This window comes from Trichoplusia ni, chromosome 3 (genome assembly GCF_003590095.1).
Source record: "Trichoplusia ni isolate ovarian cell line Hi5 chromosome 3, tn1, whole genome shotgun sequence".
Classification (NCBI taxonomy): Eukaryota; Metazoa; Arthropoda; class Insecta; order Lepidoptera; family Noctuidae; genus Trichoplusia; species Trichoplusia ni.
In genome coordinates this window covers 6531058-6675236 of record NC_039480.1, presented here as the reverse complement: position 1 = coordinate 6675236, position 144179 = coordinate 6531058, and the positions used below count along the sequence as shown (strand labels likewise).

The 144179-nt window shown below is 37.0% G+C and overlaps 9 protein-coding genes across 11 annotated transcripts; 6 read left to right on the top strand and 3 right to left on the bottom strand.

Annotated features, from left to right (window-relative positions):
- The first annotated feature begins 23258 nt into the window (after positions 1-23258).
- Positions 23259-55703, top strand: LOC113491662 (protein toll-like). 2 transcript variants are annotated; one of them, XM_026868742.1, is made up of 8 exons: positions 23259-23467; positions 45687-45877; positions 46982-47207; positions 47870-48118; positions 50578-50741; positions 51638-51966; positions 52341-52659; positions 53047-55703. In XM_026868742.1, the coding sequence occupies exons 2-8, from the start codon at positions 45710-45712 to the stop codon at positions 54520-54522; spliced, it is 2931 nt and encodes a 976-aa protein (XP_026724543.1). In that variant the 5' UTR covers positions 23259-23467; positions 45687-45709; the 3' UTR covers positions 54523-55703. The 2 variants fall into 2 exon arrangements, with proteins under 2 accessions (XP_026724543.1, XP_026724544.1); XM_026868743.1 differs by lacking the exon at positions 23259-23467 and adding an exon at positions 37831-39059.
- A 5855-nt stretch (positions 55704-61558) lies between these two features.
- Positions 61559-69494, top strand: LOC113491661. Its single transcript, XM_026868741.1, has 7 exons — positions 61559-61571; positions 63653-64031; positions 64470-64680; positions 65263-65445; positions 66090-66322; positions 67087-67274; positions 68119-69494. Exons 2-7 carry the CDS (start codon positions 63655-63657, stop codon positions 68376-68378), a joined length of 1452 nt encoding a protein of 483 aa, XP_026724542.1. The 5' UTR covers positions 61559-61571; positions 63653-63654; the 3' UTR covers positions 68379-69494.
- Positions 69495-71956: 2462 nt separating this feature from the next.
- Positions 71957-73997, top strand: LOC113491660 (RNA-binding protein 48). The gene is made up of 2 exons (XM_026868740.1): positions 71957-72176; positions 72826-73997. The coding sequence occupies exons 1-2, from the start codon at positions 72069-72071 to the stop codon at positions 73621-73623; spliced, it is 906 nt and encodes a 301-aa protein (XP_026724541.1). The 5' UTR covers positions 71957-72068; the 3' UTR covers positions 73624-73997.
- Positions 73998-74055: 58 nt separating this feature from the next.
- On the top strand, positions 74056-86495 carry LOC113491659 (zinc finger and SCAN domain-containing protein 31-like). The gene is made up of 13 exons (XM_026868739.1): positions 74056-74378; positions 75360-75494; positions 76111-76233; positions 77002-77132; positions 77755-77889; positions 78510-78624; positions 78972-79076; positions 80150-80301; positions 80758-80817; positions 81925-82038; positions 82480-82611; positions 83283-83354; positions 86392-86495. The coding sequence occupies exons 1-13, from the start codon at positions 74226-74228 to the stop codon at positions 86405-86407; spliced, it is 1443 nt and encodes a 480-aa protein (XP_026724540.1). The 5' UTR covers positions 74056-74225; the 3' UTR covers positions 86408-86495.
- A 6753-nt stretch (positions 86496-93248) lies between these two features.
- On the bottom strand, positions 93249-99219 carry LOC113491658 (zinc finger protein 888-like). Its single transcript, XM_026868738.1, has 2 exons — positions 98909-99219; positions 93249-96114 (listed from the first exon to the last, which is right to left on the bottom strand). The coding sequence occupies exon 2, from the start codon at positions 96105-96107 to the stop codon at positions 94893-94895; it is 1215 nt and encodes a 404-aa protein (XP_026724539.1). The 5' UTR covers positions 96108-96114; positions 98909-99219; the 3' UTR covers positions 93249-94892.
- Positions 99220-99640: 421 nt separating this feature from the next.
- LOC113491657 (tubulin beta chain-like) lies at positions 99641-115362 on the top strand. The gene is made up of 11 exons (XM_026868736.1): positions 99641-99886; positions 103689-103800; positions 104620-104745; positions 105126-105227; positions 105638-105765; positions 108342-108509; positions 108942-109056; positions 110055-110265; positions 110910-111069; positions 111835-111936; positions 115177-115362. The coding sequence occupies exons 1-11, from the start codon at positions 99830-99832 to the stop codon at positions 115246-115248; spliced, it is 1353 nt and encodes a 450-aa protein (XP_026724537.1). The 5' UTR covers positions 99641-99829; the 3' UTR covers positions 115249-115362.
- A 1847-nt stretch (positions 115363-117209) lies between these two features.
- Positions 117210-125479, bottom strand: LOC113491656. The gene is made up of 10 exons (XM_026868735.1): positions 125212-125479; positions 123220-123288; positions 121879-121953; positions 121346-121444; positions 120146-120244; positions 119430-119574; positions 119130-119221; positions 118408-118904; positions 117942-117997; positions 117210-117571 (listed from the first exon to the last, which is right to left on the bottom strand). The coding sequence occupies exons 2-10, from the start codon at positions 123286-123288 to the stop codon at positions 117501-117503; spliced, it is 1203 nt and encodes a 400-aa protein (XP_026724536.1). The 5' UTR covers positions 125212-125479; the 3' UTR covers positions 117210-117500.
- Positions 125480-127628: 2149 nt separating this feature from the next.
- Positions 127629-135369, bottom strand: LOC113491652 (zinc finger protein 2-like). 2 transcript variants are annotated; one of them, XM_026868732.1, is made up of 11 exons: positions 134908-135058; positions 134669-134803; positions 134009-134257; positions 133297-133449; positions 132317-132655; positions 131421-131539; positions 131049-131139; positions 130442-130585; positions 129685-129786; positions 128993-129088; positions 127629-128147 (listed from the first exon to the last, which is right to left on the bottom strand). In XM_026868732.1, exons 1-11 carry the CDS (start codon positions 134974-134976, stop codon positions 128007-128009), a joined length of 1638 nt encoding a protein of 545 aa, XP_026724533.1. In that variant the 5' UTR covers positions 134977-135058; the 3' UTR covers positions 127629-128006. The 2 variants fall into 2 exon arrangements, with proteins under 2 accessions (XP_026724533.1, XP_026724532.1); XM_026868731.1 differs by lacking the exon at positions 134908-135058 and adding an exon at positions 135115-135369 and having other exon boundaries at positions 127630-128147.
- An 888-nt stretch (positions 135370-136257) lies between these two features.
- Positions 136258-141145, top strand: LOC113491655 (zinc finger protein 25-like). The gene is made up of 7 exons (XM_026868734.1): positions 136258-136501; positions 137277-137444; positions 138083-138241; positions 138639-138740; positions 139346-139441; positions 139958-140162; positions 140720-141145. Exons 1-7 carry the CDS (start codon positions 136349-136351, stop codon positions 140875-140877), a joined length of 1041 nt encoding a protein of 346 aa, XP_026724535.1. The 5' UTR covers positions 136258-136348; the 3' UTR covers positions 140878-141145.
- The last annotated feature ends 3034 nt before the right edge of the window (positions 141146-144179 follow it).

Sequence of the window (144179 nt, the reverse complement as noted above, 5' to 3'; positions counted from 1 at the left end):
AAGTTGCTAGAGCACTTGTGTTATGGAATTCAGATACAACGAAGGTACCACAAACACCCAGACCCGAGACAATGTATAAATATGAATTTTTACATTGACCCGACCGGGGATCGAACCCGGGACCTCAGAGCTAGCGACACCTTGAAACCGCTGCGTACGCCACTCGACCACGGAGGTCGTCGAAATATTTAAGCATTATTTATAAACTTTTATGATTTCTTTATCATATTGTTCGATAAAGATCTTGGTTAGTTTTTTCTGCTTTCTTTCCATTTTACCTTAAGGTTGATGTGGTGTCAGAGTGTACCCCGCCCGTAGTCCTCTGACGTGCCGCAACACACACTTGAAACATTCTCACGTGTGTCGCGTCTCGCCATGTTTTCTGCGTACTATAGATAATACTCCGTGGTCGAGTGGCATACGCACCGGTTTCAAGGTGTCGCTAGCTCTGAGGTCCCGGGTTCGATCCCCGGTCGGGTCAATGTAAAAATTCACATTTCTACATTGTCTCGGGTCTGGGTGTTTGTGGTACCTTCGTTGTATCTGAATTCCATAACACAAGTGCTTCAGCAACTTACTTTGGGTTCAGAACAATGTATGTGATGTTGTCCGCATTTATTATTATAATAGAATGACGAATAGATCTAGTTTTAAGAATATCGTTATAAAAATAACCATTACAAGGCCGAATGCCTGTCTATATATATGCCACCAAGTCGTCTCTCACCAAGTCTTAAAATGACAGTTGAAATTTGTACAGTTGAGGTAATTGTGTAACAGCTGTCGATATCTTGATAGAATATTCTTTACTAAACACCACTTAAATACAATGAAGTTTGTAGTAATGAATAGTAAAATAAATAATCATGATGAAGCATCATTTTTAACATAACTATCGTGAGACTGATTCATTATTAAATGATGTAACGATTTACTCACGCGTTTGTATCGGGAGTGCCCGACTAGTTTCGGACCCAACCGGAGTCCTTAATCATGAGCTGACGCGGCGGGCGAGCGAGTCGAACTGGCGCGCGACGACATAATTTGATGAATGACGATTTTCTTTGTTAAAGTTAGTTTGAATTTGGTCTATTTTTTATCTCTTTTCCACAGATATCATCTTCCTAGCCTTTTCTTGACTATGTTGGTTGCGTGTTTTACAAGAAGCGACTGCCTATCTGACCTCCTCAACCCAGTTACCTGGGCAACACGATACCCCTTGGTTAGACTGGTTGTTAGACTTTCTAGCTTCTGACTACCTGTAACGACTGTCAAACATGCATGAATAACAGCCGGGATAATGGTACGGAACTCTTCACCCCCGTGTACGCCTCACCCTTGACCTTTTTAGGTCGCTAAACAACATTGTTTCTAAATCCACGCTCAATGTATTATCAACACGAGATTCCGAGTCTCCCCAATTTTCTCCCTTTTATAAAATGTTGTTAAAATTAAGTCATCGCTCCGGGCGTAGGGTGATATTGTTGACACATCAGATATGTTATTACAATAAATTGAAATATTTGACGTGATTTCTAATCAGGTTAGATTTTTTGAAAGATTTCATTCACCTTTTTTATATTATACACTTAATTTCTTGTTTGTTTGGCGTTCCAGTTCGATTTTTGACGGCACTTCCCGATAAGATAGCAGGCTGAAATTTTTAGGATACCTTGAAACCTGATGACAATGCTAAAATTTTAATAAGCATTTTAAATGGGGTTTTAGATTATTTAAATCAATTAATTCTTTTCACATTAATTTCGTTGCGGGTTCCAAGGCAATTGTTTCGCCTGCGACACTTCGAACTTAAGTGTCTCGGTGGTTTATAATGGTTTCATTCTAGATCCTAGCTAACAGACGTTGTAATGATGGGCATGTGTGTGTGGTTAGTCCAATTGTTGAAGATTTTATTTACTTCCTTCTGTCTCTCCGTCTGTAGTTAAATCTAAGACCACAAAGGCAACAAGACATTAAGTTCGAGGTTTTACCAACCATTATATTTTCTTTTATTTTTGTACGAAGCCTTCCATGTTGACCATCCCACTCGCACTTGACTGGCTTTTTTCATTCGGCTACAGCTTAGAGCTACACACACCAACGCAGCTCGCTTTCGGTCGGAGTGGGGATAGAGGGCGTGGCCTACACCGGAAGCGCCCCTACGTGTGTTTCAATTCAAACAGGAATATTGATGCGTTTGCTTTTAGTTCGGTAGGTTTATAAATAGTGAAATGGTATAATATGTTGTTGTTTAATATTAAAGTTGGCTATGGTACGAAAATCTAATTTTATTTATGCCCCATGTTGGGCGCCGAATTCATTTGAGTCCCTGTTTGGGCGCCAATATTTGTAGAATAAACTTTAATTTTAGAAAACCTGTAAATGGATTTGTAATAACTTTATTAATTTTTCTGTATTTTAACCCGTTCCTTTTATGTCCAAACTAATGGTCTAGTCTATTCATCGGCAAAGATCTTAAGGAATATAGAAACAAAACTTTGACTTATTTTTCCGGGTGACGGCAACATTCGTCGTAGTTAGCCGTATCCAAAGCCAAGCACAGATATTGGCTCTTAACCTTTATCATAAGACAAATCTTGTGTACCAAGTAAAAGTTACCCGACCGTTTACCAAGTAAAATCACATAGCCGTTTTCCAAATGATTTTAAAACGTAACAATAATGACTATAGGTACACGGTTTAAAAAAGGCATTCCTATGGAGAAAATCTGACAAGAAACTCCAATATATAGTGGTTTCTTAGGTTTACGCGAATGTTAGATATTGAAATGAAACTACTTTTACGGATTTTATCGCGTTTTAATTTTAGTTTCCGCCGTTTCGACACCTTTGCAGGTATCATGGTCACGGACAGACTGACAGATTTACTCAATAATCCCTGGGTTGAATACGTTACTGAAAGCAATTTGAACATTCAACTGGACTCATTCTTATAAAAACTCCTTTGAATTCAAGCTAATCCCATATGATGACGAGACATGTTAATACAAAACAAATAACCTCAATATTTGTAATGCAATCGATTTTCATTACTTAATACATTGACGTTGTCTGCTCATTATAGTCATGATGACAGGCAAAACTGTTTGATACTTGTTTGTTGTGACTTTTTGTAACCGACTTCAAAGAGAAGGTGGTTTTTAAATGGTGTGTATTTTTTATATTTGTTTTAGTCAGAACTTTGAAGTGTGTGTATCGATTTTGTTGATCCTTTTTTTTATTTAACGCGAGAAAGCTGTCTTTTGTTGCTTTCTTTTATCAAGTTTTAAATAAATAAATAAATGCGGACAACATCACATACATTGTTCTGAACCCAAAGTAAGTTGCTAAAGCACTTGTGTTATGGAATTCAGATACAACGAAGGTACCACAAACACCCAGACCCGAAACAATGTAGAAAATGTGAATTTTTACATTGACCTGACCGGGGATCGAACCCGGGACCTCAAAGCGTACGCCACTCGACCATGGAGGTCAAAAGTTTGGCTTTCTAGTTTTTTTATTTGAAATTGTTTGTATGTGGGTGATGTTTTAACAAAAACATAGTTAGTTCTTAGGGTACCGAAAAGAAAGGCTAAGAATGGATCCCTATTGGTACGTTTTTGCCCGCCTGTCACCTGTCAGACTGTATCTCATAATCCAGGACAGCTAGGCAGTCTAGAACTCTAATTAAAAACTAGCTGTTGCCCGCGACTTCGTCCCCGTGGGTAGAAGATATAAGTTATGATTTATACCTACCCTGTGTTTTTCACATTTTCAATTGTATTTTGGCTCCTATAAGTTGCAGCGTGATGGTTTATAGCCTAAAGCCTACCTCGATGTATGGTCTATTCAACACAAAAAATATTTTTCAATTTGGACTTGTAGTTCCTGAGATTAGCGCGTTCAAACAAACAAACTCTTCAGCTTTATATATTAGTATAGAATAGATATAGATTAGTATAGATAATATTATGAACGTAAATTTTAGTTCGGATTGATATAATATGTTTGTTACTTTTTCACGCAAAAACAACTGAACGATTTAAGACGAAATTAGGTACACAGATAGTTTATAACCTAAATTAATACATAGGATAATTTTATCCCGATTCCTGTACAATCATTTTTGATTTATAACGGGCGGAGCCGCTAACAGCAGCTAGTACTAAATAACCTATGTTTTTGTGTATCGGCCTCTCTCTCGCACATCTGTTGTCTCTCTCATAGCTGGTACAATAGCCTGGGGTGCTGTAATGCGTTTTAATTATTTAGGCGCGTAATCTGTTGCCCTCCCGGGGGTATTGCCGAGATATCTGCCGGTGTTGTCTGTTTACATAAATGGTTATAGTTAAAATGTAATATAATACCAGATTTTATACGTCCCACTACTGGGCATAGGTCTCTTTCTGTAAAGGAATGGTTTGAACATTGATCACCACGCTAGCTCACTGCGTCCGATATCATATTTCAATATTTGAAACGTTTCCTCACGATGTTTTATCACCGTTTGTCAGCAGTGTCTTAGAATAATTAAGTATAATTAGTGGTTTCTTAGGTTTACGCGAATGTTAGACATTGAAATGAAACTACTTTTACGGATTTTATCGCGGTTTAATAACAGTCTGCCCGTTACCATGATACCTGCAAAGATGTCGAAACGTCGCGAACTAAAATTCAAAAATTAAACCGCGATAAAATCCGTAAAAGTAGTTTCATTTCAATAAGTATAACTATATGATTATGAAGAAATCTGATATATACTAGACTCGGAAAGCCACCACGGCCAAAAGTAAAATGCAGGCTCAAGGAAGCAGGTTCAAAGCAAAAAAATAACTTCCTAGGGTTTAGCAACCAAACGGTAATTAGGAAACCCTAATATTGAGGCACCGTTGTCTATCCGCCCGTCGGTCAGGAGGCTATATCTTATGACCCGTGATAACTAGACAGTTAAAATTTACTTATTTTTGTTACCGCTATAATAACAAATAATTAATAAAAATCGATGTTTAATGAAGCAAAGATTATAACGGTCACAAAATTGAATCTGTGCCTATAAAAACCTTTGAAAAAGAGTAACCATGGAGTTTCTTGCTCGTTCTTCTCCATGAGAATCTACCTTCCGAACGAGCGGTAGCTTCAATAGGAAGCTGACCGACAGACTGACACTAGATTTTAATATTGTTTATATAAAATGTTTGACGTTCAAAAGTGCCATATACTGGTCTAATTGAAATAAAGAATTTGACTTTGAGTTTGATGTTTATTTACAGAATTTGTTTTATAGCAACTCCGATTACAATTTCACCAACGTTTTTTACAGTCGTCAAAGCCTTTTAAAAAAGAACAAACACCTCATATGAACACTACACAGATTAACTTTTTCGAAAGACTCCCCTGACACTGTTGTCTATGGTCAAAAGTTTGACAATACTCGCTCCCCTCCCTATTAGCTAATTGTGTTGGAGTCACAATAGATGTGGAGAATGTTTGTGGACACCTGCGGTTATCAGCCTGTTTATATTTGTAACACAAATATATCTATTGGTTCGTAAACGGAATGACAGCGTGCCGGGGAGTTTGTTGCTCTGTTCAAGACAATTTCATATCGTTATGTAATAAATGCGGATAACATCACATACATTGTTCTGAACCCAAAGTTAGTTGCTAAAGCACTTGTGTTATGGAATTCAGATACAACGAAGGTACCAAAAACTCCCAGACCCGAGACGATGTAGAAATGTGAATTTTTACATTGACCCGACCGGGGGTCGAACCCAGAGTCAGAGTCAGAGTTAGCGACACCTTGAAATCGGTGCGTACCCCACTCGACCACGGAGGTCGTCTGTTTCTTCTCTCACAGCAAGAGCACTTAGGAAGCGGTGATGGGTGGGCGAAACTGGGTGCTGTTATCTGTCAATGTCATCTGACCTTCAAAAAGTGCTACTTAGTAGCCCAATTTGAATAAATGATTTTTGATTTTGAGCTACTTGACAAAACTAACGCACAAGTTGCTCGATCACCGGTTAAACTACACTTGATACCGTCAATGAATGGGGGGTCATTTTTGTCATAACGAGTTCCTCCGTGTTTCGGAAGGCATCTTAAATTGTGGGTCCCGGCTGTTATTCATACATCTTTGACGGTCGTTACAGAAGCTAGAAAGTCTGGCAACCAGTCTAAGTATCGTGTTGCCTAGGTAACTGGGTTGAGGAGGTCAAATAAGCACTCGCTCCTTGTAAAACACTGGTACTTAACAGCATCCTTTAAGACTGGAAGCCGACCCCAGCATAGTTATAAATAGGCTATAAAAACAAAACATAGTTTCTCGAGAAAAACATACTAGAAAATGATTATATTCCATTAGCCCTAAAACAAGCGCTTGAGAAACGTCACATTACATAACTTGTTCGTTTTGTTGTCTGTCCGTCTGTTCAAAACGTTTAAAAGAGCGGTGATTATATAGGCAATTGAAGTTTTCACAAATGGCACATTGCAGAAGTTGCTAAAACAACAAATCGTAATTAAAAACCAGGTCAAGCAAACTTGGCAAGGTCATAAATTTATTTGTGACCAATCTGCTTCGCAAAATTTTCATTAATTAATCTTTCTATTATTATATTTATGATTTATTATATATATTATATTTTTGATAATTATTAGCAACGTTTCGCAATTAAACCGAACTATATACAAACAATGATTCACAAATAATAAAAACAAAAATTAACCCTACTTAACTTCAAATCTGAAACAATAACCAACCCTCCACCGTCGGGCGGTCGTTCTGACCCTGCCTATAAAAGCTTGAGTAAATAATTCACACCGTAATAACTCGGTACATTACACCCCTCGGTTACAAAAGGGTTAGTTTAGTTAATCTTATGATGTTCATTGGACATTAAAATTGTTTTTCGACTTAAAATTTTAAAGTTGAATTTTAATTGTGCCTTTTTTTAGATTTTATTTAAACTGTAATGTTGTTAATTTAATCTATACTAATACATAAAGCTGGAGAGTTTGTTTGTTTGTTTGAACGCGCTAATCTTCGGATCTACTGGTTCAAATTGTAGTTTGTAATCTTTTTGTGTTGAATAGACCATTCATCGAGGAAAGTTTTAGGCTATATATATACCATCATGCTGCGACTAATAGGAGCTAAGATACAATGGAAAAAGTGGAAAAAAACAGGGCAGGTATAAAACATAACTTATATCTTCTAACCACGCGGACGAAGTCGCGGGCAACAGCTAGCTATATTACACAGATAGGTAAGCGGTTAATGTATGACGTTAAACCTGAGAACCACCCTACCATAATTATATCAATCGGATTGAAAACAAATAAACACCAAACCGTATAACCATTTGATGCCTTAAAAAACCCCAAATAACGTCAAAATGAAGCAATCATACAATTTAAAAAAGAAAGTACAAAAATACCAGCACTGTCAAACAATTGAAATTGACTGGAATCAAACAAACAAACACTGAAACTCATAATATAATAGCTCCCGGCCATCACGCTTGCCGCCCTTCAGTACAGTCGACAGCAGAAGGTTTACATCGCACAAGTTGATCGATCACAGGTTAAGCTGCACTTGATACGGTTGGTCACCATTTATGTCATAACGAGTTCCTCCGTGTTTCGGAAGGCACGTTAAATTGTTCCCGGCTGTTATTCATACATCTTTGACAGTCGTTACAGGTGGTCAGAAGCTAGAAAGTCTGAGAACTAGTCTAACTAAGGGGTATCGTGTTGTCAGTAACCGGGTTGAGGAGGTCAGATAGGCAGGCGCTCCTTGTAAAACACTGGTACTTAGTTGCATCCGATTAGACTGGAAGCCGACCACAACATAGTTTGTATTATCAAATGATGTAACGGTTTACTCACGCGTATTTATTAGGGTAGCCCGACTAGTTTCGGACCCAACCGGAGTCCTTAACCATGAGCAGACGTGGCAGGAACGCGAGTCGAACTCGTGTTAGGTGAAAGTTGGGATTTTGATTTTAATGTAAGAAATATTTTAAACTCGATCGACAATTAACAACGCTGATAGTGTTGTACCCGGTTGTACCCGATGGTACCCGGATATGATCCCGTCGGCACACACAGGGTTAACTAGCTTGCTCTTTGCATTCGTGTGGGGCCATTAGATTAGCGAGTTGCATTTGTTGTTTTTTTTCTTTCGGATACATTTTTTTTTACATAATTATTAAGATTAGTTTTTTTATTTATTCAATTATTACAGGTGCACGTTATACTTATGAGATAGTACATTGTCTCACAAAACACAGTTTACAGTACACACTGTAAACTTATCGGAGACTCGATATCTTCACGGTCACTCATTGTGGGCATCAGCAGGGATCCGGGCGAGAAATGATGTACTTGTAGGTTCTTTTTTGTGTTTATTGCGTATGTAGATAAATAACAATACAGCTCACATTCAATACACTTCAAATCACTTATTACCAACTCATAATTACACAGTACAGTTCCTAGGCTAGTATTACTCGGTAAGATAATTCGAAGTGAACTCAAAAACCGAGTGCACGCATTTTTATTAACATTCACCCTCTCCAGTCTAGGGTCTGTACACGTCACTGTGACGTTTGTGTATCGTTGATGTTCCGTACTCATGACCCGTATGCGACAAACTTATAAATAAAATAAAATAATACATATTATTATAGAAATAGAAGAATAGAAGAATGTTAGAAATAAAAGATTAAATAGAACTTTTAGACACAGAGTAAAGATAATTCTGCTTTTGTAGGTGCTACTGAAAGAGTTAGTTGATCCTTAGCTCGGCTATTTGGTTTTAGGCCTCATTATATCAAAGCCCCAATATTACTTTTACCTGTCAACAAAATGCTTGTTTTAAGTCGACTCACTTTATTTTCGGCCTAAGTATACTTAATTACTCGCATTAATTAATTATTGAACCAATTTGATACGCAAAAAAGAAATGAAATGGAATTCTGATAGGACACAATCACGTTACATAAAAAATGAATAAAAAAACCGTTTATGCAGTCCTTAGAAAGCCTTTTTAACGAATACCTCAACATCGCTTCTCTAACCCTACGATTTGTTTATTTAAAACAATTTCACTAAATCCATTGTTAACTGTGATTCCAGCAACAGCGCTCTCTTTACCCCTCATTACATGCCCTCGGGGACCATCCTTAGTCCTCAGGGGTCCGCCGTCACTTTGCAGACAGCAGATACCTAGCTAATAATTCAACAGCATACGATGTTATACGGGTATGGCTATGAAAATAGCGGGGATACGGGGCTACATCTATGTTAATACTAGCTGTTGCCCGCGAATCCGTAAGCGTGGACTTTAGTTCACAGAGAGACAGACTGATAGAGTTATGTCTTCATTAACTTAAATCCTACTACTATTATAAAGGCGAAAGTTTGTAAGTATGGATGTATGGATGTTTGTTACTCTTTCACGTAAAAACTACTGAATGGATTTGAATGAAACTTTACCACAATATAGCTTATACATCAGAATAAAACATAGGCAAAAATTTTTGAGGGATTCTAATATGAGGTCGTAAAAACACATTTTTTGCGCTTACATTGCAAACTCTGACTTAATCCTACAAGATAGATAGAAGGCAGGTTAAAATTATAACTTATATCTTCTAACCACGCGGACGAAGTCGCGGGCAACAGCTAGTAAACAATATTATACAATATTTAAGCAAAATTTCAGAGGTTCATTCCAAAAAAAAGGTTTCATGCAAACTTTGACCGTCCATTACCCGTGCTTTAAGATATTTTTTCCAATTATTAAGTAGCTTATATCCTTGCTCAGGCTCTAGACAATCTATGTATCAAATTTAATTGAAATTGGTTCAGTAGTTTTGGCGTGAATGCGAGGTAGATAGACAGACAGATATACTTTCGCATTTATATAATACTAGCTGACCCAGCAAACGTTGTTTTGCCGATTTTTTTTTCTTGTTGTATTTATTTTTAATGACACATTATAAAAAAAAATAAAAACAAACAATGTCGTCCAAAAAATAAAATATATTTTTTTAGTGTGAGCAACCCTTATCACTTAGGGGTATGAAAAATAGATGTTGTTCTATTCTCAGACCTACCCAATACGTATACAAAATTTCAATAAAATTGGTCGAACCGTTTCGGAGGAGTACGGTAACTAACATCGTGACACGGGAATTTTATATATTAGATTAGGTGAAAGAAGTATGGATTATAAGGAGGTTAAGTTTGTGACATAGTAAGGGGTAATCTTAAGCTCTACTGAAACGATATTTTTATTCCACAACTTTCACACAACGCCATCTAGTGTCAAACTAAGCAAAGCTTGTATTATGAGTACTAGACAACTGATAAACATACTTATATATTTCTAAATACATACATATTATAAAAAAATACACCCAGACACAGAAGAATGATTGTGCTCATCGCACGAACACGTGTCCTGGGTGGGTATCGAACCCACAACCTCCGTTATAGCAGTCAGGGACACTAAACACTAGACCAACAGGCAAATCAATATTTAATCTGCGATCTATGAATAATCCTGTTTTATATTTGAACCTGTACCTCTGTCATACTTTGGTCATCAATCCACAGTCAAAATGACCCTTTAAATTATATCAACACCTAATAAAAGGGTTGTCACTAAATACCACTATTGGTACCTACTCATTACACTAAGTGAGTGTGTATCACGGTAGAGGGTTAAAACTCAAATGAACTACTTAAGTAGTGTTTTTAATTGAATTGTTTTAATTAAATTAGTGTGGGAAACGAAATGGTACTGGTAGAAAGAGATAGTGCTACGTGTGAGTGAAAGGGGTGACAGAACAAAATGGTGCCGTTTGGTAAGACGTTACGTAGTTACGACTTCTTTACGGGTAGTTAGATAGAAGCTAGAAAGTCTGACAATCAGTCTTACTAAGGGGTAAAATGTTGCCTTGGTAATTGGGTTGAGGAGACCAGATAAAGTCGCTCCTTGTAAAAAGTTAAAGAACACATAGCTGACGTCAAACACCGACGCTCAACGAAGTCTGCAGTCGCCGAACATGCTGAAGGTTCCAGCCATTTTATTAGATTTGACCAACCACAGATCCTCGCTAAAGAATCCAAATTCCTACCGTTATGTAGTATGTACCGTATGTTTCGCGAGGCTATTGTGATTAAAAAAACACCCTAATTTCAATAGAGAAGATGGCTGGAAGATATCACCTACTTCGGATCCAATAATAAATAAACTCAAGGCCAAACCCAAGAGCAGCGCTGCAAGACATCAAGACACAGTGAGCCCATACTGCGTAGGTGGGACCACAAATAATTAATTAAAATATGAAGGTAGAACGAGCAACATCTTCTGTCAAGACGAACGCCATTTCAGTCTGCCCGTGACCATGATACCTGCAAAGGTTACGAAACGTCGCGAACTAAAATCTAAAATTAAACCGTGAAAAAATCCGTAAAAGTAGTTTCATTTCAATTTCAGTTTGCACATACATGCCAATTTAATTCAGCTTTCCATAGCATGTGAAGGAAACGATTCCGTTTACTAGTATTATACCGATAGCCCTTATAAGTTGTCTCCACAATTTTCAATAGTTTTCTATCTACTTTGACTTTAAATTAAACTTCTCAAGAAAGCCTCTGCATGTTGAACCCGTGTCCCCGTGGACGCTTTTAAAAGGGACCGGGCTCTTCTCTAAGTTATGCCACAACTGCCACACGTCGCCATCTAGTCTCAAACTAAGCAGAGCTTGCACTATGAGGACTAGACAACCGATAAACATACTTATATATTTCTTACACATACAAAATATAGATAAATTATACCCAGACACAGAACAAATGACCGTGCCATCACACAAACATTTGTCCTGGGTGGGAATCGAACCAACCACCAGGCACCTCCAGTATAGCAGTCAGAGCCACTAACCACTAGAGCAACAGGCCAATCACTACCTATCTAAATTTTCCGTTTGTGAAATAACTTTGGTATTCTCCAACAACTTGCCAAATAGCCCTTAAGGGTCACTAAATTGAGTTTGTCACATACACCCAAGGGTTTCCTTCAACCCTTGCGTCCCTTTCAACTCGTTATGACCACCTGTGGACTGTGGAGTGTTAACCCTTAACCCAATACCACTTGAATGACACTTATTGTAATGATATTAAATTGTCACATGATGGTTACCGGCGCGGATCTTGAGCGCTCGGCGGAAGAGTGGGGATCGCTTTGCGCATCGTAAAATAAAACGCCAATCAATTGTGCGTACTCGTCGTCTTGAGGTGCATGCAACTGCAGCAAAGAACGAATTTCAACTCATCCCTCATGTCGGCTATGACGCGATGCGCTGCGGAGGGCAGTCACTGCACTGTAGTCCGCCCCGCGCCTCACTTCATACCGCAAAAATCACTTCTGCGCAGGTGAAGGTCAGCGCTCAACATCCGTGCCGGTAACTATACGAACAAGTTTACTCATTCCTCTCAAAGAAAGTTCTTTAAATTTTGGGATAAAATTGTAACAAAAAGTATAAGTGGAATAATATTGCTAAGGCTAAACTGTCTGACTGTCTGTCACCAGGTTCTTGTGTTTTTTCTGTACTTCAGAGTTTAATCCAAGTGTCTTGGGTTTCACAAACATTCAAGTCACATGCACATAGACACCCAGACTCAGGACAAGCATTCGTGGATCACACAATCGATCGAACTAGCACGGGATCCCCGCGTACCGTGAATTTACTATGCTATAAGAGCATTCAAATTAGAAAAAGGTTTTACCCGAGGTTTAAAATTATAGCTACATTAAAACATAGCATTACCTATGATCTAGCCCACTTACCTCCTCAACCCAGTTACCTGGGCAACACGATACCTCTTGGTTAGACTGGTTGTCAGACTTTCAAGCTTCTGACTACTTGTAACGACTGTCAAAGATGTTTAAATAACAGCCGGGACCCACAAAATAACGTGCCTCCCGAAATACGAAGAAATTCATTATGACACAAATGGTCACCCATCCAAAGACCGACCGTAACAAGTGTAGCTTTACCTTTTGCAGTGTTAGCTCCTCTTTTCACGACTTTTGCGTTTCATCCTTGCAAAAAATGTTTATATTCTAATATTATTTAAGATTTATTTCTGAACGAGACAGTAGATAGGCGAAAAACGTCTTTAAGACACAAAATGTTCGTTTTACTTTGCTTGTTATATAGTTATCAATAATATTGGTTCGTAATTGTCGCGGTGGGGGGTCGGGGGGAAGTGACGTCACGCGGTGATGGGTGATCAAACGTGAAGCGAATGTCAGCAACAGAGTGTAGGGTGGCCATGTGGAGGGATAGGTGAGGGATAGTCCTGTTGTGAGGACAAAGAATAAGAATTTATTTTCCAAAGAGAATTACAAATTATTTTAACATTAAACTAGGCAAGGCCTGTATCTTGGGCGCTAATTTAGAGAGTTTTAATTTTAATACATGATATGGAGGACTATCAGTAAAACGGGAACGGTTATTAGTTTTATGATTTTTTATTATTATGAAAAGGCTACAAAACTATTGAACCGGTTTTATAAAATTCCAATCCTTATTGCACGGATAACCGAGTAGTTGAGGTCATCACGCCAAACCCACATTGCGCGACGTATCGCAGGTTCGATCCCCGCGTAGGACAAGCATTTGTGTGATCCACGAAAGCTTGTCCTGAGTCTGGGTGTCTTTGTGCATGTGAAACACTCCGCGACACAAAGATTAAATTTCTTAGTGCGGGAGTCGTTTAAAACCTTTCGCCAATGTGAATCTCTTTAAGAAAGACATATACTATACATGTAATATACTATCACGCTACCATAATTAGGAGCAGAGCAGCAATGTCAATGAGCAACATTAGAGGCTGAACCGGCAACCGTTGGAATGAAACTACTTTGACGGATTTTATCGCGGTTTAATTTTAGATTTTAGTTTCATTTCAATGTCAAACATTCGCGTAAACCTAAGAAGCCACTACGATAACTGTTGGGTTAAACGAGGTCTCGAGTGGAGACCGCGTCTCGGCAAACGTAGTGTAGGACGTCCTCAGGCACGGTGAAGTGATCTGCGCAAGATGGCAGGAGCTGGATGAGTGTAGCGGAGGCCTATGTCCAGTAGTGGACGAATATGGGCTGATGTTGATCTTGAGGCAGGCTCACTATTTCTCTAGTTAGTTTTAAATTATCTTGTAATTAAATTCAATGAGAAATTTAAACCTCAGGCTGGACTTGAACCTACGACTCCTGAATTTGATTTCTGTATTTTTTTTTAAATTGTCTTTTTGAGAGGAATGAGGCAAGGTGGAACATTGCTAGATCTGCAATTTTAGTTACTGGTTGACATAATAAGTTACATCCAAAAGTATTTCTTTAATGATAGAAGGTACATGACTTTCCTTTAATGTGCCTGGCCAGAATTATTTTGAAGTCAAATTAAGAAAATGAAGTCAACCACACTTACACGAATTAAAAACTACTTTGAAAATCTTATTATTAATCGGCTGGATTCGAACTTACGACCTCGAGAATACAAAGCTAGTCAATAAACCAAAAGGCCTACACAGGTATTGACAAAAAAAGGTCTCAAAATTTCCCAAAAAATGGTCCCCCTACAAAAGGTGACACCCCGCAGCGCGCACGAAAAATAAAGTTACTTCTAAATATTAAAACCAATTTATATACAAACCAACGAACCACTTGCCACGCTAAATTAAACCTTATATCAATAACAACAACGCTCATTACCTTCCTTTAAACATTTAATCAACCGCAAATAATACACCAAACTTTGCAATGCAGTTGGGAGAATTATTCTACATTCGAAATTGAACCTTATACCTTGTAGACAAGGTCTTTAAAAGTTTTAAAGATTGTATTTGAATGGTAAATTAATTTTGTATGTTAGATAAGGCTGTCAATAATTTTTGACTTGATTATAAGATGAAAGGCATCAATTTTGGTAGTCTCTGTGGTTTATACTGTAGGGGTGGGTTGTAACATGCAGATGTATTACGTGTGGCAGTATTGCAGATAGCCGTATTAGTTAACTTGCGAGAGTAATGCGATAGCGAGCATTTGCGAAATTTCGGAACATAGTTTTTTTTAATTTGTAGATTTCTGACATAACCTAGTACTGTTTCTGAGAATCCTTTTCAACCGACGAAAATGAGGAGATTCTCAAATCTTCGTATTTTTATATTAGAACTTCGGATTAGATTAGCTGATTTACTATTTTAATTAAAATTGAAATAACTGTTACTGGTTTCCATAAAAATATATATCAAGCTTAGCTAATTACCTTTTATTTGAAGTTTTTGTGGATAAAATAAATTATTCATAGTTTCACTAGTGGTTATGTTGTGTCCTTAGAAATGGTTGAGCCTTGAGATCCATGAGCTGTTCGATACGTGAGTGCCACTTGCTGGTACAGGCTTGCTCAGATCGATCTGGTACTTTCCTCGAAAGGCCAGTCCAAAGAAGTACTCAGCATTAGTTTATACTTAAATCGCACAATCTACTGCTCGCGGTCCCGCTAAAAACGAAAATGATCCCACGGGTACATAAAATCGTGATAAAAAAACTATCCTATACGATATTCTTGGTTATAAACTATCTGTGTACCAAGTTTCGTCTAAATCCATTCAGTATTGTTTACGTGAAAGAGGAACAAACATCCATACATACAAACTTCCACGTTTATAACATTAGTAAGCCAGTAGGGTTTAAAATGGCCTGGACTTTAAAAGATACTGCGACACCTGAGTTTGTTTCAACGTTTCTTCTCAGGGTAGTCAGATAGGAAATGACTGTAGCGTTTTCTTATGTCACTAGTCAATAGTCACTAGACACTAAATGCTAGACTGTAGTGGTTAATGGCCCTGACTGCTATACCGGAGGATCTAGGTCCGATTCCCACGTAGGACAAACGTTTGTGTGACGACCACGACAATAGGAATGATGACAATTTTTTTTGCAGTGTCCGTCTTGTAGTTTTTTGTATAATAATGGATGGACGTATTTTTTAGTTTGTCCCGCAAACATAAATTGACCAAATCACAGTGAATGAAACTTACGCGTGACGTCACGATTGAGTATAAATTTTACCATATCGTTACGTCACAAGCCCCCTCTCCTAAACTTTAAAGCAGTTAATCTTTGTCAATTCTTGTTTTCCTGTAAAAGAAAAAATACGTGTCTCATACTTTTCAATTATCTATCTGAGGGACTAATGAGATTTTTTCTTTTTATACCCAGTCATCATCCCTATTTGTTCTATATCTTATTGCAGGAATCGGTAAATATAGTATAGGACGTCATAAAGTCCGACGGATCAATGACAAAGTGGCTGACTCGAGTGGGCTGTGCCGTGACTCTGGCTAAAGCAGTAGAAGGGGCCCGGGGTGGTGTTAGTCGGTGGAAGTCCGACATATCCCCACGCCGTGGCCTTGACTGGGTTGAAGTCATGAGCGTCAGGCTTTCGACTCTGATCGTTCAATTTGGCTAAATTAACTAACTTTATGATCATATCAGGCATTGCTTAACGCTATTTTTTATTTTCAGTTTAATCGCAAAAAGCGGGATGTTACTTGACGTGTCTCTCTGTCTGTCTGTCTATTCGCCTGGAGTGGTGTTAGTTTAGCTTGTAATATCGGTCGGGTCAATGTAAAAATTCACATTTCTACATTGCCTCGGGTCTAGGTGTTTGTGGTACCATCGTTGTATCTGAATTCCATAACACATGTGCTTTAGCAACTTACTTTGGGTTCAGAACAATGTATGTGATGTTGTCCGCATTTATTATTTATTTAGGGATCTACAAATTGACTTAGATAAAATTAACTTCGATGTTTTTTTATATACTTAAGTTTTAAGATATTTTTATTCATTTCTTTAATTTGGAAGGTTCTTTGTTTTTGCGAAACTAAAATGGATGAATAATTTAAAAACGGTGAAGGAAAACATTGTGAGGAAACCTAGATTACAAATATTGGAATCTGAAATCGGCCGCAGTGAGCTAGCGTGGTGAGCAATGCTTAAACCTTACCTATACGGGAAGAGGCCTGTGCCTAGCAGTGGGACGAGACAGGTTGGTATCATTATAAAACGATTGCTTATGGTACCTATATTAATTAAACAAAGGGTTTCGTCGATTATTGATTTAAAAATGTCATTTATTTGAAAAAAAAATGTTTTTTTTTACTAATTCCTTCAAACAACTATAAAAATCTGGTGTTCAGTTACGTAATAGATATGAAGGTACATAAAAAAAAATTACCAACCTGGGAATCGAATTCCGAACCTTCACAAAAAAGCGAACACAAAAACTACACTCCACTTATCAAAACCACAACAATATTTCAGAAACTATATCCACACACACACTCACGACACTGCGACTAAAAATCGCAGTCCCATCGATTTGATACTTTCAATAAGACAGTAAGTTATCGACTGACGCAGAACTTTGTACTTTAAGGCGTGGTCTTATTTAGCTCCGCCTACAATAGGGGTGTGTTTAGGCCACGCCCACGGCCCTTGGTTAAATATTTAACTAAGGGGTTCAACCCTTTACTTTGTAATGTTTAATAACTAAACCCCGTTTTTCGAGTTTTTTTTAAATTCTATTTTTGGTATAAAGGTTTGGTGTTTCGTGACGTTTTCATATTGTAAGCTGGGTTTATTAAAGTTAAGCTACTTTGAACGAGGTTTGGAACTAGATGGGACTCAAATATTATAAACAAAAATTTTGTATGTATGGTTCTTTTTATACCGATTTCATGTTCCCGTAGGATTATTTGTGGTGGGCGAGCTCGCGGGCTGCAGCTAGTCAATTTATAATTTAATTTCGATTTCGCATTAAATTTTATAGATTACCATCATGATCCTAGCCTTTTCCCAACTATGTTGGGGTCGGCTTCCAGTCTAACCGGTTTCAGCTAAGAACCAGTGTTTTACAAGGAGCGACTGCCTATCTGACCTCCTCAACTCAGTTACCTGGGCAACACGATACCCCTTAGTTAGACTAGTTGTCAGACTTTGGTTCACACTAAGGTTGATCGTTTACGCCTAATAATGGGGTTGTTTATTAAATTAGTTGTAAATTACTTTCTTTTATTTTTCTATGCTTTTTGGTAAAAACAAGGATGGTCTTCGGTATCATGGACTATCCATCATGATGCTATGAAACCGTAAGTAAAACCGTAAGGCACACATAGTGGCCGAATACGTAATTTCCATTGCGTCTAAAATTAAAAAACCAAACTGTCAATTGATGACGTTAAAATTGGCGGGATTTTCCGCGTCATTATACTCAATTTAAAGGTGTAAAATATTAACATTTTTAAAAGAAATAATATATATAGTTTTAAACACCTGTCGTTTAGACTCTGCCCTGATTAATTAACGAGGATAAAATCGCGGTAACCAGCCCGCGGTTTTACTTGGAGATAAAATGTTGCTAATTAGCCAAGTTATACCGAATTTTCGTAGAAAACATCCAGCTGTTTAAGTAGGAAAGTTTCTTCTCCGTATCGTATAGAAGATGTACTCAGGTGTGTCTTCCACACAATGTTTTCCTATGTCGTTCTAAGCAGGTAATAATTTACTTTATTGTAATCTATACTAATATATATGTAAAGTAAGACCTTTTTGCTCTTCCTTTAAATACGCGCGCGTTCATCTTTGACGTTTTGTCAAAGGATAGTTTTTAATGGTGACAGCACGGCTCTTAATATGGTTTCTCTCTAGCTTGTGCAACTAAAGGTGCAGCATTGTAAAATAAAATATTAATTGAAGCAATAGCATTTAACGTTGTTTCTTTTATTACAGAGCAACAACTTGGTTTTTTGTTTCAATGATTAAGTAACTATCGTATTACATATATATAATACTAATATATAAAGCTGAAGAGTTTGTCTGTTTGTTTGAACGCGCTAATCTCAGGTTCTACTACTGGTTCAAAGTAAAAAAATATTTTTGTGTTGTGGAAAAAACAAGGCAGGTATAAATCATCTTCTAATATATAAAATTCTCGTGTCACGATGTTAGTTACCGTACTCCTCCGAAACCGTTCGAGCGATTTTTATAAAATTTTATATACATATTGGGTAGGTCTGAGAATAGAACAACATCTATTTTTCATAAACCTAAGTGATAAAGGGTTTTTTTTTCAAGCCAGCGTTTCCCACTGCAGGGCAAAGGCCTTCCTTAGATTCTTCCGCTCTGTCCGGTCTATTGCTTTTTCCATCCACTGTTTGTGGTACGCATCTAATGGTTGCTCACACAAAAAAGAATATTTTATTTTTTGGATAAAATTTTCTGTTTATTTTTTTAATGTGGCATTAAAAATACATACAACGAGAAATATTTTATTAGGGAAAAACAACGTTTGCTGGGTCAGCTAGTAACTTATATCTTCTAACCACGCGGACGGAGTCGCGAGCAACAGCTAGTATTAAAATAAGTTTGATTTGTCACAATGTCTATAAATTGTTTTGCCAATTAAATGTTTTGGGTTCCGTTCACACAGGGCAATACCGAAACTCTATTGCTATGGGTCCACCGAAATTTCGTCCATCTGTCACCACATTCTATCTCATGAATCGTCATAACTAAACAGTTAAAATTCACACAGATGATGTATTACAACAAACGTATAACAACAAATCAAGGTTAAGCAACTGTTGGTACGGTTACAAATTTGTTGGGTGACCAGTTAGTTTTTCCTTTAGTCTATTTAAAGATACGGAACGCTCAGAGCTGAAAAACCGGCACTTGGCCGGTATTATCCTAATTATTTAAATATTTTAAGAATTGTAGATATGTTTTCGTATTTTTTTATATAAACCACAGTTTAATATAATGTTATATTTTTCCTTGAATTATATCAAATGTTTAAAACCACAGAGTTACTTCGATTTGGTTTTTCTATATTTTATTGCTTTGCTGTGGTTTATTTGTGATAAAAATATCAGATTTGAAATTGTATTTTCCCCGAACCACTGACCTTAAACTACGCTAATAAGATAAGTTTTTTTTTAAGAATTAATTCTTGTATCTTGGGTTTTCATAAATATTCAAGTCACATGCACAAAGACACCCAGGCTCAGGACAAGCATTCGTGGATCACACAAATGCTTGTCCAACGCGGGGATCGAACCCGCGACACAGCGCTCTCAGTGGGCTTGGCATGGCTTGGCTTGACCTCAAATTAACTAAAACATTTGAATATATAAGTATTTTTCAAACTTCCACACAACGCCATCTAGTCTCAAAATAAGCAAAGTTTGTATTATGAGTACTAGACAACTGATAAACATACTTATATATTTCTAAATACATACATAATATAGATAAATTATACCAAGACACAAAACAAACGATCGTGCTATTCACACAAACATTTGTCTTGGGTGGGAATCGAACCCACGACGTCTGGTATAGCAGTCAGGGCCACTAACCACTAGACCAAAAGGCCAGTGAAACATTCATTTTACAAATACAGCAATGAGAAAAAAATCCAATCTTTATACCCATCTCGCTTGCTCTCACACGAAACATATCTTACATCTCTTTCTAACGCAGAACAATTTTATAGTACTGATTATAAATTTGTATTCAACTCATGCGCAGCCAACCGTTGCTAATATTACAGTTAAAGTTAACTAGTAATATTTAACTGTTGGTTTATGTAAACCTTGTGAAATAACCGATTGCGAGAGTTTAAGTAACGTGGTTAGAAAAAAATGTTGAAAGTTAAGCTTCGTTTACCGAGGTTTGTGTTTGGATGGCTGACCTTTTGTATACATGACTGTGTATTAATGTTTTAGGGGTTCCGTACCCAAAGATAGATGGTAGATTTTATCCTCCGCTTTTACTCTGTCTGTCACCAGGCTGTATCTCAGGAACGGTGCCAGACAGTTCTTCGTCCTATTCGTAGATATGAATACTAGTCAAAACACAACAATCTTTCTACAGTATTTATTGGCATTATGTCTTGTTACCAAATCAAAAATAATCCCACGGAAACACAAAATCTAGATAAAAACAGCCATATCTATACTAATATACGAGTTTCTATACTAATATATAAAGCTGAAGAGTTTGTTTGAACGCGCTAATCTCAGGAACTCAAAATCAAAATCAAAATCAAAAAGTTTTTATTTCAAATAGGCCGTATCTCAGGCACTTTTAAAACGTTATATTACTGACTCTAGTTGCACAACTACTGGTTCAAATTGAAAAAATATTTTTGTGTTGAATAGACCATTTATCAAAGAAGGCTATAGGCTATATACCATCACGCTGCGACTAATAGGAGCGAAGATACAATGGAAAATGTGGAAAAAGCAGGGAAAATTATTCATCTTCGACAGCTTCCGTTCAAAAATTGGTAACTTATACCTTCTAACCACGCGGACGAAGTCGCGGGCAACAGCTAGTTATGTTATAAACTATCTGTGTACCAAATTTCATCAAAATTCGTTCAGTAGTTTTTGCGTGAAAGAGTAACAAACATTTTTTTAAACAAACTTTCACGTTAAATAATATTACTAGTATTGAAATCAAACAACAGTATTTCTAAATCAAATTCAAATACTAAACGATACACTGAACTGTTTCTACCAAAACTTAAACTAAATTATATTAATGTATTGTGGAAGTGTGACAGCAATACATTTTGTATAGCGCCATCTCTCTTTCTCATTCAACAACCTCACTTTAAATCTTAGTGTTCAGATCACGCATGCGCTTTAGATCACGACAAATACTCTTTCACGCATAAATATATGTAGAAAGGCGAATTCTTTTATATATTTAATAGGAAATTGAACCTTATTGCTATATAAATACAGACTACGCTGATCGCAAAGTGAAAATAGGTATTTTGCTGTTAGAATATGAGAAATTGAACCTTATTGCTATGAAAATACGGATTGTTATAACAGCAAAGTGTTGTTAGTGGTGTTTTCGTGTTTGTGAAGACAGAATTTATTGTTAGAAGCTAGACTTTAACAAGATAACTGTTTATTTAGTTTTCTGTGTAGTATTTTTCTAGACATTAGCTAGTTTTCAGAATTTTACAGAGCGACTGTCTATCTGTCAACACAACACAATATTATATTACTGGGTAACATAGTACCTAAGGCTGTTTTTGTGACTATATCAAAATAATTTGTCGCTAAAAATAGATAGAAACAAGCAATAGTAGGTAATTTTGTAACGGTTCTTAATGTGCGAATCAACAAATATTTTAATTACGAACTCATAACAATTAACAACAATAATAATAGTGTAAAATTACAGAAAAAACGCATCGTCATAACATGTTAGAAAAAACCTTAATAAAAAATAAGCCAAGCTATCAATGATCGGTATTTACGTTATTAATATTCAAAATGGCCGAACCGTATCTTTTAATTTGTAGTTTTGCAAACCTGAGTCGTAAGACCTCAATCCTTTACCAAGAAACAAGTCTTAGATATTACAAACTTAATATATACACATGTTTCAAACGAATTTTAACTTTGTATCATTGTTTTAAGATTTAAAACAAATACCTTTACAAATTGGTAGCATCGTAATTCTTGACCATGTTATTTTATTAATTAAACAAAGAAAATTGGACTTTATGCGGTTGAGTTAAGAGTTGTTATGTCTGTAAATAAGGCTTGTGATTACTTGTGCTACATCCGTATGACGTATTTCACGAGAACGACACTTGATGCAAGTGTTGCCATGTAAATAAGAACTGCACCATAATAGGAAAAGCAAATTTATTTTTAGACTTTTTTCAAATTGAACATCCATTTTGATATTGATAATTTTGAGTATATTGCAATATAAACGATTCAGTACTGATTAATCAGACATTAAATTAAAAAAATCTAAGCAGTCCTTAGGACGCAAATTTTTTTTTTAACTGTTTTTATTTAAAACTGTTTTTGTAAGCCTTTGTGATTGTCTTTTCAAAACTCATAACTCATTAATCAACTAAACCATTCAGATTAAATATAGACCGTATTGCGTGCAAAACTTACGAATTTTAGAGAGTATAGATTTCTTTTTAAACGGTTTTATTTTTTCTTTTCTCGAACATAAGTTTCCTCAGGAATTCCTGCGGAACCTGGTAAAAAACCCAAATCTTTTGGCAGGGGAAATTCAACTCTCAATATAGCAACACTACAAAAACAAAATTATTTAGTCTGTGATAGAATTGTGCTGAGTGCAGTTGTTTTGTAATCGTTTTCTCCGAAAATACACACGTTTATTTACTTTTTGGCATCTACGAACTAAAAATATGTGATTTAAGGAGTGTTATTGTGATGAACAAGTGTTAAAAACAAAGTTTAATTGTGTGGAAAAGTGATTTTTAGTTTATTTTGTGACACGGATGCGTAGGTCTCAAGGCTAAGAGGTACGGAGTGGTATTTATTTTATTATTTTCTCTTAATTGCACAGGCCATTATCATAATAATCTGTTATCTAAGTGACTTTAAAGTCAAGTTATGTAAATAAGAATAAAATAACTGTGGTTGGAACTCTTTAGAGTCTTTTGTAACTGTTTATTAACAACAGGTTGAACCATCCAAACAAAAAAAGAATGGTGATTATGGTTACGTATTTGTTATCGTACTTATTTAAGGTTCTAACTATACCCAAAGATTAAACCGAGGACTAACTAAGACACCTTTTTCCGTCTGTCTGTCACCAAGCTGTATCTTTTAACCGCGAAAGTTGAATTTTATAGTCGGATCATGTTTTTCTGTTGTTGCTATAGCACAATTTATATGGCTATAAATAGAATAATTAATATTCAAAAAACATGCTATTTTAGGATCGAACTTAAATGACCCTTTGAATGTCTTATTCCGAATTAATTAAGGAAATAATATATCCCATCAAACGAGTATTTAACACGCTCATATTCAATTAAAGTTTTAATCACGTTAATTTGTCACTGTATTGCTAAGTTTAACTTGTTTCGTTTGAAAAGGCCTTCAAATTGCTTTTAAACACGTAAAATTTGATTTAAATTTATTTGATCATGTCTAGCTCTTTTTATCTACGTATTTCGTCAGTTCATCATCATCGGCCTAGCCTTTTCCCAACTATGTTAGGGTCGGCTGCCAGTCCCACCGGTTTCAGCTGAGTACCAGTGTTTTACAAGGAGCGACTGCCTATCTGACCTCCTCAACCCAGTTACCTGGGAAACACGACATCCCTTGGTTAGACTGGCTGTCAGACTTTCAAGCTTCTGACTACCTGTAACGACTGTCAAAGATTTAGGAATAACAGCCGAGACCCACAATTTAACGTGCCTTCCGAAACACGGAGGAACTCGCTATGACAAAGATGGTCACCCATCTACGGACCAACCGCGTCAAGCCTAACTTAACCTGTGATCGAATCACTTATGCGGTTATAGCACAGCCGCTCCACGAGCTCCTCAGTATTTCGTAAGTTAATCCTACTAATATTATAAACGCGAAAGTTTGTTTATCTTTCACGCAAAAACCACTGAATGGATTTAGACGGAACTTGGTACATAGATGATTTTTTTTCTCGATCTTATGTTCCAGTGGGATTATTTTCGATTTTAAGCGGGCGGGCCCGCGGGCAACAGCTAGTACCACTGTAAAACTCTCTCTAGTACTTAGATGCACTTTTTATTACTCTTTTGCCAAGATAAGGTTACTTTTTGAAGTATTTAATAATTTCATTAAACAAAACAACGCTTTCCGACACTGCTACAATGCTCCAAAATAATAATATTCCGCAACTCCCACACAACGCCATCTAGTGTCAAACTAAGCAAAGCTTGTATTATAAGTACTAGACAACTGATAAACATAGTTTTACGTTTCTAAATACATACATAATTAAGATAATTACACCCAGACAGAACAAACGATCGCGCTCATCACACAAATATATGTCTTGGGTGGCAAACGAACCTACGACCTCTGCACTACACCAACAGGCCAGTCAGTTTTCAATTATATTCTCATCTACCACCTAAATGTGTGGGGTATGCAATAACCGTATTAAGGATTGTACATTATTAATGTTAATTAGTTTTTGTGTTAATTTATTAAACAAACACGCAATTTGTTGATGTTATAGCATTGGCTTTTTAACTACTCAGGAATTTAGATCGATTCAAACGAGACCTCAAATAAACCGCCATATTGCCGCAGCAGCATAAACCGCCATGTGCAGACAATTTAATAACATTGTGACCCTGAAACTAATATTAAAATTAGCAGTTTTTGTGAACGAATAAGCATTTTGGTACTTCTCTAGACTCTGGATTCTAATAACATCTTCTATGTACTTACATTTCTATGGGTTTTACATAATCTATATCTATATCTATACTCTATACTTAATATATAAAGCTGAAGAGTTTGTTTGATTGTTTGTTTGTTTGTTTGAACGCGCTAATTTCAGGAACTACTGGTTGTATTGAATAGACCATTCATCGAGGAATGCTTCAGGCTATAAACCATCACGCTGCGACTAATAGAGCGAAGATACAATGGGAAATGTGAAAAAGCAGGGCAGGTATAAATCATATCATATCTTCTACCCACGGGGACGAAGTCGCGGGCAGCAGCTAGTTATGGTTAATTCTCTTTTCGGTTATCGATAAAAGAGGAGCTATTTTGTAATAGGAGAGGGCGCCACTTTACCCGATCCTTGGCCACTTCTCGCCAGTCATCGGCGTGAAACATCCGAAGGTATCATCTGTATCACTCCAGCGATACCTGGGTCGGACGACAGGGTGTCTACCTGTTGTTCGTCCCAAATACGCTCTGTGTTAAAGACATTTTGTCATTAAAACAATATTGCGTTAGGAATAATCTGTCAGTCCAGCCAGCATAATAACATAATCGTAGATTCGTAGCATACTTATTATGAAAAAATTAACAGATTTAAAAAATCTTGCAATGTCAAATTTTATCAGATTTTGACCATTTCAGCCTGCTAGCTTATCGGGAAGTGTCTCAAAATTGAGTTGCAAAAATCCAGCCGGAACGACAAACAAACAAGAAAGTGAATTTATAAAAAGGTGGGAAAAACTAATATCGCCCTGAGGAATTTAATACTTACTTATGTCGCGGGGGTTTCACAAACATTCAAGTCACATGCACAAGACACCCAGACTCAGGGCAAGCATTCGTGGATCACACAAATGCTTGTCCTACGCGGGATTGAGACGACACGTCGCGCTCAGTGGGTTTGGCGTGGTGACCTCGGCCATTCGGCTACCGGTGCGGTCAAAACATTTTAATTATTAAAATATTTTATGGGGGTCATTGCACTATAAAAAACTTATTTATTTGATAACGGTTAATCAGACATCGGGATTTCCCGACTAGTTTCTGACCCAACCGGAGTCCTTAATCATGAGCTGACGCGGTTAACTTATAATCAATTCTCTATAACTATACACAAAACAACATCTTTTCTTAGCTATTTTTATAAACATGGTGTTTATTCTTTTCTTTCTTATGAATTGTTCAATTTTAAGCTGCCCTCTATAATCTTAGGAGATAACACTATTTTAACATAAAACCACAACAAAATAATTATTGTTTTTGTGCGGTAGCGAATCTGGATGGTGCCTTTGTAAGTTTGTAATATGTATGTATACTGTTTTTTTTCTCTTAAAAAAACGACTCCCGCAGTTAGGAATTTAATCCTTGTGTTGCTTTTACAAACATACAATTCACATGCACAAAGAAACCCAATATGTTTATGCAATTTCTCTTTTACGATTAGGTACCCTAAAACTATAAAACCGATTTTTTTTTAATCTTGCCTCATGCAAATCTAAGTACGCGGACGATGTCACGCGCAACGGCTAGGTGCATTATATTAAAACATATTATTTATTCATGCTTTATTGCAAATAAATACACACACTTGGGCAATATGTTCTTAGAAAATTCATTTACAAAGGGGAGCTTAACCCAAAGTTGGGGCCTCTATTATCATTCCATAGTAAAAAGTTGATACCTAAAAATCTAGAAATAAAACTCAATAAAATTCCAAAATAATATTTTTATAGTCTGTCTATAAAGAACACATTCGTTTCATCTCCTGTTTGTTTATTTGGCCGCCATCTTGTGTTATCGTATGACTATTTTCAGTACTCGAGTGTTTCAATTCCAAGAAGTTTTCGTTCTAAGCGTCAATGAATTTAGTATGTTAAATATTTTTCATATAGATAAGACAAAGTAGTTTTGGAGATTTTGAATCGAATTCAAAATGGTGGAAGTTCTCAATTCGGCTGGTATATTTTGTTTACATGACTATTATTGTGGATACTAGCTGTTGCCCGCGACTCCGTCCGCGTGGGTAGAAGATATGTTATGATTTATACCTGCCCTGTTTTTTTCACATTTTCCATTGTATCTTCGCTCCTATTAGTCGCAGCGTGATGGTTTATAGCCTGAAGCATTCCTCGATGAATGGTATATGCAATACAAAAATATTTTTTAATTTGAACCAGTAGTTCCTGAAATTAGTGCGTTCAAACAAACAAACTCTTCAGCTTTATATATTAGTATAGATTTTAAATAAACAATATTTAAGGCAAATTTCAAAGCCGTAGTCCATTCTAAAAAAGTTTTATCTATACTTTAACCCTCTTAACGGCTAACACCCCTTTTATCTAGATATAAAGTAGCCTATTTTTTTCTCAGGGTCTAGACTATCTAGTGTACCAAATTTCATTAAAATCGGTTTAGTGGTTTTGGCGTGAAAGCGAGACGGACAGATATACTATATCTGTATCTATACTAATATATAAAGCTGAAGAGTTTGTTTGTTTGAACGCGCTAATCTCAGGAACTACTGATCTAAATTGAATTGAAATTATTTTTGTGTTGAATAGACCATTCGCCGAGGAAGGCTTTAGGCTATAAACCATCACGCTGTGACTAATAGGAACGAAGATACAATGGAAAATGTAAAAAAAAAACAGGGCAGATATAAATCATAACCTATATCTTCTAACCACGGGGACGAAGTCGCGGGCAACAGCTAGTTTATAATAGAATGGATGATATGAAACATCTTATTGCGATGCGTTACGTAATAGCTGCCATCTGGTCTCATAAAAAATGTTTTGAGTTTAGTCCAGTACGTATCAAGCTATTATTAAATGTGTATTATTCTTATTTCGACCATACAACTGTTGAATTTACTCTAAAATATACCGTCATATCATAATTGTATCTTTTGTTAAAAAAGTTAACCCAAAAGTGCTATAGACCAAGTCTTCTTATCGTACAGTTGATGTGCCCCCTGGTGTCAGAGTGTCTCCCGCCCGTAGTCCTCTGACGTGACGCAACACACACTTGAAACATTCTCACGTGTGTCACGCCTCACCATGTTTGCTGACACCGTTTTTAACAAGTGATAATTGCTTTGTAATACACTTATGTATGAATTTGTAGACATTCTTGCATGACGGGATTTAAACCTACGACTTTTGACTCAGTAGTCCAACTGCCAAACCACTAAGCTATCATAAACAGAAGCATTACACTCCGTTTTTAAATAACTTCAAGAAAAAGACACTCTTTATTGGTCGAGGTAACCATGCCGAACCCACTATCCCCGCGTAGGACAAGCGTTTGTGTGATCCACGAATGCTTGTCCTGAGTCTGGGTGTCTTGTGCATGTGACTTGAATGTTTGTGAAACACAAGACACAAGGATTAAATTCCATAGCGCGAGAGTCGTTAAAAAAGTCATGGTATTTATTCTTTACAATGACAGACAGGCAGATACACATTTTTATTTAAATCAGTCTATTGTAAGCCGTATTTGTATGACAATGGCATATCAAAACCTACGCGAAATGTTAAATAGGTTTTTATTATATGTTAATCCACTTTCTTAGTTATTCTAGTATTTTGCTGACTGTACTGCCTGCCGCGACTTGTTAAAAATATTGCTAGATTAACTTTACAGTAATACTAGCTGTTGCCCGCGACTTCGTCCACGTGGTTAGAATTTTTCCCGTTTTTTCCACATTTTCCATTGTATCTTCGCTCCTTTTAGTCGCAGCGTGATGCTATAGCCTTTAGCGTTCCTTGATAAATGGTCTATTCAACACAAAAATATTTTTTCAAATCGAACCAATAGTTCCTGAGATTAGCGCGTTCAAACAAACAAACAAACTCTCAGCTTTAACGATTAGTATAGAGTATAGATAATACAAATATTAATTATATTAACTATAAACGCGAAAATTTGTGTGTCTGATGTTTGTTACTCTTTTATGCAAAAACCACTGAACAAATTCAGACGAAATTCGGTAAACGATAGTTTAGTAGTTGGATTACCAAACTAGCTTTTCGCCCGCGGCTTCGCCCTCGTCGAGGTCGGTTACATCGCGTTTCCAAGAGAACTCTTTAAAAGTCCGGGATAAAAACTACCCTGTTCTTTCTCAAGGTCAACTCTCTGTACCAAATATCATTAAAATCAGCTCAGTGGTTTAGACGTGAATGCGTAACAGACAGACAGAGTTACTTTCACATTTATAACATTATAGTAAGGATGGAGTATAGATTTATGCCACGCTAATATAAGCTTCTCAAAATACTAATTTCCAAGCTTCCTGGGTCTGTCCGTCTGTCTGTCACCAAGCTTTATCTCCTGAACCGAGATAGCTAGGCAGTAAAAAATTTCAGTTATGGTACCTAGTTCGTGTTGCTCTTATACTTGTTGATATGGTCATTAATTAAAAGGTCAACCATGTTTCTGTCTTTTCTTCGTACGGACCCCTTACCCCCGTAAATCCGACTCGCACTTAGCCAGTGTCGTGAAACTATGATATAATTAAGACCACAACCACAAGTAATTGACATAAGAAAATATATGCTTCCGTGTCTTAAGTAATTGGAAATTAATAAACTTACTTAACGAGTAAAACCCGGGGTAAAAAATACGGAACTCAATAGATGTAGAAATGGGAAAATCCAAGATGTTATATCACACAGCAAGCTCTGTGGAGCCCATTAGGGCTGATGTCTGCTGGGACAGAACTGTTAGAAACCGGCCAGAGTCGCGCTGAGCATGCGTGAGCGATCCCGTGGCTCTGGCTCAGGCAGTCGGGGGACCGGGGTGTTTTTAGTCTGTGGGAGTCCGACATATCCCCTCGCCGTGGGTTGAAGTCATTAGAGATTCACCACGGGCAAAGAAAAAAAAAAGGACTGTTAGAAAGAGTTACCTCGTCCCCGGTACGGATCTTGAGCGCTTGGCGGAAGAGTGGGTATCGCTTTGCGCATCGTACACTCATGACCGAATAAAACGCCAATCTTGAGACGTCTTGAGGTGCATGCAACTGCGGCAAAGAACTCATCCCTCATGTCGGCTATGAAGCGATGCGCTGCCTGACAATCACTGCACTTAGTCCGCCCCGCGCCTCACTTCATACCACAAAAGTGAAAAGGGACACAAATAATCACTTCTGCACAAGTCAAGGTCAGCGCTCAAGATCCGTGCCGGTAACTATACACGAAGTAAAAAGATTGCACGGATAGCCGAGTGGTTGAGGTCACTACGCCAAACCCACCGTGCACGATGTGACGCGTTTTCGATCCCCGCGTAGTACAATCATTTGTGTGATCCACGAATGCTTGTCCTGAGTCTGGGTGTCTTTGTGCATGTGACTTGTATGTTTGTGAAACAACCGCGACACAAGGATTTCTTAATGCGGGAGTCGATTAAAAAAAGAAAAATGAAAGGAACATAGGTGCGATTTAGTCAGTAAAAGTCTGACACTCCCTTCCGCTCAACCCAAAACCGTCATTTTTCGATTTCTCATCCCAAAAAAAGCAAGTGCCATTTGTCTTACAAAATAGACATTAATTGTAACACTTGCAAATATTAACTAAAGTGATGAGTAAAAATCTATTTGACTTCAATAATATAAGCACCGAAGGTACTGTGATGAACTAGTCAAATACGATGGGCGCAGGTGGACAAAATAAAAGAAAGATCGGTCTGGAAGAGAAAGGCCTTTGCCCAGCAGTGGGACCTAAAACAAGTCACATATTTAAAAAAAACACAAGCAGAAAGTCAACTTAAACTGTCACTAAAGAAATGTCGATACAATTAAATGACAATTAGGATATTAAAGCGCAATCATTTATTATTAACAAATACGTAATTTGATAAAAGGTCCTTAAGATTGATTTTAATTGGTTTTTCCTTGTGTTGTTAAACGTCATACTAATATCGTCATAAGTGGATTTTTAAGGGTTTCTTCAACATTATAAAGTACCTAAAAACCGGTCGTATGTTTGAAAGGTTCGCGGGTTTGATGCTCGTGTAGGACGTGCGTTTGTATGATCCACGAATGCTTGTCCTGAGTCTGGGTGTCTTTGTGCATGTGACTAGAATGTTTGTGAAACTAACGCGATATAAGTATTAAATTCTTTAGTGCGTCCTGGGTGAGAATCGAACTCACGGCCTCCAGTATAGCAGTCAGGGGCAACAACATGAAAATTTGTGTTTTTTTGTCTAAAAAATCAGCTTGTAAATAAAAGGCTATAAAGATTACCAAATCATGTATCTGTCGTTTATAATATGTTTTTTTATAAGAAGTCACACCAAGATTTAGATTCTCTATTATTAGATTGATTTCCTTTTTCTAAGTGCCTATACAAATTGTATACAAAACAGAATTTCATTTCAACCGTGTTTCGGAAGGCACGTTAAATTGTGGGTCCCGGCTGTTATTCATACATCTTTGACAGTCGTTATAGGTAGTCAGAAGCTGAAAGTCTGACAACGAGTCTAACTAAGGGGTATCTTGTTGCCCAGGTAACTTTTTTTTTTTGTTTAGGCGGGGTATCCTCATGGACACCCACTCCCTCGGGGGAGGAAACGGGTAGTGTCAGACTCTTACTGACTAAACCTGAACCGCTGTGCTACGTCATCCGCGTTTTTGTGTCGGTGTATGGCAATGCGTTGCAATCCTTCATACACCGACCGCGGGCTTCCACCGGCCAGTAATGTGGGCCGGTAGGTCACTTTCTTGTGTTGTGTAGAGGCCGACGTGTAAAGAGCGTCGGCCTCCTCGCCTCATATTGGGACCGTATCCATAGCACCGAATGTGGCCAACCGCCGTGGGTAATATACTCGGACGACAGACACCCCCGTCCCGTCGCCCAGAACCCTAGTTAGGGCGGGAGAGCGCGCTCATGCGCGGCTCTGCGTGTTGCCCAGGTAACTGGGTTGAGGAGGTCAGATAGACAGTCGCTCCTTGTGAAACACTGGTACTTAGCTGTATCCGGTTAGACTGGAAGCCGACCCCAACATAGTTGGGAAAAGGCTAGGATGATGATGATGTAATTAATAGCCGAGTGATAGAAATGGTTTTTCCAATTTAGAAATTGACGATATAATATAATTTCTTACAAAATATCACTTTACACAAGGAATATAGTTAATTACCTACGTAATGGCTAAACCAGTAATTAATATTAAGACGTATATAATTAAATTTTATCTGTCATAAAGTTTTCATTGTAATTTAACTAATCAATAAATTATTTACGCTTCGTTGCTATCGATCCATATGTTATAATAGAACTAGTTGACTTATGATCGATGAGAAAAATCTTTTGCACTAATATTATAAATGCGAAAGTAACTCTGTCTCTCTGTCCGTCCGTCTGTTACTCTTTCACGTCTAAACCACTGAACTGATTTTAATGAAATTTGGTACAGAGATAGAGTTGACGTTGAGAAAGAACATAGGATAGTTTTTATCCCGGACTTTTGAAGAGTTCTCTTGGAAACCGACCTCAACGCGGGCGAAGCCGCGGGCGAAAAGGTAGTTTTAATATATTTGGTCTGACTCGAAACCACTTGCAGACAGCGCCCTCAACATCATCATCCTAGCCTTTTCCTAACTATGTTGTGGTCGGCTTCCAGTCTAACCGGATTCAGCTAAGTACCAGTGTTTCACAAGGAGCGACTGTCTATCTGACCTCCTCAACCCAGTTACCTGGGCAACACGATACCCCTTAGTTAGACTGGCTGTCAGACTTTCAAGCTTCGGACTATCTGCAACGACTGTCAAAGATGTAGGAATAACAGCCGGGACCCACAATTTAACGTGCCTTCCGAAACACGGAGGAACTCGTTATGACAAAGATGGTCACCCATCTACGGACCATCGTCAAGCTTAGCTTAACCTGTGATCGCTTCATTTATGCAGTTATAGCTTAGCCACGTGCTCCAATTTTACATCAACAATTGCCAAGAAATAGGTTAACAGTGTGATATAGTTCAAAGATCAGAATAATTGTCATTATAAGTTATCTGACATGCGATATAAAATGGATTTTCCATTTTGTTTGAAGTAAATAACTAGAATATTATTTTTATCAAGTTTATCGGCAATTATTAGAACAAGTCTGTAATACAGAATAAAATTGATTATTTACACTCCATTCGTTTACCCCTTTATAACTTTTAAGGCTTTATAAATAACAAAAAAAAAATGGAAAGTATGTCTTTTTTAATTTATCAAAACAAGAGCGACTGTTTCTTTTTATATTTACATTGAAAAAATAAATACAAAAGCATCTTATAGCCCACGTTTTTAAATTCAAATTTTATCAAGATCGGCCATTTTTATAGTTGTAAATTGTATTGTCATCGGGTTTGAAGCCACCCTGAAAGTTTCAGCCTGCTAGCTTATCGGGAAGTGCCTCAAAATTGAGTTGCAAAATCCAACCGGAACGACAAACAAACATGAAAACTGAATGTATAAAAACGTGATAAAAACTAGACATTATTATAAAGGGGTATATTTCAAAAACAAACATTAATTAAAAAAAACAAAAATTTACTTTATGGTTGTACTAGCTTTTCGCCCGCGGCTTCGCCCGCGTTGAGGTCGGTTATATCGCGTTTACAAGAGAACTGTTCAAATGCCCGGGATAAAAACTATGCTATGTTCTTTCTCAAGGTCAACTCTATCTCTGTACCAAATTTCATTAAAATCAGTTCAGTGGTTTAGACGTGAAAGCGTAACAGACAGACGGACAGAGTTACTTTCGCATTTATAATATTAGTTAGGATGCATGCTTGTTACCTCACCTCTCGCAACCGGTTGGCCCGATTTCGATGGAATAAGCGACTTTTATCAAAATTCGTTAAAAATGTTTTAACAGCTTTAACTGATATCCAGGCAAAGACGTCAGAAACAGCTAAAAGATAAATAAAATTCAAACGAAACAAACACCTATACCAATCACACAAATTTCCTGGACGGGTATCGAACCTCCGGTTTAGCATTCACGCTCTCAAACCACCATGCCAACATAAACATAGTTATCAACCAAAACTAAATAGATGTATCATTTCTTTAGAATTCCGTATCATTGCTATTTGGGTTTTTAACAAGATTTTCTTAGAAATATTAGTTTTTACACGTACTGATAAATGTTACCCAATGTATGTATGTATGTACATATGTGTGTATGTGTAAACCACAGGGTCAAGTCATGTCCTTTGACACTTAAGGCTGATTCAGACGGTGCGAAAAATCGTGTGAGTTGCGATATGAAATCAATTATTCGGAAATTAGGATATATGATCAGTTTTAAATGCCTTTATTTGCGAACTCTAGAGTCGTCATTTTCTAAATGATTATAATAAAAAAATATCGAAAGATAGTCAGAGTCGCGGGTCTATATTAATGTTCTTAAAAAAACAGCCAATATGAGAAATTGTGGGTCCCGGCTGTTATAGGCAGGGACCGGCCGGATACTCATTGAAAGGGTTTTTGAAGGGGTTTTTTTAAGCGCTTCAAGAAAAAACCCTATGACATATGTTACACCTTCGAACGGGTTACTGGAACCCTGTTCTGAACAGGTTACCCTTTACTACCCTGTAACACTGTAACAGGGTAACCCACTCCAACCTAAGACAATGCAATATGCACTCTTTATCATAGACATTAGTTTGAAAATAGTATAACCACGAGCGCACGTGACATCTTACCGCCCAGCGGCGCCATTGTTGCATTTACCGAGCGACTTGTAAACATGGAATAAAAATCATTGTAGATATGATCTTACAGTTTAATTTTGCTTGTCGCACTTTTCAAACGTTGTGATATATATTTTTCGTGTCTATACTTGTAGACCAGGGTCGATAATTTTTAAAACCAAATTAAAAAATAGTAGGATGAAACCCATTAGAAAAGGAGGGGAATATTATAAAAATGAAAGGAAAAATAATTTACGGGTGATCTGAGGTCGGGAAGGGGGTGGGAGTGACGTTTGAAGAGTAAAAAACGGTTTTTATCAATTTCCGGCAAAACTAAAATTCGTATCGAAAAAAGTCAAATGGCAAAGTTCTAAAAGAAAAAGATCTAAAACTTTTGTGTTTACATTTTTTTCACATACTTAACGTCAAAATTTATGTGAAAAATCTAAAAAACCAAGATTGTGGTTTTTTATTTTTATCTTTTACCAAAATTTATTTTTGTAACGAAATTTGGTGAAAACTTACTTTTTTGTGTCCCAAATACGCTGTAATTTATTTGATTAAAAATATTTATTTTTTCACCTTATTTTGAGTTAATATAAAAAAACACTCTAATTTTCAATCGAAAATTCACCCGTCAAATCTTCTCAGAAAATGCAAAAAATGAAAAAAAAACTTGTATTCGATTTTTTTTTTAATTATTATAAATAATTTCATCTAAAAAATTTGATCTCATTTTGTGTTCAATAGACCAATAATCGAGGAAGGTTTTAGGCTAGGTATATAAAATTACGCTGCAACTAATAGGAGCGAAGACTTAATGGAAAATGTGGCAAATACGGGGAAAAATATTAATCTTCGAGGGCTTTCGTTCAAAAATTCCTAACTTATATCTTCTAACCACGCGGACGAAATCGCGGGCAACAGCTAGTTACCTATATGACGTTTCGCGCGTAGGTAGTTTGTCCGAGAGGCGCGACGCGTCGGCGATAGAAGAAAATCAGCCGTAGTCTTAGTAAAGCAATGAGGGGCCGCTAGGGTGCAAGTATGCAGCTCAAGTTTAGTGGGTAATTCAGGGTAACACGAATAAAAGCCTTTCGTGAAGGTAACCACTTCAAAGGGTTAAGTTATTGAAGGGGTTAACCCCTTCACGTGGTTACCATAATGAAGGTGTTAACCATTTCGCTGGGTTTCGAGGATGTAACTCGAACAAAAGGTAACACTGCGATATGAGTTACCCCGTGTACGGGTTACCCTGTCAAACGGCTTAACTCTAAAGTGGGGTTGTCCGGTCCCTGGTTATAGGGCGTTACAGGTAGTCAGAAGCTAGAAAGTCTGACAACCAGTCTAACTAAGGGGTATCGTGTTGCCCAGGTAACTGAGTTGAGGTGATTAGCGGTGAAGGGTGGGTGAAACTGGGTGCTGTCCGAATCTGAATCTTCAAAAAGTGCTTCTTAGTAGCCTAACTTGAATAAATGATTTTCTCATGACAGCATTCCTATTTTTTTATAACTATATTTAATTTATTATCATTGAGATAGGCACTCGCTCCTTGTAAAACACTGGTACTTAGCTGCATCCGGTTAGACTGGAAGCCGACCCCAACATAGTTGGGACCAGGCTATAATGATGATATACGATATTTCTCGCCGCGTCTAAACAAGCCTTTACAGTAAAAAACGTAATCGATTTATAGATCGGTTTTCCCCATCCAGTCTTGAGTAAGTGTAAGTTTTATTGATATTAAAGGTTAAGCAGCGCTCGCCAAGGTTAGGAAATCGACGGGTTTTCGTTTGTGAAAAATATTGTAAGTAGGTTCTGGTAATGGTTACTAATATTGGGATACTGGTTTCAAAAAATTGAGAATTTGTGTTTCTTTTCTTATGTTCGATTTTTCTGAATTTCGGACTGGATTACCGATTTTTCATATAACGTGAATAAGTTGTCATTTGAATAATATTATGATTATAACAATACATATATTATGTACAATCAAAGAATATCTTAAGCAAATGTATTGAACTGACAAGTCAGAGTCACGTCACTTGTCGAAAAGGAATGTCATTCACATACATTTGAAGTTTTTTTCTTGTGCCTCAGCCATCTATACAATAAATTTAATTTCTAGGCATTTAAATATGTTTGGTATATTTCGTTTTAAAAAACCCAACTAAACTATGTCGCGACCGGATTTCCAACGATAACACAGCTAAAACAGTTTCCTATTTAAGAGTCAGAGCCGGCGGAGCTCGTGGCTAAGCTATAACTTCATATAAGTGAATCGATCACAGGTTAAGCTATGCTTGACGCGGTTGGTCTGTAGATGGGTGACCATCTTTGTCAGGCAAGTTAAATTGTGGATCCCGGCAGTTGTTTATACATATTTGACAGTCGTTACAGGTAGTCAGAAGCTTAAAACCAGCCTAACTAAGGGGTATTGTGTTGCCTGTAACTGGGTTGAGGAGGTCAGATAGGCAGTCGCTCCTTGTAAAACTCTGGTACTTAGCTGAATCCGGTTAGACTGCAAGCCGACCTCAACATAGTTGGGAAAAGGCTAGGCCGATGAGGCGAAGAGAGCATTTTCGTAAAAAAGAAATGTTTACTTTGCTTAAGTGTGATAAGTGAAGTTCTTTAGGCTTTGCAAGCTTGTACAGCCTTCAGGCCAATTCAGAGTCAGATCAGACGGCACGGATAGCCTAGTAGTTAAGTTCCGTGTTTGTTACCTCTTTACGCCGAAACGTCTGGACCGATTTCGATGAAATTTTGTGTGGAGGTAGCTGACCCCGTGGATTAATGAACCTACTTTAATCTTCTTTAAAATACGGTTATGTTTCTTACAGCTATATCTGACATTTACGCGGGCGTATCTGCTAGTAATTTATCTAAAACTATCGAAGAATTACGTTCTTTGAATAACAACGTAGGTTCAATATTGTTCTAGTACGAAAATAGACTTAATGTCTATAGCAAAATAATATTTTTGTTTTAAAAGCTCTAGGCTCAATTTTTAACTAAAACCATGGAACAGAAATACCGACGGAAGTGCCTGCTACCTACGCATGTGTCACTTTTGTGAGCTGACGATCTTCTTTGTCTTGGAAATTTAATCGATTTAGAATCGCAATTTGTTTCATGTCAAATCTAACTAAGCATATCATCATCATCATCATCCACAGCCTTTGTCCTCCCACTGATGGGCATAGGTTTCCCCTTTCACGAGCCGATTTCTACGGTCCTTAATATCAACAAATATTTAAAAAAGGTAAAGAATTCTTAACTAATAAAGTTATCTTGCGATTGAAAAATCGGCCCTTAAGAGATAATAACTGCCAATTATTAACCAGATTCCCGAATCCTGGCTGTATAGCACTTCCCTCTGTTACAATCTTCTATGTCTGTTCCAGATAATTTTTCGGGAAGGGAAAACCCAGTCTACATCATATATTGAATAAACAAACATTGCTTTCGAACCAAACTGAATATAAATCAGCATTTTCGACCGTAAAGCCTTGGCATAAAGCTTATATTACGACTTACTTTCCATCTGATACATTTTATTCGCGATAAAATTTATCTCTTAACCAACTGCGTCGGTGCTGTAGCTTTAAAACAGTTGTTATTCAAACGCGGTACGCGATAGACGTCTATTAAAAGGTTAAAAACTTTAATTAAACAATAACTTAACTATAAATATTTAAATATTAAAAAAATGAAGTTCGCGAGTTTGTGAAATTGTAACCGTTATATCCGAGACTACTGAACCGCTTTTGATAAGTCGCTTACGAATTGTGAATGTGTTACGGTATATATGAAGCTAAAAAACTATAACTCGTTGTGTGTTTTTTTATAGTTACAGAATTATAATATTCATTTGTAAGCCATATGTGTAATTTATTTTATAAATAGTTCAATTTGTAGTTTGTGGCCAATTTTTATAGAAGAGTTTAGAGAAAAAAACCATTAAATTTTGAAGTATCCGTAAGTATCTCTCTTAACAATTCATTTTATTATTTAGTGTATTTGTATGTGTGAACAAAAATAATAGTATACAGTTTATTTTTAACCCAAAAGGCGTTATGATGAGAGTTATAACACACTGTAGTGTCTAAAATAAGATTAAAATTATAAAGTTGTAAACATACAGGTCGACCTAATAAAAGCGTGGGAATTCCTTATCGTGGGAGTCATTTTTTTTTTCAAGAAAAAAAGTAAAATTTTTACTTAAAAAAATCATCATCCGCCTAGCCTTTTCCCAACTATGTTGGGGTCGGCTACCAGATAACCAGAACAACCGGTTTCAGCAAAAAAAAATGTTACAATTAGAACTTAAGAGTAAATATTCGCATATAAAAGTCACTTTAAGACTTCGTATTGAAATCAAACCTGCACCTCATTTAAAAAACCATACATAAACGCAAGACAGCCACTTTTATAGAATACAGTACTCAAAGCCAAAAACAACAAACTTTGGGGAAAACATACCAGCGTAACTGAACAATTATTTTCGTCTGCATTTCGTATCCTCATCCCAGCCTTTTCCCAACTTTGTTGAGATCGGTTTCCAGTCTAACCGGGCCCAGCTAAGTACCAGTGTTTTACAACGAGCGACTGCCTATAATATTATATTTCACGACTTTCACACAACGCCATCTAGTCTCAAACTAAGCAAAACTTGTATTATGAGTACTAGACAACTGATATACATACTTATATATTTCTAAATACATACATAATATAGATAAATTACACCCAGACACAGAACAAATGATTGTGCTCATCACACAAACATTTGTCCTGGGTTGGAATTGAACCCACGACCTCCGGTATAGCAGTCAGGGACACTAACCACTAGACCAGCAGGCCAGTCATCTGTCTATCTGACTTAATTTTGTACGATTATATATAAAACTAGCTGTTGCCCGCGACTTCGTCCGCGTGGTTAGAAGATATATAAGTTAAGAATTATTGAACGGAAGCCCTCGAAGATAAATATTTTTTCCTGTTTTTGCAACATTTTCCATTGTGTCTTCGCTCCTATCAATCGCAGCGTGATGGTATAGGTATAGCCTAAAACCTTCCTCGATGAATGGTCTATTCAACACAAAAATATTTTTTCTATTTAAGTAAACCAGTAGTTCCTGAGATTAGCGCGTTCAAACAAACAAACTCTTCAGCTTTGTAGATTAGTATAGATTTATAAAACTCATCCAATAAAATTGCAAGAAGTGTTGTTGTTTTGATATCGAAACCGGTTTGTAACTATAAATAAAGTTGTTATTTGTGTTCGAGTGTATCATCAGATTCTGCTAATATTATAAACGCGTTTGTGTGTATTACTCTTTCAAGTGAAAATTACTGAACGGATTTTGACGAAATTTGGCGCACCAAATTCCGTCAAACTCCTCTTTATATTTACTCTGTACTAATATTTAAAGCTGAAGAGTTTGTTTGTTTGAACGCGCTAATCTCAAGAACTACTGGTCCAAATTGAAAATATATTTTTGTGTTGAATATACCATTTGTCGAGGAAGGCTTTAGGCTATAAACCATCACGTTGCGACGAATAGGGGAGAAGATACAATGGAAAGTGTGGCAAAAACGAGGAAAATATTGAATTCGAGGGCTTCCGTTCAAAGATTCCTAACTTATATCTTCTAACCACGCGGGCGAAGTCGCGGGCAACAGCTATATATCAATAAACCTAGATTGATACATAGAATAGTTTTTATCACGATTTTATTTTTAAGTAACCGGTCAAGTGCTTGTGAAACTTACTTTTAAATTGTGGTTCAAGTTTTTTTTACATTATTGCTAAAAATCAAGGTATCTATACCATCAGACCACAGCATAATAAGTGTGAATACAGAAAAAATAAATAAATTTTATCATCCAAGTTGTATGAACTATTGAATTTTACTTTTAATAAATTTGTATCAAATTTCGTCAAAATTGTGTAAATAGTTTTGCTTGAAAACATCCATAGTTCCATACCAACTTTTGCGTTTATAATATTAGTATCATAACAAACGTGTCTGGCCATATTATCAGTGAACACTATATTATAAACGATAAAACTTGTACTGTTGGACGCGTGTGAGCAAGACAGCTTACTACAACGCGTAAATCGACATCTTTCTCCCACAATTGCATTCGTTTTATAATAAATATTGTACTCTGTTTGTAGATATCATTATTGGTCTGTGACAAATGTGTTTAATAAAATATGTGATAACGCAGGGAATTGTGTTGAGGTTTGTGCGTAATAAGTTAGGTTAAAATGTCAGGCTAACTGGCGTGACTGGTCGCTGCTTCGATCCCAAGCAAGCATTTGTCAAGTGTGAGATACGAATGCTTGTCCTGAGTCTGGGTGTCTTTGCATGTGACTTGAATGTTTGGAAAAATCACGAGAACTAAGGAATAAATAACTTAAAAAACCAGGAGTTTCTGTGTTTTGCAAGACACGTTAAGTTACCGCATAACTGAATCGATCACAGGTTAAACTACGCTTGACGCGGTCGGTCTTTAGATGGGTGACCATCTTTGTCATAACGAGTTCCTCCGTGTTTCGGAAGGCACGTCAAATTGTGGGTCCCGGCTGTTAATGACACATCTTTGACAGTCGTTACGGGTAGTCAGAAGCTAGAAACTGACGACCAGTCTTACTAAGGGGTATCGTGTTGCCCAGGTAACACGGTTGAGATCAGATAGACAGTCGCTCCTTGTAAAACACTGGTACTTAGCTGAAACCGGTTAGACTGGTAGCCGACCCCAACATAGTTGGGAAAAGGCTCGGACGATCAAAATGACGGCTATAATAACAGAAAAAATGAAACTTGGTCAGGACTCGACCCAAACGTTCTTATCTAACGTTTTCACTGACATATTGTGTCCTATGACCTGCAAAACCACTGACAATTAATTGAAATTGGATTAAATTGACAGTATTTACACATTACATCATTTAATAACTAATCTATTCGTTTTGTTCTAAGTATTTTTCAAATACAATAATTGCAAATTTTGACGACCTCCGTGATCGAGTGGCGTAAGCACCGGTTTCAAGTTGTCGCTAGCTCTGCGGTCCCGGGTTCGATCAGCGGTCGGATCAATGTAAAAATTCACATTTCTACATTGTCTCGGGTCTGGGTGTTTGTGGTACCTTCGTTGTATCTGAATTCCATAACACAAGTGCTTTAGCAACTTACTTTGGGTTCAGAACGATGTACCTGTGTGATGTTGTCCGCATTTTATTTATTTTTAAATTCAAAGTCATTGCGTTGGTAAAATGCTCAAAAGAATAGGAATAGTTTCAAAATTAATCCAATTGCCAATCATTCATCGGCCATTGTGAATAGCAGAATCGGAAACCAGCTTTGTAGGAGAGAGACAACAACTACCCTATTGATAACAGTCTCTCTCTCTCTATAAACACGGATTGCTAAAGAGCTTAGTAAGTTCACAGAATTTTATCTGCTATTTGCAAACGACGGAAGCGAGTCAGGTTTGCCAAATCACTTCAAAGCACCAGCTTAATTCATACATATTTTATACTAGTTTTTCGCCCGCGGCTTCGCCCGCGTCGAGGTCGGTTATATCGCGTTTCCAAGAGAACTCTTCAAAAGTCCGGGATAAAAACTATCCTATGTTCTTTCTCAAGGTCAACTCTATCTCTGTACCAAATTTCATTAAAATCAGTTCAGTGGTTTAGACGTGAAAGCATAACAGACAGACAGAGTTACTTTCGCATTTATAGTATTAGTAGGGATGACGTTACATATGTGCACATTTCTTTTAACGTCTTAAGGAATCGATTTTTTGACAAATGGTGATCTGTTTTGACCGTCAGACAGATGTCGAAAAAATAATGGATTTTTTTTTGTCTTTTCTCTCGTAAACAAAAATTAAGGTGTTACAGTGATTTAAAATCTCGTGTGACGTCACTTACCAGTATGCTTTTAATAGCAAGTGATTTTTTTAAGACCCTATGTATTCCTTAATTTTAAATGATGTGATAAAAAGAAATATAGGTATTAGGTACGTGTTACAATATTTTTTGTAGATGTATTTTTTGTTCAATGAAGCTCACCCATCTTTTGGCCGACCATGTCAAATGTAGCTTAACCGGTGGATCAATTTGTGCAGCTACAGCTTAATAAATATCCCTGGCCTCACTCTGTCACAATATCATACCAAACCTAACTGATGTTGACAGACGAAAGTGTTAAGATGTATAAATTACAAATAGTTTGATTATAATGCAAATATTGATGAATGACAAAAAACTGCATTTTATTCAAAAAACGTGAATTACAAAACCGCTCGGCAGATGGCGTTAATAACACTTCTAATACGTTAATCAGGTGTGACTTTAGTTCTTTGGGCACGTCACTAGATGGCGCTGTACGCATCCTGAATCGCGCTATGGTTTCGTTACACGCGACTCAATATATCGCAGTGCGATTTTAGATGTAGTGTTGATCAGACCGTAATCTTTCTGGATAAGTTCTCAATATTTCTGGAAAATCTTGTAGTGTTCTTGCTACAAGATAAGAATTAAATACACTAGTTTAGTACCGCGGATGCACCCGTAGTCAGTAATGTTATTGCAGCGGTTATAATGGTTGGTGGCGCAAGAAGTTTTCGCTACAAACGAACATTCTTCAATATATAAAGCTGAAGAGTTTGTTTGTTTGAACGCGCTAATCTCAGGAACTACTGGTTCAAATTGAAAAAATATTTTTTGTTGAATAGACCATTTATCGAGGAAGGTTTTAGGCTATATATACCATCACAATGTGACTAATAGGAGCGAAGATACAATGGAAAATGTGGAATAAACAGGGCAGGTATAAATCATAACTTATATCTTCGACGACGAAGTCGCGGGCAACAGCTAGTATTACGATAAAAGCTATTCGATGTGTCAATCATCATCGGCCCATTTAACCTTTTCCCAACTATGTTGTGGTCGGCTTCCAGTCTAACCGGCTTCAGCTAAGTACCAGTGTTTTACAAGGAGCGACTGCATTTCTGACCTCCAGAACCCAGTTACCTTTTACAAAACTTCTAAGACTTTTCAAGCTTCTGACTACCTGTAACGACGGTCAAAGAAAGATGTAGGAATAACAGCCGGGACACACAATTTAACGTGCCTTACGAAACACGGAGGAACTCGTTATGACAAAGATGGTCATCCATCTACGGACCAACCGCGTCAAGCATAGCTTAACCTGTGCTCAATCTACTTATTCGGTTATAGCTTAACCACGAGCTCGTCGAAAACGGCCTATTTGTAATAAAATCATTTGATTTCGACTCACGCGTATTTGTCGGGATCGCCCGACTAGTTTCGGACTCAACCGGAGTCCTTAATCACGAGCTCATGAATCATTCAATAATTAATCAGTCTCACGACAGTTACTTTTAAAATAAAGTCTTCCATTTAACAATTTTTTTTTGTTAAGGCCGGGGAATCCTCATGGACAACCACTCCTTCGGGGGGAGGAAATGGTTAGTGTCAGACTTTTACTGACTAAACCTGAACCGCGTGCTACGTCATCCGCGTTTTTGTGTCGGTGTATGGCAATGCATTGCAATGCTTTATAGACTTCCATTTTACCCAAACCCCAAAAAATCCCCTAGAAGAAAAATACGGGCAAAACCAACATGTCAAAGCGAACTAAAACCAAGTATTTGAAATAGATTGTTACCATAAATAATCTAATTCGTTCTGGTCTTGGTGTACTGAGAGGCGACCCAATGGGTAATTAACTATTGTTTTATGAAGATTACGTCCGAACAACAAGAGGCATCCATTTACTCCGGTTTGTGGTAAAATGATCATGGTTATACAAAGAGTATTTTGGGTAAAAATGTTTGGCTATAACTTGAGAAATATCTACCCAAGATGCTTTGAAACATTTGGAGTCGACGATTTGAATTTACTTGAAGATTAAATAAACTGCTAAAGTGACAATTGTAATCGCGACACTTAAAAATAGGGGAAAAAGTCAAAGAAAAGAACTACCTTCAAATTTCTGACCTTATTAATCGGTTCTAAACGATCGATTTTATCGTCTGTTAACATTTCAACAACCTTAAGAATAAGATTCCGCTTTTATAAAACATTATGTGTTATGATAATGACGACCTCCGTGGTCGAGTGGCGTACTCACCGGTTTCAAGGTGTCGCTAGCTCTGAGGTCCCGGGTTCGATCCCCGGTCGGGTCAATGTAAAAATTCACATTTCTACATTGTCTCGGGTCTAGGTGTTTGTGGTAACTTCGTTGTATCTGATATCCATAACACAAGTGCTTTAGCAACATACTTTGGGTTCAGAACAATGTATGTGATGTTGTCCGCATTTATGTATTAAAGTACCCTAGGTTATATATATTGTGTTCAAGCGAAAATCCTCTTTCACGCAAACACTTCTATATACCCGGTTTAGACGAAACTTGGTAAGCAGAACTTTTATAACCAGGTTTAACATATACGATTTAGCTTTTATCCTCATCATTTGAAGAATCATTTTCGATTTGTTGCAGACGGGCATCAGCTACCGTGAACTTCTCCTACCATTAAATTTCGTTTCCCCTTTTCTAGAGATGCAGTAACCAGCCCCCACCATGCGTATCCTCCTCCTCGCTGTACTCCTGGGACTGTGCCAGGCGCTGCCCTGTCCTCGCGGCTGCAGCTGCGGCGCTGGCGATGAGCTGGAGTACTACTGCCCCGCCGGCAGGGCCAACGTCTCCATCGCCACCAGGACCAATGACTATGTCAATGTTAGATGTATTGTGAGTATCGGCTTTAAAATATCCTGGTTTAAGTCTCACTGCTGGGCAAAAGTCTTTCTCTTTCTCTTCTATTATTCTTTTTGTATGATAATAATTTTTAACAGCATAAATATGAGAATGGGCTTGAAATAATAAGTATTGAGACAAACTTGATGAATTTTATGGGATTAAATGACTCAAGAGATAGGTTACCACGCCAAAAAAACTCGTGTCGCGGGTTCGATAACCGCGTAGGACAAGCATTTGTGTGATCCACGAATGCTTGTCCTGAGTCTTTGTGCCACTGTGCATGTGACATGTATGTTTGTGAAACCCTCACAACACAAGGATTAAATACATATTTGCGGGGAAGTTTAAAAAAAATCATGTTAAATTACAAGTTAACAAAAACCGTTCATCTAGTCCGAAGTTCTGAGGTAGGAAATATAAAAATCAGACATATTAAGAACCTCCTACTTTTTGAAGCCGGTCATAATGTCTGTTGCGTCACGTCAGAGGACTACAGCGGATCTAAACTCTGACACCAGGTTGTACATCAACCATACAATAAGAAGAATCTTGTTTTTCTTTTCAATCAATCAATAACTTCATTGCATTCCATAATGTGTACAAAGCTGGTAGGTAAAATTAAGAGAAACAAATATTAGCAAATAGGCACAGCAAAATTAGTTTTTTGGAGATGAGGACGAAGATTGCTTTTTAACATATCATCGGCGTAGCCTTTTCCCAACTATGTTGGGGTCGGCTTCCAGTCTAACTGGATGCAGCTAAGTACCAGTGTTTTACAAGGAGCGACTGCCTATCTGACCTCCTCAACCCAGATACTTGGAAAACACGATACCCCTTAAAAGACTGGTTGTCAGACTTTTTAAGCTTCTGAATACCTGTTACTACTGTCAAAGATGTACGAATAACGATCGTAACCCACAATTAAACGAGCCTTCCGAAATACTGAGGAACTCTTTATGACAAAGATGGTCACCCATCTACGGACCAACCGCGTCAAGCGGACCTTAACCTGTGATCGATTCACTTACGCGGTAATAACTTAGCCACGAGCTCCTCTCTTTTTAACATAATACATGTTCTTTTCTTCTATTCCAGGGCACAAACTTTACCTGCTCCGATCTGCCCATCATAAACCTAGCTAATAACCTCACGTTACCATCGCTGGGCGTCACGAACTGCTCGCCAAGTTTCCTGCGCTGCATCAGACAGGCTCTGCAAGCCTCGTCTGTGGTCTCCATGGTGATGACAGGAGCTACTGAAGGAATGCAGGTCCAGGATCTGGAGAATATGACTGGGTTGCAGTCTGTCATGATTAAAATGAGTAAGTTGTTTACATTCATCATCATCATCCTAGCTTTTTAAGATTATACTGTAATATTTTATTGTTGAGATAGTACTTATGGAGTTTTTGACGGATCCTCTTCATAAAAGTGACACTTTGGAACCGTGCAACTAGACTCATTATTGTAACGTTTTAAATGTGCCTGGAAAACGGCCTATTTGTAATACTACCAAAAGGTTTTGATTATATGCCCAAGTGCCCACCTGTTTGGCTTCCAGTCTAACCTGATACGGCTAAGTGGGTACCAGTGTTTTACAAGGAGCGACTGCCTATCTGACCTCCTCAACCCAGTTACCTGGGCAACACAATACCCCATAGTAAGATTGGTTGTCAGACTATCTAGCTTCTATCTAAAGATTTACGGTACAAGTTCCTTGAAGTCCCTTACGGCTGATGCCTGCATGGGATTTTCCAAAATCAGAAAGTTTTTGTTCCAAATAGACCCTTTTCTAGTAACACGGTTCAAAAATGTAATTCCCATGGAGAAGAACTGGCAAACTTCATAAATAAAGGGAAAAAAATATTAAAGGGTTATGCCCTTAATAGAACAAAATGATGTACTACGGGCTTGCTTACGCGGACGAAGTCGCGGGCAACTGCAAGACTTATAGAAAAACCTTTGATATTTTTTTCTTCCACAGGTCCAGAGAAAACTATTCCCGTTGCAGCAATTAGCACATTGAAGAATCTAAACCAATTGCGAATTACATATTCCAATATAAAACTAGAAAGCAATGCATTTATAAACACACCACCGATCAAATTCCTCGAATTGTCTTCAGACAAAATAACTGAAATACCAGAGAATGCATTTCAAGGACTAAAATCATTAACAACTTTAAATATTTGGGGAAACAACTTCAGCCATGTTGGAGAAAATTCGTTTAAAGGTAAGATTATTTTACTTCTTCTTATCGTACAGTTGACGTACCCCCTGGTGTCAGAGTGTCTCCCGCCCGTAGTCCTCTGACGTGACACTTGAAACATTCTCAGCTGTCTGCCTCGTGATATTCTCTGACACCGTTTTTAACAAGTGATAATTGCTTTGTAATACGCACACGGCTTTAAAATCTATTGCTGTTGGCTTTTGTACCACCAAGCTTTGTCTTTGCAATAGGTATGATGACAATTTTTTTTTGCAGTGTCCATCTTGTAGTTTTTTGTATAATTATGGATACGTATTTTTTAATTTGTCCCGCAAACATAAATTGACCAAATTACTGTGAGTGAAACTTACGCGTGACGTCACGATTGAGTATAAATTTTACTCTATCGTTACGTCACAAGCCCCCTCTCCTAAACTTTAAGCAGTTAATCTTTGTCAATTCTGAAAAAGGAAAAAACTACGTGTCTCATACTTTTCAATTATCTAACTGAGGGACTAATGAGATTTTTTCTTTTTATACCCAGTCATCATCCCTTTTAGGCGAGAATTATTTTTCACAACATCGTGCATCAAATATTGTAATCTGAAATCGTCCGCAGTGAGCTAGCGTGGTGATCAATGCTCGAACCTTCCCTATACGGGAAGAGGTCTGTGCCCAGCAGAGGGACAGTCACAGTATACATACGTTTCAAAATATTTTTGAAACAAGTTGTTTCGCAATATCTGCTGTTAGAATTTCAGTTTCTGAAGGTAATAACCGCTGCGAAAATACCACGGGCGTATCCGCGGTATCTAACAATGTATTGAATTCTTATCTTGTAGCTAGAACACTACAAGATATACAAAAATATATGTAAGATTGTTTGTAAATTTATAAATTTTATCCTATGTTACTGTATCTAAAACCGCACTGCGATATATTGAGTCGCGTGTAACGAAACCATAGCGCGATTCAGGATGCATACAGCGCCATCTAGCGACGTGCCCAAAGAACTAAAGTCACACATGATTAACGTACTAAAAGTGTTATCGACGCCATCTGTTGAGCGGTTTTGTAACTAAATTCACGTTTTGGAAGTTTTTTTAGAGGCCGATGGTTCCGTATGCAGTCGTTTTTCATTCATCAATTTATATTATCAACATTTTAATAACATTTATGTCTGTCAATATCGGTTAGCTTTGGTTTAAAATTGTGATTCGTAAGGCCAGGGAAATTTGTTACTCGATTTGCGACCTTATGTGTAATAATTTTCTATCTTTACATGGTTACAGACAATAACTTGTTGAAATTTAACTTTTAAACGTGACTGCAGTAAGCACTAAATGTATTTTCTTAGCAAAGTTTATAAAACCATCATTACTCACTTTCTATCATTGTAAAGCAGCTTTAGCAGTCAAATAATTACAAAAATATTCTATTATTTCTTGCTAAAAACTATGCTTTAATAAATAATTCGAGTAGTTGTTCCCCACGAGCTCGCCCGCTACAAAACGAAATTGATACCACGGGAACATAAAATCAAGATAAGATGCTGGTTATAATCTATCCGTGTACCAAGTTTTGTCTAAATCCGTTCAGTGGTTTTTGCGTGAAAGAGGAACAGACATCCACACCTACAAACTTTCGCTTTTATAATAATAGTAGAATGATATTTCAACTGCATTTTAAAAATTACTTCCCACCATTTGTACGCGGGATCGAACACGAGTTATTCTTATCTTACAGTTGTCACACTGTAAGATATTTCAAAAATTTCGACTAAATCATGTAGTTGAATTATGTCGTAAAAGGCAATTTGAAGAAATTTTTTGAATCGTCATATAGATTGTCGCGTAACGAAACCATAGCGCGATTTAGGATTTTACAACGCCATCTATGTACGCAGCAAAGAATTAAAATTTTCTATACAAAGTACTAAAGTCGTAACAGCGCCATCTATGGAGTGTTCTTGTAACTAAAATTTTGTTCGTATTTTATTTGAAAATTGTTAAATTTTTCTCGTAGTTTTGAAATTACACCGTCGTTGTTAAGTTATTTTTCTATACTAATATATATAGCTCAAGAGTTTGTTTGTTTGAACGCGGTAATCTCAGGAACTACGGGTCCAAATCGAAAAAAATATTTTGTGTTGAGTAGACCATCCATCGAGGAAGGCTTTAGGCTATATACTATCACGCTGCGACTTATATGAGCGAAGATACAACGGAAAATGTGAAAAAAACAGGGCAGGTATAAATCATAACTTATATCTTCTACCCACGGGGACGAAGTCGCGGGCAACAGCTAGTTTTTTTATAAGTTTCCTGCAACTGTCCCACTGCAGGCCTCTCATACAGAGAACGAGCATTGATCACCACGCTTGTGAGTTGCCCCACGGTGGGGCGCCATTACCGAAACTGTTAATAACACCAGCCTGTAACTTTACTCATACAAAAATAACTCCATAATCCATTTAATTTCAGGTCTAGACTCGTTAGAAGATATAGCATTAAATACGAATCACATTAAATCTATTGATGAGAGAGTCTTTCAACCCACACCGAGATTAAAGACAGTTTTATTAATGGCCAATGTCATAGAAGAAATACCATCCGGACTGTTTAACAATCTAGAGGCATTGGAAAACGTAAGTAGATAATAATAAACATCTTATACACGATGATTTTTTAGTCGTCTCACAAAAACAGCCCAGTTCATGTATCCGACGTAAAATACCCCTAGGTGCGATTTTTTTTTATCATCAACTAAAATAATAAGTACGAAGAAAAATTAAACAAGAGAAATCTGAAAATACTCTTAAAAGTGATAAAAACGCCGCCGCAAAAATTGCATTTTAAATTTATTCAAATCTCATAAATACCTATTTTTTTTATCATGTACGTGTTCTAGTCATTGGATACATGAACTGGGCTGCTTTTGTAAGACGACTAAAAAATCACGGTGTATATTTATTAATTGATTATTCTTACAATATAACACCAGCTGTGGCCCGCATCGTAAAATTATTACACGGAAACATAAAATTGGGATAAAATGTATTAATCCTGATTAAAAACTATCTGTACACCAATTTCCGTCTAAATCTGTTTAGTGGTTATTGCGGAACAAACATCTTTACATACATACTCCCGCGTTTATAATATTAGTAGGATTATTATGCTTTTTTAATATATTAACACTTTGTATTGAGTAATTTTTAAAGTTCCTCAGTCAAAGGACAAAACGGAGCAATATTATAAGAATTCCGCTATGTCTGTCCGTCACCGGCCCGTATTTTTAGGCTGTGTTTCCCGATATAACAATAAATAATGAAACTACACATTGAGGTTAAGCAACGCTTGGTCCGGACATCAATTTGATGGGTGACCACTTTTGGTACTCATTTTTTAAAAATATATCTACGAAACCCTAATCATTGCAATTTACTTCATGTTAAAAACAGACACACTTGACTAGTTTTCTTATTTCTAAAATAAAATATATGTATTCGTAAAATATTTGTCATAACAATTTCTTTTTCAGATTACAATAAGATTAAACTTCGTACAATTAAAATTACAACCTCAATGTTTATCAAATTTGACATCTTTAAAGAACATAGTGTTCCAACAATCTTATGTACAACAAATACCAGAAGACTTCTTAAAAGGTTCAACCGACGTCAGAAGTTTAGTTTTAAACCGTAACCAGTTAACAAGTCTTCCAGAAGATGTGTTCCGAGACCAGAAGTATATGGAGATATTAGATTTGAGTTATAATAAGATAGCCGAGTTGAAGGCAACGGTTTTTACTCCGTTAAAACAATTGAGGACTTTGAATTTGAATAGAAATTATTTGGAAGTATTGCCAGAGTGAGTATTTTTGTTTTGATATATGTTTTTTAAATTGGTTTCGTAATTGATTTTCACAATTTGTCGGGTTTTATGTTGATTTTGTTATTTCTTTTTTTTTCATTTTTGTGTAATGGCTGCTATAAGCTAAATGGCCCTGATTGCTTGCCGGTGTAGACCGGAGGTCGTGGGTTCGATTCCCACCTAGAACAAATGTTTGTTAAATGAGCACAAACATTTGTTCTGGTGTCTGGGTGTAATTTATCCGTAATATGTATGTATTTAGAAATATATAAGTATGTTTATCAGTTGTCCAGTACTTACATATAAGTTACACTTAGTTTGACACTAGATGGCGTTGTATTGCAATAATTAATTATTAATTTTCATCACAGGTCTCTCTTCGCCGGCCTCCGTCATCTAACAACAGTATCCATAGACAACAACTTCCTAACAACTATCTACCCGACAGCCTTCCTCGGCGCGACAGGTCTCACGACCTTGACCTTGACCTCCAACAACCTGACCTTGAGGTCAAAAGACTTCGGCGTATATAGCAACTTTATAATGCATTCGCCTTTCGGTTCCTTGAATAGTTTGAAATATTTGGGTTTACGAGATAATAAAATAGACAGTATTTTTGATGATTGGAGGAATGCGCTACTGAATCTGGAAATTTTGGATCTGTCGAAGAATAAGTTTTCTATTTTGGATGTGAGTATATTTATTTTGTATTTCCCACGTTTTTTATTCACTCACTTTTCTTGTTTGTTTGTCGTTCCGGTTGGATTTTTGCAACTCAATTTTGAGGCATTTCCTGATAAGCTAGCAGGATTTAACTTTCAGGGTAGCTTCAAACCCGATGCCAACTATAACCACATGACCGATTTCGATAAAATTTTAATGGCGTGACATTTAAAAACTTGGGATTTTAGATTTCTTAAATCTATTAATTTATAAGATCCACTGATGAAAAATGATTTTCCTCAAGTTTAGCCATTTTTTTCTTAAATCTGTCTGACGGAGACAACAGATTTTGTCAAATACCCTATTTCTGATTTTTCAATTAGAGTTGTATTAAACTAAGACCTTATTTTCCAGATGTATGACATCCAATTCCTGGGCAAAAACATCACCGTAGACCTGCGCAACAACGAAATCACCACTTTAGAACTATCCTACGTATCACCACCTGACTCAACACCATCCGTCTCAAAATCATCAGGCTTCTCAATACTCCTGGACGGAAACCCGTTTAACTGCGATTGTGGACTTTATCCACTTGCATTAAGACTCTTGGGTGGTAAACCACTGACTGTGGAACCTAAATTTGTTGTAGGTAATGCAAGATGTGCATCACCACCCCACTTACAAGGTAAACTGTTTAGCCAGTTATCACCAAGTCACTTAAATTGTGATTTGCCAGAAGAAAATTGCCCAGAACAGTGTTCAAAGTGTATAAAACGACCGGCTTTCGATGATATTGATCTAGAATGTCTGTCTATACCAAATTTATTTCCCAATTCTGAAGATTTTGGTGCAAAATATTTTTCATTGAAAGTTCAAAAAATTACACAATTTTATGGCAATTTGAGTCTGAATTTGTTAAATATATCTAATATAGGTCTCGATGAAATACCTTTCGAACCGAGTAGCACAATAAAAGTTCTAGATTTCAGTAAAAATAATCTGAAAAAGATACCAATTGACTTTCTTGAATCTGATTCTAAACTATATCTGTCTGGTAATCCTTTTGAATGCGACTGTTGGTCTTCAAACGACATCGCATTGTTACAAAAAAGTGATTTAGTTCTAGACTTAGATCAAATAACTTGTAGGAACGGTGACAGGTTGCTACAAGTCGACATCGTAGCACTCTGTAGCACTTGGAGGGCGGCCGCCGTAGCATCCGGCGTGTTTATAACGATGCTAGCATTATTCTTCTTCGTAGCCTTAACTATGTATATATATTCACATGAAATACTCATTTACATCATAGACCACGGTCTCTTCCCGTGTTGCTTTAAAGACGATTTGACGGACATAGATAAAGAATTCGATGTTTTCATCTCTTTCGCGCATAAAGATAGGAATTATCTCAGAGAGTTATTGCCCAAGATTGAAAATGATTTCGGACAGAAAACCTGTCTGCACTACCGTGATTGGTACGCTGGTGATTTAATACCGACACAAATAAAACGCTCAGTCGAAAATTCTAGAAAAACTCTGATTTTGCTATCTAGGAATTTCCTTGAATCTCATTATGCTAATATGGAATTCCAGGCCGCGCATAATTTAGCCTTAAATCAAGGTAAAACGAGAGTTATTTTAATTTTACTTGAAGATGTGTCTAAAAGTGAGAAATTATCTGATGAGTTAAAAGCTTATATGTCGACCAATACCTATCTTACATGGGATGATCCGCGATTTTACGAGCGCCTTCAAAAAGCCCTGCCTAGACGTATGAAGAAGAAATTCGTATTCCCAGAGGTATTTAAAAATGAAATTAAAAGCGGCCTAGATGTACACTTGAATAGTGATGGCAAGTTAGTCAATATTGCGGTCAAAGATACGTAAATCACCGCTTGACTAATCACCATTTCGTTAATCACCACTTCACTTATACGTGAGGATTAGTACTGAGAGCCTTAATCTACTTCTTAAAGAAGAGACTATTGAATGTTTGATTTATTAGTTTTTTGTAAAATTGTTTGAGGCACGCTCGTCATTGAGAATAATAATGTTTTAGGCAAAAATATGAATCTTCTTACTTTTAACCGACTGCGAAAATGCAAGTTATGCTTTAAAGGTTTACCACCAGTTAAGCTGTAGTTTTAAGACTAGTTTTAGTATATTTCTAGCTATTATAGGCGGCTAATTTTGAATCCCTATTTTGTTAATTATATACATAATGAAAAACGGTACTTTTCAATCGACTTTAAAACGAGGAAGCCTCGACAAACTGATTGAATAGATTATTATTTAATTTAACGTAAAAGTGTGATTTGGTCCAAAAAAAAAATTCATGAAGTTCTTAAAAAAATATCGTGTTAAAAAACAATCTATAATTTGTAATTAATTAAATGAAAGATCTTGAAAAGAGTCATTATACACATAATTATGAACAACTATGATAATAATACAGTTATCGCGAAAAAACTAACTCATTATTCTTCACACAGAATTTATTTTTAATTGATTTTTTTTTCGCTTTCTAGAGCCCACATTCCGCTCAGTGCCCCAATTCCGCTATTTACAAAGGCCAATGAATGAATGGAAATGGGGAAAAAAGTCACTTTTCGTATGCCTTAAAGCATTTTTCTAACATAATAATTGGAAATTCAGTACACTCACGGTCAAAGTCAATGTCAAATATTTCAATTAAACCAGTATATGTCACTTTTGAACGTCAAACAATTAAGTAACACAATATTCAAATCTAAAGTGAGTCTGTCGGTCAGTCTCCTATGGAAGCTCCCGCGTCAATACAATGAATTTCCAATTATTATGTTGGCAAAGTGCTTGCGAGAATACGATTGTGTCAGATTTAATCCAATTGCCATTCATTTATCGGCCATCGTAAATAGCAGAACCGGGGCCTAGTATTTTTGTTCATAATTATAAGTACAATGACCACTTTCAATAAAATTTTGACCCCTAAAGACTGATTGTTTGAGTCAAACAAAAAGACATCTATACTCTATACTAATATATAAAGCTGAAGAGTTTGTTTGTTTGTTTGAACGTGCTAATCTCAGGAACTACTGGTCCAAATTGAAAAATTATTTTGTGTTGAATAGACCATTCATCGAGGAAGGCTTTAGGCTATAAACCGTCACGCTTCGACTAATAGGAGCTAAGATACAATGGAAAATGTGAAAATAACAGGGTAGATATAAATCATAACTTATATCTTCTACCCACGGGGACGAAGTCGCGGGTAACAGCTAGTATTCAAAATTTTTTTAGACTAACTTATACCATCTTTAATTTGGATAAAACAATCTAAATGTCTTTGGGGGATGATTTTATTATTAATTTCAGATTTTTTTTATATATTTTTTTATAATTCTAGTACTGTTATGTAGTTATTCTAGATCAATGGTCGCTAATATTATTAATATAAACGATTTCCTAAAACGAATAATCTTTGAGCCATTTATTTTTAAGTTTTATGTTTTAATATTATTTTTCATATACTGTAACTCGAAATATTAAATATACGATATTTTTTACGTAAAGAAAGCAATAATTATTATAATAAGTAGATATTTAAATGGATATTTCACAACAGTAAAATTTCTAATGATCAATTTTCGATTCGTCGAGTGGCGTTCGCAGCGGTTTCAAGGTGTCGCTAGCTCTGAGGTCCCGGGTCCGATCCCCGGTCTGGTCAATGTAAAAATCCACATTTCTACATTGTCTCGGGTCTGGGTGTTTGTGGTACCTTCGTTGTATCTGAATTCCATAACACAAGTGCTTCAGCAACTTACTTTGGGTTCAGAACAATGTGTGTGATGTTGTCCGCATTTATTTATTTTATTTCACAATATTATAAATTGTGCAATATTTATTAAAAGCGGATGGTATTGACTATGTTTCAATGGTGCCTTTTAAATATTGGTGCCATAAGCGTAAAAGAAAAGATTCTTAAATATATGATATTTCTGTGACTTGTGATTTTAACTGTCATATTATTGTTACTTTTTTACCATTTTAATGACTGTCATATTTTAATTATTTTGTCTTTGCTTCGATATTAATGACTTTCTTCAAGACATCGTCAGACATCGTCATCGTCAAATTCATAACTTTAATAATGCATTTAGCTTCGTAATGTATCTATACTGTTATGCAAATATAAGGGCAAACAGAAATACAACATATATCGAAATTTTCGAATATATACCTATCTGTTCATGAGATACAGTCTGGTAACAGACGGACGGACAGCAAAGAGTTGTTTATTTCCAGGCATTAAAGGGTTTTTTAAATATGGCCACATATTTCCCTGTTTGTTAGACATAAGGACATTAAAAAAGCAATAATTAATTATTATTATATACAATTATTAATGAATAACATACTGATCTGATATATATTTTTATAAAAGGTTTATTAATTTTAAGATTGTATACATTTTTACCTTGTAATGGTGCAGTTATTAATATTAAGAGCTAATAATTAAACATTTTCTTTCATGAAACTGAAGAAAATTATGATTATATTCTTATGGCAGTCTAATTCCCTTAAAAAAATATCATGAATAACTATATTCTATATCATTCACAATTTCTTATTAATTTAAGTAACTTAATCCAAGGTTTTGAATAAAAACAGCCTATATACATCCCACTGCTGGGCACAGGTCTCTTCCCGTATAGGTTAGGTTCGAGCATTGCTCACCACGCTAGCTCACTGCGGGTTTCAGATTCCAATATTTGTAATCCAGGTTTCCTCACGATGTTTTCCTTCACCGTTTGTCAGTGGTGTCTTGGAACTAAGAAAGTATAAGAAGCCACATTGACACGTTCTTCTTATCGTACAGTTGATGTACCCCCTGGTGTCAGAGTGTCTCCCGCCCGTAGTCCTCTGACGTGACGCGACACACACTTGAAACATTCTCACGTGTGTCGCGCCTCATCATGTTTTCTGACACCGTTTTTAACAAGTGTCACACTTAAATACACATAATAATTAAAAAAACATTGGTGCGTGGATTCAAACCTACAACCTTTGTCTTGGCAGTCCAAAGGTTATATGCCACTTATCCAATACTGATGTATTTAAATTGAAATTGAATTGAAACTTGTACCTCTGGCATCTAAATCTATACATTTAACCACAAAACCACTATCGCTATCAATTTTAGTGTGAAATATATAGAATATAATTATTATACAATGTTATATTAAAATAATGATACCTGCATTTTTCTAGTCAGCTATTATCCTCTTTACAATGTATTTTAAATGTCTACATTTTTAATCCACGTATAATTATCTATATTTCCGTATCCTAGCATGTCTTCCTGGGTAGTTTATTAATTAGTTAATAAATAAATAAATAATGTACATACTTTACATATCAATAAAAAATATAAATAAAATTATGTTTTTTTCTTACCCTGTGTGTTTATTGACACTGAGTCCAGGGTTCGATCCCCATGCTGGACAAACATTTGTTTGATCGACATATGGGTGTTTTTGTACATGTGACTTGAATATTTTAACATCACACCATGATTCGTTCAAAAACGTTACCAGTGCTAGAGAAAATAGGGTTCCGAACAAAAAGCAAACAAATTAAAAATAAAACTACCTACCATATTTTTGACCGCGCTAATAGTTGTTTAACCTTGATGTTCATGTTATTCTAAATCAACTGTCTAGTTATGACGGTTCATGAGATACAGCCTCGTAACAGACAGCGCGGCAGCGGTTCCTCATAATAGGTGATTGTTATCACGAATAATGTAATAATAATTTAAAAGTATCCGTATCTCAAAACAGACAGAGCGCTCTCCTTCAGGGTCCCGATTATGATGTTTACAATGCCCGATGAATGAATGGCAATTGGATTAAATTCTCACTACTCATATTCTTGAAATGAAACTACTTTTACTGTCGGTCAGTCTGCCCGTGACCATGATACCTGCAAAGGTGTCGAAACGTCGGGAACTAAAATCAAAAATTATACCGCGATAAAATCCGTAAAAGTAGTTTCATTTCAATGTCTAACATTCGCGTAAACCTAAGAAACGACTATATTCAAATTCTCCTAAACATTTTGCCAACACAATAATTGGAAATTCATTGTACTGGCCGTTGTTCCGCCCCGAACTGAAATTCCAATTATTGTTTTGTAAAAATACTCAGAATAATACGAAAACTTTCAATATAATCCAATTTACATTCACTATCTCACATTTCAAACAGCAGATTATCCTTCCGTATATTCTATCTACCAAAGTTTTACAAATAATAAATGATTTTTAATTTAACCTTTTTCTACGGAACTCCAAAAAGAAAAAACAATAATTATTTTCCAGTCATGGCATAACATTCCTCAGTCACTGAACTAATAATAAATATTTATGGAGTAAATGTGTATATCATTATCAAGAATCATTTATGCACCGTGATTATTTAGTCGTCTTACAAAAGCAGCCCAGTTCATGTATCCAATGACTAGAACACGTTCATGTGAAAAAAAATAGGTATTTATGAGATTAAAAAAAAATGCAGCTTTTATTCTATATTATGATGCAATTCGTAGCTTTTTAGAAACAGAGCTCTGTTGCCAGCGCGGTCCGAGCCTTGTAACAATGGTGAGGGGCGCTGGCGGCGGCGTTTTTATCATTTTCTCTTGCTTAATTTTCTTCGTACTTATTATCTTAATTGATGATAAAAAAATAATAATCGCGCCTATGGGTATTTTACGTCGGATACAAGAACTGGGCTGCTTTTGTAAGACGACTAAAAAATCACGGTGTATATTATCTTTGTAGGGTCAGACGTAAAACATCTTAGAGATTTTTTTTATCTATACGAATATAAAATTGGAGTGCCTGTCTGTAATATTGAAATAGCGCCAAAAGGGATTTTGATATAACACATATTTTAACGTGCATTCCGAAATACAGAAGTTTTAGACCTCAATTCTTCTATTAACAATGGCCGATGAATTAAACACAATTGGATTACAATGTCAATATTCGTACTCTCTTGAGCATTTTGCCAACACAATAATTGGAAATTCAGTACGGGGCGGTACACTCACGGTCAATACAGTGAATTTCCCATTATTGTGCTGGCAAAATGCTTAAGAGAATATGTAGGAATAGTTTCTATTGTAATTCAGTTGCACTTTATTAATCGATCATTTTAAATATCAAAATCGTGGCCCTGGTGACAAACTGAATTCCTACGTTATAATACACTCATTTTTCTTGTTAATTTTTTTGTCGTTCTGGTTGGATTATAATAACACAATTTTAGGGCACTTTCCGATAAGGTAGCAGGCTGAAATTTTCAGGGTAGCTTCAAACCTGATGATGCAAATTTCCAACTATAAAACGGCTTGAACGATTTTGATAAATTTCGAATTGAGTGGCATAAAAACGTGGGTATTTTAGATTTTTTAAATCTTTATTTTATAAATGTGAAAGTATGTGAGTGTGTCTATGTCTGTTATCTCTTCACGCCTTAACGGGTGGATCGAATGGAATGCTGGAATTAATGAAATTTGTTATGGAGGTAACTAACACATAGTCTATTATCCAACAAAGTTAAAGAAGAGTTACTATTATAGACATCCAGGCGGAAGAAGCCGGGAGCAACAGCTTGTTTATTTCTGAAAAAATAAGATATTCAAAAAATCTCGAAACCCACGTTTTAAACGCCACTCTATTGAAATTTTATCAAAATCTGTCCAGTCTTTTTTAAAGTTGTAAATTGCATTGTCTTCAGGTTTGAAGATACTCTGAAAATTTCAGCCTGCTTATTGAGAAGTGCCTCAAATTACTGAAAAGTCTTTGTGTGCTTTGGCATCGAACTTGTAGCATTTGGTTTGGCAATCCTGTAGTTTTACCACTAAGCTATAAGGATATGACTAACATGATAGATTCTCTCGACTGTCGATGGCTCTTCACCATGATGATAACCTCCTTTTTACAGTTAGTCAAACTGATAATAAACTAGTCAAGTGCTAGTCGGAGTCGCAACTCTGGTGGTTCTGTATAAATAAGCTAAATAATAATTATTTTACGCAAAATTGGTCACCAATGATATTTGTAACTGTATTAATCGTTTCTTAACTGCGATTTTTATTTAATTAATATTTGGCCTAGCGATAGAAAAACATCATTTATGTAAATTTTAACTGCATAGATTTTAAAATTCATAAGATACAACCTGGTGACATACGGACTGATAGATTACTGTGGGTTAGTAATAGAGATGCATGTATGATCCTAGATAACGAAACCTAAAAAATGAAGGTTAAGCAGCGTCTGATACGGTCATAAAACTGATGGTAGGCTTTTTATATAACTTTCATAATAAAATCAAATAAAATATAATTGAAATGAAACTACTTTTACGGATTTTATCGCGGTTTAGTTGTTCATTTTAGTTCCCGACGTTTCGACACCTTTGCAGGTATCATGGTCACGGGCAGACTGAGATGGTGTTCGTCTTGACAGAAGATGTTGCTCGTTCTACCTTCATATTTTTAATTAATTATTTCAATGTCTAACATTCGCGTAAACCTTAGAAACCACTATAAAATATAATTCTCAAACCATCTGTACGGAACTTTGTATCGCTAAACTGAATTAAACTTAACGGGTTTATACCCTTATTTTGCAGGACCCTAAAAAACTGTCATTGTAATATCGAGTACTTTATCTTATCAACAATGATAATAGGATACACAATATATTGAAGCAATACGATATTATTTAGTGATACTCAAATACATATGCATGTCAGATTTGCCGTAAAAGAAAATGAGATTAAGAACCGTATTTTCGAATAACTAGATATATTTTAATCGATTAGAGAGAGAAAGAAGTTGTTATTGATTTTGTTAATTTTTATCTGTGGTTTTGTTTATTTTTGCCGGTAAGTTTAATAATTTTACTTTTTGTTATATTATTTCACACTATTTATAAGTTATATTGATAATAGACAAATAATTGTACAGATACAGTCGTTACAGATAGTCAGAAGCTGAAAAAGTCTGACAACCAGTCTTACCAAGGGGTATCGTGTTGCCCAGGTAACTGGGTTGAGGAGGTCAGATAGGCAGTCGCTCCTTTTAAAACACTGGTACTCAGCTGAAACCGGTTGGACTGGTGGCCGACCCCAACTTAGTTGGGAAAAGGCTAGGCCGATGATGAGACAAATAATTGTAGGCCTAAAATATAATTCAGAAATAAGACAAGTTTTAACGGATTTGAGAGAAAGGAAGGTCATTCTTATTTTTGTGAAGTTTTATCTGTGATTTTTTGTACCGGTAAGTTTAATAATAATACATTATTTCACAATATTTCTAGGTATATTACTATATATTATATTATATATAATATACTATATTATATAAACTATATAAACTAACTATTATTATTATAATATATATTATATAGTAATATACTATATTATATATAATATAGTATATTACTATATAATATATATTATAATAATAATAGTTAGTTTATTATGGGCCTAAACTAAATTACTGAGGCATTGCTTTCTGTCTGTCTGTCTGTTATCACATTATATCTCAGAATGCAAGAATCACAACTGTGTATCTATCCACCAGACAGTTTAAGCAGGTCACCAATCCCACTATTTACAATTACCGATGAAGGAATAGAAATTGGATTAAATGACACTATTAGTATTCTCCTAAGCACAATAATTGGAAATTCAGTACGGGGCTGACACTGACTGTCAGTACAGTGAATTTCCAATTATTATGTTGGCAAAATGCTTTGAGAAACTCTGATGTATTTCTGTTGCCGTTATTACAACTTGAGGTTATGCAACGAATAGTAAGGGCATAAATTGACTCGCCTGTTGGTCTAGTGGTTAGTGACCCTGACTGCTATACCGGAGGTCGTGGGTTCGATTCCCGCCCAGGACAAATGTTGTGTGATGAGCATGATCATTTGTTCTGGTGTCTAGGTGTAATTTATCTATAATATGTATGTATTTAGAAATATATAAGTAAGTTTATCAGTTGTCTGGTTACCATAGCACAAGCTCTGCTTAGCTTGGGATCAGATAACCGTGTGTGAGTTGTCCCACGATATTAAAAAAAAAAAAGTGATGTTTTCTAGCCAAATTCGATGATGACCGGTTTTAAACCGACTTGCAAAAGATATTCGCAATTATTCTGTATTTTATTTTGTACCTCAGAAATTCGGACCGGATAAACCGTTTTTGTTGATGTGTTAAACGTGAAATAGCTGTCATTAGCTCTCATAACAATTTCATCTAGTTTTAGCTAAGCAGTTACTGAATAATAACTTCAAATCTGTTTAAAACTTGGTTCACATCATAGTCGTTTAGTCTTCATACTCAGGGTAAGCGTTGATTACCAATTCGATTAAATTATGACTCAAACCTTTTGTCATATACTTATTACGTTGTTTTAAAGTACTTTAAAGCGAACAATCAATATTAAAAGGTCAAGTGAGAGTTAAGAATATGACAGTCAGGGTTCTGTACACAGAGGCTAATAAAAAAAACAGAAGAAAATGATCACCAATCAAATTTTTAACGGCTCAAAATGTTGCTTTTTGATCTTGTTTTTAACCCAAGACGCAAAAAGCTCTCTGTCTCATTATAGCTCCCGAATGGATTAAGTGATTTCAATTTAAAGTTTGCATTAAACGTGAATTATGTGCGAGTGTTCTTAGACTTGTTTGATAACAAAGGCAAAAGTTAAACTGTCAGAGGGTGTTCAAATTTCAATTTTATCTTGTAATTATTTTAAGTTATATCTGCAACAATTATAGGTACACGTATTACATTCTATACAGCCTGGTGATAGACTGATGGACCAAACAGACAGCGAAGACCTTAATACTCTTTCTATCTCTCTAGTTTCTCTCTTCTCTCACTCTTTGTCTATAGTAACACTACTCTAAAACTCCGTTCCACAAACTGCTAAAACTAATTCCAGCTTACAATTCCAGCTATGAGATCGACCCTCACTCTTCGCCTGATCTTTCTCGCCAGTTGCACATCCTTCATCATTCTCTGGCTGTCTCTACCACCAGCACCTCGAAAGTACCTTCAGAGCCACGGTCTCCGCCAACCAGAGTCCCGTTTGCTACCTTACAAATATTGGTACCATCGAAACTTGTATCCTGAGAATTATCGCGACGATACCTGCGTAGAGTTTCCCGATTTTGAAGATATTCTTTACGCGTCTGCGTCATGGCAGTTGCTGCAAGTTGAGAATGGGAACGTCTATGTATATGGTGCTTACTGGGATGATCGGTTTGAACCGCTCGTCAGGGTGTTGGTGTATAGTGATGTGCATCCTCTACCGAAGCTGTATTGTCAATTATGGTAAGTATGACTCGTATGACTAGCTTCGTTTTTACCTACTATCTTGAAACGGTCGGTCCTTGGATGGGTGCCATTCTATGTGTCGGAAGTCGTGTTTTGGAAGGCACATCAAATTGTGGACCCCGGCTATGATTTTGAATCTTTGACAGTCGTTACCGGTAGGCAGAAGGTAGAAAGTCTGACAACCAGTCTAACTAAGGTAACTGGGTTGAGGAGGTCAGATTGGCAGTCGCTCCTTGTAGAACACTGGTACTTAGCTATAGTTGGGAAAAGCCTAAAATGATGACGATACATTTTGGTAATGGCGCCCCACCGTGGGGCAGCTCACAAACGTGGTGATCAATGATCGTTCTCTGTATGAGAGGCCTGCAGTGGGACAGTGACAGACCTATGACTTCAAACTAGTGTTGTACCTTCAAACATAGTGTATCTCCCCAGGTACCCGAACGACAACGAACCACAACTGGAAGTCGCTATCCCACTTTATGCTTGGCGGACGCAGTGGGGCGGGCCTCTACCTGGAGTCAACGAGCCCTACATATTGTCCTGCAGCGGTCGGAGACACTCGCCCGAGCCTCAGGTGGCACCCGTCGCCGCTGCTGTGGTGACCACACCCTGTGGAGCCGTCACCAATGTTGTTAGAGTACAGGTAACTATAGCAACAATACAAGAGTGTAATGAATCGGGAGATTTGTATGTAGGATACTTTGAATCTCTTGGGACCAAAACTGCACGGTTTGGTCCCAAGCGAGGCAAAGTGCTAATGTGACTTTTTGAGAATTGTAAGATACCACTGATCGACGGTAAAGGAAAACGTTGTTAGGAAACCTGGATTACAAATATTGTAATTTGAAATTACCAGCAGTGATTGGTGATGATTGTGATGTTTGGTGATTAATGTTTAAATCTTACCTATATGGGAAGAGGCCTGTGCGTAGCAGTGGGATGTATATAGGCTGGTATTTTATGTTCAAAATCAAAAGTTTTTATTTCAAATAAGCAGTTTTCTGTGCATGACGTGTCGTGGGTTCCATCCCCGTAAGACAAGCATTTCTCTGATCCACGAATGCTTGTCCTGAGTCTGGGAGTCTTTGAACATGTGACTTGAAAGTTCGTGAAATGCCACGTGACACAAGGATTCAATTCCTTAGTAGTTTTTTAGGAGACAGAGCAAAAGACAACTTATTATAATACATATTTATAATGTTTTGTTAACAATAATTTTCCTCAGAACGCACCTTCGGAGAGTCTCCTCGGTTCCGTACAACCGGAAGCTGGATCACGTCGTAACAACTCAGTAGCTGTGTGTGTGAAGTGGATCCACTTCCGCGAAGACATCTCCTCGAAACTGATCGAATGGCTGCAACTGCTGAAGCAGATGGATGCTGAGAAGGTCTTCTTGTATACCATTAAGGTAAACTTCTTTATTAAGTGCCTATGATATAACATACATAGGCAGTTTTTTTTTAATAATTTACCTGCCTCGCTACCGATTGACAACAATAGGGATGATGACTGGGTATAAAAAGAAAAAATCTCATTAGTCCCTCAGATAGATAATTGAAAAGTGTGAGACACGTTAATTTTTCCTTCATCAGAAAAACTAGAATTGACAAAGATTAACTGCTTTAAAGTTTAGGAGAGGGGGCTTGTAACGTAGCGATAGAGTAAAATTTATACTCAATCGTGACGCCACGCGTAAGTTTCATTCACTGTAATTTGGTCAATTTATGTTTGCGGGACAAATAAAAAAATACGTATCCATTATTATACAAAAAACTGAAAGACGGACACTGCAAAAAAAATTGTCATCATGCCTATTATCACACGCTCAATTTTTACGTTATTTTAACCGTCGCCGTAGCACACGCACAAGAGTGGAAATTTCTTACCGTTTTTGTAACAGCTGGTCCGGCATGGAATATATATTCCATAGCTGAAACTGAAAGAATTTTACAAATGGGACCAGCTGTTTCTGAGATTATCGCGTGCAAACGAAAAACAAACTAACTCTACAGCTTTATTTAATACTGCCATAATTTCCGTTGAATATTCTAGCTTCACCCCAAAACAGTGAAAGTGTTGGATCACTACGAGGCTTCAGGGTTCGTGGTGGCGACAGACCTGTCTCACGCCCCTCAGATGTCAGGCCGCCAGCTGAGCCCCACGCTAATGGAGTTCCTAGACATGCGCAGAGAGCTGGTCACCTTGAACGACTGTCTGTACCGGAACTTGGGGAAGTACGAGTGGATAGCCATCATAGATGTCGATGAAATGATTGTCCCTTATACGTAAGTTTTAATGATGATTTTTTGATATTTATGCTAGCTGTTGCCCGTGGGCACGCCTCGGTAAAGTCGGGGTGAAGACTATCCTGTTTGTTAATCTATACTTCTATACTCTATACTAATATATAAAGCTGAAGAGTTTGTTTGATTGTTTGTTTGTTTGTTTGAACGCGCTAATCTCAGGAACTACTGGTCCAAATTGAAAAATTCTTTTTGTGTTGAATAGACCATTCATCGAGGAAGGCTTTAGGCTATAAACCATCACGCTGCGACTAATAGGAGCGAAGATACAATGGAAAATGTGTAAAAAACAGGGCAGGTATAAATCATAACTTATATCTTCTACCCACGGGGACGAAGTCGCGGGCAACAGCTAGTATTGGATATATTAGTACCAAGTTTCGTTTAAATCCGAAAGGTTTTTTTTGCGTGAAAGATGAAGAAAAGTTTATACATTTAAACTATTGCGTTTATAATGTTGGTAGGAGGATAGTAGGACAAACACCCTGTGCGTGACGTGTTGGTTCGATCCCCCTGAAAATTTCCTACATTTGTGTCCTTCTCAAATTCCATTCCAAGTCTGGGTGTCTTGAGCATGTGACTTGAATGTTTTAGAAATCCCACAAGGAATAAATTCTCTAAGCAAGAATGGTTAAATAATAGACTATTAAAAAAACCTACCTAACTTTTCATTAATATACTTTATTCCACACAAAAATACATAATTAAAATTACTAATTTTAAATCAAAATTACTTATTCCTCCAGAACAAACTCGTGGCCAGACCTGATTCAATCAGAGTTAGCTTCAGCCGCCTCTGAGGGGGCTCTGCCGCTAGATGCCCTAGTCTTCGCCAACTTCTACATCACAGCTGATAGCCAGAGAGATCTGGTGGGACCGGCGCGACTGCCCATGATGGCGTTTACTTGGAGGAATAAGGAACACAGTCCTTGGGGTGGGTTTAGACTTCTGAACTATGCTATTTTCCCACGTTTTTATAGACTCACTTTCTTGTTTGTTTGTCGTTCCGGTTGGATTTTTGCAACTCAATTTTGAGGCACTTCTCGATAAGCTAGCAGGCTGAAATTTTCAGGATAACTTCAAACTCGATGACAATGCAATTTACAAATATAAAAACGGCTGGACCGATTTTGATAAAGTTTGAATGGCATTTAAAAACGTGGGTATTGAGATGTTTTAGGTCCACATGCAAAAAAGAAGTGTTAAGTATCAATTTTGACGTACTTTTCCATCTATCAGTCTGTGACATCATAGCTTCTGAAGGAATTGAGCGATTTCAATTTAGTTTATTTTATATTAAAGGTGAATTATGTGTGAGTATTCTTAGAGTATTATTATTCTTAAACAAAATCGGTCGAAGCTTTTGGGGGTGAAAGTGGCAAAGAATGTTCGATTGTCTGCAAATACATTCTAGTGGGGATTCCAATGTAAGCGTACTGAAATAGAAAATTGATGACTTAATTAAGAGAGTTCTTAGGTTTTATGATAAAAAGTTGTGTTGGGAAAATGGGATATGAAAATCCGATTGTCAAGTGAGAGTATCAATTACTACATCTCAATCTTAGCAATTCTACTAAAGATGTGTCATGTGGGTGTCATTTTCACGCATTGTTTATTTATTTATCTTGAGTCCATGCCTGCATAGAATGCTGACACAAACCACATCATAATAATATAATCATTTACTATACGTAATTTTATACGACTTCAGCCATTTTGAATCCTTACATCCATTGATGACTAACACTTATTTTCACTTTACTTTATGATTCCAACAGGTTGGCGAGTCAAATCCTTCATGAACACCTCCTCAATGATAGCCGCACACAACCACATCCCAATATCTTGTGACAGAGACTGCGTCATGAGAAACGTCAAGACGGAAGTCGGGAAACTCCTGCACTTTCGACGAACGTGCTCCGAAGAAGGCGCAGAGTGTGAGAAAGAGAGAGAAATCATAAGAGACGATACTTTCGGGAGGTGGAGAGAGAGAATGGTTAAAGAAATTGAGGAAATTGAGAGAATTGTTGGCGTTTAGAGATAAAGGGTGGAATTGTGTGGTTATTTGGCTGTGAGGTCCTTGTAAGGCCTTTGTGGTTCTTTTAAGGCCAGAGCGGTTATTATGGCCTGATAGGTTCTTTCAAGAAGGGACGTGGAAAATTTAATAAGGGGTGGAGGATGTCGATGGCGTACAATTGGGGAGGCCTACATCCAACAGTGGACGAATATGGGCTGATAATGATGAGGATCAGGGAGTGCAGGTTGGATTCTGAAAGGGAATCTAGAACTTCCTAAATATCTCGACTCTTTACGGTGCTAGCGATGACAATATTTAAAAAAAAAACACAACTCGCGATTTTTTTGTATTTAGATTTTTTATGGGTGAGGAGAACCGAACCGAAAGTTAAGAATGATTTTAATTACCTAATCTAATATTTTAATCACTTAACAGGCCCTAAATTATTTTAATATTTGACCGAAAAGACATTTCTACAACGGTTAACGTCAGTAAAAACGCGCGAATTTTAGGAGATGACAGATCAAAGTCACTTGACGTATCGACGACATTTCCATCTAGTTGAGAATTCCGTATTAACGTCAGCGATTGCAGAAATTACACTTCGCTACAAGGCAGGAGTGACGTTCATCTTCATCAAGTGACATGACTTTGCCTTGTAATTTTATCGCATAAAGAAATAGAAGTTATGAGCAGCTCCGAAGCGTATCATAATAGCGGTTTCCGCGTACTATAATAAAGGTCGTAGTCAACAACCTTTCACGCATGCGCATTGGATCTTGGTCTACAGCGCATCTGTCATAAAATTGATCTAGTATCAAAATTGGTATCCAAACACCAAAATAGTTCAATGATGTTTAAAAACACAGTTTAAAAAAATAACATTAAAAATGATAGACTGTCAAGTGGCCTAGTGTTTTACGAACAAACATTGTGGAGTTTTAAATAAAAAACTGTTTTTAGTGTCATTAAAGGAGCTTAAAAAGATCTCTTAAAATTTTCATAATTACGAAAGGAAGAACTAAATTTTAATGTAAATTATGCAGATATTTATGTGAAGTTAAGTGATTCTCCGAATATTATCAAGAAGAATAATTTTAATAGGACTACATCAACAATACAAAAAAGAACTTTGGCGTCAATAATTAATAATAAAACATTAAAAACAAAAAAAAACATTCCGGTGAAACAGTCAGTTCTTCACAACATAAATCTGTAAAATAAAACAAGCCATATTGTCATGTTTTGAAGACAATTAAAATAAAAAATCTGGATTGAAGAAATGATTTTGCATTGAAGCTTTTGTTATGGCGAATGTAGCTTACGTCGACGAAGAAGAATTATTATATCTTATGGAGGACATACCGAATGCAACGCGGATTCGCGCGTTTTACGTTTACCTAACGCCATTTTTAATCTCTGGATATTTTATGCGAGAACAGCTGTGCAGTCAGCTGAAATTCATTGTTTTAGATGGCGTTTTTTCGTTGTTTATGTTAATATGTGTTAAAAAATGTTACGAAATGACTAAAAGACTGTATCAGAGACGAGACTATTATTATTATTATAGGCGGTAGATTTAAGATGGTAAAATGTATACTTTTTTTAATGCTGGATTGGATAATCTTTATACAATTAACGACCTTTTGTAACGATGTAAGCGCTCCCGTAGGCGTCCAGTGACGTCATTTCACAAAAATGACTTCTGTTTTCTTTAACTCAGTGCCAAAGCTCATTAATGATCTTCGACTCATCCGATGTGATTTTTTTGACAATTTAATTAATTTGATATCAATTAATTGTCAATTCAGCGTATTTTAATACAGGTCAATAGCGCAAGTACAATAATACAACAAATCATTTCAGTATTTATTTATTCATCAAGTCATCAACTTAAAATAAAAGTAATGATAATAATGTTCAAGAAACCCATTTTAGAAATTGTCTTTCGTTCTGTAGATCTTTAAATTATATAGAGAAAAAATATTACTGTCTTAAATAACTTCAACATTTTAGAGCAACGTCTTATTTCAGACAAAACTTTCGTGTGTATATCTATACTTGAAGTTTTCATGATTTATGAAAAAAGAAGATTGATACCGAAGAGTTTTGTCTCAAATGAGTCCCTACTGAATCAAATTGTAATAATTAATGCAAACTTTTGTATACAACTACCAGATTTTGTTACTAGCACTAAATAGTGGTTTCTTAGGTTTACGCGAATGTTAGACATTGAAATGAAACTACTTTTACGGATTTTATCGCGGTTTAATTTTAGATTTTAGTTCCCGACGTTTCGAAACCTTTGCAGTCGGACCACAAATAATTAATTAAAATATGAAGGTAGAACGAGCAACATCTTCTGTCAAGACGAACGCCATCTCAGTCTGCCCGTGACCATGATACCTGCAAAGGTTTCGAAACGTCGGGAACTAAAATCTAAAACTAAACCGCGATAAAATCCGTAAAAGTAGTTTCATTTCAATGACTAGCACTAAAGTTTTCTAGTCAATAGTAAGTAGATCACCACCATTTGTAATTTATCATTCCTTCATTAGTAATAAGCAATGTATTTATCTCAAAATACGTATACCTATGTATTTTTTTAATATATTTCCGAATTGTATAGTCGACAACATACTTTAGTGACTTGCCTTTTAGCATGGTGTGTTTGACGGATATTTTTTCAAACAACTATATGTTGATGTGTACTTGTACGTATGAAATATTGCTATTGGCGGGAACTTTGTCACATTTTGGAAAAATGGCGTGTCCCTGAAGTAACATCAAAAGAGTTTTCTTAATGTACGATGACAAAAATGGTCGATGGGTATGTAAGCAATTTATGTGGCTTTTCCATTATTTTTTTCTGTATGCTATGGGATATAGGAAATCAGGTCTTTATAATGTTTTGTGTACAAGGAAATGCACTGTGTGACATGCACAAGGTCACAATAATGATTGATATTGGGTATATACTAACTAATATACTAAAAGTATATAAAAATTAAGCTAATCAACTTTCCTGCTATTTGTAGCTAAAATGTTTGTCGACTGTATAATAATTATTCTTTGATATTTATTAAACGTATTCAATGATAAAACTGTGTTTCAATAATTCCCTGAAATTCCCTTTCAGGCACGGCAAAGTAGATTACCTACAAGTACCTTAAGTATGGCAGATTTCTTATTTGATCAAATATGGCTATTGCAGACTTGTAGAGGATTAGGAAATCCCCGCTGTCACGTGACCTCAAAGTTTTTTTATTTCAGTACCTATGCTTATGCTTGCAGAATGCAGTATCCTTTTTCATGCAATTTAAATTAATTTAAACAGTGAGAAGATTAAGACCATAATTTATGATACACAGAAATTAGATTCAAAACGATTTTAGGTTTCTGTATTATTTCAATTTAGTAGCAAATTAATGGCGATAGGTTTATTCTACATACACAGTGGTCTTAAATCTGTTTACTCATAAAATAAGCAACTCAAAATCAAGTGGTCTTTACAGAAGAGTAGTATTGTATTCATCATTTTTTTAATTTGAACATTATTCTGATCCTTAAACATAGTAGCATAGACAACCATCTTGTTTTGTGTCATCTTCACTTTTTTTGACAGCCTTCAGTCAGTGACTTGGGATTTGTTTGTAAATATGAACGGATGTTCGGACCTTTTTTGTAAATAATTCTTATATATTTAAAGCAATGACTGAAAATACATCAGAACCTGAGCTATTGCCGCATCATGAGCAACTTGATTTATGTACGTCACGTCTACCGTACCGACAGGGACGAAAATTAACAGCCGTGAAAGTTAGTTTCTATTTAATTCATTTATATCATTATAATGATCTTTTAACAATATTAACTACTAATTCTATAAACAGAAAGACAAATATTCTACACTTGAAATGTTAACTAAGTGACAAAAATGTTTGTAACCTAATATTACGGTTAATTTTTTTCTTTATTTTGTCTCACAGCAAAGGCACAGAAAATAGACTTAATTTCATTTAACAACTTAGATTTAACTCAAAATACATTCTTACATAATACATACTTTATATTCACCAAACAATTACATAAAAAAGTTGGTGATAATTTGCTTTTAAAAGATATATAATAAAACTAACTTTTTTTTTTTTTTTCTCTAGCCCACTTTGTCCCACTGCTGGGCAAACGCCTCCCCCAAATCCTTCAAAACTTATAAAAGGATTATTAAATGATGTAACGGTTTACTCACGCGTATTTATCGGGGTAGCCCGACTAGTTTCGGACCCAGCCGGAGTCCTTAATCATGAGCAGACGCGGCGGGATCGCGAGTCGAATGTTCGACTCGCGTGAGTAAACCGTTACATCATTTAATAATGAATCAGTCTCACGATAGTTATTATAAAAATTATAAAAGGATATTGTTGTGTTTATCATTAGCAAAAGAACTAATCATTATTATTTTGTTCAGGTATACTCCATAAATGACGAATCAAAGCACTTATTGGTCTTCGGTGTGCCTTCACTCAACCTTCGTCAAGAAACGAAAGCCTTATTCTCAAGGTTCGGCAAACTAAAACAATTTAACTTAACAAAATATCCATCAGAACAGTTTACAGAAACATATCATGCTTTATTTGAAGACATTCAGTCTGCACGCATAGCTAAAAAAATGTTAGATACAAAGAATTATTATGGCGGGAACTTACATATTTGTTATGCACCTGAGTTGGAAACTGTAGATGAAACAAAAGCGAAATTACTACAAAGACAAACAAATGTTATCAACCGGTTAAAAAATCTGCAACGCGAACCAAAAATTAAGAAACCTGTTGAAATTATAGCTCAAAATGATGATGATGAAAAAACCGCCGAAAAAAGTAGCAGTAAATTATGTGATTTGCAAAATGGCGGTGAAATTAAAAAAGCAGAAGGCACTGGTAATAAACTATACATGGGCACTGAAAACACGATACAATTAACAAAACGTAAAATTAAAGAACCTAAACCAAAGAAAATGAAAAAGATTAAGCATAATAATGATTCTAAAAATAATACTAGTGAGGTAAAAACTATAGAATCTGCTTCTACAACTGAAACTGCAAATAATATAGAAATAATAGATTTTACATCAACGGAAAAGGAGGTTTTAACTAATGTTAATGAAAGTCTTAATTATAATAATTTTGGTAAAGAGATTATTAAACCGATTCCCTATAAGCCTGTAAATAAAATTAAGTTTAATTTAAATAAAAACTCTTTATTGTAATTTGTTTCTTTTTCAGCCTTGTAGAAATATCCTTGACAAGCTTGATTGGTCACCCATCAGATAGACAACCTTACCCACCGTTCTTAATTCTATACTAACAACAGTAACAGTAGTGACATGGTATCTCGGTTCATGAGATCATTTCTTGTAATGAATGGATAAACAGCTGTCTTCACAATAAAGTTATGTTTATCCCTTAGGTAGAAACACTTAAAATGTTTTTTTTTCTTTGAATCGATTCCTGGTCTGGTCTTGGGACCAGTTTTAGATAATTCTCGACCGCTTCAGAAGTAAATAACTTTCAGACCACCACAAAAAATTATGCATTCTTATGATTTGAGAAAACAACCTTCTTTTGAGTGGAGAATATAAATAACATTATTGTGAATTAGTAGTTTTTTTTTAAACTTAATTGTACTGGGATTTTGTGCTAAAGTTTTATTTAAATCACCAAAATGAAGTTTTTTCTCGGCAATAACTAAACGTAACCTCAGCTGCCAGAATCGCCATATTGTTTACAAATTGTGTTACCCAAGTACGAAGTGGTGATTTCTATTTATCGGCGTCTTAATATATTTTCTGAGCTTTTTATAAAATAGAAAATGGAGACAATGAGTTTAGGTAACGACGACGAGGACTTTAAACGTGATATGGAAGAAGTAAAATCAATATGTCGGTGTTGTTTATCCACGGGAAAGTTTATGCATAACGCCTGTAATTTTGAAGAGCTTTTCAAGGATTTAACTGGGTTATCTGTGAGTATTATCGTTGTTTCTTACTAGTATAATCATTAAACTAAATAATTCTGTCCTTGGAATGTTTGACGGTACCCGAAAAAGTACATGTTTATAATGTTCCTATGAGCGTCGATTATGAGGCTTAGTGGTTACAAATGTATTCAATTCAAGTCTCTTTGCATAATTCAGCGTGTTCTCTAAGAGGTTTTCTCGTATTACTGTGGCCGTTGCAGAAGTTGCTGAAGTCCTAGCAACAATAGTCCTGCTTTAAGCTCTTAGATCATGGTTGTAAACCGAATAATGGCAAACAAAACCTAATTAACATTGTATGTTACGTTTAGTAAGAAGGTTATAAACTATGTAAGTCACAACTGAGCCTAGATAACTTCATAGAATTTTGTTTTAAGACCAACTATGAGGAGTAGACATAGTGAGTGCATCAGAAATGTTCTATCAAGCGTAGGATAGTGATGGGTTCCAGTAGTTGATAGCTAAGCTAGTCAATTAGTCATATTATTTAAAAAGTAGGAAACCTAAATCTCTAGAAACAATGGCACCTGAGTTTGTTTCAACATTTCTTCTCAGTGTAACCAATTAGGAAATGTCTACACCAGCTTCCCGCCCCCCAGTATTTTTTATTTTATTTTATTTCCTGAGACCATCTAAAATAATGTGTCTGAACTGATTTCTGCCACATTGGCTAGAGTCATTAGACATCAAACAACTGTGCAGCACATATAGACCAATGGGATGACAATCCTACATGACTGCAGAGAGAGAGCTTAGCAATTATACTAATATTGTATGTAAAAGTATATATCAGTGTGTTTGTTTCTGCTTTACTCTCAAACAGCCAGACCAATTTCAATGAAATTTAGTTTTGAGATAGCTGACAACTTAAATTAACACATGCATAGGAAATTTTTACAGACATTAATTCAGGCAAAGCCATGAGCAACAGCTAGTATATAGTTATAATGTTCTATTGTTTGGTTTCAGGTGCTACAATCCGATGGTTTACCGCAGTGGGTGTGTTATGAGTGTGCCTCATTACTGCGGAAGGCGGTCAGGTTCAAACACAAGGTGCTGAAAGCGCACTCTGTACTCTATGAGTACCTCACACGCTGTGCACCGGTAAGTTACTGCACGGATAGCCGAGTGTTAGAGGTCACCACGCCAAACTCACTGTGAGTCCCGTGTCGCGGTTTCGATCCCCGCGTAGGACAAGCATTTGTGTGATATACGAATGCTTGTCCTGAATCTGGGTGTCTTTGTGCATGTGACTTGAATGTTTGTGAAGACACAAGGATAATATTCCTAATTGCAGGGGTTTTAAAATAAAAGAGTTTGAATATGACTATATATTATTAAATGATGCGAGGTTTACTAACGCGTATTGATCGTGATTGCCAGTTTTATTCGCGATCTCGTCACCGCGTCAGCTCATGATTGAGGACTCTGGTTGGGTTCGAAACTAGTCACAATCCCTATAAATGCGCGTGAGAAAACTGTTTCTATAATTTTATGTAAGACAACTTCAAGGACTGTAACTGTTCAAATAAAATCCCGAAATTAATAAAAGATATAATAATATTATTTTTTTAAGAACAAAAACATTAATGACAGCATTTCTCGTTAAATGAAAAAATAATCAACAAACTTAAAAAAAAATTGAGGACCACCTTTTTGAAATCCGTTCAAAAAAGGACATTCAACAACTCAATAGCTAAACCATTCTCGTACCTTCCAGTTTCCTATAGACGCTCAAGATGTGGAGTTATCCAAGTACTCCAGCCCTCACCTGGTCGCCACGGAGACCCTGCACCTGGACATCAGTGGGAAGGGACGGAGTGGGGTCTACAAAGTTCTACAGGTACTTAGAAACTATAGTGAGGCCTAATAGACGAGATAAAAAACGTAAACAAGTGGACCATTACTGAGTTACATTGCGATAGCGAGGGATTATTATCCCTGTCCTTATCACTCGTACGCGCAGTTATGGCGTGAGTTGGTCGATGACAGCTGTCGTTATGTGTTTCGTGGTACAAGAAAGAAGTCAGTATGGTAGTTGTCAACATTTTGTGAACAAGTTACTTAATTCCTTCATTTTTATCAAAATGAAGGAACCCCTGAATGTTTGTTTTCATTCTTTATCTCGTCTCGTTGGCCTTACTAAAGCTGACCCAGCGAATGTTGTTCTGCAGTATAAATAGGGATGATGACTGGGTATAAGAGAAAAAATCCAATGTTCCTCAGTTAGACATCATCATCCTAGCCTTTTCCCGACTATGTTGCGGTCGGCTTCCAGTCTAACTAGATTCAGATAAGTACCAGTGTTTTACAAGGAGCGACTGCCTATCTGGCCTCCTCAACCCAGTTACCTGGACAACACGATACCCCTTGGTTAGACTGGTTGTCAGACTTTCTAGCTTCTAACTACCTGAGAAAATATCAACTGGGACCCACATTTTGACGTGCCTTCTGAAACATGGAGGAACTCGTGATGACATAGATGGTCACCCATCCAAATACCGCTCGTATCAAGTATAGCTTAATCTGTGATCGATTCACTGATGCAGGTATACCTCCTCTATTAAATCTACAAAATAGTGTTTTCCTATATGTATATCTCTGTTTTCAGCATGTGAAAAAAGTTCAACCGTCAGAATTGGACAGCGTAGCTTTACCACTTCTCGGTGAAGAACAAAATAATATAAAAGAGGAAATGGGATTTTCTGATTATGAAGATAATATTACTTTAGAAGAATTCAGGTAAATATAATTTAGGGCAGGTTTGAGCATTGATCACCACGCTAGCTCACTGCGGGCAGTGCCGTATTATCCATAAGGCACTTAAGGCCAGTGCCTAGGGGCCCACTACCAAAGTAGGTATCTAAAAAAAAGCTTGATAAATTTTTCACTGAATGAAAAAACTTGAAGCAAGGGGGCCCCCACTCCCTTGTTGCTTCAGGGCGCCTGGGCCCCTAGATCCGGCCCTGACTGCGGGTGATTTCAGATTACAATATTTTGAATCCAAGTTTCGTCACGATGTTTTCCTTCACCGTTTGTCTGTTGTTAATTAATAAAGTACATATAACTAGACTGCACGGGTAGCCGAGTGGTTGTGGTCACCACACCAAACCCACTGTGCGTGACGTGTTGCGAATTCGATCCTCGCATAGGACAAGCGTTTATATGATCCACGAATGCTTGTCCTGAGTCTGGGTGTCGTGTGTATGTGACTTGAATGTTTGTGAACCCTCTTCCATAAAAAAAGCACCCAAATTGCATTACAATCGTTTCAGTAGTTTTGGTGCGCAAGCGAGATCGACTTTTGCATATAAAATATTTGTATTTAAGGTCTCAACCGGTTGAAAAAAATACTTTTTTTCAGATTAGAAGCAAACAAAATAACAGAAGATGATTTAGCATCAATACTACAAGAAACAAATCAAGTGGAAGTCAAGAAGGAGAAAGAAGTTAAAAAGAAGAAGAAGACTAAAAGAAAACAGGAAAAGAAGATGGAATCGTATGTATATTTATCCCACGTTTCTATACACTCACTATTCTTGTTTGTTTGTCGTTCCGTTTGGATTTTTGCAACTCAATTTTGAGGCACTTCCCGATAAGCTAGCAGGCTGAAATTTTCAGGGTAGTTTCAAACCCGATGACAATGTAATTTACAACTATAAAAAAGGTTGGACCAATTTTGATATAATTTAAAATCATGGGTTTTTAGCTTTTTGAATCTATAATTTTTTCTACTTTACATATAAAACTTAGTTTTGGCCTTTCGAAATAAGGAGGCACTTATTATGAATAGATGTCACCCATCCATGGACCGACCATGTCAAGCGCAGCTTAACCTGTGATCGATCAACCTGTTGCTATAGTTAGAGATTACTGCAAAAGTTGGTTGGTCATAAATTACAATTTTAATTAAGCTCTTTGAGCCTTAGATGTCTTTTTTGCCAGTGGCAACTGTGTAAAATATCACGAGTTGAATCCCTGCCTAGGACTATTGTATGATTCACGAATGCTTGTCCTGAGTCTGGGTGTCATTGTGCATGCGACTTGAATATTTTTTCAAAACTGACCCAAATTTAACACTCCATATTGCGAAAAAGTTTCATAAAAATATATTTTTAGCGGTGATGAGAACGAGGGTAAACCTCGATCTTCGATTCGAAAGACTGTTGAGTTGGACCCGAATAAGATCAGGATTGTGACTCTCAACCCTGAGGAGCAGATTAAACAGAGGGAGGTAAGCAAAAACACTGTGTTGCTGGACGTATCTAGACGTTGGGTTCAATTCCCGCTCGGGACAAATGTTTGTGTGATGAGCACGATCATTTGTTCTGTGTCTGGGTGTAATTTATCTATATAATGTATGTATTTAGAAGTATATAAGTATGTTTATCAGTTGTCTAGTACTCATAATACAAGCTCTGCTTAGTTTGACACTAGATGGCGCTGTATAACAAAAAATGTGTTAAGTAATGATTTTAAAGTCCATTAAATGTCTTCTGGTATAGCAGGCCATTCATACTAACAGTACCTACTTATGTGTGAGTGAGTGTGACAGATATATAATAATATTTTCTCTTTCAGGAGGAAAGCAAGGCGGGCCTGCGTTTCCCCCATCAATGTCATTTGTGTCATAAAGGCTTTAATTTTGAGTCGAAATTGCAAAATCATATGGCTAAACACAGTCCGGTGAGTAGACAGTTATTTAATGTTTTGGTGTTGTTTATTATTAAACTAGCAGTTGCCCGCGGTTTCACCCGCGTAGTAACCGATTTCGCGTTTATTTTATTGTTTTTGTCTACTTTTTGCTGCAATTTTTCCCTATTATCTCACCGTTTAAACCTTCCCTGGACTGCTACGAATATTTCAAGACTTAAATTAGCCAAATCGGTTCAGCCGTTCTCGAGTTTTAGCGAGACTAACGAACAGCAATTTATTTTCATATATAAGATGTACAACGGTTTAATCACGCGTATTTATCGGGATTGCCCGACTAGTCATAGCTATACATAATTAATTTAATAATGAGACTCTCTCAAGATATTTTTATTGTGATGTAATAATGTAATGTAACAATAATCTATAGTAATATAACATACTAGCTAAAAATATTTTTTCAATTTCAACCAGTAGTTCCTGAGATTAGCGCATTCAAACAAACAAACAAACTCTTCGGCTTTAAATATTAGTATACACGGTGATTTTTTAGTCGTCTTACAAAAGGAGCCCAGTTCATGTATCCGACGTAAAATACCCCTAGGCGCGATTATTTTTTTTTTATCATCAACTAAGATAATAAGTACGAAGAAAAATTAAACAAGAGAAATCTGAAAATACTCTTAAAAATGATAAAAACGCCGCCGCCCGCGCCCCTCACCATTGTTACAAGGCTCGGACCGCGCTCGCAACAGAGCTGTGTTTCTAAAACACTACGAATTGCATCATAATATTGAATAAAAATTGCATTTTAAATTTATTCAAACCTCATAAATACCTATTTTTTTATCATGAACGTGTTCCAGTCAATGGATACATGAACTGGGCTGCTTTTTAAAAACAACTAAAAAATCACGGTGTATAGATAAATAAATAAATTAAATAAAAATAAATAAATCTGTAAGAAACAATTCCAACGCGCGCTACGCGTATTCATGTATTTTCAAAATCGCGTTCAAAATGTATTTTTTAAATAAAAAAAGAAATAGTTACAATGAAAATTTAATCTTTTTATTAATGTATCAATTGTTATTCTTCTCCAACAGTCCCGTGGCCCCTACGAATGCAAGTTATGCTTCATGTACCTGCCGACTAACTACAGTTTCAGTGTTCACTCCTTCATACACACCAGGAGATACGAATGCGTCGAGTGCAAGAGAAGGATGATAGACCGGTCCTCAATCATAGACCATTATAAGTAAGTATATTTTATAGTTTACTAGCTGACCCAGCAAACGTTGTTTTTTAATGCCACATTATAAAAAAATAAAAAATATTTCGTCCAAAAACTAAATATTTTTAGGGTGAGCAACCCTTAACACTTGGGGTATGAAAAATGGATGTTAGTCGATTCTCAGACCTACTGAACACGCATATAAAATTTGGTAAAAATCAGTTAAGCCGTTTCGGAGGAGTACGGTAACTAACATCGTGACACGGGAATTTTATATATTAAGGGTTGCTCACCCTAAAAAAAATATTTTATTTTTTGGATGAAATATTTTTTTTATAATGTGTCATTAAAAATACATACAACTGGAAAAAAATATATTCGGCAAAACAACGTTTGCTGGGTCAGCTAGTATATTATATTTATGAACATCAAATGTTATATATTTTTTCCATGTGATACCCATATTGTTTTTATTTTCAGGTCACAACATGAAGGATTATTAACTGTGTATACTTGTCAGATATGTGGAAAAGTTTCTAAGTAAGTATAGAATACAATAATACCAGTCTTAATTCATCCCACTGCTGGACACAGGCCTCTTCCCGTATAGGAAAGGGTTGAGCATTGCTCACCATGCTAGCTCACTGCGGGTTTCAGATTCCAATATTTGTAATCCAAGTTGCCTCACGTTTTTCACCGTTTGTCAGTGGTGTCTTATTGAAATATGTAATATAAATTCTGTAATGCCTTCTTTTGTTGTGCCCTAACAGGGTCCACAATATTGTACCTAGCTTTAAACCTCTTTAACATATATTGTAGTTGAGATCATTACGCCAAACCGATAGTGGGTGACGTATCGCGGGATCAACCCCGTTTCGGACAAGCGTTTGTGTGATCCACGAATGTTTGTCCTGAGTCTGGGTGTCTTGTGCATGTGACTTGAATATTTGTAAAACCCAGGATAAAAATCGATCGACACAGAAAGAATAATAATTAAGAAAGTTTATTTAAATTTGAAAAAGCACACTTAGCCTGCGTTGAAATAGTCACATTAGTACTTGGCGTCGAACCTGCACCTCATGCATACATGTAATCTTAAGTATTCGTAAACAACGACATCTTAATACGACTAACATAGTTCTTATTATAGATGAAACGGATAGCAATTTGGCCGGATACCGGATACCGGATATTCGGCCGACCAAGTGGCCGGATAGCCGAATATCCGGCGAAACTTAGCTGTTTGCGTAGGCGTCGCGCTTACGATCGAGTGTACTCGGTTCGATTCGGGTCTTTTCGGTGATGACTGAAGTTAACAATTGTATCATTCATTTTATTATTGACACGTCAGACACGTCTGTGTTCGTTTTTAGGTTAAAATTTTATTTGTGCTCTTATTGTTTGAAGTACACAAGTCTAAAAGATTTAGCAATTAGCAAAATATGTTTCTTTTATCCAGATTTTTTTTTTAATCGGCCGGATGTCTATCCTGCCGAATAGTAGCTATCCAGTATTCGGCCGGATAGTATTACAGCGGCCGGATACCGGATAGTTACCGGATATCCGTTTCATCTCTAGTTCTTATTCATATTTTAAATGTTCATTTTATTTTTAGCAACAATAAATAATTGTTTATTATGTTTTTAGTAATAATAAAACACATAGAGGTCACATGCGGAACCATCACAGCGGGGTCCGGCCGAAGTGCGAACAGTGTGGCAAGACCTTTATTAATAACGACTCGTTGAAGGATCATCAACAGTAAGTACTGAAATTATTATTAACTAGCTGTTGCCCGCGACTTCGTCCACGTGGTTAGAAGATATAAGTTAGGATTTATATCTGCCCTATTTTTTTCCACATTTTCCATTGTATCTTCGCTCCTATTAGTCGCAGCGTGATGGTTTATAGCTTAAACCTTCCTCGATGAATGGTCTATTCACTACACAAAGATTTTGTAGTTCCTGAGATCAGCGTATTCAAACAAACAAACAAACTAACTCTTCAGCTTTTTAATATTTGTATAGATTTAATGCAAATAAAACGACGAATAATTAGCCTCAGAGGGAACTTGTACCCAGTTAGAGACCAGTCACTTTACCCACTAAGTTTACTCCGTTCAATCCATGGATTCCTCGGAAAATTGATACTAATACTCATAACGACCATTTTTTTATCACTAATCACCGATTTCTCTTACAGAATCCATCTAGGCATAAAGAATTACGAATGTGACACCTGCGGCAAGAAGTTTCGTACGAGAACACAGATAAAACATCACCAACTGAAGCATAGTGATGTGCAAGAATTCTACTGCGTCGAGTGTGATGTCAGGTGAGTTTGAGGTTAAGCAACTGTAGGTCAAGGTTTGGAAATGGATGGGTGACCGTTGAATGGAGGTGGCATAGCTAGGCGAGGGTAGTTGTCTGGCGTGTGATATCAGGTGAGTTGTGTATGATGTTAAGTAACCGTAGGTCAAGGTATGGATATGGATGGGTGATCGTTGAGAAAGTAAGATACCTAAGTGATGTTTGTGGTGTTTATGATTATTTATGTGAGGAGTGTAAGTGTATTTTAGGAAGTTAAGCAACTCTTTGACAAGTTCAATAGATGGGTGACCGTTGATGGCAGCATCATCATTCATTATCCTAGCTTCTTCCCAACTATGTTGAGGTCGGCTTAACTGGTTTCAGCTGAGTACCAGTGTTTTACAAGGAGCGACTGCCTCTGCTCAACCCAGTTACCTGAGCAACACGATACCCCTTGGTTAGACTGGTTGTCAGACTTTCAAGCTTCTGACTACCTGTAACGATAGTCAAAGATGTGTAAATAACAGCCGGGACCCACAATTCAACGTGCCTTCCAAAACACGGACGAACTCGTTATGACAGAGATGGTCACCCATCTACAAAGCCGCCTCAAGCGTAGCTTAAGCAGTGATCGATTCACTTATGCGGTTATAGCTTAGCCACGAGCTTCTAGCATTAATATTATTGTTATTACAGGTTCAAATCCTCGCACAGTCTTCGTCAGCACCTCACGAAGAGTCTCAAACATAGAGACAAGTCGACATTAATGTGAGTTTTAATTAATTATTTAAATATTAATAACGAAAAGAGTGTGTGTGTATTTATGTACCAGTTTTATTCTTTATCTTCTTTGGCCTGTGAAGAAAAATTACTAAAATGCAATAGAGTTTAACTATAAATATTATTAACTAGCTTTTCGCCCGCGGCTTTTCCCGCGTCGAGGTCGGTTATATGGCGTTTCCAAGAGAACTCTTCAAAAGTCCGGGATAAAACCTATCCTATGTTCTTTCTCAAGGTCAACTCTATCTCTGTACCAAGTTTCATTAAAATCAGTTCAGTGGTTTAGACGTGAAAGCGTAACATACAGACAGACAGAGTTAATTTCGCATTTATAATATTAGTAAGTAAAATTTTCATGTCACCTAGAACTATCTTCACGATGTAGAATTTCAAGTGTCGGTGTGCTCTCCAAACTCATTTCCATAATTTTTCTCTATCGCGTCAAAAGAAATATAACTTCAATAAATACTTGCTTATACACACACGCACACATAGTCACTCTTATTCAAATTTAGCTTTTCGTGGTCCATTGCTGGACTAAAGTCTACAAGTTGGGCAACAACACTCTGTCCTCTGCCTTAGCGTTCAGTCCGAGTACATAGTCACACACACACAGACACAGACACACACACAGACACAGACACACACACACACACACACACACACACACACACACACACACACACACACACACACACACACAGACACAGAGACACATAAAATGGCATGCCCCACACTCACTCACCAAGTCACATCATCATTCCCCTGCCCTTATCCCCCCTTGTCTTCTTCTTCCATACCTTTCTATCTGACGTCATCTCACTTTAAACACTCTTTGCCGCATGACTCTAATTTTCCGCCCAACTCACATATTTTTTATGTATTTGTTTGTAGAATATGCTAGAATGTAGAATAGGAAAAATATTCAGACACGTAATGACGCATCAGTTGCTGTACCAACAGAGCAACCGAGGTCGCTGACCGACGGTTCAAATATCTCCATTGTACTTTTTGTTCGCCTTCAAATCAAATATAGTTTAAGAAAGAAACCATACAACATTTGATTAAACTATTGCAACTATTCAAATATTAATTTGTTAATATTGTGTAGTTTTAATGTTGATGGCCAAGCAAGATATCTTATTTTTTTTTATTAAGCTGTTAATTACCTCCTTTTGAATGACAAATTACATTGGACAGTACTCAAATTCGCCCAAGCTCTACTGCTTTTGCTGTAAGATAAGTAACGCAACAAAATCTAGAAAGGTTTTATTACCTGCAGGCTCACGATGGGTTCTTATCGACGGATATATAGATCGTAATTATAATTTAAATCTCACTTGAAAAGCGAGACCAAAAGCGATCTCTCGGGAACATAAAATCGGGCTCAAGAGTCGTCCACATTCGTTCAGTAGTTTCGACGTGAAGAGGAACAAACTTCCGAACATACCAATTTAGGAGAACACTAAAGGCGGTGGCGTAGCTAGGGTCACCGTCTCCCGGGGCGGATTCACGCCTTGACGAGCAAAGTTGGTGTCTAAAAAAAAAGCTCGTTCAATTTGTCACGAAGTAAACTTTATGTTTCTCGTTTACGCGCGGAACATCGGAATTTTACATGATAATTTGCCGCCTTTTTTCAATTTTGCCGACTTACTGATCATTAACGAGGCTATATCGTGTAGTTCCTCTGCCCGCGTTGCCCGGCTCGCTTCGCTACGAGCGCGGCCTTGTATCATTTTTTTTTGTTAAGGCGGGGGAATCCTCATGGACACCCACTCTCCCGGGGGAGGAAATGGATAGTGTCAGACTCTTACTGACTAAACCTGAACCGCCGTCCTACGTCATCCGCGTTTTTGTGTCGGTTTATGTTGCGTGGAGCGTCGGCCTCCTCGCCTCATATTGGGACCACATCGGGTTATTATCATGTCATACCGTGCAGTTTCCCATGCGGGCGCTGCCCGGCCCGCTTCGCGGCGCGCGGCGCGCTGTCGCGGCACTCACGCGTGCAGCACGAGGGCGAGCGCGCGCACCGCTGCGGCGCGTGCGGCGCGGCGCTGGCCTCGCGCGCGTCGCTCGCCAAGCACGCCGCCGCGCTGCACGCCGCCCGCCGCCCGCCGCACAAGCACGTCTGCGACACCTGCGGGAAGGCCTTCAGGGTGCGTACTCGAGTGCAGTCCTCCCCCTCCCCCTCTCCCCCGCTCGCTCCGCCCCGCCCGGCGCGGCGCTGGCCTCGCGCGCGTCGCTCGCCAAGCACGCCGCCGCGCTGCACGCCGCCCGCCGCCCGCCGCACAAGCACGTCTGCGACACCTGCGGGAAGGCCTTCAGGGTGCGTACTCGAGTGCAGTCCTCCCCCTCCCCCTCTCCCCCGCTCGCTCCGCCCCGCCCGGCGCGGCGCTGGCCTCGCGCGCGTCGCTCGCCAAGCACGCCGCCGCGCTGCACGCCGCCCGCCGCCCGCCGCACAAGCACGTCTGCGACACCTGCGGGAAGGCCTTCAGGGTGCGTACTCGAGTGCAGTCCTCCCCCTCCCCCTCTCCCCCGCTCGCTCCGCCCCGCCCGGCGCGGCGCTGGCCTCGCGCGCGTCGCTCGCCAAGCACGCCGCCGCGCTGCACGCCGCCCGCCGCCCGCCGCACAAGCACGTCTGCGACACCTGCGGGAAGGCCTTCAGGGTGCGTACTCGAGTGCAGTCCTCCCCCTCCCCCTCTCCCCCGCTCGCTCCGCCCCGCCCGGCGCGGCGCTGGCCTCGCGCGCGTCGCTCGCCAAGCACGCCGCCGCGCTGCACGCCGCCCGCCGCCCGCCGCACAAGCACGTCTGCGACACCTGCGGGAAGGCCTTCAGGGTGCGTACTCGAGTGCAGTCCTCCCCCTCCCCCTCTCCCCCGCTCGCTCCGCCCTGCCCTCTCTAGGGCTCTTTTTAGACACTTCTAGATGGCTTACCGGCACGTCTTAAAATAACATAACACAACAAGAAAAAGATAGTATTCTTTAACTGAAATAAAGAAATATACGGTATATAATATATGCTACAGGCTAAGAGCGTCCTGACCAACCACGTCCGCACCCACACCGGTGAGAAACCTTTCGAGTGCGCCGAGTGCGGGCGCAAGTTCTCCCAGCGCACCGCCATGAGGACGCACGTCAAACTTGTGCATCTGAAGATCAAGAAGAACGCCAAGGTCAGTGCTGTAGCGTGGGACAGAACCTACACCTGGGGAGGATAGTACCTTGATAATAGGGATTGAAAAAAATCTAACCTACGTTTTTAAATGGGAAATTTTGTAAAATTATAGTTGAAAATTGCATTGTCATCCGATTTGAGTTTACCCTGAAAATTTCAGCCCGCTAGCTTATCGGGAAGTCTTTCAATTTGAAATTTAGTAACTCAATTTTGAGGCACTTCCGGATAAGCTAGCGGGCTGAAATTTCCATTAAATGCAATTGTAACTACAAAAACGGCTGGACCGAATTTGATAAAATTTAAATTGATATTTAAAAACATTGGTTTTTAGATTTTTTGTAATCTATTAATTTCATACCCCCATTCTACACATAGATCTCATTTATAACAAAACAGCCAGTTTAATCTAATTTCTTTCTTGTTTCAGATTAAACCAGAAGTACCATTAGCGGAGTCCCCCAAAGAGATGTTTAAACCGGATCTCAATATATTAGAAGCGTGGCACACTCGTCCCCCACAATGTGACGTCTACTTCCAAGTGACGGCAGGACCCTGATAAAATACAACTTTAATTACCATTCATCATCATGATCTTAGCCTTTTCCCAACTATGTTGGGGTCGGCTTCCAGTCTAACCGGATTCTAAGTACCAGTGTTTTACAAGAAGCGACTGCCTATCTGAACTCCTCAACCCAGTTATAAGCAACACGATACGACTGAGACTGGTTGGTTCTGACTACCTGTAACGACTGTCAAAGATGTATTAATAACAGCCGGTATCGACAAGTTAACGTGCCTTCCGAAACACGGAGGAACTCGTTATGGAGAAAGATGATTAAAGACCCATCAACGGACCAACCGCGACAAGTGTAGCTTAACCTGTGATCGATCCACTTGTGCAGTTATAGCTTAGTCCTAATATTGAGAGGTAAAGTTTGTCAGCTTGTCACATTGTGATTTAAGTATGTACTGAAACGATTTTCGTGAACCTTTTTCGAATAGATAACTATATTTGTGAGTGGAAAATTTAATAAAAAATATATTAGTTAATTGATAAGATTTTTTTTAATCTGACAAAATTTTAATTTGATTTGAAAACTAATGAGTTGATATTGTTTGTGGTTAGAAGAATATTAATTTTGAGAATGTGAAGTGTTCATAATAATGTGTGGCACATTTAAGTTAAATAAAGGATCTCAAATGAAACGTCGTTTTATTATATTTTTGCTATTTATCTTCTCTATGCAAGAAGTTATTGTATAACTAGCTGTTTCCGGCGGTTTCACCCGCGTAGTAATTTTTTTGTTTTTTTCGTTCCCTCATTTTTTCCATATTTTCTCACCGTTTAAACCTTCCCTGGACTGATACGAATATTTAAAGACTAAAATTAACCAAATCGGTTCAGCAATTCTCGAGTTTCGACACAAAATACAGTTCCAATCACTTACAAAGGTTTATTACCTTTTCCACAATTAAACTTAACCATTATTATAAATTGTTGTGACTGAAATAAATACGAATAAAAATAAAACATCAAACACTCTCCTAAAATAATATTAGACTCGCACAAACCCTAATGTTAACGTTAATCGTTAATCGAAATAATAATCCATAAAAACCAATTTCTTAATATTAATAAAATTACGAAATTCAAATCCCGCGTAAACGAACAGGCAAAATGGCCGACATGTACGCCAGCACCGCCTAGTCATTGACTGATTGTTTTTTTTTTCATTTCTTTTTTAAATACATAAATAAATGTACACTTTGATCTCGCTCCAGTGCCGGCGTTAGGGGGGGCGTGATGGGGCGATGGCCCAGGGCGACGAATTCTGGGGGGCGCGAAGGTCTGAAGTTGGAGTCTCTTGCCTCTCCTGGCGCAAACCCTCAGAACTGTTCTCTACCTACGCTAGAGGTGGAATACTTCCACCGCCAAACGTAACGGTAAAGGAAAGATGAAATTCTTATAATTTTACTTGCGCTCAGCAAAAAACTAACACTTGATATTGCTTTCCTTTTCGTCCGGGGTGACAGTGGCCCTTACGCCGGCACTGTCTCGCTCTAACAGACTCTCTATACCTTCTCACCACAAAGATACATTATTGTAGCAATTCTGACGCGCGATTTCAAATGCTGTCACAAGGTCGCTTATAGATAAGAAATAAAACAAAACTAGTCAAATAACCATTTATTTGTCACACAAATGATTCAAAAGATATTTACAATAGAAAACATCGAGTTAAATTGATTACTTAAAGTAATTATTTAAGTTAATAACTAAATCTTCGTATCAACAAATTATTATTACCAAGATGAACAATGAAAACTGTTGCTTAACAGACGAAATATAAAATTTATTTCTAGGTTATAATAATTACAATAAAACTTGTTTTTTAAACTGAGTTGTGTTTTATTTATATTGCATTAGTAGATATTTAAAAAATGTAAGTAAATAATATTTGATGTCTTTTTCTACAAACACATGTTAAATAAACAAACAGTGTATTATATTTGATTTGGTAATCTTTATTGTTGTTTTACATTTGTTTTTAGTCGCTTTTTCGTGTCGCGGGTAATTCAAAATGGGGTCGCATATTTGTCGCTGGAAACGAGCGACGAGCAACTCCATGAGGCTACACCTTAACTGAATTTCCAATTATTGTATTGGCAAAATGCTGACAATACGAAGTGTCATTTTAATCAAATTCCCAACTGTAAATAACGGAATTGGGGCCCAACATGTTTTTATAGTATCGTATATTGCCGCCAGGGTATGAAACAGACTTAGGTAAATACAGCAGTTAAGGAAAAACTAAGAATAAATTCATCCATATTTAACTATAATAATTAAGCTAAAGTTATATAACTCGTATGTATTTCAAATCAACGTTTAACGTGAAAGATATTAATCTAAAAACTGTCATTAAATGACATACATTTTAACTAGAAATATACAAAGTTTTATTCATAACCTACAAATAGAATTATGATAAAAAGTGCGTGCGATTTTTAAACTAAAATATGTAATTATCTATGTATTTACATAGCAACGATATTAATAAAATGTATGATTATTTTAAACGCTTTTAATTCCCTGAGTAACCTATATTAAAACGGAATATTTTATATACATAACTACGAAGCAGTTAAAATCTGCGCATAGGCTAAAAACTGCAAAAATGGCGCCATTTTTGAAATGTTTTTTAGTAAGTAATAGTGAAACAGGTTCATAAATTATAGCGAATCGATCTTCCTAAAATGCGTGAGTTGTATGTTATATAATAATCATTATAATTTTCAAATGGATATACCTGCATAGATTGATAGATGCACATTTAGTTCAAATTCTTGACTGAGAACACGGCGAAGAAAATAATTGATTCCAAATAGGTAGGTACTAGGAATCTTTTCGCGCCATTTTTAATTTTAACTTCTTGTAATTTTCGTATTTTTTTTGTGCCAATGTTGGTACTTAGGTACTTCAAGTAGTTTTAAAATCATTGTTATATCTAATAATTCCTCAAATAGAAAAAAGTACTTTCGTTTTTAATCTTTGTGCAATAATTTTCTAACAACTACAATTTATCTAAGCAGAATTACCTATCTAAAATCTAGATTTAAATATTTACAAAAAATAAGTAAATATACCTACTTACGTTAAGTACTTTTAAGTTCCAAAAGCAAAAATGACGGCGTTCTTTGATAAAGAATCTGAGTATATACAATTTATTAAGGTTAATTATTTTTTTGGGGAGATATTGAATAGCCATTACCGACTTAATGTTAATTTGTAGGTATATTTCTTGTTTTAACTTATACAAATAAAACTGCAATCATTGCGCATTTTTCTTTGTTATGCTAAATACTATCTTCTTAAAATATTAAAAAAAAAGCAAACTCGGAACGGGCAACACTTCTAATACCTATAAAGAAAGAAAAGAAAAAGTAAAATAAAAAAAAAATCCAAATCAAAAATATTGTATTTACAAAACATAATTAGTAAATAGTAGTTTAATTAAAATAAAAAATAAATGTAACTCTTAATTTACCCTCTTATTCAAGTATTAGAAAAGAGACAATTCTCAGCTAAAAAAATGTACTAAAAAAACATTTTTTCTGATAATTTTACACACTCAACGATTTTATATACCAGTATGCATTTCAAGAACTAGTTTTTTATATTTTAAAGATTATATAAATGTCGATGGCTTCTATAAAAAAAAATGATATAAAATTTATTTTAGACTTCTTGTGGGAAACCTGGCGCGAGTCTGACTAGCTTATGACTGATTTTGTCAATAGAATTGTGAAAAGATAGTCAGCTGGACTATATTGTTATACGCGAATTGTAGTAATTTATAATAGACGGTCAAATAACTAAATATTTGTTAAATATTTCACTAATAATATCAATATATAAAAAATCTTTTTCAGCTGAAAACAGTCAAGAATCTAATATAACTTAACAATATTTTTATTTACAATATTTATAACAATAAATGTACTCTTTAAGTGAATGTTTAAATTTTCATTTTTTAACCAAAATAGTTAAGCATTGGGATACAGCTACAACATACCATTAACCTCTATTACAATAACAATTGGAACTTTTCGATTAATTTTTTAGTTCGTTCATAATTTCTTCTAGCCAGCATACTATAATACAGGTCAATTATAAATATAGCAATATCTTTAAAAAAACTATCATAGTTTTAACACCACAATACAATTTAAAACTGGTTTGAATTACAATACTCAAGACATGTATAAAAATAAAGAATAACAATCTTAATTATAGAGGGTGGAAGGGACGTCATACCTATCCCGTGGTCCAGGGGTTCTGGTACTTTTAATGAATCGGTTAATTTTTTACATTGCCTTTTTTCGTGAAAAGGTTTAAATAATGATTTTCGTTATGAAAATATTATTAAAATACGAAGGAAAAAGTATTTTATGACATTAAAAATAAAAAAAACGCGAAAAAGAATGCAATTTTCATGAAAAGACCGATGAAAAATTCCAACGCAGGGGGATCTGGAATCATGTCCAGAACTTCCACCCTCTATACATTAAGAGTTAATGTAAGAAAAAAATATGTTTTTAAAGTGTGTAGTGCAATAATAGTTATAATCGTAAGGAAAGGATTTTACTGAAAACTTTCGAACTATCTTTTCTTATAGAATTATTATACTTGTGGAATCAAGATGCGGAGCTCATGGCTAAATAACTGCATAAGTGGATCGATCACTGTTTAGGCCACGCTTGACGCGGCTGGTCTTTAGATGGGTGACCATCTCCGTCATAACGACTTCCTCCGTGTTTCGGAAGGCACTTTGAATTGTGGGTTCCGTCTGTAATTCATACATTTTAGGGATTTTAGGGAGCCTGATATCAGACCCGTTTTGCATTTAGATTGTCCTACCGACGACTACGGCAATAATTATGGCTATAGTTATCGGCAGTCGTTACAGGTAGTCAGAAGCTTGGAAGTCTGACAACCAGTCTAACTAAGGAGTATGGTGTTGAGGAGGTCAGATAGGTAGCTGCTCCTTGTAAAACACTGGTACTTAGTTGAATCCGGTTAGACTGGAAGCCGACCCCAACAGAGTTGGGAAAAGGCTAGGATCATGATAATCTGGAAAAGAGATGGCGCTCTCTAACACGTATTGCTCGGTCCCGGTTCCACAATACAATAATATTAAAAAAACCGAAAGGCAAGTTATTGGCTAGATGACATAATGAAGAATACTTTACGACTTTTAACAATATTATACTAATATTACTGACCCCGAATAGATAACATTTTATATATGGCAACACTGGATTCTTTCTTGCAACACTTTCCAATTTAACTCTAGTTTACAAGCGATAACATATGTCAGTTACAGGCTGGTGTTATTAACAGCTTCGGTAATGGCGCCCACCGTGGGGCAGCACACAAGCGTGGTGATCAACGCTCGTTCTCTGTATGAAAGACCTGTAGTAGGACAAACTACAAAGCGCAACCACCCTCAAATAAAATCAGTCTTTTCTAAAAACCAGTGTTGCCATACTCAATACAATTATACTAAAAAGAAACAGTAGAAAAAAACTATTTAAAATTTAAATAAGTAAATATTATTTTATTTATCTGTAGCACGAGACATAATAGACTATTAATAGTAGGTTTAATTAGTGTACCGCGATTGACAAGTATATTTACAAGAAACTATCGTAAAGATGATTCATACTTACATGATGCAACGGTTTACTCACGCGTATTTATCGGGGTCGCCCGACTAGTTTCGGACCCAACCGGAGTCCTTAATCATGAGCTAACGCGGACTTGAAATTCGCAAGTCGAATAGCTATCGAAATTAATGATTAAGGACTCCAGTTGGGTCCGAAACTAGTCGGGCGATCCCGATACATAGGCGTGAGTAAACCGTTGCTTTTTTCAATATAATTATATTTACAAGAGAAAAATGCAGGAAGACTGATAGATTTATAAGCCTTCGAGACGATCAAATATGTTTGATTCAAACTAAACTTATTAGTTTGACGCGAACATCATCTTTTAATCAGTTGGTTTGGTAGTTTTATCACACCGCAGGGCCGGATTTAGGGGAAGGCAACCGTGCGATAGGGACTTCAGAAAAAAAATCAAATTTGAACTAGTAAACCTAGTAAACATCTTTTCCTTTGATATTTTATTTTCGCTTTTACCTCTACCTACAGCCATTTTTTACCTACAAAATAGTTCATTTTATTTGGAAAATAATTTGGGGCAAGGGAGCCTCCACCTTTTTAATGCCCCCAGGCCTCTGGACCCCTAAATCCGGCCCTGTCAAACCGTGAAATAAAATTATTTTTGGGCGTATTATAAAATAATTATCACTTGTTGTAAGAGGTGAGGGATAACATCGTGTAGCGCGACACAGTTGAGAATGTTTCAAGTGTGTGTTGCGTCACGTCAGAGGACTACGGGCGGGAGACACTCTGACACCAGGGGTACATCGACTGTACGATAAGAGGAAATTTGTGGAAACTTTTTATAGTTTTATCAAACAAGTTTGATGGTATCGTAGGCCTTAAGAAACATGTCGTAACTTGTGTTACAACGACAAAAAAAATATGAAATAATATGAGAAAAAATAAACATTGCACGTATTATAGATTAAACAATATGGCTGACCATACATACATACAAGTTTTGTCATTTGTAGCAAATATAAGAAAGTTAATCAACAACTTTCACACAACGCCATCTAGTGTCAAACTATGCGACACTTGTACTATGAATAGTTGACAACTGATAAACGCACATTATAATAAAGACCAATTACACCCAGACACAGAAAAAGGTCATGCAAACAATTGTTCCGGCTAGGAATCGAACCGACGACCCTTCGTAGAGCAGTCAGGGTCTCTTATCACTACACCAACAGGCCAGTTATGTGGAAAGCAATTGTATGTATGTACGTGCGGCAATAGATATCTTGAATAAACAGCAAAACATTCTCACCAATAGAATATCTAAAACTCTTAACTTAACAAATAAGAGAATTTTTCAAAAGTTTAACTTTTTACAGTTTATACACCAAAACTTAACTGCGAGACGATTTCACATTCAACAACCAGACCCAGACTGATCAACACGCAACCCTGTCCGTTTTAAGAATAACTCTTTGACAGATCATAAAATTGCCCGAAAAGCGACGAGGGTTTTGGATGCATTCTGATGTTTCAAAACATTCTTAAAGAGGACATGGTTTCATTTGATTTCATTTTCAAAACCTCATTATCAGATGCTGTATGAAGATCTAACAACTCAGTAATGATCAGCTGTTTTGACAACAGATTTCTTCAAACCGCGACTCTTGACAAGACCCTTGCAATTTTGGTAGTGGACTACACGGCTTAGATCGGCGTGTCTCCCACATGTTAAAAGTTGTTCCTTGACCAACTATCCCAAAGAAACTGACAGCTTTCCAATACAACTATAATATAGTCAAACTCATGTGACGCAGGCAAGTACCGATGTGACTTCTTGAAAGTCATATGTACTTTCTGAATTATTCTAAGACACCACTGACAAACGGTGAAGGAAAACATCGTGAGGAACTTGCAAATATTGGAATACGAAATCGCCCGCAGTGAGCTAGCGTGGTGATCAATGCTCAAATCTTCACTATATGGCAAGAGGCGTGTGCCCAGCAGTGGGATGTAAATAGGCTGGTTTAATATTACATTTATCATGACACACACGCACGATGAGTTGAACTATCCGTATATTTTAGTAGCTTGACTTTCAATCATTCTAAAGCTTTCTTGACCCAAAAAATCGCAGATCAACCGCGAATATATAACTATTCACTCAGAATCACTCTCGGTCTCCCCTGACTCAGAATCGGAACTGGAAACAGGTTCACACTTGATAAACTCGATCTCAGCGCGGGCTTTCCTTGGCCTGCCTCTACCCTTCTTAATAGGGGCCTCTTTTTCATCCCCCATAACAGTTTTCACCATTTGGGAAATCCGCTTCAGATGCTGTTGTTCATGTCTCTGCAAATGATTATTCAAATATTTCTTTAGCTTGAACTTTTTTCCGCATTGATCGCAAGCATGCGGGTAGTTCGTTTCATCAATTTCCAAATGCACGGCGTTGTTGTGCCGTCTTAAGTAATGTGCGTGCGCGAATTCCTTATCACACTTCTCGCAACGAAGTTTCGGTTTCGACGGGTGGACAATCTTCTTGTGCTTTTTCAAACGGATTGCTGAATGGAAGAATTTGTCGCAAATATCGCATTTCACCTTCGAATCGAGCGACGAGTGGACTTGCATGTGTTCTTTAAGATACTGGTCGTTTTTGAACTCTTTGAGACATTCTGGACACGTCACTTTTGATTCTAAAGGAGGATGTATATTTAAGACGTGTCTTTTCATATGATGACGTGACTTGAACGTCATGTTACAAAAGACACAGGGATGCCTCTCGACGGGGGTGTGTTGGAAATGCAAATGGCGATTCAAATTCAAACTATTCTTGTACAATTTATGGCAGATATGACACTTGTATTTCTCTTTATTATCCCTATGGCACGCCTCAACGTGGTACTTTAGCTTGTAGGGCACGGAGAATTCTTTGCCGCACTCGTTGCATTTGATTTCGGGGAGAGTGTTCGGGTGGATCCTCTTGACATGCATATGCAAGGCCCTGCGCGTGCGAAACTCTTGTAGGCAGAATTGACAGTAGCATTTCTCGAGTTCAGAGTAATGCTTATTCATTCTATGCATGTACAGATAATGTTTATTCTTGAATGTTTTGTCACAAATGTCGCATATTACGGCTGATTCGACTGAAGAGTGTACTCTAGTCGTGTGCAGGTAGAGGTTTTGATAGTTTTTGAATTCTTTACTGCACTTTGGGCAGATGTATCGTTTGATGCGTTTGGGGAACATTACCGGTTTCCACGTGGACAGTACTGACTCGTACATTTCGCGCTGTTCCTCGGTCAGTACTTCGCTGTTGACGCTGATGAACTTCATGACTGGCTGCTGCGGGTCTTCGTGTTTTAGTTCCTCCATTTTGAGTCTGGAATGGATAAAATTATGGGTTAAAATTGAATAAAAGAAAAAAAAAGCTCGTTGCAAACTTCTATATACTAATATATAAAGCTGAAGAGTTTGTTTGTTTGTTTGTTTGAACGCGCTAATCTCAGGAACTACTGGTTCAATTGAAAAAATATTTTAGTGCTGAATAGACCATTTATCAAGGAAGGCTCTATAACATCACGCTGTGACAAATAGGAGCGAAGGGACAATGGAAAATGTGGAAAAAAGGGGAAAATTATTCATCTTTGAGGGCTTCCGTTGCGTGAGTGCGGTTCAAGATGTTCTAACCACGTGGAGGAAGTCGAGGGCAACAGCTAGTACGACATATTTCTAAAGGCAATTTTATTCATAATCTCTATGTAAGATTAACTGTAAAACTTTGAATGCACTATTATAGTATCTTTGCTATGAGGTCGGAAACGCCTATGACGTTTATAGGATAACATAACCTATTTAAGAGGAATCGAATTTTGTGCTTCTGAGATTTTATGTCTTGAAGATTGAAAAAACATATTCCAACATATGTACGAAGACAGCCAGACTTAGAACAATTGACATAGACCTGTTGATCACACAAATGCTTGACCTGCGCGAGGATAAAACCCGCGACACGCCATGCCCTTTCGGTTTGGCGTGGAAATCTCAACCACTCGGCTATCCGTTTAAGAGTAGGTATATAACTAAATCAGGAGTCGTTTACACTAATATTAATAGGCATAGGATAATGTCTTTGTGACCTATAACTAAATACCTAATGTAGTTTGAATTGATGTGGGTATAATACGGGTCTAATGCTATCAAGTTTAAAACGATATTTTAGAAACTAAAGCTAGCCCATAAGAGTATTTTTAATGTGCGTTTAATAATCAATTGTTTTTTTGTATCTAGCCCAATATGTCCCACTGCTGGGCAAAGGCCTCCGCGAATCCTCCCACGATTCTCTGTCCTGGGCCACATGGAACCTACCGGCGCGGTAAGCGTTAAGATCGCATTGCCGCCGCTTCCTAGGCCGCCCATAGCGATGTCGTCCATGAACGGACACATGGACGGACACTATTAGTGTGGTGACTTTCCCCAGCGGTCACTGTCCATGCGGCTGACGTGACCCGTATTTTTGTTTACGTATTCTAATTCTATAAAAGACATATTTCATGTCAAAGACGTATTTCATGATATATTTCAGTGGTTTATTTGATTTGGTAATCTTTACTGTTGGTTAACATTTATTTTTTATTGCGTTTTAAACAAATTCAGTATATTTTGATGTAATACGTCGCGTCACAATATTTGATATAAAATGCATACATGTTCGTGAGTTGAAGACGCCACAACACTAGTACACTTGTTATGAAGTATTTGTATTTAAATATAAAAAGACTAGCTTTTTATATTTAAATAAGTTTTACATTTATATAAATAATCGCAATTACATTTTTTATCATGAATATGAAAACAAACTGAACTGTTTTACACCATAATATATATTGCGAAAATTGCTTCAGCCAAATCTATAATCAATACTTGCTAATGCGGATCCACAAATGCTTGTCCCGAGTCTGGGTGTCTTTGTGCATGTGATTTGAATGTTTATGAAACCCCAAGACACAAGTATTAAATTCCATTGCGTGGTAGGTGGTTACCGAAAGAAAAAACAAATGTATTATATATTATTTATTAGTAATAAAACTTTTCAAAGTATTTAAATCATTTAAGAAATACCCACAGTTGATAAACTTTCTTTTTTTATTTTATTGAGTCTACTGCTTGGGAATGAAATTCTTCTAATGGTAGGTACTTATTATTATAGAAATAAAATAGTAGGTAGTCCTAATTGATCAGAAAAAAACCCTACATAGAGTTATGAAGGTAACATTGACTGTGCATGAAAAGCATAAAAACTATTTTATTTGTCATTCAGATAACAAAAATAGATTACTGTAGATTACTGAATCCTTATATTTATTATGTAATTAATGTTGACAAGATAATGAAAAACTAACACTTAAGTGAATTGAATTAAAGTTTAGGTGTATTGCACCTAGATTTCACTAGCTCAAGGATTCTGGTTCAACAAATGTTTTAATGATTTAATCCCGCATTTATTGACTACAAAATATGAAGTAAGGTTAATATCCCTATGATAAGCTAAAGAAAAATAGAAGTTTTATCTTTATACACATAATTATGTGTTTATAAGACCGAATGTGTGGTTAATAGGTTGTGTTAAAAGTTAATCAGATACTTAATTAAAATAAAGGACCTACTCCTTTATTTTTATTTAGTATAACCACAATCAAAATTCGAAGTACCTAAACTTATGGATTTTTTTTTCATAATAAACACAAAGCGTTATATTAATAAAAACTAGTAGGAATCCAATTGTTTCCTCATTGTTTTGAAAATGTTGCATTTTGTGTAGGACCTGATAATATTTGTCCTAAAACTAAGAGAATAACAAATAATTATGCTTAAATGAAAGGAAATGATTGGAAAATCGCGTTCATTTCCCGCCATAAATGTGTATTGATTCACAATCTGTGTATTTTAATTATGTGAAGCAAAGCAAAGGGAAAACATCAACAGCCAAACTTCAAGAAATAATAATTTAGCTTGAAATATATCCTATTCATTATTCATGATTAAAATACTAATAAATATCACTAAAGCAATAAAACTAGATAATTTCCAGTTTTCAATGACAAACAGAAGACTGAATAAAAATGATCGTAAAATTCTACCAAAATAAAAAAAAATTGCAACCATGTTTTACTTACTTTTTAATTACAAACGGCAATGGTAATCCGTGTAATGCACTAACACGTCATAACTTATCAATGCCTTGGGTCAGCACAAAGAATAAAATGCTAGAATTATAAAATGGCTTTTTCCTTTAGACCACATATTTAGTTTTAACACGTATTAACACATTTCCACTATTCACACACTTGAATATTGCACAAATAAACACTTAAATTGTTATTGTTAGACTATTTAGTAATTGTTAACGTAAAGATTATTAATTTTACACGGTTTCGCCGATAATTATTTGTTCAGATTTGACATTTGCTGTGTCAAGAAGTCAAGTTGAGAAACGTCATTTTATCTAGCAATGCGGGTCTGATTAAAATACGTTTTGTTTTCATGAAAGTAATATTTTATTGTTAAAAACTATATTTTGTAACTGGTTAAACAACATTGAATTTTCAGGTTATCTTTGAATGAGATGAAATAGCAAGTAAAGGGTAGATACATCTGAGGAGTAAAAAACAATAATTAGCGATTAAATTCAGTTTTCATTACATTTATTTCAATGTTTTACTCATGACTAAAACATGTAAATCATTATTAAATTATTTTAATAAAGAAATCTGATATAATTTCAGCAAATACAATATTGTTTATAAAAAGTACTAGTTTCAAAAAATCTCTAACAGATGGCGCTGTCACAAGTTTCTCAACACTTTCCCACTAGCGGTTCGCATGATTTTCTTTCACAGGTTTCCAACAATATGTAGAGAAAAACAACATATCGTATACTTTGTATTCGTCTTCAACAATTCAAAAATATATTTATTACTACGCTAGACACACAAATCATCACCACGTGTCTCTTACGTTAACAGTCGTGTGAGCCAAAAATAGTCCAATACAGTGCTACGTTTGAGCAAAATTTGTTGTTAAAAAAGTGCAAAAAAATGCGTGAAATAGTGCATTTACAGGCTGGGCAGTGTGGCAATCAGATTGGCTCAAAGGTGGAGTATAAACAATAATATTTTGATGCGAAAAGTACTTTGTCAAATCGGAAAAATCTATTTTTAATTCATGATGCGGTCTTGGTTGGTGTACCATAACTGTTTCGATCTTTCCTATCGAGTGATTTTAAAGTTCAAGAGATCGTATTAATTAGTTGACGGGATATTGATTACGGCTTGTAATCAATGTTACAACTAGCATTTGATTAATATATTTACATATAAAAGTGAGTAATAATGAGATAGTAATCTGTAGTTATAGTGTAATAATCTTAAGTGTATATTTGTGTAAATTATGGAAAGATTGTTTAGAGTAAAATGTATTTTTTTTCTCTTGAATTTATTAGATGTAGGTTTTGCCTTTTTTTGAAAAAAAATGTTTATTGAATAAAAAATAATACGTAATGAATAAAACTAGCATTATCTAGGTCATAATTATTATCTTTTTAGTAATTATTTAAAAAAGTAAACATTATAGTTACGAATCTGAATTTTCGAACTAAAAAAAATGATAAAACTTTAGTGAATTGATAAGATTGATTCTCATAATAAAGTCACACTTGGAACAATGAAGGTTCCTTACAAATACGCTATAAAAAACAAGATTATTACAAAAACTAGCTATTGCCCGCGGGCCCGCTCGTTTCAAATGAAATATGTTCCCACGGGAACATTAAATCAGGTTGAAAGCTATCCTATGTGTTAATCCTTGTTATAAACTATCTGCGTACCAAGTAAATCTGAGCAGTGGTTTTGACGTGAAAGAGGAACAAACATCAATACATATCTAAAATTTTTTGCGTTTATAAAATAAGTAGGAAGCAGGATTTGGTCACCCTTCAAAATGGCCGTTTTTAGTCTCAACCTTATTTAAATTTTTGTTGCAATAGCCGACGACAGAAATACAATATCCGGTTGTTAAAGTATACCAGCCAGGGCCAAAATGCTGCTATTTACAATGGCCGATGTTTTAATCGAAATTAAAATATGGGATGTGAGTATAAAATGAAACACCCACGATTAATAAAATGAATTTTTAAGTATTGGTTAGGAGAATTCGAATGGTATAAAATGTTATCCAGTTTGAATTCATTCATCGGACATTGTAAATGGCAGCATTTTGGCCCTGGCTGGTATACTTTAACAACCGGATATTGTATTTCTGTCGTCGGCTATTGCAACAAAATTGTTGCAATAGCCGACGCAACAATATTGCAACGAATTGGGACACTGGTGGTATATATTCAAACAGCAGAGGCTTAATAATTGGGTACCGTTTTTGCCTTTGGGTAAATTACCCCTAAAAATGACAACCACGATTCATGTGCGACAGTTACAGATATTGGAATCTTAGCACAGATAGTCTATTTCAACTCATCTGTGCTCGCGGCTCTATGTGTGCGTGCGATTGACGGCGACTCTTTATTATGTAAGCTTTAATTGTGTGACAGTGACACACAAATGACAGCTGTGTTAGTACACAACGTCACTGTGTGTCAACAAGAGACACACACATCATCACACATGACGCCGCGCGCAAATATGAGTTGAATTGACTATAATAGACTTTCGTATTTAATCTTTGGATATCGAACCCTAAATACCCGTCAATATTATGCTACTAGCTGTTGCCCGGGACTTCGTTCCCGTGGGTAGAAGATATAAGTTATGATTTATACCTGCCCCGTTTTTTTCACATTTTCCATTGTAACTTCGCTCCTATTAATCGCAGCGTGATGGTTTATAGCCTAAAGTCTACCTCGATGAATGGTCTATTCAACACAAAAAGATTTTTTCAATTTGGACCAGAAGTTCTTGAGATTAGCGCGTTCAAACAAACAAACTCTTCAGCTTTATATATTAGTATAAGTATAAAGATAGACTCATTTAGACAGCGAGTATAACGTATAAGTTTACTAACCATTGCTGGTTATAATACATCACTTTTGACACCAAAGCGGTCTTGGCCCGCAATGTATTACGCTCGCAAGATATTTCTCGCTTCGTCTAGCCAATTGTTACGCTTTTCACATCATTAATTAGTTTTAATTCATGTTTTGTATGGTAATAGACTTATTAACCTACATAAACAGATGAGTGCGAGAGAAAACTTTATTAGGGGTCCGTAGAAAAATTGTAATAAGTAATTAATAGATTTAAATAACCTAAAAACTCACGTTTAAAATCATTCTATTAAAATTTTATCGAAATCGGTCCAGCCGTTTTTTTAGTTGTAAATTGAATTGACATCGGGTTTGAAGCTACCCTGAAAATTTCAGCTTGCTAGCTTATCGGGAAGTGCCTCAAAATTGAGTTACAATCCAACCGGAACGACAAACAAACAAGAAAAGTGAGTGTATTAAAACGTGGGAAAAACTTCAAGGCTTGTCGGCGTTTTGTCAAAAGGTCCCGAATTCTGCTATTTACAATGGCCGATGAATGAATGGCAATTGGATTTTGACAGATTTGAATGAATTTTTTCATGCTTCTATGGTGCTAAAGTTTGTTTGTATGTATGGATGTTTGTTCCTCTTTCACGGGAAAACCACTGAACGGATTTAGACGAAACTTGGTACACAGATAGTTTATAACCAGGATTAACACATAGGATAGGTTTTATCCCGATTTTATCCCCATGTGGGATTATTTTTGAAAGCTAGTATTTTATGAAATCACGTTTCTTTTTTCAAATAAATCTATTTCATTGAATGTGGCCTCAATTTTAACTGGTACTTATTTACACAACTGCTTAGCGTAGCTGGTAAGTGAATATACAAACAATGTGAAACGGATACGTCAATATGATTACGTATGTACTAGCTGTTGCTCGCGACTCCGTCTGCGTGGACTTCAGTTTGCAGCGTTCGGTGGTCCCCGTTTCCATGGAAATACATCTCCTCAGTGATCTTATAGCTTTTACACACATTTTCAACTTTTCCTCGGGGACTATTTCAAAAATCGGGATAAAAGGTAGCCTATGTTCTTTTTCATGTCAATGTCTATATGTCAAAGTCAAAGTCAAATTCTTTATTTCAATAAGACCTGTATATGGCACTTTTGAACGTCAAAACAATTTATATATGAACAATATTAAAAACTAGTGTCAGTCTGTCGGTCAGTCTCCTATTGAAGCTACCGATGCATGCCAAGTTTCATTCAAATCTGTTCAGCCGTTTTTGCGTGATTGAGTAACAAACATCCAAACATCCACACTTTCACATTTATAATATTAGTAAGGACTAGCAGTTGCCCGTGGGCCCTCTTGCGACTCTTGCCCCCTTCAAATATTCCGCGCTTCTATTTTACAAACTGCCAGTATTGGCAGCAATAGCAACTTAAAGTTTCATGAATGAGGTTGCGGACTATTTATGACAAATGAGGTTTTAATTAAATTTATGACAAAGATGGCCATTCATCTACGGACTAACAGCGCCAAGCGTAGCTAAATCTGTGATCGATTCACTTATACAGTTATAGCTTGGCCACGAGCTCCTGAAATTTGTATACTAACCTATATAAAACACTAGCTGTTGCCCGCGACTTCGTCCGCGTGGTTAGAAGATATACCTAAGTTATGATTTATACCTGCCCTGTTTTTTCCACATTTTCCATTGTATCTTCGCTCCTGTTAGTCGCAGCGTGATGGTTTATAGCTTAAAACCTTCCTCGAAGAATGGTCTATTCAATTTGAACCAGTAGTTCCTGAGATTAGCGCGTTCAAACAAACAAACTCTTCAGCTTTATATATTAGTATAGAAGTATAGATATATGTAGATTCTAAATAATATGTTATTGTTTCTAGTTCTGGGAGATCATCTCAGATGAGCATGGAATTGACCAGACCGGTTACTACCGAGGAGACAGCGACCTTCAGCTTGAGAGGATCCAAGTTTATTACAACGAGGCGGCCGATGGTAAGTACTGTTCTATATCCCCCAAAGCAAACAGCAATAGGTGGCTGGAAATAGCAGGATGTCAGGAACAGAAGTTAGATCTCGATAGCGTGTAGTTGTTGAGGCCTATGTCCAGCAGTGCATCAATATCCTACTAATATTTAAACGTTTGTATGTACGTATTGATGTTTGTTACTCTTTCACGCAAAAAACACTGAACGGATTTGGAAGAAATTTGGTACTCAGATGATAGATGATAGACAGATGTTTCAATAGAGAAGAAGCCTGGAAGATATCACCTACTTGGGACCCAATAATTCATAAACTCAAGGCCAAACCCAAGAGCAGCGCTGCAAGACAGTAAGACACAGTGAGCTCATACTGCGTAGGTCGGACCACAAATAATTAATTAAAATATGAAGGTAGAACGAGCAACATCTTCTGTCAATATTAAATGATGTAACGGTTTACTCACGCGTATTTATCGGGGTAGCCCGACTAGTTTCGACTCGCGATCCCGCCGCGTCTGCTCATGATTAAGGACTCCGGTTGGGTCCGAAACTAGTCGGGCTACCCCGATAAATACGCGTGAGTAAACCGTTACATCATATAATAATGAATCATTCTCACGATAGTTACTATCTTCTGTCAAGACGAACGCTATCTCACTCTGCCCGTGACCATGATACCTCTAAAGGTGTCGAAACGTCGCCAACTACAATGAAACCGCGATAAAATCCGTAAAAGTAGTTTCATTTCAAGACAGATGTCTGTTGAAGAATCTACAAATACAATCTCTTCTTGGATTATACTTCTTAATATATTTGTGTCATCTTCCAGGCAAGAGGTATGTACCCCGTGCGGTCCTGGTGGACTTGGAGCCAGGGACCATGGATGCCATCAGGTCCTCGACGTACGGACAACTGTTCAGACCTGACAACTATGTTTTTGGACAGAGCGGGGCTGGTGAGACAAACAGAAATATTTTAATGAACTGAATCCCGCACTAAAGAATTTAATCCTTATGTCGCGGGGGGGGTATCACAAACATACCACGCAAATGCACAAAGAAGGATCACACAAATGCTTGTTCTACGCGAGGATCGAAACAACACGTCGCGTTCAGTAGGTTTGGTGTGGTGACCTCATCCACAAGACAAGCCTTTGTGTGATCCACGAATGCTTGTCCTGAATCTGGGTGTCTTTGTGCATGTGATTTGTATGTAAAACCCTTGCGACACAAGGATTAAATTCCTTACTGCGGGAGTCGGTTTAAGAAAGAAAAGTAAAGCAATGGGTGGTCGCTGCTATAATGGTGATGTTAATTATCTTCTTTCTATTTATAGGTAATAACTGGGCCAAAGGTCATTATACCGAGGGTGCGGAGTTAGTCGATTCTGTAATGGATGTGGTAAGAAAAGAAGCGGAACCATGTGATTGTCTGCAAGGTAAATACTACATCATCAAATAAATAACCATCATGCTGTGTGTCGTCCTAGCCTTTTCCCAACTTTGTTGAGGTCGGCTTCCAGTCTAACCGGATTCAGATAAGTACCAGTGTTGTACAAGGAGCGACTGCCTATCTGACCTCCTCAACCCAGTTATAGACAACACGATACCGCTTAGTTAGACTGGTTGTCAGACTTTCTAGCTTCTGACTACTCGTGACTGTCAAAGATGTAGTCCGGAATAGCAGCCGGGACCCACAATTTAATGTGCCTTCCCAAACACGGAGGAACTCGTATTGCATTCCTACATGGACTACTTATAACTTTTCGCGTCAATGAAGACAAATACTTCCGCAAATTCTTGTTCTAAGTCTGGTCTCTTCGTATACTAATGTTTTCTTCCTTTCCAGGTTTCCAACTCACCCACTCCTTGGGCGGAGGAACTGGATCAGGTCTTGGAACACTACTCCTCAGCAAACTCCGCGAGGAGTACCCAGATAGGATTGTTAACACTTTTAGTGTCATGCCTTCACCAAAGGTGAGTTAAATAAAACAAACCCACTGCTCAAGGTTCTGCGGCTTCGATCCCCGCGTAGGACAATCGTTTGTGTGATCCACGAATGCTTGTTCCGAGTCTGGGTGTCTTGTGCATGTGACTTGAATGTTTGTGAAATCCAAGACACAAGGATTAAAATTCTTTAATGTGTGAGGTTCTGCTTTCTAGAGCCCTTCCCACCGGCAGCTTGGAGCATGTCCCCGTTGCCTGTTGGATTTTCTTTATCGTTTTTATATACAGGGTGTAAGGAACACCGTACCACCAAAGTCGCATAATGACTTTAAAATAACGTGTTAATTAATATTAAAGAAGTCGCTACCGTCGGAGATTAATATTTATAGATTTAGTCATTTTTGAGCACGCAATGAATTGGTTACCGCGCGATCCTTACGCTCAGCGTACGTACTTACACGAACTGTAATGTGGTAGGAGGGCGACACTCGGCGACACGATCGAAACATTCGAAACGCGCGCGCATTTTATAAAAATGTTGTGATGTAACGAAAAACAATCACAAAAAAAATACCAATCAATTTACACTATTCTGACTTCAATCTGTGTCTTGTGTATTATTAAATCAAACCTACTCTTACCTTAATCTCGCTCACTTCTAACCAGATAAGGTTCGAAATGTCCGCCATCTACGTGCACACAAATTTTGGCGCGGCGAAAAATCTGCTGCTGAACCCGGGTCAAAAAGTACCGCGTCCAGTAAATGATCATCGCGAGACTTGCATTGCCACGTGCTTCGCCATAACACATTAGCATGTTGCCATTCTCCCGGGCGGTAAAATAACCTATCGAGCTACTAGGATCGTCATTTAAATAATACACACACAACACACGCACTTATATCACTTAACACAATAAAATTGTCTGCCTACACGATAATTAGTCCGCGAATTACCCGATTGCACATGCACATTCGATTAGCGTAAGGAACAAACTGAGTAAAAATAGGTACTATTTTGAAAAAAGCCGAACTTTCGGTTTTACCTTTGAGTAGTGTTGGACCTAGGTACCTATGATTCTTTATCGATAAATTACATGAGGTCGAAGTGAATATCGTAAAATTATTCTTGACAATAAAGTACTTAACTTAAACCTTTAAAATTGATTAATCACAAAATGTACTTTTGTGTAAGAACATAATTGTTTTATGTGACTGGAATAATTATTCAGCAGTTCGTAGGAAAAAAAATGATAAAAATTTTTAGGCAGGAATTTCATTAGTAGATGATGGATATTAGTAACAAAACAGAGTTTAATTTTAGAAAAAATAAATTATTGTTTATAACAACATGTTTTAGAACTACAGAATTCTAAACAATAACAAACTGTTAATAATAAAAGGTTTTAATAAATTTCGTAGTACGATAAGTTGATAAACGCTGAGAAAGTGATTTTTTATTTTATAACATGGAACCCGTGTAACAAAAATCGATGTACTATTTTATCCAGTGTCACAGGTACGTCACTCGCCGATACCGCTGTAGGTGTGTGTCTACAAAGGCGGCTAGCGGTGCCTACAAAGCGCGCGGCTTTTTTTAAAGGAATAGTAGGCAGGATTACGAATAATGAGTGCGAGTGCGCGCGCAATAGTTGCGCTATCTCTTACGGTTGACGCTCATGTATTGGTTCGGTTTTGACGTCACTTTCGGTTAGATTTGCGAGAGAGCGATGACCGACGAGTACCTTTACGAATCAGCTGATCGGGAGCAGTTTTTAGTGTTTCATTTACATTGCCTTTTTTCGTGAAAACGGCTTAATAATTACTTTCGTTATGAAAATATTATTGAAATACGTAGGAAAAATGATTTTATGACACATAAAATTAAAAAAACGCGAAAAAAAACTGCAATTTTCATGAAAAGACCGATGAAAAATTCCAACGCAGTGGGGTCTGGAATCATGTCTAGAACTCAGGTCCCACGGAAAAGTCACGGTGTTCCTTACACCCTGTATACAACTTAAAGATGAATATTTTATTAGACCAAAATGGTCGGGCGTGAACCCAAAACGGGTTCACGCCCACTATTTTGAGCCACCCAATATTTTGAGTTTTTTTTGTTTTTGTAATCGATAGATCATGGAAAAGACGATAACGTCTAACCAGATTCTGCCGATAGTCATTAATCCACACGGATTTGATCCCGGGCAAAAGCTAGTCTATACTAAAATCAGCCTTGGTATCTTCTGAACGCACTCAACCCTCAGGGTCTCGTAGTATGTACATTGCATACCTTAAGTTCGCTGCTTACATGAGCCTGTACCTCATCACTATTTAGACGACCTCCGTGGTCGAGTGGCGTACGCACCGGTTTAAGGTGTCGCTAGCTCTGATATCCCGGGTTCGATCCAAGGTCGGGTCAATGTAAAAATTCACATCTCTACATTGTCTCGGGTCTGGGTGTTTGTGGTACCTTCGTTGTATCTGAATTCCATAACACAAGTGCTTTAGCAACTTACTTTGTGTTCAGAACAATGTATGTGATGTTGTCCGCATTTATTTTATATTAAATTAAAATACAAGTTATTCAAATACTATTCGTTCCCAGGTTTCTGACACTGTGGTGGAGCCCTACAACGCAACACTATCAGTTCACCAGCTGGTTGAAAACACTGACGAGACCTTCTGCATAGATAACGAAGCTCTCTACGACATCTGCTTCAGGACTCTGAGGCTGGGCTCGCCGACGTACGGAGATCTAAATCATCTGGTATCGGTAAGTTCGTAACCATTTTTTTATCTATTATAACCCAAGACCAGGACCGTAGCAATTGGCACGAGAAACGGAATGCCTATGCCTTGCAGTGGGAGGATTAAAACTGTGGATGATAATTACCCAAGATGCAAAAAGAGAGGCGTGTCAAAGTTTCACGGTATGGCATCACAGCTACCGAATTTTACTATTTCTAACAATTTTACTATAAATACACGGTCTAGATAATGTAATTATGAATATAAACTTCAAATTTCGTTTCGTATTTTTGTCATAAAAGACGCGGGTTCGATTCCCGCGTAGTACAGGACAGAACATTACGCTTTTGTATGTTTCGTGAATGCTTGTCCTGAGTCTGGGTCTCTTATCACTTGAATTTTGTGAAACCTTCCACGATACCAGGATTAAATTGCTTAATACTTCCAATATTTCCAGTTGACCATGTCTGGTGTGACCACCTGTCTCCGTTTCCCCGGACAACTGAACGCGGACCTCCGGAAGCTGGCCGTCAACATGGTGCCCTTCCCACGGCTGCACTTCTTCATGCCAGGTCTGCAAACATTTGACATCGGTTTTGTAGATATTTAAAGTCGATAAACATACAAACGTATTTTAATCATCTGATATAGATATTAGAGGCTACTGATAATGATTATAACTAATATTAACGAAATTTACCATGTCCTAAAACTGTCAATATGAAGTATATGTACACCGTGATTTTTTAGTCGTCTTACAAAAGCAGCCCAGTTCATGTATCCAATGTATAGAACACGTTCATGATAAAAAAAATAGGTATTTATGAGATTTGAATAAATTTAAAATGCAATTTTTATTCAATATTATGATGCAATTCGTAGTTTTTTAGAAACACAGCTCTGTTGCGAGCGCGGTCCGAGCCTTGTAACAATGGTGAGGGGCGCGGGCGGCGGCGTTTTTATCATTTTTAAGAGTATTTTCAGATTTCTCTTGTTTAATTTTTCTTCGTACTTATTGGGATTACTTACTGAACTGGGCTGCTTTTTTAAGACGACAAAAAATCACCGTGTATATAAAAACAAGTAGATACAGAAACACGCAAAACTTAAAAAAAAAGAAGGATTTTCTTTTTGGTTTCCAGATTATCTAATTACTCCTTCCAGTTTGGGTTGAGTGGAAGGGAGTGTCAGACTACTACTGACTAAAACATAATAATGTTAATTCCTTTGCGCTTTTGTATATCGGGGCCACTTCAACCCTTTCGGACAGTCCAGCTGCCCCGGGAGGCATCCGCCCTGTGGGCCCCACAGAGCTAGCTAGACCTCTTTGAGATGGGTTGAAAATGAGCGCGTCGTCCAGCACGTGCGAGATCCTGATCGGGTGGTTAGCTACCTATCAGCCACTCGCACTCCCTCGTCAACTGATGCTTCTGGAGGTGACGGACCTAGCTCCCGGTGCTGGAAGCTTCTCCCACGGCGGCTAATTGTACACGACCAACCCACTTTATATTCATGCCTTTTCAAATATTCACCTTTAATCCTGAATTTAATCTTGAATCCTTTCTCCCAGGATTCGCCCCCCTCACAGCTCGCAACAGCCAGGGTTACCGCGCGCTCACTGTCCCCGAGCTGACGCAACAGATGTTCAGTCCTGTCAACATGATGGCTGCCTGCGACCCTCGCCACGGACGATACCTCACAGTGGCCGCCATCTTCCGGGGAAGAATGTCCATGAAGGAAGTCGACGAGCAGATGCTGACTGTTCAGGATAAGAACTCAAGGTATTTGTGGAAAGGGACAATGAGAAAGTCTTTGCACATTAATTTTCCAAGAACAATTCGTCCAAGTGTGTGTATTTAAGTATGTGCAATAAAGTATAAATAAATAAATAAAGCTTAGGGTTTTTGACTAGAAATTATCAGAAAACTCACGTTTTTAAATGTCACTCCATTCAATATTAAAATCGATAAATACGTTTTTATAATTATAAATTGCATTGTTATCGGATTTGAAGCTACTTAAAAAATTTCACATTGCTAGCTTATCCGGAAGTGCCTCAAAATTGTTGCAAAAATCCAAGCGGAACGACAGATAAACGCTTGACGAAGTTGGTCCGTAGATGGGTGATCATGTTTGTCATAACAAGTTCCTCCGAGTTTCGGGAGGCACGTTATATTGTGGGCCCCGGCTGTTATTCATACATCTATGTCTTATAGGTAGTCAAAAGCTAAAAACTCCGACAACAAGTCTATCCAAAGGTTATTGTGTTGCCCAGGTAACTGGGTTGAGGAGGTCAGATAGGCAGTCGCAAAGTCGCCTTGTAAAAAACTGGTACTTGGCTGAATCCAGTTAGACTGGAATCCAACCCCAACAAAAGGCTAGGATGATAATGATGAAGGTCCTTCATGTATACTCCATCTTCCAGCTACTTTGTGGAGTGGATCCCGAACAACGTGAAGGTGGCTGTGTGTGACGTGCCGCCGCGCGGACTCAAGATGGCCGCCACCTTCGTGGGAAACACCACCGCCATACAGGAGATCTTCAAGAGGATCTCAGAACAGTTCACCGTCATGTTCAGGAGAAAGGTAAGGGAATTATAGTATGTGTAAGAATAGAAGTGTAAGTATAGAAGAATAGTGTGTGTAATAAGTAAAAAGGACTCCCGCAGTAAGTAATTTAATCCTTGTGTCTTGGGTTTCACAAACATTCAAGTCACATGCACAAAGACACATACTTAGGACAAGCATTCGTGGATCACACAAATGCTTGTTCTACGCGGGGATGGAACTCTCGAGCGCACATTGGGTTTGGCGTGGTGACCTAAATCACTTGGTTATCCGTGCAGATAAATTTACCCGTAGATAACCTGTATCCGTTTAGCATGATAATTTTTAGAACCCCCAATATTGTAGTCTTAACTAGACTCTATTTTTCTAGGTTTAGAAAATGTTAACAATCTTGATGAGTATTTTGCCTAACAACTCAGGTTGAAACGCGGCTAGGGTACATGTGAAAAAAAAACATCTTTTGTACCACCATATTAAAAACAAATTTTAATAAATGATTTATTTATTTTAATAACAAAACAAATTGAAACGATTTCTATAATTCAAATAACAGGTATTTCACGGTTTCGAAATTGGTTGAAAGTTACACATTTCAATATCAGTTACATAGTTCAACCTTTTTAATTAAAATCCTAAAGTGTTTAGTAATTTAGATTCCGAAATATTACTGCTCTAAACCAAGACCATGGCGTGGGTTGAAGTCATTCCAACAATGGAAACTAAGAAAAAAATGGAGACCAACAAATTGAACTGTCTTCTCATACAAACTGTTTGGGATTCCAGGCCTTCCTCCACTGGTATACTGGCGAGGGTATGGATGAACTGGAGTTCACTGAAGCTGAGAGCAACATGAACGACCTGGTCTCCGAATACCAACAGTATGAGGTAAGGAATGAGGGTAAGACGTTCTCAGGCATGGTGGAGTGATCTGTGCAAGATGGCAGGAGCTGGATGCGAGGAGACGGAGATAGATCTCGATGCAGAGACGTGGCTTGGGTCACCGTCGCCCGGGGCGGATTCACACCTTGGTGCCCAAATTAGGTATCCAAAAAAAAAGGTCGCTTAATTTTTTGTCGCTGTAAAAGTTTATAGTTCGTTCGCGCGCAGAACATCGGAATTTTACATGATAATTTGCCGCCTTTTCTCAATTTTGCCGCCCTCCTGATAGTGTCGCCCGGGGCGAGCCACCCCTCCGCCCCCCTAGGTACGTCACTGTCTCGATGGCGTATAGTTAGGAAGGCCTATGTCCAACACCCGCCAGAGAGAGCATGCGCGAGCAATCCCGTGACTCTGGCTAAAGGCAATAGAAGAGGCCCGGGGTGGTGTTAGTCGGTGGTAGTCCGACATATACCCACGCCGTGTCCTCGACGTGGGTTGGAGTCATTAGCGTTTCACCCCGGAAAAAATGCCTATGTCCAGCAGTAGACGAATATTGGCTGATGATGATGATGATGAAGTAAGAAGCATAATAGAGAAGTGTTGGTCGAGTGGGTAGAAGAATAGACTGCTGTTCCAAAGGTCGTGGGTTCGATACACACAAAGGCAAAAGTTTGTGAGGTGAGCACGACCATTTTTTGTGTGTTTGGGTGTAATCTAATATATAAAATTCCCGTGTCACGATGTTAGTTACCGTACTCCTCCGAAACGGCTTAACCGATTTTTACCAAATTTTATATGCGTATTCTGTAGGTCTGAGAATAGAACAACATCTATTTTTCATACCCCTAAGTGATAAGGGTTGCCCTCACTAAAAAAAAATATTTTATTTTTTGGACGAAATCGATTGTTTTTATTTTTTTTATGATGTGGCATTAAAAATACATACAGTTCAAAATTTTTACTTTTTTATAACCAACACATATTTTTTTATAGCCATTTTAGTAATTTTTCATCTCGATCGATAATTGATTAATTACAGTGTTTTTAACTGTACTTCGTATCTGTTTTTAGGAAAATGAACATTTATTTTCATTATTAAAGTTTATTCCTGATATTTGCTTAGTGTTACCAATCTTAAGATTCTTAAAATTTGCCACGCCTTAACTGATGAGTTAAATGCCACACTATACCAAAGACTGAAGCCGGTCTCCCGTTTCACTCACACTATAAGACTCCTCTCACTCAGAACACAGTTTTCGGCCATCATTATTTTTGTGTATTTTTCACGATTAGTTCAGATCCATCAGATCAAGATTTAGTTAAAAAAAGCGATTTATATTACCTTAAAAAGTACTTTTTTTATTAGTTTTATGAAAAATCCACACGGTCATAAAAATCATTACAAAAATTCTGGCAAACTGCATAAGTCAACAACAGATTTTGTCTGTTTTTGTGTGTTCGAAAAAAAATGCAAAGGCGCTGATTTGAGCCATACTACAAGTAGATCCAGAAGTATGACAGATAAAAAATCCCAAAGAACCGAAGAACAAGTCCAGCAACAAAATACTGAAGAGCGTGTGAGCAGCAATTGCGTCAAGAACAATCAGAAGATACACGAGCTGAGCCCAATGAAGTTATACGTTTAGAACAACGACAATCACATCGGTTCATGCGTCCAGCATTCCAGTATGAGCCCGATATTGAATATTATGCTCATTCAAAAGTGGTAATTGGTGCTTTGGATGAGGAATGTCCACATTGTCATGCTCTGAATTTAAAAATTGCGCCACCTGGGATGTGTTGCGCGTCAGGAAAAGTGCGCCTACTTGAAATTGAAACATCACCTGAACCATCGAATGGTTTACTTATCGGCACGGGTCCAGATTGTAACGTAAATTCCTGAAGTCAATTCGAACATTCAATTAATACTTTCAAATGACATCGTTTGGAGCAACAGAAATAGTTCGAAATACTAATGCTAATGGTCAACAATATAATTCTGCATTCAAAATCAGAGTCCAAGTTTATCATAAAATGGGCTCATTGCTACCCATGCCAAACGAACCACATATTTTTTTACAAATTTTTCTATTGCCAATCGTGTGAAGGCACGTTGTGACTATAATCACCTTGATTCGTTTTCGCATGGTCAGCGACTTGGACGCTCTATTGATCGAGCACAATTAATTGTTTAAAATATTCAAATCACACATGCACAAATTACAAAGCAATAATCACTCCATTATAATTGCCATTAATCCTGATAAAACACCAGCTGGAGGACATATTGATGCACCTGTTGTTAAAGACGTTGCTGGAATCATGGTTGGCGATCGTACAGGTACACGAGAAATTGTGATACGTAGAAGAAATAATAATCTTCATTGCTGATACACATCGTTCATATGATGCTCTCCAATATATTAATATTCCATATTCTGAAAGGGGCAAGACGGATATTGCATTTAATGTCTATTTGTGGCTTAGATTTGAGTACACCACGTTTTTCACACCGGCTTAGCATGTACGTAGCATGGTTTGTGCTAGCTCAAGATGGGTTAACAAAAAATATTGTTCACGTTGTAGCATTGAAAGATTATTATTGTTTGTTAGTGTTACTGTCATAATTAATATGTGATTATGTAATTTAAAAAAAAAATACAATATCTTGAAAATAATACTGTTTGGCGTTTGTTATTTTTATATTCCCTTATAGTTCATAGCGCTCCATGCCTATTTCACGCATATACCACATACTTACAAACTATTATTAAGTAAGTTACTTTTTGTCAACACTAGAATTTATCTAGAAACTAGAAATTATTAATGAGGCAATACAGCGTTTGCCGGGTCAGCTAGTTTATCTATATTTTTATGTATTTAGTAATAATATTAGGTTTATCAGTCGTCTAGTACTCATAATACAAAGTTTGAGAAAAGATGGCGTTGTGTGAAAGTTGTGGAATTGTGGAATATTACTATATTTAAAATAACAATACAAAAATATAGGTGAGAAATTAACAAATTCTTGAAGTCCATATAATAACTAAACTATCACATTTTTTTTAGTCTTGATTTCTTCACCGAATATTTCGTTAAAGTAACATAAATCATAAACCAAATGTTTATGAAAGAACTACAAATAATATATCCTTTAAAACAAAAGTTTCACGCACTTTGAAAACTATACAATAATGACTCTAGATGTGGTAGGTACATCTTTTCAAAAAGCGCTTAATCTTTCAGGAGGTGGGAGTAGATGATCACGACTTTGATGAGCAAGAAGAAGCTGGTGAAGAATACCCTGAGGAGGAGTAGCCTCCAGGAACATAGTAGATCAAAAACTTTCGTGAAGCGAATTCATAATTATTTATTTAATAACGGTTTACTCACGCGTATTTATCTGGACTGCTCGACTAGTTTCGGACCTAACCAAAATCGAAAGTCATTTATTCAAATTAGGTTACTAAGTAGCACTTTTTGAAGGTCAGATTACATTGGACAGTGGTCAATTTCACCCATGCTTCACCGTTTATAAAGTGCTTTTGCTTTGAGAGAAGAAACGGCAACAAATAAATGCGGACAACATCACATACATTGTTCTGAACCCAAAGTAAGTTGCTAAAGCACTTGTGTTATGGAATTCAGATACAACGAAGGTACCACAAACACCCAGACCCGAGATAATGTAGAAATGTGAATTTTCACATTGACCCAACCGGGGATCGAACCCGCGACCGCAGAGCTAGCGACACCTTGAAACCGGTGCGTACGCTTCTCGACCACGTAGGTTCCACAAATTCCCCAGCAGCACGCTGTTACGTAACCAGCCATACTAATCTTCCTAACTTTTTAATCTATACTAATATATAAAGCTGAAGAGTTTGTTTGTTTGTTTGAACGCGCTAATCTCAGGAACTAATGGTCCAAATTGAAAAATTCTTTTTGTGTTGAATAGTCCATTCATCGAGGAAGGCTTAAGGCTATAAACCATCACGCTGCGACTAATAGGAGCGAAGATACAATTAAAAATGTAAAAAAAACAGGGCAATTATAAATCATATCTTATATCTTCTACCCACGGGGACGAAGTCGCGGGCAACAGCTAGTGTTGTGATAAAATGAAAAATACGTATCTAACATTTTTTAGAAATCTATCTGACGAACTAATTTACCCTATTATGATTAAGAAAGCCGTTATTAAATAAATAATTATTAAAAAGCATCGTAGAATAAGTAGAACAATATAACCTCAAAATCCAATTTGACATCCCATTCTTCACTCCCATAGACTTATATTTATATGGACAAAGAAGTAGAATAGAAGAAGAAGACAGATAGGTCACTATCCTGATAATATTTTACTTTTATAGTATTGTCGATTCTACAATGTCTACGCAGCGACAACGTTGCGTGGACGCGACGTTAACGCTGCGATTTTAAGGCGTTTTTTTGAAAGTAATTGTATTATAGTAACTATAGTGAGAATTTTCATTATTAAATGATGCAACAGTTTACTATTATTTATTATCTAGCTTGCCCGACTAGTTTGTCTTGGAGATGAATGAAAATCTTCTTGGATAGCAATTAGGCGTTTAATCAGTTTTATTACACTGTTATTTTTATGTCGATTTTATGCACACCATAGTGCGCGTGTGTCGAGCGAAAAAATGTGAATGAAGCGCGGCGCGCGGTGGCGTTTGAAAACTACGCTGGTGACGTCGTCTAGAGGTAGTGGGCTCGCAAGAGACGCAGGTACATGCTCAGCTGATGACGACGCGTTGACAAGTTTCATATTATGTTATACATCTTCGCCAGTCGTAACAGGTAGTCAGAAGCTGGAAAGTCTGACAACCAGTCTAACTAAGGGGTATCGTGTCTATAACTGGGTTGAGGAGGTCAGATAGACAGTCGCTCCTTGTAAAACACTGGTATGTACTTAGCTGAATCCGGTTAGACTGGAAGTCGACAACAACATAGTTGGAAAAAGGCTAGGATGATGATGATGCCCGACTAGTTTCAGAGTCGGTTCGACTCCCCCGCCGCGTCAGCTCATGATTAAGGACTCCGGTTGGGTCCGAAACTAGTCGGGTGATACATACGCGTTAGTAAACCGTTACATCATTTAATAACTGTCAATTCCGTTATCTCTATCCCGCTCTGTCTATGCAGTTGGAGCGAGATGGCGTCATTTTCATCTGTAATAGCAAACTATCAGGAATAGTGACATTATGTCCACTTTAATACTAATTAGATATAAGCACAATTGTTTACTGTTTTTATTTATATTATATAATTATTTAAGTTGATAATAAATGTTTTCGTTTACCATTTTATGTTTTTTCGTTCTTTCCTGTCTTAGTCAAGTTTTATTCGTGATCAGCGCAAATCTTTAAAAGTATTTTATTACATATTATTTTTAGTATAACCTTTATAAGTTTATTTATTTTTATTTTCATAAATGTCATGAAATTAAATAGTTGATAGGCTCATTTGTTTGTATAAAAACAGCATTTACATCAATATTCCAATGTTTTATTACTAATATAATTCATTTAATACAATAATTATTACTCCTTCTTGCCGTGATCACAGGTTACCACGTACACAGGGGGAGCAGGCAGGAGAAACACGGGAGCATCTGAAAATTACAGGAAATAGTAGGAATTGGAAAATGAACTGGCAACATAACTGCTTTTTTTGTGTCGGGGGTAGGAGGGGCTGTTTGACAAACATTCAAGTCACATGCACAAAGACACCCAGACTCAGAACAAGCATTCGTGGATCACACAAATGCTTGTCCTACGCGGGGATCGAAACCGCGAAACGTTTTTCACAGTGATGAGTGAGTATAGTCAATTATCCACACACATATATAAATACATACACAAAATATATAAATAACCTAAAAAAACTAAAAAAAATAAATTAATGAAACATATTGATACTTTTTGTTTCAAGTTTGTTAAATTAATGTCTATGGATAGGATTACAATTAATTTTATACTCACCACAGATGTTGCTGAAATTCTTCAAGTTGTCAAGAGAACCATGGTGACAGTTTTTACTGAAAAACAAAAGTATAAATTTAGCTTTAAGTATTTAACTGAGGATGGTAGGTGGACTGAGGCCGTGACAGAATGGTGGCCAAGGGAAGGAGAAAGAAGCGTCGGTCGTCCGGGGGGAGATGGTTGAAGAGGGTCGATGATATAGTAAAAGTTTTGAGTCGAGTCCGGATGAGGCTGGCACAGGACCGTAGATATTGACACGTGAAAGAGGAGACCTATGCCCCGCACAGGGAGGATACAGGCTGTGGAATTGTGGATGATGATGATGGTTTAACCCACGCAACTTTGGTCGAATTCGAAACCTTCCTTAAAACAAACACAATGAGGGAGTAGCTTATCAGAACTTTTTCAAACAGAAAAAAACTTACAAAACAAGTACTTAAATATAAATGAACAATTTTCCACGTACCAGTCTCCCAAACTGCTCGCCGTCTTCACGGGTCCCTGCACTGCGTTCTGCAGATCAGCCAGAGAGCAGGCTTGCCTCAACTGCGCGACAATCCGATGCGGAATCGTCAAATTCTGACAACTGGAGCAATTACTACCATTGCTACCATTACTTTCTACGCTCTCAACATTAATCTTCGGTATAGAAATGTCATTTTGATTTTGACAGCTGCAATTTGCTGAGTTGCCAGGTAAGGAATTTTCTACTGTTATGGTAGGATTTTGAGTGTGTACAGATCTGTGGATGTTTGGGTCTGAAGCGTAAGTTTGACCGAATTTTTCTGTGAAGTGAACGGTTTTTTTGTTCCTCATCATCGAGTGTTGGTATTGTCCGCGCCGGTTCGGTGATGGTGATAAGTTTGGTGATCTAGTTGGTGATGTGTATGCTGATGTAGTTTCTGTTGGTTTCTTTGCGCGCGGGCTTTTGAGTTCGTATTCTGTTGCTATTGCTTCGAAAACCTGTAGGCAAAATTATTTAAAATTGTATTTGTTGTTATAAATAATACATACAATAAAAAACACAATCTATGAAATATTATCAGTCTAGCTATCAGGGTAGGTCTCCAACGTCTGATTGTCTAAATCAGACGTTGGAACGTCAGTCATAGAATTCCGTTTTCATACGGATACGGAACCCTTAAAAATCTTCAAGTTCATTCGTATAAACAGAATATAATTCCTCACCTGTTCTGCCACTAAGTTTCTCGCGTACGGTGAATTCTTGGATGGTAACGCCTCTCTGCAGAGCGCACACCGCTCCAAACGCGTCCAGCAAGCTGTAACCAAGTAACTTTTTGTATCTCGGATTTTCACAAACATTCCAGTTACATGCACAAAGACACCCAGACTCAGAACAGGCATTCGTGGATCACACAAAAACGCTTGTCCTACGCGGGGATAGAAGCCGCGACACGTCGCGTGCAATGGTTATGGCGTGACGACCTCAGCCACTCGGCTATCCTTGCAGCCAATTTTAACACTCACCTTCACAATAGACATGTGATCTGGCACATGTTAGCGGTTTAGTAGCTGTAGAGGCACACACAGAGCACGCGAGAGCTCTCACCACGCCGGCAAGAGCTCGTCGTGACTTCTCACCACGAGCACCGCCGCCACAACTCCAGAGAAGCTGGAATGGAACGAAATGAAGGTGTGTAGACAATGGCAGTAATGGAAGTAGTGTTTAAGTGTAGGTTATGTTAAAAATAGTAGAAAAAATTAAAGCCAAAAATTATTAGATTTAAAAATCTCGAAAAACCCATGTTTTTAAATGTCTGAATTAAAATTTTATCAAAATTGGTCCTGCCATTTTTATAGTTTTAAATTGCACTATCATCGGATTTGAAGCTACCCTGAAATTTTCAGCCTGCTAGCTTATCGGGAAGTGCCTCAAAATTGAGTTGCAAAAACCAACCGGAACGACAAACGAACAAGAAAAGTGAATGTATAAAAACGTGGGGAAGTAGTAGTGGCATTGGAACTGACAGTTAGAAATTGACGTCTGTATTGGTAGAAAGTTTTGGTATATATGGTAACATCTGGATGTTTATGAATAATATTTTTGAGACAATATTTGGATATTCTTAAATAAAAGTTTATTGCCATACCGTAAGTTCATTCGTAAATTGGGGAGGCCCTTGTCCAGCAGTGGACGAATATGGGCTGATGATGATGATGAATCATAACTATTCTTTACTTACCTCTGGATCATCTTTAGGGTCCACTCCACAGTTCCAGACCAGCAGAGACACGCCACGCCCAGCGCCATCACCACGTATCAATCCAGCAACTTGCCCAACCTAGAAGCAACATTATATAATATTCCATATTCCATATATTATAGCTCGTAGCTAAGCTATAACCGCATAAGTGAAACGACCACAGGTTAAGCTATGCTTGACGCGGTTGGTCCGTAGATGGGTGACCACCTTTGTCATAACGAGTTCCTCCGTGTTTCGGAAGGCACGTTAAATTGTGACTCCCGGCTGTTATTCCTACATCTTTGACGGTCACAGGTAGTCAGAAGCTTGAAAAGTCTAACAACCAGTCTCACCAAGGGGTATCGTGTTGCCCAGGTAACTGGGTTGAGGAGGTCAGATAGGCAGTCGCTCCTTGTAAAACACTGGTACTTAGCTGAAACCGGTTAGACTGGAAGCCGACCCCAACATAGTTGGAAAAAGGCTAGGCCAATGATAATATTCCACAACTCTCACACAACGCCATCTAGTCTCAAACTAAGCAAAGCTTGTATTATGAGGCAAGTGATATACATACTTATGTATTTCTAAATACATACATAATATAGATAAATAACACCCAGATACAGACAAACAATCGTGCTCATCACACAAACATTTGCTCTGGGTGGGATTCGAACCCACGACCTCCGGCATAGCAGTCAGGGTCACTAGCCACTAGACCAACAGGCGAGTCATTCTAGTTTGATAGTAACTTTCGTGAGAATGATTCTTTATTAAATGATGTAACGGTTTACTCACGCGTATTTATCGGGGTAGCCCGACTAGTTTCGGACCCAACCGGAGTCCCGAGTGCCGCGTACTACCGGCTACCCCGATAAATACGCGTGAGTAAACCGTTACATCATTTAGTAATATATACCCTGTGTTAATCTATGATAATTAAGCATTCTTATTGTGAAACAATTTTCAAAATCGGTCCAGTATGTTTTGAGTTTATTTATTACAAACATACATACACATACAATCAAACAAATCCCACTAATCTTTCCTCTTTATAATATTAATGTATATTAGGTACTTACAGGTATATTAGGCAGTCGCTCCTTGTAAAACACTGGTACTTAGCTGAAACCGGTTAGACTGGAAGCCGACCCCAACATAGTTGGGAAAAGGCTAGGCCAATGATGATAAGGTACTTACAGGTAATCCAAGCAAGTCCTTCCCATCCGCCTGCAGTATGCAGTCTCCTTTCTTCAGACCTGCATCATCAGCTCTTGATTCAGGAGTCACTTCTCTCACCTGAGGATAAAGATAGTAAATTCGTTATTAAATGCTGTTTTTTCATATTCCTTAACTTCCCCACAACGCCATCTAGTCTCAAACTAAGCAAAGCTTGTATTATGAGTACTAGACAACTGATAAACATACTTATATATTTCTTAACACATACATAATATAGATAAATTACACCCAGACACAGTGCTCATCACACGAAAAAATGTCCTTTGTGGGAATAGAACCCACGACCTTTGGTATAACAGTCAGGGTCACTAACCACTAGACCAACAGGCCAGATAAGGCAACGGTTAACTCACGCGTATGTACACGATCACCACGTCAGCTCATGATCAAGGACTCCGGTTGGATCCGAAACTAGTCGGGCAGCCCCGATACATACGCGTGAGTAAACCGTTACAACATTTAATTGTAAAATGGTATTAATTTAAACTTACCCAAGGGTATGGATCCCAGAGAGTCCTCGTCAGCCGAAAACCGAGACCCTCGCCTTCATCTTCAGGTAAATTTAACTGAAAAATAAAAATATAATTACATATATCTATACATAATTAGTATAATTACATCTAGGTATATAAAATGGGAGTGTCTGTCTTTAGTGTGCGTTTACCGAAATAAGCTTGTTTTCGTTTATGTCTGTCTATTTATTCCAGCTAATCTCTGAAATCATAAATTTCAGACTTTTATTGGCAAGTAGCTGATGTAATAAGGTGTAAGTTATGCAACTTTTATTTTGGAATTACGTAATTTTTGACACGCGGTCGACTACACTAATTTCTTGCCAACCCATAGACTGAAACAATCTGAAACATGGAATGGTAGTTAAGGTCTCTTAAATTAATAAATTATCTCAATTATTTTAAAATGTGACATGTAAAAGACAACAATCCAATTTGCATTTCAAATAACCGTTATGATTAACGACTAGCTGTTGCCCGCGGGCCTGCCCGCTAGATATTGATAAGGAACCCACGGGAACAAAATCTGGATAAAAACTATCCTATGTGTTAATTCTGGTTATAAACTATCTGTGTGCAAAGTTTCGTAGTTTTTGTGTTAACGTGTTCAACAAACATCCATACATACAAACACGCGTATCACGTTTATTATATCTATACTTCTATATACTAATATATAAAGCTGAAGAGTTTGTTTGTTAGTTTGAACGCGCTAATCTCAGGAACTACTGGTTCAAATTGAAAAAATCTTTTTGTGTTGAATAGACCATTAATCTAGGAACGTTTTAGGCTATATACCATCACGCTGCGGCTAATAGGAGCGAAGATACAATGGAAAATGTGTGAAACCAGGGAAAAATATTCATCTTCGAGGGCTCCCGTTCAAAAATTCCTAACTTATATCTTCTAACCACGCGTCGCGGTCGCGGGCAACAGTTAGTTAGTAATAGTTCAAATGTCCTATTTCACAGAAATCACATCTCTTATTGATACAATCTACCTGAAATTCTTAACAGTTAACAGTTTAATACAATTTAAAGCTTTCGGATGCAACGAAAGGCTATTTACTAAAGACCAGTCGGCTTTGAGAGCGACCTTAACATTTATATATTTGACAATGGCCTTCGCGTCACTATAAACATAAACATATTGGTTTATATATCAACTCGGAAACGGATGTAGCTATTAATTATGATTTATTTTAATAACACCAGCCTGTAACTGTCCCACTGCAGGCCTCTCATACAGAGAACGAGCATTGATCACCACGCTGTGAGCTGCCCCACGGTGGGGCGCCATTACCGAACCTGTTGAACTTACCACAACAACTCTTACTCCTTCTGTATATTCCTGGTCTTCTGTCGATGCCTCAGCTCTTGAAGAGTCCATCTGACAAAGAAAAAGCAAAAAAGTTTAATTTACCAGTCTTGAGTCTCTACAGAGAAACTACGTGGTAACCGGCTGTTAGGTATGGGCATGTTATGCGGAGGAATGAAAATCATGTGGTGAGGAAGGCGTTAAGCATGGATGTGGATGGATATAGGGGAAGAGGACGACCAAAGAAACGATGGAAGGATTGTGTGAAAGTCGATATGGTGAGATGACGTCAGATAGGAAGGTATGGAAGAAGATGACATGTTGCGCCGACCCCAAATAAAATAATTGGGATAAGGGCAGGGGAATGATGATGAGTCTGCCGCTCACTGCCAGACACCGTTGGATCTATCTTTCAAAGTGGGGTTGTTGCCATATGAATGATACGAAAATAAAAAATCTCTAGACTGTCATTAAGATAAAAAAAATAAAGGAATCATATCTAAATGAGCACATTTTTAAATGTCCACTCCATCCAAATTTTACCAAAAGCGGTCTAGCCGTTAGTGAAGTCAGTCGTAAGTTCCATTCACTGTCAATTTATGTTTACGAATAAAATCCCTACTAATATTATAAATGCGAAACTAACTCTGTCTGTCTCTTACGCTTTCACGTCTAAACCACTGACCAGATTTTAATGAAATTTGGTACAGAGATAGAGTTGACCTTGAGAAAGAACATAGGCTAGTTTTTATCCCGGACTTTTGAAGAGTTCTCTTGGAAACGCGGTATAACCGACATCGACGCGGGCGAAGCCGCGGGCGTAAAGCTAGTAATATATAATATGTATGTCATCTTTTGTTTCCACCATGTAAGACGACTATCTCTAATATAGACAGACTATTTTGCTTCTAAAAACTCAGTTATCGATAAAACATATTTTTTTAAACGACTCCTTACACTAAGGAATTGAATCCTTGCGTCTTGTGTTTCACAAACATTCAAGTCCCACACACAAAGACACCCAGACTCAGAACAAGTATTCGTGGATCACACAAACGCTTGTTCTACGCGGGGATCAAACCAAGTGCTTACCACTCGGCTATCCGATCAAATACACTTAAGTTTTATATAAAAACAGATTGACTTTATAAAAATAAGTTTATAAACAAGGAAAATTACATGATTTATGCGCATGAGTTTATATTTAATCTTTACAAGTAGATGTTATAATGGATTCTACGTGAAGACATTGATTTATTGCTGTTTTTATTTAATCTCATTATTTACTAGTTGTTGCCTGCGGGCTTGCCTGCTACAAATCAAAAATCATCCCACGGAACATTAAATCGGGATAAAACTCTCCTACGTGTTAATCATGGTTATAAACTACTAGATTTTCGCCTTTGCCCGCATTGATGTCGGTTATATCGCGTTTCCAAGAGAACTCTTCAAAAGTCCGGGATAAAAACTATCCTATGTTCTTTCTCAAGGTCAACTCTATCTCTATACCAAATTTCATTAAAATCCGTTCAGTGGTTTAGATGTGAAAGCGTAACAGACACACAGAGTTACTTTCGCATTTATAATATTAGTAGCGATCTGTGTACCAAGTATCGTTAGGTTTCGGTAGGCTAATTTTCCAATCGTTTTTAAAAGTTTAAAATAATGACTCTAGGTGGTATTATAGCGGCAACTCAAATACCTCTGCGAAAATTTCATCTGTCTAGCTATCATGGTTCATGAGATATATAGTGTCAGACGGACGGACGGCGGAGCTTTTATGATAGAATTCCGTTTAGGATAGTCACCTTTAAAAATAATAGCAAAGTGAACTTATAAGTAACTTCGGATAAACAAAAAGCTATTACCATATTTATGCGTATTATATATCAGATACCTAATTATAATAATTAATTAAGAAATACTTTACCTTCTATATCATAATATTCAAAAGTAAAAAAACAATCTATAATATTCACAAATTATATCACTTACATTTGTTTTCTCAAGAACACGGTTATTAACTTATATATTTGTTGTCGACACTAAAACCTTTTTTTATTATTTATTTAAACTTGACACTGTTTAAATCTCGTGTGTTGTGTATAGGCGATCACTTTCAACTGTCGATAATCACAGATTAAGATGTGCTAGTGACGTGACGCGAGTTTGTAAAATGTATCGATGTTTAGTGAAGAATTTTAAAGGGATATTTTTGTATTTGTATAGCTTTGTTATTTGTTGTTGTTTGTCAAATAGATGAAACGATCGACCTTTTGAAAATTGACAGAAGGAATATAATAATTAATACGCATAGCATTCGTTATTTTCAAGTATTTATTATGCTAAATACAAAGAAATAATGGCTACGTGCTCAATTACCTAACTAGTAAATAAAAGCGATATTGGAACTGAAATGTCATAAAACTAAAGCAATAATTAATTCGGTATTGTTTTCATTTGCATAATATATGTTATGGTAAAAGCCCGATACTATTTTTGTTTACGCTCATTAGTTAGTCTACATATAAATAAAAATCTTAATAAACAACTTAAGCGCACAAATAATATCTCCTAATACCTGTATGTAAATACCTTATGTTTTACAAATAAAAATATTCTGATTCTGATTCTGAAACATATACCTAAACATTTAACATAACAATAATAAATAAATGCTATACAAACCACACCTACGACCACATTAAACTTCACCGAAAACCAACCAAAAAATCAAATTTATCGATATAAAACCTATCGACACTCGTCCCCTCCCTACACAACCAGTTCACCTCCCTTGGCGGCCGGGCCCGAGGTCTACAATTTAGGTTACACATTGTATTACCTCATATAATGTCACGATCAGCTTTTAACTATCACAAGTTGAGTGGGCAACAAGTATACCACTTAATTAAGGACTAGCTGTTGCCCTCGACTTCGTCCGCGTGGTTAGAAGATTTTCCACATTTTCCATTGTATCTTCGCTCGTATTAGTCGCAGCGTGATAGTATATAGCCTAAAACCTTCCTCGATGAATGATCTATTCAACAAAAAAAGATTTTTTCAATTTGAACCAGTAGTTCCTGCTATTAGCGCGTTCAACAAACAAACTCTTCAGCTTTATATATTAGTATAGATTAACAATTTACAAACGTATGACAAATAAGCAATACGAAACTTTTTCTTAGATAAGCAACTCTACAGAAATTGGTTAAATAAAGTAGAATTCGATAAATTTTAATAAAAGGCTTTTATATCATAGACATGAATACTTGAACGAGATAAAGATGGCGCCTAACGGAAAAATGTCACGGTAAATGTTTTTCCAATGCCTATAAAGAATTAAATAACGAGTGCGTTAAACCGTCACACGCGATCGCAGTAAAACTTCTTTCGTATTATTATTTTTTCAAGTGCTTTTTATTGCTATATTTATAAATTAGATATATTTAAACACCGGATAGTATAGAAACGTGACGCCATAATGTTTTTGTTAATAACTCTCATGAGGATATTCAATATATTCACACACAAAAAAAATGTAGGTATTTTTTTTTTAATTTAAGGCTGGAGTTGAACCTACTACCATTGATTTAACGCGACAGTCGCAATATCAACTTATAATAGTTACCGTGGTCACTGACAGAGACTTACAGACTTTTTGCAAAGAACAAAATAAATATTATGCACTAATCTAAATTAGGTTTATGACAATAGGGATGATGACAATTTGTTTTGGCAGTGTGCGTCTTGTTATTTTATGTATATTAATGGATACGTATTTTTTAGTTTGGCCCGCAAACATAAATTGACCAAATTACAGTGAATGAAACTTACGCGTGACGTCATGATTGAGTATAAATTTTACTCTATCGCTACGTCACAAGCCTCCTCTCCTAAACTTTATTATCTTTGTCAATTCTAGTTTTTCTGAAAGAAAAAATACATGTTTCATACTTTTCAATTATCTAACTGACGGACTAATGAGATTTTTTCTTTTTATACCCAGTCATCACCCCTATTGCACGCGAGAAAATAAAGAAATCATTGAATAAATAATATAGAAAACCCTAGTAAATAACATTAATTTTGCGTTAACAGCCGTTAATAACAAATAATAGATTTAAAAAATCTAAAACCCCACATTTTTAAATGTCAAAATCGATCCAGATTTTTTATAGTTGTAAATCGCATTGTCATCGGTTTGAAACTATCCTGAAAACTTCCTCCTGCTAGCTTATCGGGAAGTGCCTCAAAATTGAGTTACAAAAATCCAACCGGAACGACAAACAAACAAGAAAAGTGAGTGTATAAAAACGTGGGAAAATCTTTGTCACACCTTTTAACACTAACGAGAGAGAGCTCCAACATTGAGTAAATAAATAAACAATTTTGAAACATAATTTTTGACTTGCTTTCATTCATTTTTAAATTTAAGCTGTGATAACTTATTAGTTAGGTTCAAAGAAAACTACAATTAAAAACAGATCATTTATTATAACATTACATTATGATACACTGGTAATTATAATACTTAATAATAGCGGCCGCGTTGACTTCAGTTTACAACGCGCAGTCGTTTTCGGGATAGAATGTAGCCTCATTACCCACCCTTTCAACCATTTTTTTCCAGTTGAAAAGTAGCCTATATCCTTTCTGAGACTTTAGACAGTTTAGACTATCTGTACAACGAAATTCATTACAAAAAGTTCAGTAGTTCCAGCGTGAAAGCGACACAGACAAACACTTTTGAATTTATATTACAAGTATATATACTACTTCGACATATATCACTCAGTTTTATTCCTCCTCCCTCTATAGGGAGCCGGCATCTTCAGATGAACTGTCCTGACATGTAGCTTCATGGAGTTGGATTGGGAGAAGGTCTTCGCACAGTGACCGCACTGGTATGGCTTCACACCTGAATGCACCTGTGAATATATTCAATACACACATGTCAAAAATTTCAGCTTTTTTTTTGTTAAGGCGGGGAAATCCATGGACACCCGCTACCTCGGGGGAGAGAATGTGTAGTGTCAGACTCTTACTGACTAAACCTGAACCGCCGTGCTACGTCATCCGCGTTTCTGTGTCGGTGTATGGCAATGCGTTGCGATCCTGTTTGGTTGCCTGTAACTGTTGGTCTAGTGGTTAGTGACCCTGACTGCTATGCCGGAGGTCATGGGTTCGATTCCCACCCAGGACAAATGTTTGTGTGATGAGCACGATCATTGGTTCTGTGTTTGAGTGTAATTTATCTATAATATGCATGTATTTAGAACTATATAAGTATGTTTATCAGTTGTCTAGTACTCATAACACAAGCTCTGCTTAGTTTGAGACCAGATGGCGTTGTGTGAATGTTGTCCAATATTATATTGTTGGACATTTCCTAGGTTAAGAGTGGGGTTAGGATGATGGTTTCTATATAAGCGGCTGAATACCGGTGCCTCGCCCCTATTCAGTTGCCATCCGTCGTGAGAGATAGACGTTAGGTTATAGTTTAGGCTCTGTCATTTTTTTTATAAAGCGAAGGTAGATGATTATTTCAGTTCGTCATTATTTTGTGTTAATCTTGTGCAAATAAGAATTTGTCTCATTCATTTTTGATAATTGTAATTTTCGTCTAAAGGTAATAAATTGTACTTTTTTTAAAATTCTACCCGCTTCTGAAGTCTAACAATATTATATTATTATCCTTCATACACTGGAAGTTTTTACTCTAACCAAATATCAAATGAATTTTGCTAATGCAGCGTCACGTTATATAACTTACCCTATCATGTCTATTCAAAGCCGCTTTGTGTTTAAAAGCCTTCGGACAGCTCGAACACTTGAATGGCCTCTCACCAGTGTGCGTACGAAGATGTATCTGTGAACAAAGTTATTATATAACACCAGCCTGTAACTGTCCCACTGCAGGCCTCTCATACAGAGAACGAGCATTGATCACCTCGCTTGTGAGCTGCCCCACGGTGGGGCGCCATTACCGAAGCTGTTAATAACACCAGCCTGTAACTGTCCCGCTGCAGTTATCAATTTCAATTAATATCAGACTTCTTTTTTAATTTATATTTAAAGAATCCCGTACTAAGGAATTAAATCTGGTGTCTTGTGTTTCACAAACATTCAAGTCACATGCACAAAGACACCCAGACTCAGGACAAGCATTCGTGGATCACACAAACAAGCTTTTAGCCGTGTGATCCACAATTACTTTTCTTGAGTACCTACGCGGGCATCGAACCCACTATACGTCTCTTAAAGTGGGTTTGACATAGTGAGCTCAACTCAACTATCAATGCAACCGAAATAATAATTATCACTTGCCAAAAACAGAGGCAGAAAACATGGTGAGGCGCGACACACGTGAGAATGTTTCAAGTGTGTGTTGCGTCACGTCAGAGGACTACGGGCGGGAGACACTCTGACACCAGGGGGTACGTCAACTGTATATTATAAATATACCTGTAATCGCTGAAAAACACTGAATTTCTTCGGACATTCGCTGCATTGGAACGGTTTTTCCCCCGTATGTGCTCGTTGATGATAAATCAGCGTTGCATTTGACTGAAAATGGTAAAAAAACGTAAGTAAATAACATCGCCATCTAGTGTTGAATTAGGCAAAGCTTGTATTATGAGTACAAGATTTTTTTTGTAATTTGTTCCATAAAACTGTTATTTTGATTGTTGCTGTTGGTCTAGTGCTTACTAACCCTGACTGCTATACCAGATGTCGTCAGTTCGATTCCTACCCAGGACAAATGTTTGTGTGATGAGCACGATCATTTGTTCTGTGTCTGGGAGTAATTTATCTATATTATGTATGTGTTAAGAAATATATAAGTATGTTTATCAGTTGTCTAGTACTCCATACAAGCTCTGCTTAGTTTGAAACTAGATGGCGTTGTGTGAGAGTTGTGGAATATCTAATATATAAAATTCCCGTGTCACGGTGTTAGTTACCGTACTCCTCCGAAACGGCGTAACCGATTTTTACCAAATTTTATATGCGTATTCAGTAGGTCTGAGAATCGGCAACATCTATTTTCATAACCTAAGTCATAAGAGTTGCTACAACTATTTTTTTTGGACGTATTTTGTTGTTTATATTTTTTTATAATGTGACATTAAAAAATACATACAACTAGAAATAATATTAGGCAGAACAACGTTTGCTAGGTCAGCTAGTTATATACGTATAAATTTTATTTTATCCTCACCATGCATTTCTTGCCGCATATCTCGCAGACCCAGGCTGACTTCCTAGGCCTCTCCTTGCCAGACTTAGGTTTCAAGTTATAACCTAGATGTACCCTTTGATAATGGACCGCGAATGAGCGCTCGTGGGCAAAATTGCGATTACACTGAAATAAAAGAAATAGTCAAATACTTTAAAAATATAAATATCCATTTTTTTAATGTCACTCCATTAAAATTTTATCAAAATCGGTCGAGCTGTTTTTATAGTTGAAAATTGCATTGTCATCGGGTTCGAAGCTACACTCATAATTTCAGCCTGCTAGCTTATCGGGTAGTGTCTCATTGAGTTGCAAAAATCCAACCGGAACGACCAACAAACAAGAAAAGTGAGTGTATAAAAACGTGGGAAAAAATAACTGACGTCTGCGAGCCCACCAGCTTCAAAACAAAAATGATCCTCCGGGATAAAAACTATCCTATGGGTTAATCCTGGTTATAAACTATCTGTATACCAAGTTTCGTCTCAATCCGTTCAGTGGTTTTTACGTGAAAGAGGAACAAACATCCATACATACAAACTTTCGCGTTTATAATATTAATACGATACTAATTTTGATATTATCTCACCTCTTCACATCTAACGGCGACCTCGTGTGTCTTTATATGATCCTTCAATAATTCTTGATTCTTTATATTCTCACCGCATTGATAACAAGAACTGGGGAAAAAAAATGCAGTTATATAATTAACAGAAAATTTATAAGAACAAAATAGTAAGTGAAATAAAAAAAAACTACAAATGATCACCCATCCAAAACACAACCGCGGCGAGCGTCGCTTAACCATAGCCAGGTGTTCATCCCTGCTTAGGACAAGCATTTGTGTGATCCACGAATGCTTGTTCTGAGTCTGGGTGTCTTGTGCATGTGACTTGAATGTTTGTGAAACACAAGACACAAGGATTGGATTCCTTAATACTGGAGTCCTTGTTTCAATTACCTGATATTCCGATCGCAAACACCATTTTCAAAGTCACCGACATGTTTCTTCAATGCTTCGACACATTTAAATTGAACTCCACAGGTCACACATTTCAAATGTAGTTTTAGATTTAATTGCTGTAAAGAAAAATATAATATAATCACAGTTAATATTGAATTGACTGTTGGTCTAGTGGCTAGTGACCCTGACTGCTATACCGGAGGACCTGGGTTCGATTCCCACCCAGGACAAATGTTTATGTAATGAGCACGATCATTAATTTGTTCTGTGTCTGGGTGTAATTTATCTATATTATGTATGTATTTAGAAATATATAAGTATGTTTATCACTTGCCTAGTACCTACTCATAATACAAGCTTTGCTTAGTTTGAGACTAGATGGCGTTGTGTGACAGTTGTGGAATATAATTATATATTTAATTGGGGAAATCTTTACCCAACAGTGATACAAGATTTTACACCATGAGCAACAAATCACAATCATAATCTGTAATTTTTGTATGTCTAGCTATCACGATTCATGAGATACAGCCGGGCGATTGACAGACGGATAGACGGGCGGACAGATTGACAGAATTGAAATGAAAATGACCGTAGATAATCTTGGGCTCTAGACAGACAGACCACATTTTAACTGCAGTCGGCGTACAATCGGATCGCACGTTTGGTTTGCAGTTTGCAGCAGTCGTGTCAACTGCATTCAAACAGCACTTGAACTGCAATTTGCAATTGGATTGCAGTTTCATTGTCGTCCGTCTGTCTGTACCTTTTAGAAAGAGAGATAAGATAGAAAACCCTACAACAACAAAAGGCCATTTAAATTTTAAAATGAAGAATCTTTGGTTACTTAACTCCAATGAAAAACAGAAATGAAAATGACAAAGTATCCTTACCTCGTATCCTCGATGTGACTTCTTCTTATGCATATTTAACCCGACTTCTCCCAGAAAACTCTCACCACATACATCACAATTAACGTCACTCGGATGACGCGTCCTCAGATGTGTCAAGTGACTCGTCGACTTTGCGAACGTCATTCCGCAGAGTTTGCAAACAAACTTGTACCCTGAATGCCACTTCAAGTGTTCTTTCGCACGAAAGGAGCTCTTGGTGATGTGATTGCATATTTTGCATATGTATTTGCGTTCGTGTGACGCTGTTGTGTGTGATTTTAGCGAGCGAGCGTCCGGCCAGCGCGTGTGACAGATGTCGCATTGTGAGGGGCCGTTGGACTGAAAAATAAGTTGGGATTAAGTGTTAATTTGAGTCGATATAGTGAGGGTTGAAAAGTCTGACAACCAGTCTAACCAAGGGGTATCGTGTTGCCCAGGTAACTGGGTTGAGGAGGTCAGATAGGCAGTCGCTCCTTGTAGAACACTGGTACTCAGCTGAAACCGGTTAGACTGGTAGCCGACCCCAACATAGTTGGGAAAAGGCTAGGCCAATGATAGTGAGGGTTTCATACAAGTACCTCTCTCCTACTTTTGCTGTGACTCAGTCAACCGTTGCTTAACTTCGATTTTGACTTTTTATTATTTGTTGTTATAATAGCAACACTTGTATGTAATATCAACCGTCGAACTATCTGTTCATGAGATATAAGCTGGTGACAGACAAACGAAGAGGCGAATTGACAGCAGAAAGTTAGTAACAGGGTCGCGTTTTTACCCTCAGAACCCTTAAACACATTCCAATTTCGACATCAAACCCCATTTATTTTTCAGTAGCCCCCACTGTCATTGGGGTATTTAAAAAAAAAATCCGAATGGAGGGTCTCAATTTGACTGTATTTATTTAAATCTCGGCATGGTATATGCATGGGGTAATCATGACAGCCATGATTACCCCATGCGTACCCAGTGCTCATACTCACCGGATCATGTCTCCGCATATGATTCCTGTACGTCACATCTTGTATGAAGCCTTTGTAGCATAGATCGCACTTGTAGTAAGAGTGTAAATAGTTGTAAGATTCTTTACGAGCTAATATCTCTTGATGTTGTTCCTCTTTGGTCAGTATTATTACCTGTGGAAATGGGGTAATTTTGAACAAAAGTCGAAAATACAATTATATTTATGTAGAGTATGTTTATAATCATAAAAAAGTGGTATATGGTGGCCTTGCTAAGGATTTTTATGTATGAAGGTGCAAGTTCGATACCCGAAGCGGGCAATAAACTATGTGACTTTAGTAAAATATATTGCTTTTTCTTAATTATAATTGACGATTGTGAAGTGAAATGACAGTTAACCACCAAAGAAAACCATTCCATTATAAAATCTGACTGGCCTGTTGGTCTAGTGGTTAGTGACCCTGACTGCTATACCGGAGGTCGTGGGTTCGATTCCCACCCAGAACAAATGTTGTGAGCACGATCATTTGTTCTGTGTCTGGGTGTAATTTATCTATAATATGTATGTATTTAGAAATATATAAGTAAGTTTATCAGTTGTCTGGTTACCATAACACAAGCCCTGCTTAGCTGTGGATCAGACAACCGTGTGTGAGTTGTCCCAGGATATATATATAAAAAGACGGACACTGAAAAAAATATCATCATCATCGATATTTTAATTGAACTTACCTCAAATTCGTTTCCACCAAGTTCATTATCATCAGGCGCTCCACTAAAATCATTGCCATCATCAAATTCATTCTCCTCATAATTAAACTTCTTCTTCACCTTATTAGACAATGGTTCTTCATCGGACAAGTCTGGTTCTTGTTTTACATCCGGTTCAGTTTTAACTTGTTCCGTAAGATCCGTTACTTCTGGAGCTGTTGCTGTGTATGGTAGCGGGTTTGAGGATGAGAGGGACTTTAATTGGTTGATCTGAGGACAGAGAGAGTTCGAAAATTTCAACGGCATGTGTAGATCAGTGGTTTAGGTTACCATGCTTAACCCATTGAGAGCGACGTGATGTTGAGCGATGTGATCTGAGTGTAGGACAAGCTTCTGTGTGATCTATGAATGATTGTTCTGAGTCTGGGGAGTTTTTTGGAACTTGAATGTTTGTGAACCCACAAAAAAGGATGTGTATCTATAGAGAAATGGAGCAGTCTAATAAAGACTCTTTTTATAATATTTTGAATTATACAAATGCTTGTCCAACATCAATAGTATGTCATACATGGGTATCATGGGTGTTGAGTTTATGAGAATGCATGCTATTTTTATATACAACAATTTTTATTCACAGACACAATATGAGGACATGTAAAATAAAACTAGTTGCGTTCTTACACTTTGCCCATTAATCTCTGCATACTTTAACAACTCATAGCCTTTTTGACATCTATCCCTGAAATTTACACATTTGATGACCAGGGCACAGCAGTAACTGCATAAATACTGCGGATAGGTATCTGTTGAAGTTATCTGTAAACAAGTTAAAGAATGTTAACATAAAAATAATTATGAAAGATTACAGGACTATTTTACTAAATGAAGTAGTTATTTTCAAATAAAATTATATTACACACTACAGACGAGAAAAATATTGGTCTAAAGTTATCGATTATTTTAAGTAATTTTATTGCATTTACAATCATTCGTAAAACTATAATTTATATAACTTAAAGTATACTAAAATCAAGCAAAATTTAAACAAGTCTCGACTCTCGACCAGCTAGACCATAAAAATATGATTAAACGATAAAATCGGAATAAACAAACCAATAAATACTTACGCAAAGCCCACTGATACACTCATACATGTTTTTCAACTTATATTTGTACATGTCATAAAGATTAACATCCGTAGCGAGGCAAACACGACATGCTAGTAACCTCTCCATTGTTTATACAAAGGTTTTCACTCAAGAAATGAGAAATAAATAAGATTTTCGTATTATTTTCTCTGTACACAAGTATTCATCAAATAAACAGTCAATCCAGTCAATCAAACATAATTTGACAGGAGATGCGAATCCAAAGACAAAAGAATAAAAGAGGTTGACAAAAAAATGTTGTGCCACCTGAATGGTAAGAAGAGACAAAATTTTGAACTAAAATAAAGTTCGAAATAATCTGTTTCATATCGCATGACTGAACAAGGGGGAAGCCCCTTGTTGTAAGAGACCGCTCTATCCTTCGCCATTTCTAGTAAAATTGGCTAAATAAAAATTATAAGTTGCAACCAATGAAGAGGGTACCTACAAACTTTTTGTTTCTTAACATCGATATTTATTTAGTTGTTGATTTTAAAGCGAAAGCAAAACTACATCATCTGTGTAAATTTCCCTATTCCGGTTTAGGCTGGTGACGGACAGAGGAACAGCCAGCAGACCCTCAGTTTTAGAGTGTCGTATTTACCCTTTGACTAGAACACCATAAAAAATTGCTAAAAAGGTAATCATATTATTACAACTATATTTTGCCATTTTCTAGAAAATGTAAAAAGGTACATCTAAGTTATTTGACTATTTGTAGGCGTTTTTTGTTTTATATGAATATTTTGCGCAGGTCCGATTCTCCTTGGCCAGATGATTTTTTTAGTTTTAGTTTGCTTTGAAAATTAGTTTCTAATTGATTATTTATTCAAAAGGCAAATTGTGCATACACCTTGCCCCTGGCCCCAATAAAATATTTTTTAAGTCTTTGTTCAAGATTTTTTATTTTGAAAATATATAGAAATATAACAACGTTTTCTAACTTAATTATCGAAATCAACGCTTACAGTTACATCGTTAAAAAGTTATTCATCGAAATAAGTTTTCTTTTCTAATATTATAATGATAAAAAATAAATAAAAACAAAAAATCGAATTCGACAACACACTAAAACAATCGACTAAATCTCGATTCGGTTGCATCACTACTCCAGCTACAGCCTCACAGAAAATAGAAACAAGATGGCAGCGGCATAGAAAATTAATATCAGTTTTATCATTAAATTACTAATCTGTGCTTGAAAAACATCGCGATGTCGGACGATATGTTCTATTGCTCCTTCGTCAGTATTCATTATATTATCTGTGAATGTGGAGAAACATTTCCAACAGAGGAAGAATTAAAAACACATCTCGAAAGGGATCACGCTGTGAAAAAAGAGAAAAAGGAGTATATATGTGGAGTTGTAAGTTTTTATTTATTGTTCATATATATTGCGCCTATCGTTATGAAATATCGACCGGCCGTTGGTACATTTTGGTGTATTTATCGAAAAAAAGCGATGTAGGTAGCTCAGGAAAAAATCACTATAAAAGTTTTCGTGCTGATAAATCTTTATTTTTCATCCGACGTCAAAATCCAAACCAGGGTCATAGGGTTGTCGAAAGAACTTTGACAATTTGTTAAAATTTGTTTTGTTTAGTCCTGGAGCCAGGCCTCAGTTTTTCTGTTGAGATCACATATTTTTTTTTATATTACATGTCTACATTTTTTGTCCTCATCAAAATATTTTAGTCATCTGCCTAACTATCTTTTTCGAAATATCTATCCCTTTCTAAATCATCTCTTAAAACTTCAGAACCTCAATTTGTAAAATTTGTGCTGTCAAAAAACCTTGTTTTACTCATTCCCTACCCTAATATTCTTAAAATTATTAGTGGTCACTCAGCTAAGTACCAGTGTTTAACATGTAACTGCTTATCTGACCTCCTTAACCCAGTTGGCAGTTACCTAGTCCCAATATTCAAAATCAAAAGCCATATATTCAAATTATTGTACTAAGTAGCACTTTTTAAAGGTATAAATATTATATTCAACAGCACCTAGTTCTGCCCACTCTTTACCATTTCCTAGATGCTTTATCTGTGAGAGAAGAAACAGAGCAACAAACTCCCCAACAGCATGCTGTCTATAAATTCTTATTTAAATACCTATCATACCAACAACTGCATCTTCCACAGTGCGAAGCCATATTTGGTTCCGAGGAAGAATGCATCGAGCACTACGAGCAGACTCACATCGAGATCAAAGAGGAACTGGACTATGTGGAGACGGAGGAGGCCGAGGAAGCGGAGCAGGTTGAGGAGCAGCAGGAAATGGAGGAGGACACTGAAGAGAAAACAGAGATTGTATGTATACTGTGTAGATGTCATTCTACTGTTCTGTATGTTGATGTAATTAATGCTCCTCAATTGCTGTACCAATTTGTATGACTTTTGTGTTTATGTTAGCATGGCCAGTGGATGGTTTAGTTTAAGAAATTAGACTGCAGAGTCAAGTTCGCGACATTAGCTATGTGTACATAATTTTTTGTAGCCATCAAATCAATTCGTTTATTTGTGATTCACAGGTATTAGGTAGGTCTTAAATAAAATATGTTCATGCCGTGATCCGCCACACAGGGCATACAAATGTGAAAGAATATAATGAAACACATTCATTATTAGCGTATTAAATGCTAACAAATGTATCTTACAACTTAGTATTACAAAAAAAGGTAATAAAAACATGTAATAGGTACTTAATATTAAAATAATTATTTAGCTGGAAAGAAAATCATGGATAGGGAAGTGATTAGAGTTTAGTCATTATTGTATTAAAAAGAAAGTCTATTGCAATTTGTCCACTGGTTTTAATAATCTACCAAAACTTAATGTTTTTTTTTTTACTATAAATTTATGTAGACACAACAGTAAAATTATATTTAACAACCCTTACAAGCAAGCTTCATTTATTGATGTGCTTAAACAAATCTCTTTCCTTCCAGATCTACGAGCATGTCGTAGAAGAAGAAGAGGAAGACGAGGAGGAGGAGGATGTGAAGCCGCCCCCCCTCCCCAAGAGCAGGACCAAGAAGGAGAAGAAACCAAAGTCTTATTATAACATGAAGAATATTGTCTGCGAGGTCTGCGGCAAGAGATATGCTGTGAGTTGATGTTTATGTACCTGTATGGTTAATTAAATAGATCATAACACTAGGAAAATTAATAAATAAGATCGATATTCGCGTGTTCAGATATTTCCATGGTTGTTGCACTGTTTTGGGGTTGTCTTCCATTATAACCGGATTGGGGATTTATAATCTTACAAAACCACAACGCTTTCCGTATATTTTTTACGGGAAAATGGTCTAAAATCTTCAAAAATTACGTCACGTAATACTTGCAAGCTCCCCTCGTGAATAAGTGTCGCAAGCTTTGCTGCGCTGGATCGACAGACACATCAAAAATATAACACAACACTTTTCCATCTAGACTTAAAAATAAACATGTATTGGCCCATGTCTATATCATCTAGTTATAAATATACCATTTCGTTCACAGTCAAACGCAGCCCTCCGCTACCACCAGCGCGTCCACACCGGGGAGAGGCCCTACAAGTGTACGGAGTGCTCCAAGAGCTTCACCATGCCTCTGTTCCTGCAGGTAAATAACATTTATAGTAGAAAAGCGTTTCGTTTATAGGGTTCTGTTAACAAGGGGCGAAAATGAAACATCTTGCCATCTGCCTGCACCAGTGTTACCTCGACAGACTTGAATACCAACATTTTTATAAACTCACTTTCTTGTTTGTCATTCCAATTGGATTTTTGCACTTCCCAATAAGCTAGCAGGCTGAAATTTTCAGGGTAGCTTTAAACCCGATGACAATACAATTTACAACTATAAAAACGGTTGATCTGATTTTCATAAAATTTGAATGGAGTGATATTTAAAAACTTGCGTATTTTGATTTTTCAAACCTATTTTTTTTTTACAATGTTCATTTTGTAATATATTTACAAACAAGTTAAATATTTTATACACTTTGATCCACGAATGCTTGCCTTGAATCTGGATGTGTGTGCGTATGTGACTTGAATGTTTCTGAAACTTCCGGCGATACAAGTATTAAACAACTTAATTCCTGTGGGAGTTGTTTAAAAAACATATAAACAGACACACCAAGATTATTAATATTATTCTAAGTACCTTAACTAATACCCTTATAACTTATTAGCTATCAATTCAATATTATTAATTGTTAACAGATTCACTTGAGGACTCACACCGGAGAACGTCCATACGAGTGTTCTCTCTGTCCGAAAGCCTTCAGCAATAAGGCGGCCCTGTTGCGACATGATCGGGTGAGTTATAGCATAAGGTTGATTGCACGGATAGACAAGTGGTTGAGGTCACCACGACAAATCCACTCAGCGACGTGTTGATAAATAAATTATAATTGCAGACAACATCACATGCATTGTTCTGAACCCAAAGTGAGTTGCTAAAGCACTTGTGTCATGGAATTCAGATACAACGAAGGTACCACAAACACCCAGACCCGAGACAATGTAGAAATGAGAATTTTTACATTGAGCCGACCGGGGATCGAATCCTCAGAGCTAACGACACCTTGAAACTGGTGCGTACGCCATTCGACCACGTGTTGGTTCGATCGCAAAGGCAGGCAATGTACCATGTGACTTTGGCTTCCAGTCTAACTGAATCCAGTTAATTATTGTCTGTTTCTACTTTATACGAAGCCGGTAATGCCAATCGAAGCTGATTCAAATGAGATGATATGTGAAAGAACTTTATATTTATATTTATATTTATCTTCATACATTATGATGACGATGTATTTAATTCTATATCCCCAGGTCCACACCGGCATTAAGCCCTACGAGTGCCCACAGTGCGGTAAATTCTTCACTCAGTCCAATTCTATGAAGCTTCACGTAAACACTGTCCACCTGAAGATGCCTGCCCCCTACAAGAGCAAGACGAGACGGAACAAGGCCAAGGAGAGAGAGATGCTGCGAGAGGCGATACTCAGGGTCATCGATAAGGAGGATAACACCGCAGGTGGGTGGAGATAGAGTGGGCTTGGTTGCCCACTGCTGGGCAAAATGTTGGGCAAATTTTTTTTCGGTGTTTGAATGGTGGTTGTGATTGGGAATTGGTAAAGTGGGATTGGTTTTCATGTTGGATATTTTGTAAAAGACGGGCCTTGGTCAATAACTGAAAAATATTGCTGAATAAAAAAACGTCACAAATTACATTGAATTACTTCTACTCAACACAGAATATGTAATATTTAGGGCCGATTTTTCAATCGCCAGATAACTTTTATTCGACGAATATGTTTGACGTTTTGACAGCTTTTGTATAGAAAATATGTCAAACGGCCATATTTATTCCTCAGATAGAAATTAACTGACGATTTAAAAATCGGGCCTTAGAGTATTATTGCATTACGAAGTTCGTTATACACACAATAGTATCTAAAACTAAAAAAAACTACCCATCGCTATATTAAATACAAATTATTAACCGAAACGCTAGTAAAATATGAAATCTATACAAAAAATCAACACCTTTTTTGTATATTAAATTAAAACATTCATTCCCTTACGTTTCAGTTGAAACTATAAGCCAATCGGAAACCATCGAAACCTCGGAACTGCACTACGTCAAGTCCGAAGTGGACTACCATCAGCAAGAAGTTGAAGAATCCCAGGTCCTATACGAGGATGTTGACTCCAGGGAGATAACGTACGAGGTTGTCTACGAGGAGTAGTATACGAGGACGTACGAGGTGTACAGGAAATGGATTCAACTATGGTTTTATAAAGGTATGGTTACCGGCACGGATCTTGAGCGCTCGGCGGAAGAGTGGGGATCGATTTGAGGATCTAAATACTAATATATAAAGCTGAAGAGTGTGTTTGTTTGAACGCGGTAATATCAGGAACTAGTGGTTCGAATTGGAAAAACTTTTTGTGTTGAATAGACCATCCATCGAGGAAGGTTTTAGGCTATATAACATCACGCTGCAACTAATAGAAGCGAAGATACAATGGAAAATGAGAAAAAATATTCATCTTCGAGGGCTTTCGTTCAAAAATTCCTTACTTATATCTTCTAACCACGCGGACGAAGTCGCGGGCAACATCTAGTCATAAAATAAAACTCTTCAGGTGCAAGCAACTGCAGCAATAATGAATTTCAACTCATCCCTCATGTCGTCTATGACGCGCTGCGACACACTCCCTGCTGTAGTCCGCCCCGCGCCTCACTTCATACCACAAAAGGGACACAAACACTTCTGCACAGGTCAAGGTCAGCGCTCAACATCCGTGCCGGTCACTTTAATAGCCTATGGGCGCAAACGGTTTCAATGTCTGAACGTTCAAAAAAATTATATAAAAGGCACTCGCAATTGAATGATACAACGGTTACGTCTAGTGTCTATGGTTTAGAAATGGATTGGTCTTTGGATATCTAAAAGTTTATGGAAAAACATTTGATTGCTATAGGGTGCTGTTGGTTCGAATGTTTAAAAATTTACTAAACTTCGAAGAATTAAATTATATTGTATGTATCGGGATCGTCTGACTAGTTTCGGACCCAACCGGAGTGGTCAATCTTGAATAGTAAAATGTTTGAATAAAACGAAATTGTGGCTAGTAACTACATGGACTGCCCGTCGTTTACAAATATAAATAATGTTATACATTGCACGGATAGCCACGTGGTTGAGGTCAAGACAAACTCACTGAGAAACCGTGTCACGGGTTCGATCCCCGCGTAGGACAAGCATTTGTGTGATCCACGAATGCTTGTCCTGAGTCTGGGTGTCTTGTGCATGTAACTTGAATGTTCGTGAAAGCCAAGACACAAGAATTACATTCTTTAATGCAGGAGTCGTTTTAAAAATAAGCCATGCCTCCCCGTTGCCGCGTCAGCTCATGATTAAGGACTCCGGTTGGGTCCGAAACTAGTCGGGTGATACATACGCGTTAGTAAACCGTTGCTAAAATCATTTTGAGGGACTTTATATCCATTCAAATATCTCTTGAATTTAAAATGTGATTCAGCGTTCTTTCAATTCAATATATTGTTTATTTATTTGCATAAATTGTATATAATGTTATGTTACACATATTTTAGTGAGACCTTATTATAATAAATAAAATTCATTTAAGTAAACTGCATTAGTGAAATTCCTGACAATGTGAACAGTGACAATAGATCTGTCACGTGACAGCCGTATTCAAGAGCAAAATGTCTCCCATATTTTGTCATTTTCAAGTATCGTTCTTGTAATAATACATTTTGAAACAATATAATTTGTCTTTTAAGGTACTTGACAAAAGAAATGTGTTAAGTCTGTCAGATTTCCTGTATATGTTGGGGTCGGCTACCAGTCTAACCGGCTTCAGCTAAGTACCAGTGTTTTACAAGGAGCGACTGCCTATCTGACCTCCTCACAGTTACATGGGCAACAGGATACACCTTAGTTAGACTGGTTGTCAGACTTTCAAGCTTTATTGTATGCCTACATATATATATGAATTTTTGTTTCATTCAAATTTTAAATTATGTAAAGTTATTATGATTTTTTTTCAAACTTGTATGGGATCTTCAAATAAGGCTTTGTTATGGGATTGTGAAATCATTAAGTTGTCTTCTTGGTATACATAATATTATTATAAATGGTATGTTTGTGTAAAGGAAGTCTATAAGTCCATATTTCTGTTGAAACTTTGTGTAAGTTAGTAATAAATATTATTTAAAGATGTTGGTTGGTTTATTTTTTATTAGAAAATTACCATCATATTTTTTTTTTGCGTAATATGAAAAACTATATGGCCGCAAACTGTTTCTTGTGAGATGACGTCAGATAGAAAGGTATGGAAGAAGACATGATGCGCCGACCACAAATAAAAATTGGAATAAGGACATGGGATGATGATTATAATGAAAAAATGATGTATATTGAAAAAAGTATCCGAAGTTCTGAAGTTCTCGAAAACTAGATGAATTGAGAACCTCCTTTTTTCGGTTTGAGTCGGCATAAAATTAGAAAGGCATTATTTCTGGTGCTTCTGAAGTGTTAACTTATTTTTCTGTAATAAAAATAGGTCCCAGTTCGGGCGCCAAAGGTAATATTAAAACTTAAATTAATTTGTTATTTTGAAAGTAGTTCAATATACGTAATTAAAATCGCATGAGAGTTTAAGAAATATTGTAATACACATCATCATTAACATTATATTAACTAATTGCGTTTCAAACCGCAATTGAATTTGATAAGTCGTTGCAGAGCTTATCGCGCACAAACGCACGGACAAACTGACACAAATTGTTAAAAACATCTTTGCCTTCTCTTTCCTACAATTCTTTTATAAGTACAGATTTTAATTTATGATTTAACAAATGAAAAAGCCAGTTTTCATGTAAATATGTTTATTACACTAAATTGTAACATTTCTTGATATTTTTTCTTGTCCTCTAATATGCGTCTGTAACATAAATAGAGAAAATTTAAATATTCAATTTTTTATACATATAATATTGCACAACTTCCACACAGCGCCATCTATTCTCAAACTAAGCAGAGCTTGTATTATGAGTACTAGACAACTGATAAACATAATTATATATTTCTAAATACATACATAATATAGATAAATTACACCCAGACACAGAACAAATGATCGTGCTCATCACATAAATATTTGTCCTGGGTGGAAATCGAAACCACGACCTCCAGTCAGTCAGGGTTACTAACCACTTTCATTTTTAGTGGGATAATTATGTAAGTATGTGTTTTAAGTAATTATAAATGCAAAAGTTTGTATGTATGGATGTTTGTTCCTCTTTCACGCAAAAACTATCAGATTTAGACGAAACTTGGTACACGGATAGTTTATAACCTGAACTAGCTTTTGGCCCGCGGCTTCGCCCGCGTCGATGTCGGTTATATCGCGTTTCCAAGAGAACTCTTCAAAAGTCCGGGTTCAAAACTATCCTATGTTCTTTCTCAAAGTCAACTCTATCTCTGTACCAAATTTCATTAAAATCAGTTCAGTGGTT

What these genes read in the sequence shown, in the direction of transcription:
- LOC113491660 (XM_026868740.1), top strand. Translation starts at nt 72,069, where the DNA reads ATGACTGAAAATACATCAGAACCTGAGCTATTGCCGCATCATGAGCAA. An exon ending in GAAAATTAACAGCCGTGAAA is followed by an intron (nt 72,177 to 72,825) that starts GTTAGTTTCTAT and finishes TATTTTGTTCAG; the next exon opens with GTATACTCCATAAATGACGA.
- LOC113491655 (XM_026868734.1), top strand. Translation starts at nt 136,349, where the DNA reads ATGTCGGACGATATGTTCTATTGCTCCTTCGTCAGTATTCATTATATT. An exon ending in AGGAGTATATATGTGGAGTT is followed by an intron (nt 136,502 to 137,276) that starts GTAAGTTTTTAT and finishes CATCTTCCACAG; the next exon opens with TGCGAAGCCATATTTGGTTC. An exon ending in CTGAAGAGAAAACAGAGATT is followed by an intron (nt 137,445 to 138,082) that starts GTATGTATACTG and finishes CTTTCCTTCCAG; the next exon opens with ATCTACGAGCATGTCGTAGA.
- LOC113491658 (XM_026868738.1), bottom strand. Translation starts at nt 96,107, where the DNA reads ATGGAGGAACTAAAACACGAAGACCCGCAGCAGCCAGTCATGAAGTTC.
- LOC113491656 (XM_026868735.1), bottom strand. Translation starts at nt 123,288, where the DNA reads ATGGACTCTTCAAGAGCTGAGGCATCGACAGAAGACCAGGAATATACA. An exon ending in TCTGGGATCCATACCCTTGG is followed by an intron (nt 121,445 to 121,878) that starts GTAAGTTTAAAT and finishes CTTTATCCTCAG; the next exon opens with GTGAGAGAAGTGACTCCTGA. An exon ending in ACCCTAAAGATGATCCAGAG is followed by an intron (nt 119,575 to 120,145) that starts GTAAGTAAAGAA and finishes GTTCCATTCCAG; the next exon opens with CTTCTCTGGAGTTGTGGCGG.
- LOC113491652 (XM_026868731.1), bottom strand. Translation starts at nt 135,222, where the DNA reads ATGGAGAGGTTACTAGCATGTCGTGTTTGCCTCGCTACGGATGTTAAT. An exon ending in TCGCCGTTAGATGTGAAGAG is followed by an intron (nt 130,586 to 131,048) that starts GTGAGATAATAT and finishes CTTTTATTTCAG; the next exon opens with TGTAATCGCAATTTTGCCCA. An exon ending in CTTTGAATAGACATGATAGG is followed by an intron (nt 128,148 to 128,992) that starts GTAAGTTATATA and finishes ATATATTCACAG; the next exon opens with GTGCATTCAGGTGTGAAGCC.
- LOC113491657 (XM_026868736.1), top strand. Translation starts at nt 99,830, where the DNA reads ATGCGTGAAATAGTGCATTTACAGGCTGGGCAGTGTGGCAATCAGATT. An exon ending in CCGTCATGTTCAGGAGAAAG is followed by an intron (nt 111,070 to 111,834) that starts GTAAGGGAATTA and finishes TTGGGATTCCAG; the next exon opens with GCCTTCCTCCACTGGTATAC. An exon ending in CCGAATACCAACAGTATGAG is followed by an intron (nt 111,937 to 115,176) that starts GTAAGGAATGAG and finishes TTAATCTTTCAG; the next exon opens with GAGGTGGGAGTAGATGATCA.
- LOC113491661 (XM_026868741.1), top strand. Translation starts at nt 63,655, where the DNA reads ATGAGATCGACCCTCACTCTTCGCCTGATCTTTCTCGCCAGTTGCACA. An exon ending in TCTTCTTGTATACCATTAAG is followed by an intron (nt 65,446 to 66,089) that starts GTAAACTTCTTT and finishes TGAATATTCTAG; the next exon opens with CTTCACCCCAAAACAGTGAA. An exon ending in GAAATGATTGTCCCTTATAC is followed by an intron (nt 66,323 to 67,086) that starts GTAAGTTTTAAT and finishes TTATTCCTCCAG; the next exon opens with AACAAACTCGTGGCCAGACC.
- LOC113491662 (XM_026868742.1), top strand. Translation starts at nt 45,710, where the DNA reads ATGCGTATCCTCCTCCTCGCTGTACTCCTGGGACTGTGCCAGGCGCTG. An exon ending in GTCTGTCATGATTAAAATGA is followed by an intron (nt 47,208 to 47,869) that starts GTAAGTTGTTTA and finishes TTTCTTCCACAG; the next exon opens with GTCCAGAGAAAACTATTCCC. An exon ending in ATCTAGAGGCATTGGAAAAC is followed by an intron (nt 50,742 to 51,637) that starts GTAAGTAGATAA and finishes TTTCTTTTTCAG; the next exon opens with ATTACAATAAGATTAAACTT.
- LOC113491659 (XM_026868739.1), top strand. Translation starts at nt 74,226, where the DNA reads ATGGAGACAATGAGTTTAGGTAACGACGACGAGGACTTTAAACGTGAT. An exon ending in GGGTCTACAAAGTTCTACAG is followed by an intron (nt 76,234 to 77,001) that starts GTACTTAGAAAC and finishes CTCTGTTTTCAG; the next exon opens with CATGTGAAAAAAGTTCAACC. An exon ending in CAGGAAAAGAAGATGGAATC is followed by an intron (nt 77,890 to 78,509) that starts GTATGTATATTT and finishes ATATATTTTTAG; the next exon opens with CGGTGATGAGAACGAGGGTA.